This window comes from Abramis brama (genome assembly GCF_963993115.1).
Source record: "Abramis brama genome assembly, chromosome: 20".
NCBI classification, from domain to species: Eukaryota; Metazoa; Chordata; class Actinopteri; order Cypriniformes; family Leuciscidae; genus Abramis; species Abramis brama.
In genome coordinates this window covers 7,144,090-7,288,268 of record NC_139982.1, presented here as the reverse complement: position 1 = coordinate 7,288,268, position 144,179 = coordinate 7,144,090, and the positions used below count along the sequence as shown (strand labels likewise).

Sequence of the window (144,179 nt, the reverse complement as noted above, 5' to 3'; positions counted from 1 at the left end):
ACATTTTGGCTTGCTCCTGGAGGCCCTCTCCCTCCAGGATTTTATCCCCAGCCAGAGTTCACACTGGCTGGGCTTGGGTTGCTCCTGGAGGCCCTCTCCCTCCAGGATTTATGCCCAGCCAGAGTGCACACTGGCTGGGCTTGGATTGCTCCTGGAGGCCCTCTCCCTCCAGGATTTATGCCCAGCCAGATTGCACCCTGGCTGGGCTTGGATTGCTCCTGGAGGCCCTGTCCCTCCAGGATTTTATCCCCAGCCAGATTGCACCCTGGCTGGGCTTGGATTGCTCCTGGAGGCCCTCTCCCTCCAGGACTTCCAGAGCTCCATGGCACGGCCCAGTTTAGATTTTATCCCCAGCCAGAGTGACTTTGAGTGGGGGACTCAAGCCAGTGTGTTGAGGGTGGTGTGTCCCTCCACCACAGTTCCTCTCCCCCATGAAACCCCAGAGGCCAGTTTTAGGACCATCTTAGCTCCAGATGGAGCTCCATTGGTGGCGGTTAAATCTGCCTTTGACCCAGGATGGGCCACCCTCCCCGGGGAAGGCGGAGGAGTCCCGGGCGCCTGGAGCCCCACGGGTACCGCGACATTTTGGCTTGCTCCTGGAGGCCCTCTCCCTCCAGGATTTTATCCCCAGCCAGAGTTCACACTGGCTGGGCTTGGGTTGCTCCTGGAGGCCCTCTCCCTCCAGGATTTATGCCCAGCCAGAGTGCACACTGGCTGGGCTTGGATTGCTCCTGGAGGCCCTCTCCCTCCAGGACTTCCAGAGCTCCATGGCACGGCCCAGTTTAGATTTTACCCCCAGCCAGAGTGACTTTGAGTGGGGGACTCAAGCCAGTGTGTTGAGGGTGGTGTGTCCCTCCACCACAGTTCCTCTCCCCCATGAAACCCCAGAGGCCAGTTTTAGGACCGTCTTAGCTCCAGATGGACCTCCATTGGTGGCGGTTAAATCTGCCTTTGACCCAGGATGGGCCACCCTCCCCGGGGAAGGCGGAGGAGTCCCGGGCGCCTGGAGCCCCACGGGTACCGCAACATTTTGGCTTGCTCCTGGAGGCCCTCTCCCTCCAGGATTTTATCCCCAGCCAGAGTTCACACTGGCTGTGCTTGGGTTGCTCCTGGAGGCCCTCTCCCTCCAGGATTTATGCCCAGCCAGAGTGCACCCTGGCTGGGCTTGGATTGCTCCTGGAGGCCCTCTCCCTCCAGGACTTCCAGAGCTCCATGGCACGGCCCAGTTTAGATTTTACCCCCAGCCAGAGTGACTTTGAGTGGGGGACTCAAGCCAGTGTGTTGAGGGTGGTGTGTCCCTCCACCACAGTTCCTCTCCCCCATGAAACCCCAGAGGCCAGTTTTAGGACCGTCTTAGCTCCAGATGGACCTCCATTGGTGGCGGTTAAATCAGCCTTTGACCCAGGATGGGCCACCCTCCCCGGGGAAGGCGGAGGAGTCCCGGGCGCCTGGAGCCCCACGGGTACCGCGACATTTTGGCTTGCTCCTGGAGGCCCTCTCCCTCCAGGATTTTATCCCCAGCCAGAGTTCACACTGGCTGGGCTTGGGTTGCTCCTGGAGGCCCTCTCCCTCCAGGATTTATGCCCAGCCAGAGTGCACACTGGCTGGGCTTGGATTGCTCCTGGAGGCCCTCTCCCTCCAGGATTTATGCCCAGCCAGATTGCACCCTGGCTGGGCTTGGATTGCTCCTGGAGGCCCTCTCCCTCCAGGATTTATGCCCAGCCAGAGTGCACCCTGGCTGGGCTTGGATTGCTCCTGGAGGCCCTCTCCCTCCAGGACTTCCAGAGCTCCATGGCACGGCCCAGTTTAGATTTTAGCCCCAGCCAGAGTGACTTTGAGTGGGGGACTCAAGCCAGTGTGTTGAGGGTGGTGTGTCCCTCCACCACAGTTCCTCTCCCCCATGAAACCCCAGAGGCCAGTTTTAGGACCGTCTTAGCTCCAGATGGACCTCCATTGGTGGCGGTTAAATCTGCCTTTGACCCAGGATGGGCCACCCTCCCCGGGGAAGGCGGAGGAGTCCCGGGCGCCTGGAGCCCCACGGGTACCGCGACATTTTGGCTTGCTCCTGGAGGCCCTCTCCCTCCAGGATTTTATCCCCAGCCAGAGTTCACACTGGCTGGGCTTGGGTTGCTCCTGGAGGCCCTCTCCCTCCAGGATTTTATCCCCAGCCAGAGTTCACACTGGCTGGGCTTGGGTTGCTCCTGGAGGCCCTCTCCCTCCAGGATTTATGCCCAGCCAGATTGCACCCTGGCTGGGCTTGGATTGCTCCTGGAGGCCCTCTCCCTCCAGGATTTATGCCCAGCCAGAGTGCACCCTGGCTGGGCTTGGATTGCTCCTGGAGGCCCTCTCCCTCCAGGACTTCCAGAGCTCCATGGCACGGCCCAGTTTAGATTTTATCCCCAGCCAGAGTGACTTTGAGTGGGGGACTCAAGCCAGTGTGTTGAGGGTGGTGTGTCCCTCCACCACAGTTCCTCTCCCCCATGAAACCCCAGAGGCCAGTTTTAGGACCGTCTTAGCTCCAGATGGACCTCCATTGGTGGCAGTTAAATCTGCCTTTGACCCAGGATGGGCCACCCTCCCCGGGGAAGGCGGAGGAGTCCCGGGCGCCTGGAGCCCCACGGGTACCGCGACATTTTGGCTTGCTCCTGGAGGCCCTCTCCCTCCAGGATTTTATCCCCAGCCAGAGTTCACACTGGCTGGGCTTGGGTTGCTCCTGGAGGCCCTCTCCCTCCAGGATTTATGCCCAGCCAGAGTGCACACTGGCTGGGCTTGGATTGCTCCTGGAGGCCCTCTCCCTCCAGGATTTATGCCCAGCCAGATTGCACCCTGGCTGGGCTTGGATTGCTCCTGGAGGCCCTCTCCCTCCAGGATTTATGCCCAGCCAGAGTGCACCCTGGCTGGGCTTGGATTGCTCCTGGAGGCCCTCTCCCTCCAGGACTTCCAGAGCTCCATGGCACGGCCCAGTTTAGATTTTAGCCCCAGCCAGAGTGACTTTGAGTGGGGGACTCAAGCCAGTGTGTTGAGGGTGGTGTGTCCCTCCACCACAGTTCCTCTCCCCCATGAAACCCCAGAGGCCAGTTTTAGGACCGTCTTAGCTCCAGATGGACCTCCATTGGTGGCGGTTAAATCAGCCTTTGACCCAGGATGGGCCACCCTCCCCGGGGAAGGCGGAGGAGTCCCGGGCGCCTGGAGCCCCACGGGTACCACGACATTTTGGCTTGCTCCTGGAGGCCCTCTCCCTCCAGGATTTTATCCCCAGCCAGAGTTCACACTGGCTGGGCTTGGGTTGCTCCTGGAGGCCCTCTCCCTCCAGGATTTATGCCCAGCCAGAGTGCACACTGGCTGGGCTTGGATTGCTCCTGGAGGCCCTCTCCCTCCAGGATTTATGCCCAGCCAGATTGCACCCTGGCTGGGCTTGGATTGCTCCTGGAGGCCCTCTCCCTCCAGGATTTATGCCCAGCCAGAGTGCACCCTGGCTGGGCTTGGATTGCTCCTGGAGGCCCTCTCCCTCCAGGATTTATGCCCAGCCAGATTGCACCCTGGCTGGGCTTGGATTGCTCCTGGAGGCCCTCTCCCTCCAGGATTTATGCCCAGCCAGAGTGCACACTGGCTGGGCTTGGATTGCTCCTGGAGGCCCTCTCCCTCCAGGATTTATGCCCAGCCAGATTGCACCCTGGCTGGGCTTGGATTGCTCCTGGAGGCCCTCTCCCTCCAGGATTTATGCCCAGCCAGAGTGCACCCTGGCTGGGCTTGGATTGCTCCTGGAGGCCCTCTCCCTCCAGGACTTGAGATGCTCCTTGTATCTCTCCTACATAACCCCAGGGGCCCATTTTAGGACCGTCTTAGCTCCAGATGGAGCTCCAGGGGAGGCGGTTAAATCTGCTTTTGACCCAAGATGGGCCACTCTCCCCGGGTATGACCAAGGTGTCCCGAGTGCCTGGATACCAAAAGGGTGCCGCAACGAATTCAGCCCCAAGATCGGGGTCTTCAGAGAGGCTCAAGCCCCAGGGTCAACCCCTGACAGTCAAGCCTCAATGGAGAACATCATTGCAGGGCACACTCTCATGCCAGCAAGCCCCAGGGTGAACTGCGGCACAAGGGGATCCCAGCCGGGTATGAAGCAGGGCGGCCCGGTCTGGGCAGACCCACCTACAAGTGCATGCAGTTCCATGGATGGTAACCCACTGCAATTTTTTTTAAATCGGCCGTAACTCTGCGAAGATGAGCTCACTGGAACCGTCTCGTCGAACTAAAAAGAACGGTACCAGTGTCATGATTTTTGGTGCTGTTTTCGCTGAGATATTAGCCCAAAAACACTGGGTGACGTCCGATTGGTTGCAGCTTTGAGTAAATAGCCATTCATAGTTCGGAGCCCACCTGCAGATTATGTAACAGAGCCCCTGTGCGCTGTCCGTGGACATTACATTAAAAGGTAATATTTCATAAATAAAGTGGTAATTGGTGGTCAAACCTACTGTACAGCCCTCAGGGGACACAGCACAACACACTGGTGTAATTTTCACCCATTAATTATGCAAAATTAGCATAAAATCATACGGTCCACGGGGAGCGCACAGGGGCACCGTCGAATAACTTGCAGGTGGGATGCTGTTTTCGACTTGGACATTTCCAGCCGGTAAACGTCCCCCTTACAGCCCATCTCCCGCCCACCCGCCCCGCGCCATTGGCCCAAGTCACGGGATGGGCGGGGCCGTCCACAGAGAGCCCGTTTGTCCCTTTACAGCATAAACGAAGCCAGGGGGCGGGGATCGATCACGAAAACGCCCTCTGTCCACGGACAGCCCAAACGTCCCCCTTACAGCCTAAAAATTGCATTTTGCATCAAAATTGGAAAATGCATTAAAAGGACATTTTTCATAAATAAAAGTGGTTGTTGGTGGTCAAACCTACTGCACAGCCCCCAGGGGACACAGCACAACACACCGGTGCACATTTCACTCATTAATTGTGCAAAATTAGCATAAAATATAACTGTCCACGGGGAGCGCACAGGGGCTCCATCGAATAACTTGCAGGTGGGATGCTGGGTTTCGACTTAGACATTTTCAGCGGTTGAATCCCTGTAAGGAATTGGGGATTTCAGCATATATGCTGAAGTCCACAATTCCTTACAGGGATTCAACCGACTATTGTACGAGGTCAAACCTACTGCACACCACTCAGGGGACACAGCACAACACACTGGTGTACATTTCACCCATTAATTGTGCAAATTTAGCATAAAATATCACTGTCCACGGGGAGCGCACAGGGGCTCCGTCGAATAACTTGCAGGTGGGATGCTGGGTTTCGACTTAGACATTTTCAGCATGTGAATTTTAAGAAAGATACGTGTGAGCTGTAGGGTAAAGGCCTCCTGTAAATAACTACAGTGCTTTTATGACGTGAAACCTACTGTACACCCCTCAGGGGACACAACACAGCACACTGGTGTACATTTCACCCATTAATTGTGCAAAATTAGCATAAAATATCACTGTCCACGGGGAGCGCACAGGGGCTCCGTCGAATAACTTGCAGGTGGGATGCTGGGTTTCGACTTAGACATTTTCAGCCGGTAAACGTCCCCCTTACAGCCCATCTCCCGCCCACCCGCCCCGCGCCATTGGCCCAAGTCACGGGATGGGCGGGGCCGTCCACGGAGAGCCCGTTTGTCCCCTTACAGCATAAACGAAGCCAGGGGGCGGGGATCGATCACGAATACGCCCTCTGTCCAAGGAGAGCCCAAACGTCCCCCTTACAGCCTAAAAATTGCATTTTGACGGATTGCATTAAAAGGTCATATTTCATAAATAAAAGTGGTTTTTGGTGGTTAAACCTACTGTACAGCCCTCAGGGGACACAGCACAACACACCGGTGTACATTTCACCCATTAATTGTGCAAAATTTGCATAAAATATCACTGTCCACGGGGAGCGCACAGGTGCTCCGTCCAATAAGCTGCAGGTGGGATGCTGGGTTTCGACTTAGACTTTTTCAGCGGTTGAATCCCTGTAACCAATTGGGGATTTCAGCACATATGCTGAAATCCCCAATTCCTTACAGGGATTCAACCGCTGAAAATGTCTAAGTCGAAACCCAGCATCCCACCTGCAAGTTATTCGACGGAGCCCCTGTGCGCTCCCCGTGGACATTGCATTAAAGGGTCATATTTCATAATAAAAGCGGTTGCTTGGGGTCAAACCTACTGTACTCCAGTCAGGGGACACTGTACAACACACTAATGTACATTTCACCCGTTAATTGTGCAAAATTTGCATAAAATATCACTGTCCACGGGGAGCGCACAGGTGCTCCGTCCAATAAGCTGCAGGTGGGATGTTTTGAAGTCCCATTTTTAACTAAATAGGTTGCAGGTGGGATGCTGTTTTTGACCGGGCATAACTCCAAAACCAAGCCGACTTGGGGCTCCATACTCTGGGGTCATGGGGGGCCCAGGGGTACCTCCTCACACCCGGAGTTTGGAGCTCAAAGTCGGCGTGCTTTCCGAGATACACCCGGTCAAATTCCCACAGGAAGTGGACATATCTCGGGAACGGAGCCGACTTGGGGCTCCATACTCTGGGGTCATGGGGAGCCATTGGGTCCCTCCCCACGCCCGGAGTTTGGAGCTCAAAATCGGCTTGGTTCCCAAGATACACCCGGTCAAAGTCCCACAGGAAGTGGCCGTATCTCAGGAAAGAAGCCGACTTGGGGCTCCATACTCTGGGGTCATGGGGGGCCCTTGGGTCCCTCCCCACGCCCGGAGTTTGGAGCTCAAACTCGGCTTGGTTCCCAAGATACACCCGGTCAAAGCTGGACCGGAAGTGGCCGTATCTCGGAACTGGAAAGTCCCATGAGCTGGGGACGGTGGGGTCAGAAGGGGCCCTAAGGGCCCTCCTAGTGCCCGGAGATTGGAGCTCCAATTCGGCTTAACTCCCAAGATACACCCGGTTATACATAAGGGACTTTTAGACAAAATGGTCAATATCTCGAAAAGGGCGTGTCCCAGCGGATCGTCCTTTGGGGTGGTGAGGGGCCCCTAGGGGCCCTCTTAGACACCAGAGTCCTGGGCCACTGGGACCCTTCCTTCTCAAGTGCACCCTTTCCTGTTGGGCCCCGTATCTCGGACCGTGGGGGTGCTAGAGACTCGGGCTAGGGCCCGTTGGAGAGGGCCCCTCGGGACCCTACTTTGACCCGAGTTTGGTGTCGCTAGCCGGCCGGGTCCCCGAGATATGGCCCTTCAAAGTTCGGAGCCCACCTGCAACTTATTCGACGGAGGCCCTTTGCGCTGTCCGTGGACATTGCATTAAAAGGTCATATTTCCTAAAAAAAAGTGGTTGCTTGGGGTCAAACCTACTGTACACCAGTCAGGGGACACCGTACAACACAATAATGTACATTTCACCCATTAATTGTGCAAAATTAGCATAAAATATCACTGTCCACGGGGAGCGCACAGGGGCTCCGTCCAATAACTTGCAGGTGGGATGCTGGGTTTAGACTTAGACATTTTCAGCGGTTGAATCCCTGTAACCAATTGGGGATTTCAGCACATATGCTGAAATCCCCAATTCCTTACAGGGATTCAACCGCTGAAAATGTCTAAGTCGAAACCCAGCATCCCACCTGCAAGTTATTCGACGGAGCCCCTGTGCGCTGTCCGTGGACATTGCATTAAAGGGTCATATTTCATAATAAAAGCAGTTGCTTGGGGTCAAACCTACTGTACTCCAGTCAGGGGACACCGTACAACACACTAATGTACATTTCACCCGTTAATTGTGCAAGATTTGCATAAAATATCACTGTCCACGGGGAGCGCACAGGTGCTCCGTCCAATAAGCTGCAGGTGGGATGCTGGGTTTAGACTTAGACTTTTTCAGCGGTTGAATCCCTGTAACCAATTGGGGATTTCAGCACATATGCTGAAATACCCAATTCCTTACAGGGATTCAACCGCTGAAAATGTCTAAGTCGAAACCCAGCATCCCACCTGCAAGTTATTCGACGGAGCCCCTGTGCGCTCTCCGTGGACATTGCATTAAAGGGTCATATTTCATAATAAAAGCGGTTGCTTGGGGTCAAACCTACTGTACTCCAGTCAGGGGACACTGTACAACACACTAATGTACATTTCACCCGTTAATTGTGCAAAATTTGCATAAAATATCACTGTCCACGGGGAGCGCACAGGGGCTCCGTCCAATAAGCTGCAGGTGGGATGCTGGGTTTAGACTTAGACTTTTTCAGCGGTTGAATCCCTGTAACCAATTGGGGATTTCAGCACATATGCTGAAATACCCAATTCCTTACAGGGATTCAACCGCTGAAAATGTCTAAGTCGAAACCCAGCATCCCACATGCAAGTTATTCGACGGAGCCCCTGTGCGCTGTCCGTGGACATTGCATTAAAGGGTCATATTTCATAATAAAAGCGGTTGCTTGGGGTCAAACCTACTGTACTCCAGTCAGGGGACACTGTACAACACACTAATGTACATTTCACCCGTTAATTGTGCAAAATTTGCATAAAATATCACTGTCCACGGGGAGCGCACAGGGGCTCCGTCGAATAACTTGCAGGTGGGATGTTTTGAAGTCCCATTTTTAACTAAATAGGTTGCAGGTGGGATGCTGTTTTTGACCGGGCATAACTCCAAAACCAAGCCGACTTGGGGCTCCATACTCTGGGGTCATGGGGGGCCCAGGGGTACCTCCTCACACCCGGAGTTTGGAGCTCAAAGTCGGCGTGCTTTCCGAGATACACCCGGTCAAATTCCCACAGGAAGTGGACGTATCTCGGGAACGGAGCCGACTTGGGGCTCCATACTCTGGGGTCATGGGGGGCCCTTGGGTCCCTCCCCACGCCCGGAGTTTGGAGCTCAAACTCGGCTTGGTTCCCAAGATACACCCGGTCAAAGCTGGACCGGAAGTGGCCGTATCTCGGAACTGGAAAGTCCCATGAGCTGGGGACGGTGGGGTCAGAAGGGGCCCTAAGGGCCCTCCTAGTGCCCGGAGATTGGAGCTCCAATTCGGCTTAACTCCCAAGATACACCCGGTTATACATAAGGGACTTTTAGACAAAATGGTCAATATCTCGAAAAGGGCGTGTCCCAGCGGATCGTCCTTTGGGGTGGTGAGGGGCCCCTAGGGGCCCTCTCAGACACCAGAGTCCCGGGCCACTGGGACCCTTCCTTCTCAAGTGCACCCTTTCCTGTTGGGCCCCGTATCTCGGACCGTGGGGGCGCTAGAGACTCGGGCTAGGGCCCGTTGGAGAGGGCCCCTCGGGACCCTACTTTGACCCGAGTTTGGTGTCGCTAGCCGGCCGGGTCCCCGAGATATGGCCCTTCAAAGTTCGGAGCCCACCTGCAACTTATTCGACGGAGGCCCTTTGCGCTGTCCGTGGACATTGCATTAAAAGGTCATATTTCCTAAAAAAAAGTGGTTGCTTGGGGTCAAACCTACTGTACACCAGTCAGGGGACACCGTACAACACAATAATGTACATTTCACCCATTAATTGTGCAAAATTAGCATAAAATATCACTGTCCACGGGGAGCGCACAGGTGCTCCGTCCAATAAGCTGCAGGTGGGATGCTGGGTTTCGACTTAGACTTTTTCAGCGGTTGAATCCCTGTAACCAATTGGGGATTTCAGCACATATGCTGAAATCCCCAATTCCTTACAGGGATTCAACCGCTGAAAATGTCTAAGTCGAAACCCAGCATCCCACCTGCAAGTTATTCGACGGAGCCCCTGTGCGCTGTCCGTGGACATTGCATTAAAGGGTCATATTTCATAATAAAAGCGGTTGCTTGGGGTCAAACCTACTGTACTCCAGTCAGGGGACACCGTACAACACACTAATGTACATTTCACCCGTTAATTGTGCAAGATTTGCATAAAATATCACTGTCCACGGGGAGCGCACAGGTGCTCCGTCCAATAAGCTGCAGGTGGGATGCTGGGTTTAGACTTAGACTTTTTCAGCGGTTGAATCCCTGTAACCAATTGGGGATTTCAGCACATATGCTGAAATACCCAATTCCTTACAGGGATTCAACCGCTGAAAATGTCTAAGTCGAAACCCAGCATCCCACATGCAAGTTATTTGACGGAGCCCATGTGCGCTGTCCGTGGACATTGCATTAAAGGGTCATATTTCATAATAAAAGCGGTTGCTTGGGGTCAAACCTACTGTACTCCAGTCAGGGGACACTGTACAACACACTAATGTACATTTCACCCATTAATTGTGCAAAATTTGCATAAAATATCACTGTCCACGGGGAGCGCACAGGTGCTCCGTCCAATAAGCTGCAGGTGGGATGCTGGGTTTAGACTTAGACTTTTTCAGCGGTTGAATCCCTGTAACCAATTGGGGATTTCAGCACATATGCTGAAATCCCCAATTCCTTACAGGGATTCAACCGCTGAAAATGTCTAAGTCGAAACCCAGCATCCCACATGCAAGTTATTCGACGGAGCCCATGTGCGCTGTCCGTGGACATTGCATTAAAGGGTCATATTTCATAATAAAAGCGGTTGCTTGGGGTCAAACCTACTGTACTCCAGTCAGGGGACACCGTACAACACACTAATGTACATTTCACCCGTTAATTGTGCAAGATTTGCATAAAATATCACTGTCCACGGGGAGCGCACAGGTGCTCCGTCCAATAAGCTGCAGGTGGGATGCTGGGTTTAGACTTAGACTTTTTCAGCGGTTGAATCCCTGTAACCAATTGGGGATTTCAGCACATATGCTGAAATCCCCAATTCCTTACAGGGATTCAACCGCTGAAAATGTCTAAGTCGAAACCCAGCATCCCACCTGCAAGTTATTCGACGGAGCACCTGTGCGCTGTCCGTGGACATTGCATTAAAGGGTCATATTTCATAATAAAACCGGTTGCTTGGGGTCAAACCTACTGTACTCCAGTCAGGGGACACTGTACAACACACTAATGTACATTTCACCCGTTAATTGTGCAAAATTTGCATAAAATATCACTGTCCACGGGGAGCGCACAGGGGCTCCGTCGAATAACTTGCAGGTGGGATGTTTTGAAGTCCCATTTTTAACTAAATAGGTTGCAGGTGGGATGCTGTTTTTGACCGGGCATAACTCCAAAACCAAGCCGACTTGGGGCTCCATACTCTGGGGTCATGGGGGGCCCAGGGGTACCTCCTCACACCCGGAGTTTGGAGCTCAAAGTCGGCGTGCTTTCCGAGATACACCCGGTCAAATTCCCACAGGAAGTGGACATATCTCGGGAACGGAGCCGACTTGGGGCTCCATACTCTGGGGTCATGGGGGGCCATTGGGTCCCTCCCCACGCCCGGAGTTTGGAGCTCAAACTCGGCTTGGTTCCCAAGATACACCCGGTCAAAGTCCCACAGGAAGTGGCCGTATCTCAGGAAAGAAGCCGACTTGGGGCTCCATACTCTGGGGTCATGGGGGGCCCTTGGGTCCCTCCCCACGCCCGGAGTTTGGAGCTCAAACTCGGCTTGGTTCCCAAGATACACCCGGTCAAAGCTGGACCGGAAGTGGCCGTATCTCGGAACTGGAAAGTCCCATGAGCTGGGGACGGTGGGGTCAGAAGGGGCCCTAAGGGCCCTCCTAGTGCCCGGAGATTGGAGCTCCAATTCGGCTTAACTCCCAAGATACACCCGGTTATACATAAGGGACTTTTAGACAAAATGGTCAATATCTCGAAAAGGGCGTGTCCCAGCGGATCGTCCTTTGGGGTGGTGAGGGGCCCCTAGGGGCCCTCTCAGACACCAGAGTCCCGGGCCACTGGGACCCTTCCTTCTCAAGTGCACCCTTTCCTGTTGGGCCCCGTATCTCGGACCGTGGGGGCGCTAGAGACTCGGGCTAGGGCCCGTTGGAGAGGGCCCCTCGGGACCCTACTTTGACCCGAGTTTGGTGTCGCTAGGCGGCCGGGTCCCCGAGATATGGCCCTTCAAAGTTCGGAGCCCACCTGCAACTTATTCGACGGAGGCCCTTTGCGCTGTCCGTGGACATTACATTAAAAGGTCATATTTCATAAAAAAGTGGTTGCTTGGGGTCAAACCTACTGTACTCCAGTCAGGGGACACCGTACAACACACTAATGTACATTTCACCCGTTAATTGTGCAAAATTTGCATAAAATATCACTGTCCACAGGGAGCGCACAGGTGCTCCGTCCAATAAGCTGCAGGTGGGATGCTGGGTTTAGACTTAGACTTTTTCAGCGGTTGAATCCCTGTAACCAATTGGGGATTTCAGCACATATGCTGAAATCCCCAATTCCTTACAGGGATTCAACCGCTGAAAATGTCTAAGTCGAAACCCAGCATCCCACATGCAAGTTATTCGACGGAGCACCTGTGCGCTGTCCGTGGACATTGCATTAAAGGGTCATATTTCATAATAAAAGCGGTTGCTTGGGGTCAAACCTACTGTACTCCAGTCAGGGGACACTGTACAACACACTAATGTACATTTCACCCATTAATTGTGCAAAATTTGCATAAAATATCACTGTCCACGGGGAGCGCACAGGTGCTCCGTCCAATAAGCTGCAGGTGGGATGCTGGGTTTAGACTTAGACTTTTTCAGCGGTTGAATCCCTGTAACCAATTGGGGATTTCAGCACATATGCTGAAATCCCCAATTCCTTACAGGGATTCAACCGCTGAAAATGTCTAAGTCGAAACCCAGCATCCCACATGCAAGTTATTCGACGGAGCACCTGTGCGCTGTCCGTGGACATTGCATTAAAGGGTCATATTTCATAATAAAAGCGGTTGCTTGGGGTCAAACCTACTGTACTCCAGTCAGGGGACACTGTACAACACACTAATGTACATTTCACCCATTAATTGTGCAAAATTTGCATAAAATATCACTGTCCACGGGGAGCGCACAGGTGCTCCGTCCAATAAGCTGCAGGTGGGATGCTGGGTTTAGACTTAGACTTTTTCAGCGGTTGAATCCCTGTAACCAATTGGGGATTTCAGCACATATGCTGAAATCCCCAATTCCTTACAGGGATTCAACCGCTGAAAATGTCTAAGTCGAAACCCAGCATCCCACATGCAAGTTATTCGACGGAGCACCTGTGCGCTGTCCGTGGACATTGCATTAAAGGGTCATATTTCATAATAAAAGCGGTTGCTTGGGGTCAAACCTACTGTACTCCAGTCAGGGGACACTGTACAACACACTAATGTACATTTCACCCGTTAATTGTGCAAAATTTGCATAAAATATCACTGTCCACGGGGAGCGCACAGGGGCTCCATCGAATAACTTGCAGGTGGGATGCTGGGTTTCGACTTAGACATTTTCAGCCGGTAAACGTCCCCCTTACAGCCCATCTCCCGCCCACCCGCCCCGCGCCATTGGCCCAAGTCACGGGATGGGCGGCGCCGTCCACGGAGAGCCCATTTGTCCCCTTACAGCATAAACGAAGCCAGGGGGCGGGGATCGATCACGAATACGCCCTCTGACCACGGAGAGCCCAAACGTCCCCCTTACAGCCTAAAAATTGCATTTTGCATCAAAATTGGAAATTGCATTAAAAGGACATATTTCATAAATAAAGTGGTTATGGGTGGTCAAACCTACTGTACAGCCCTCAGGGGACACTGCACAACGAACCGGTATACATTTCACCCATTAATTGTAAAAAATTAGCATAAAATATCACTGTCCACAGGGAGCGCACAGGGGCTCCGTCGAATAGCTTGCAGGTGGGATGCTGGGTTTCGACTTAGACATTTTCTAACTCTAACCCCTCCAGGTAAGGACCCCCCACCCTGGTCCACCCTCTGCCCGACTCAGAGAACCAGAGCTCTGGGCATGGACCCCCCACCCTGGTCCACCCTCTGCCTGACTTGGAGAACCAGAGCTCCGGACAGGGACCCCCCACCCTGGTCCACCCTCTACCCGACTTGGAGAACCAGAGCTCCGGGCATGGACCCCCCACCCTGGTCCACCCTCTGCCTGACTTGGAGAACCAGAGCTCCGGACAGGGACCCCCCACCCTGGTCCACCCTCTACCCGAATTGGAGAACCAGAGCTCCGGGCATGGACCCCCCACCCTGGTCCACCCTCTACCCGACTTGGAGAACCAGAGCTCCGGGCATGGACCCCCCACCCTGGTCCACCCTCTGCCTGACTTGGAGAACCAGAGCTCCGGGCAGGGACCCCCCACCCTGGTACACCCTCTACACGACTTGGAGAACCAGAGCTCCGGGCATGGACCCCCCACCCTGGTCCACCCTCTGCCTGACTTGGAGAACCAGAGCTCCGGGCAGGGACCCCCCACCCTGGTCCACCGTATGCCTGACTTGGAGAACCAGAGCTCCGGACAGGGACCCCCCACCCTGGTCCACCCTCTACCCGATTTGGAGAACCAGAGCTCCGGGCATGGACCCCCCCACCCTGGTCCACCCTCTGCCTGACTTGGAGAACCAGAGCTCCGGACAGGGACCCCCCACCCTGGTCCACCCTCTACCCGACTTGGAGAACCAGAGCTCCGGGCAGGGACCCCCACCTAGGTCCACCCTCTGCCCGACTTGGAGAACCAGAGCTCCGGGCAGGGACCCCCAGCTTGGTCCACCCTCTGCCCGACTCGGAGAACCAGAGCTACCCCTCAACCATGGCCTCCACCCTCACCCGTGCACCAGGCGAACCCGGGGGTCCCAAACTTAAGCCCGGGCATTACTGACCTAGCCACCCCGCGCCACCAGAGAACCGGGCCACTGGTAACCCAAAATCGACTTAGGTTTTGGCGGTCGCTCTGGTTCTCTGGTTCCCTCCGGCCGATGTTCTCCGGCTTCAGCCCGCCTCGGAGAACCAGAGCCCCGGGCATGGACCCCCACCTAGGTCCTCCCTACGCCCGACTCGGAGAACCAGAGCCCCGGGCATGGACCCCCACCTAGGTCCTCCCTACGCCCGACTCGGAGAACCAGAGCCCCGGGCATGGACCCCCACCTAGGTCCTCCCTACGCCCGACTCGGAGAACCAGAGCCCCGGGCATGGACCCCCACCTAGGTCCTCCCTACGCCCGACTCGGAGAACCAGAGCCCCGGGCATGGACCCCCACCTAGGTCCACCCTACGCCCGACTCAGAGAACCAGAGCTCCGGGCAGGGACCCCCAGCTTGGTCCACCCTCTGCCCGCTTCGGAGAACCAGAGCTACCCCTCAACCATGGCCTCCACCCTCACCCGCGCACCAGGCGAACCCGGGGGTCCCAAACTTAAGCCCGGGCATTACTGACCTAGCCACCCCGCGCCACCAGAGAACCGGGCCACTGGTAACCCAAAATCGACTTAGGTTTTGGCGGTCGCTCTGGTTCTCTGGTTCCCTCCGGCCGAGGTTCTCCGGCTTCAGCCCGCCTCGGAGAACCAGAGCCCCGGGCATGGACCCCCACCTAGGTCCTCCCTACGCCCGACTCGGAGAACCAGAGCCCCGGGCATGGACCCCCACCTAGGTCCTCCCTACGCCCGACTCGGAGAACCAGAGCCCCGGGCATGGACCCCCACCTAGGTCCTCCCTACGCCCGACTCGGAGAACCAGAGCCCCGGGCATGGACCCCCACCTAGGTCCTCCCTACGCCCGACTCGGAGAACCAGAGCCCCGGGCATGGACCCCCACCTAGGTCCACCCTACGCCCGACTCGGAGAACCAGAGCTCCGGGAAGGGACCCCCAGCTTGGTCTACCCTCTGCCAGACTCAGAGAACCAGAGCTCCTGCACAGCTCGGGCCTGTCTTTTCGTGGAGCTATAATGTTTTTCAGAGCTCCACCATGGCAGAGATCGAACTCTGCCCCCAGCCTGAATGCACCCTCTCTGGCTTGGGTCACTACCTTGATTGCCCTGGCGCTTAAGACTCCAGTAATAATTTTCAACCTCCCTCCCCAGCCAGAGTGCCTCCTGGCTGGGCTTGGATTGCTCCTGGAGGCCCTCTCTCTCCAGGAGTTCCAGAGCTCCAACACGCTCTGATCAGCCTGGGTTTCATCCCCCCAGCAAGAGTGGCCCCTGCCTGGGCTTAGATTTTTCCTGGAGGCCCTCTCCCTCCAGGACTTCCAGAGCTCCATGGCACGGCCCAGTTTAGATTTTATCCCCAGCCAGAGTGACTTTGAGTGGGGGACTCAAGCCAGTGTGTTGAGGGTGGTGTGTCCCGCCACCACAGTTCCTCTCCCCCATAAAACCCCGGAGGCCAGTTTTAGGACCGTCTTAGCTCCAGATGGACCTCCATTGGTGGCGGTTAAATCTGCCTTTGACCCAGGATGGGCCACCCTCCCCGGGGAAGGCGGAGGAGTCCCGGGCGCCTGGAGCCCCACGGGTACCGCGACATTTTGGCTTGCTCCTGGAGGCCCTCTCCCTCCAGGATTTTATCCCCAGCCAGAGTTCACCCTGGCTGGGCTTGGGTTGCTCCTGGAGGCCCTCTCCCTCCAGGATTTATGCCCAGCCAGATTGCACCCTGGCTGGGCTTGGATTGCTCCTGGAGGCCCTCTCCCTCCAGGATTTATGCCCAGCCAGATTGCACCCTGGCTGGGCTTGGATTGCTCCTGGAGGCCCTCTCCCTCCAGGATTTATGCCCAGCCAGATTGCACCCTGGCTGGGCTTGGATTGCTCCTGGAGGCCCTCTCCCTCCAGGACTTCCAGAGCTCCATGGCACGGCCCAGTTTAGATTTTATCCCCAGCCAGAGTGACTTTGAGTGGGGGACTCAAGCCAGTGTGTTGAGGGTGGTGTGTCCCTCCACCACAGTTCCTCTCCCCCATGAAACCCCAGAGGCCAGTTTTAGGACCATCTTAGCTCCAGATGGACCTCCATTGGTGGCGGTTAAATCTGCCTTTGACCCAGGATGGGCCACCCTCCCCGGGGAAGGCGGAGGAGTCCCGGGCGCCTGGAGCCCCACGGGTACCGCGACATTTTGGCTTGCTCCTGGAGGCCCTCTCCCTCCAGGATTTTATCCCCAGCCAGATTGCACCCTGGCTGGGCTTGGATTGCTCCTGGAGGCCCTCTCCCTCCAGGACTTCCAGAGCTCCATGGCACGGCCCAGTTTAGATTTTATCCCCAGCCAGAGTGACTTTGAGTGGGGGACTCAAGCCAGTGTGTTGAGGGTGGTGTGTCCCTCCACCACAGTTCCTCTCCCCCATGAAAACCCAGAGGCCAGTTTTAGGACCGTCTTAGCTCCAGATGGACCTCCATTGGTGGCGGTTAAATCTGCCTTTGACCCAGGATGGGCCACCCTCCCCGGGGAAGGCGGAGGAGTCCCGGGCGCCTGGAGCCCCACGGGTACCGCGACATTTTGGCTTGCTCCTGGAGGCCCTCTCCCTCCAGGATTTTATCCCCAGCCAGAGTTCACACTGGCTGGGCTTGGGTTGCTCCTGGAGGCCCTCTCCCTCCAGGATTTATGCCCTGGCCAGAGTGCACCCTGGCTGGGCTTGGATTGCTCCTGGAGGCCCTCTCCCTCCAGGACTTCCAGAGCTCCATGGCACGGCCCAGTTTAGATTTTATCCCCAGCCTGAGTGACTTTGAGTGGGGGACTCAAGCCAGTGTGTTGAGGGTGGTGTGTCCCTCCACCACAGTTCCTCTCCCCCATGAAACCCCAGAGGCCAGTTTTAGGACCGTCTTAGCTCCAGATGGACCTCCATTGGTGGCGGTTAAATCTGCTTTTGACCCAGAATGGGCCACCCTCCCCGGGGAAGGCGGAGGAGTCCCGGGCGCCTGGAGCCCCACGGGTACCGCGACATTTTGGCTTGCTCCTGGAGGCCCTCTCCCTCCAGGATTTTATCCCCAGCCAGAGTTCACACTGGCTGGGCTTGGGTTGCTCCTGGAGGCCCTCTCCCTCCAGGATTTATGCCCAGCCAGAGTGCACCCTGGCTGGGCTTGGATTGCTCCTGGAGGCCCTCTCCCTCCAGGACTTCCAGAGCTCCATGGCACGGCCCAGTTTAGATTTTATCCCCAGCCAGAGTGACTTTGAGTGGGGGACTCAAGCCAGTGTGTTGAGGGTGGTGTGTCCCTCCACCACAGTTCCTCTCCCCCATGAAACCCCAGAGGACAGTTTTAGGACCGTCTTAGCTCCAGATGGACCTCCATTGGTGGCGGTTAAATCTGCCTTTGACCCAGAATGGGCCACCCTCCCCGGGGAAGGCGGAGGAGTCCCGGGCGCCTGGAGCCCCACGGGTACCGCAATATTTTGGCTTGCTCCTGGAGGCCCTCTCCCTCCAGGATTTTATCCCCAGCCAGATTGCACCCTGGCTGGGCTTGGATTGCTCCTGGAGGCCCTCTCCCTCCAGGACTTCCAGAGCTCCATGGCACGGCCCAGTTTAGATTTTATCCCCAGCCAGAGTGACTTTGAGTGGGGGACTCAAGCCAGTGTGTTGAGGGTGGTGTGTCCCTCCACCACAGTTCCTCTCCCCCATGAAACCCCAGAGGCCAGTTTTAGGACCGTCTTAGCTCCAGATGGACCTCCATTGGTGGCGGTTAAATCTGCCTTTGACCCAGGATGGGCCACCCTCCCCGGGGAAGGCGGAGGAGTCCCGGGCGCCTGGAGCCCCACGGGTACCGCGACATTTTGGCTTGCTCCTGGAGGCCCTCTCCCTCCAGGATTTTATCCCCAGCCAGAGTTCACACTGGCTGGGCTTGGGTTGCTCCTGGAGGCCCTCTCCCTCCAGGATTTATGCCCAGCCAGAGTGCACACTGGCTGGGCTTGGATTGCTCCTGGAGGCCCTCTCCCTCCAGGATTTATGCCCAGCCAGATTGCACCCTGGCTGGGCTTGGATTGCTCCTGGAGGCCCTCTCCCTCCAGGATTTATGCCCAGCCAGAGTGCACCCTGGCTGGGCTTGGATTGCTCCTGGAGGCCCTCTCCCTCCAGGACTTCCAGAGCTCCATGGCACGGCCCAGTTTAGATTTTATCCCCAGCCAGAGTGACTTTGAGTGGGGGACTCAAGCCAGTGTGTTGAGGGTGGTGTGTCCCTCCACCACAGTTCCTCTCCCCCATGAAACCCCAGAGGCCAGTTTTAGGACCGTCTTAGCTCCAGATGGACCTCCATTGGTGGCGGTTAAATCTGCCTTTGACCCAGGATGGGCCACCCTCCCCGGGGAAGGCGGAGGAGTCCCGGGCGCCTGGAGCCCCACGGGTACCGCGACATTTTGGCTTGCTCCTGGAGGCCCTCTCCCTCCAGGATTTTATCCCCAGCCAGAGTTCACACTGGCTGGGCTTGGGTTGCTCCTGGAGGCCCTCTCCCTCCAGGATTTATGCCCAGCCAGAGTGCACACTGGCTGGGCTTGGATTGCTCCTGGAGGCCCTCTCCCTCCAGGATTTATGCCCAGCCAGATTGCACCCTGGCTGGGCTTGGATTGCTCCTGGAGGCCCTGTCCCTCCAGGATTTATGCCCAGCCAGAGTGCACCCTGGCTGGGCTTGGATTGCTCCTGGAGGCCCTCTCCCTCCAGGACTTCCAGAGCTCCATGGCACGGCCCAGTTTAGATTTTATCCCCAGCCAGAGTGACTTTGAGTGGGGGACTCAAGCCAGTGTGTTGAGGGTGGTGTGTCCCTCCACCACAGTTCCTCTCCCCCATGAAACCCCAGAGGCCAGTTTTAGGACCGTCTTAGCTCCAGATGGACCTCCATTGGTGGCGGTTAAATCTGCCTTTGACCCAGGATGGGCCACCCTCCCCGGGGAAGGCGGAGGAGTCCCGGGCGCCTGGAGCCCCACGGGTACCGCGACATTTTGGCTTGCTCCTGGAGGCCCTCTCCCTCCAGGATTTTATCCCCAGCCAGAGTTCACACTGGCTGGGCTTGGGTTGCTCCTGGAGGCCCTCTCCCTCCAGGATTTATGCCCAGCCAGAGTGCACACTGGCTGGGCTTGGGTTGCTCCTGGAGGCCCTCTCCCTCCAGGATTTATGCCCAGCCAGAGTGCACACTGGCTGGGCTTGGATTGCTCCTGGAGGCCCTCTCCCTCCAGGATTTATGCCCAGCCAGAGTGCACCCTGGCTGGGCTTGGATTGCTCCTGGAGGCCCTCTCCCTCCAGGATTTATGCCCAGCCAGAGTGCACACTGGCTGGGCTTGGATTGCTCCTGGAGGCCCTCTCCCTCCAGGATTTATGCCCAGCCAGATTGCACCCTGGCTGGGCTTGGATTGCTCCTGGAGGCCCTCTCCCTCCAGGATTTATGCCCAGCCAGAGTGCACCCTGGCTGGGCTTGGATTGCTCCTGGAGGCCCTCTCCCTCCAGGATTTATGCCCAGCCAGATTGCACCCTGGCTGGGCTTGGATTGCTCCTGGAGGCCCTCTCCCTCCAGGATTTATGCCCAGCCAGAGTGCACACTGGCTGGGCTTGGATTGCTCCTGGAGGCCCTCTCCCTCCAGGATTTATGCCCAGCCAGATTGCACCCTGGCTGGGCTTGGATTGCTCCTGGAGGCCCTCTCCCTCCAGGATTTATGCCCAGCCAGAGTGCACCCTGGCTGGGCTTGGATTGCTCCTGGAGGCCCTCTCCCTCCAGGACTTGAGATGCTCCTTGTATCTCTCCTACATAACCCCAGGGGCCCATTTTAGGACCGTCTTAGCTCCAGATGGAGCTCCAGGGGAGGCGGTTAAATCTGCTTTTGACCCAAGATGGGCCACTCTCCCCGGGTATGACCAAGGTGTCCCGAGTGCCTGGATACCAAAAGGGTGCCGCAACGAATTCAGCCCCAAGATCGGGGTCTTCAGAGAGGCTCAAGCCCCAGGGTCAACCCCTGACAGTCAAGCCTCAATGGAGAACATCATTGCAGGGCACACTCTCATGCCAGCAAGCCCCAGGGTGAACTGCGGCACAAGGGGATCCCAGCCGGGTATGAAGCAGGGCGGCCCGGTCTGGGCAGACCCACCTACAAGTGCATGCAGTTCCATGGATGGTAACCCACTGCAATTTTTTTTAAATCGGCCGTAACTCTGCGAAGATGAGCTCACTGGAACCGTCTCGTCGAACTAAAAAGAACGGTACCAGTGTCATGATTTTTGGTGCTGTTTTCGCTGAGATATTAGCCCAAAAACACTGGGTGACGTCCGATTGGTTGCAGCTTTGAGTAAATAGCCATTCATAGTTCGGAGCCCACCTGCAGATTATGTAACAGAGCCCCTGTGCGCTGTCCGTGGACATTACATTAAAAGGTAATATTTCATAAATAAAGTGGTAATTGGTGGTCAAACCTACTGTACAGCCCTCAGGGGACACAGCACAACACACTGGTGTAATTTTCACCCATTAATTATGCAAAATTAGCATAAAATCATACGGTCCACGGGGAGCGCACAGGGGCACCGTCGAATAACTTGCAGGTGGGATGCTGTTTTCGACTTGGACATTTCCAGCCGGTAAACGTCCCCCTTACAGCCCATCTCCCGCCCACCCGCCCCGCGCCATTGGCCCAAGTCACGGGATGGGCGGGGCCGTCCACGGAGAGCATTTTTGTCCCCTTACAGCCTAAACGGAGCCAGGGGGCGGGGATCGATCCAGAAAACGCCCTCTGTCCACGGACAGCCCAAACGTCCCCCTTACAGCCCATCTCCCGCCCACCCGCCCCGCGCCATTGGCCGAAGTCACGGGATGGGCGGGGCCGTCCACGGAGAGCATTTTTGTCCCCTTACAGCCTAAACGGAGCCAGGGGGCGGGGATCGATCCAGAAAACGCCCTCTGTCCACGGACAGCCCAAACGTCCCCCTTACAGCCCATCTCCCGCCCACCCGCCCCGCGCCATTGGCCCAAGTCACGGGATGGGCGGGGCCGTCCACGGAGAGCCCTTTTGTCCCCTTACAGCATAAACGAAGCCAGGGGGCGGGGATCGATCACGAAAACGCCCTCTGTCCACGGACAGCCCAAACGTCCACCTTACAGCCTAAAAATTGCATTTTGCATCAAAATTGGAAAATGCATTAAAAGGACATTTTTCATAAATAAAAGTGGTTGTTGGTGTTCAAACCAACTGCACAGCCCCCAGGGGACACAGCACAACACACCGGTGCACATTTCACCCATTAATTGTGCAAAATTAGCATAAAATATCAATGTCCACGGGGAGCACACAGGGGCTCCGTCGAATAACTTGCAGGTGGGATGCTGGGTTTCGACTTAGACATTTTCAGCATGTGAATTTTAAGAAAGATACGTGTGAGCTGTAGGGTAAAGGCCTCCTGTAAATAACTACAGTGCTTTTATGAGGTGAAACCTACTGTACACCCCTCAGGGGACACAACACAGCACACTGGTGTACATTTCACCCATTACACAAATTATTGGACTGGGACATATATGCTACATGTACAGCATATCTACTGAGGACTTTTCATGTCTTCTGTGGGGAAGTGGTCAGTGTGCATTGTCTTTTGTTTGGGGCCCCTTTGCTCGTGAGAACATGGGATCTAATCCAGCTGAGACCACGATATGAGATCACCCTGATGATTTGTCCATTTTTTAAAACTATTTTGATAGTTACAATACAATAGTGATATTGACAATGAGGGGCCCTTTCAGATAAGTTAAATGTGGAAAAGTTGATAAAATACAAATTATTGGACTGGGACATATATGCTACATGTACAGCATATCTACTGGGGACTTTTCATGTCTTCTGTGGGGAAGTGGTCAGTGTGCATTGTCTTTTGTTTGGGGCCCCTTTGCTCGTGAGAACATGGGATCTAATCCAGCTGAGACCACGATATGAGATCACCCTGATGATTTGTCCATTTTTTTAAACTATTTTGATAGTTACAATACAATAGTGATATTGACAATAAGGGGCCCTTTCAGATAAGTTAAATGTGGAAAAGTTGATAAAATACAAATTATTGGACTGGGACATATATGCTACATGTACAGCATATCTACTGGGGACTTTGCATGTTTTCTGTGGGGAAGTGGTCAGTGTGCATTGTCTTTTGTTTGGGGCCCCTTTGCTCGTGAGAACATGGGATCTAATCCAGCTGAGACCACGATATGAGATCACCCTGATTTTTCCATTTTTTTTAACTATTTTGATAGTTACAATACAATAGTGATATTGACAATAAGGGGCCCTTTCAGATAAGTTAAATGTGGAAAAGTTGATAAAATACAAATTATTGGACTGGGACATATATGCTACATGTACAGCATATCTACTGGGGACTTTGCATGTCTTCTGTGGGGAAGTGGTCAGTGTGCATTGTCTTTTGTTTGGGGCCCCTTTGCTCGTGAGAACATGGGATCTAATCCAGCTGAGACCACGATATGAGATCACCCTGATGATTTGTCCATTTTTTTTAACTATTTTGATAGTTACAATACAATAGTGATATTGACAATAAGGGGCCCTTTCAGATAAGTTAAATGTGGAAAAGTTGATAAAATACAAATTATTGGACTGGGACATATATGCTACATGTACAGCATATCTACTGGAAACTTTTCATGTCTTCTGTGGGGAAGTGGTCAGTCTGCACTGTCTTTTGGTTGGGGCCCCTTTGCTCGTGAGAACATGGGATCTAATCCAGCTCAGACCACCTTATGGGATCACCCTGATGTTATGGTCCATCTAAAAAAATTTTTTGACCTGGACAGATAGGCTGTGCATATTATTCAACATAGATGAGACAGTGTATTTAAAGCCTTTTATTGAATTTAAAACAGAAACATTTAGTGCAAAGCTTGAGTAAATAATTTTAAAATGTATACACTCGTGATATTAAACACACACACACACACACACACATAGATATGTAGATAAATAGGTTATTTTACAAATTTAAGATTTTCAATAATACTTTTAAAAATGCAATTAGTAAATAAACGCAATAAAAAACTATAAAATATATATATAAAGTGCAATAAAAATAAAAAATAAAAAGTGTTAGACATCTGTTAGACAGTCTCCCATTCCTGAGCAGGATCTGTAAAAACAAATCATATACTTTAATAGGTCCATTCAGATAATAATACAATAGAGCCTATTTACAAATGTGTTGACCAAATAAAACCTACCCTGCAGTCTAGTCGAAATCCACGAGGTCCTGCAGGTTGATGGTACTAAACTCAGAATATTCCTCTGTAAAAACAAACCTTTCAGTTTTAACGTCCCATTTAGACAATACAATAGAGCCTGATTATGAATGTTCTGACCAAATAACACTTACCCGGCATCCTTAAAGGCTCATCCTGTGAGTCGTCTGCCCGGTAATCACCTATAGTATCTTGCTGACCAACTAATGCAAACAAAAAAAGTTAAATTCTGTACAAAAATATTCATGTTCAAATAAGACTGCAGGTTTGTTTACTTACCAACCAAAGGAACATCTACGTTATCTTCCTTGGGAGATGGCACTTGGTCTGGCTGGATCAAGTTATCAATGATATCCAACGTGCTGGCCATTGGAATTTCAGGATTCGTTACCCTCAGCTGAGTAAGCTCTCCCATTGAAACCTTCCATTTAAGGTTTTTGATCATGTCTCTGACCACAGGATCCTAAAAAAAAACAAACACAGTTTTAGTGTAAGACAACAACAAACAAATTGTAAGGACATTGTAATAGTAGTGCAATAAAGTTGTAGCAACACATTAACAATGTGATACAATGAATGATTACATTACACAACTACTATAATATATTTCTTAAACCAACAACAAACTTTTGAGTTAGGCGAGGGGGATTACTGAGATTACTTACTGTTAGAACAGAGTGTTTTCTGATCAAGTGCCTCTCAACAAATGTGAATTTGATGGAACACACTGGGCAGGTAATATTCCTCAACTTCACCCGTCCTCTGGCCAACCTCAGAAGAATCTGCCGCTCCTCCAGGTTCATAACCATATGTGCAGACCTCAAATGATGTCTCAAATGAGACACATTTGAGGGGCACAGAGGGCATTCCAACAACACCATCTATGAAAGGGATAAATATAAGTTATTACATTTACAAAGTCTTAAAGGATCATGCCCAACTGTGATGAAATATTCATTATATAAAGATAAAATAACTTACATTCAAAAAAGTCGCAAACACAATGGAGAGATGCCTGGAGTTGTTGATTCAGTGAGATGTCTCCTCCAATGACCTTACCTGTGCCTTCTAATGGCCTACTAACCTCAGTCATTAGCATATGTATAGGTGATCGAGGCTGGGGGTTCTTCCAACTTGGCACATGCAATTTTTTTTTTTGCAAAGAGGGTGGAAAATGAAACACTGCATCCATAAGTTCACAAAGAGCATACTAATTTGTACAAATAATCCATGTTTTCCCATGTGTAATCTATTTAACAAGGGTCAAATAATATGTGCAGACTATCTGTCAAGGTCAAAATAGTTTTCTGATGGACCATAACATCAGTTTGATCACTGATAAGGCGGTCTGAGCTGTGTTATACACCATGTCCCCACAAGCAAAGGGCCCCCAACCACAATACAATCCACACTTAACACTGTAACCTCAAAAAATGGTTTTCACTTAATGGATTCTTAATCTTACCTATCTAAACATACACAGTGTACATATTTAACTCCACAGGGACATATTTGTGTCTTCACAAACTCTACAAATCTAACCCATTGTACCTTGATGGCCCATTAACACCTAGCCGGGGTAGCTGGCTCTAAAACCTGTTTGACTAGTTTACTGGGGGATGCCGCGATCTGATTGGCTGAGTTGAGATAGAAGGCCAGATGAATTGCTGAGAACTTTCCTCAGGACACTTTCAATAGTTTTTCTCACGGACAACATCGGAAGAAAACACTGAAGATTGAAATGGCTGAACAAGCTCAGAAACGGTAAGGATTTTGTTTTCTTTGTTGCTTTGTGTTGCTTTGTGTTTTCTTAAGAAGATGTTTCCTTCATTTAGAGAAGTATTTTATCCAAAATGGCGGTTGCATTAGAATTTGTGTCTTTGTCTCATATGGATTGTGATAGATAAGAACAAACACATGTTCAAAACAGTTTCACAGCAAAGACACTGTGTTTTTTTTATTTAAAAGTTAGCTGCATAGTTAGTTTATTTTAAATTATTGTTTTGTTTAATCGTGTATCATTCTTTCAAATCTTTGTTTGATAATGTATTTTATATCGTTTCATTTTCCATTAAAGGTCTGCCGATCGCCAGGTGGTGTATTGTCTGTTTTGTCACAAGCCCCAGGACACCCTTTCGGTTCATCTCTCACGTGTGTGCATGAAAAAAAGCACTCCACAAGAAAGAGAAGCAGAGTTAAAGAAGGCTAAAGCTGCACACAGAGAGTGGGTACAACTTAACAGATGCTGGGACTACAATCAGCTTTGTGAGATCCTTCCTGAACCACGCTCTTGCATGGCAATGCTGAAGGAACTTATTAGGCGTGGATTCTTTGTGAGAAACCAGCCACAGGACATCCAAGAAGCTGAAGAAGCTGGCTCTTCCTCTGCTGCTGCTGCTGCTGCTGCTGCTCCTCCTCCTCCTGAGTAAGTGCAGTTAACTATGTACTTATTACATGCTTATTACATGACAATAAAAAAAATGTAAAATATTATTCTACATTGAAGACTATTTCACAGCTTTGGTTTTATTCTTCAATAGTCTTATTTGTTATGTTTAATCCAAACAGACGGTTCGTTCAGCCAGCTCCTGGCATTGAAGATTGCCAGAGGATCCTAAGGGCTTCTAAGTCTGACGTCCTCAGGATCCGCGGGGACCTGGAAATTAACAAAGAGGTCACAAGGACGGACAAGACTCTATACCGTTACTTCTGTGAAGCGCTGTTCGTATTTAAACACATGCAGTGCCCACAAGCTGTGGAGGCCTTGACGGTAAGTTCATCTATTTTAACGAGTTTATACTTGTGATATACTGTAATATTTGCACATGTATGCATTATTAAGTAAAACATTTTACATGTTTTTCAGGAGGAAGAGTGGGTCAACCGGTCTGAGCTGGGAGAGAGGGTTGTGATCGGCGTGCAGGGGGAAAGAGCCTCAAGCATGCGGGTCGCTCTAACAAAAGAGGAGGAAGCTGTAAGTTTTAATATGATGCAAACAGTAGATTTCTGACCACCAGTGTTTTACATTTAATAACTCGTTGTTGTTGTTGTTTTTTTTTTAAGATCTTGGAGCTGTACTTTATGCAGATCAGGCATGAGAACCTGCAGCCTCAGACGGACTGCAATAGCTTTTTCGTTTCCTCGGACGGAAAGGCAGTTCAGTCTGTCTCACGGGACATGAACAGGCTCCATGAACTGTAAGTGTCAACACAGATTCATGTGCATGTGTGTGAATGGATCCACATTTTATCCGTCACACCACAATTGACATTTCTTTTTTCATTTTATTTCTGTAGGTATAAGATGGCCCCTTATACCAGCCAGGGTGTGAGGAGGGCTGTAGAATCAGCGGCCAAGATCCTCCCGCCTCAACAAAAGGGTGCACTACGACACTACCTGGGCCTCAGCGCTGGTCTTTTTCAGCTACAGGATGTCAAAGACGCAGCACTGCTGCTGGAATCATTGTCCAGGTATGTCTCTTCATACAACAAAGACATAACTAATCACACAATATTTGCACAGCAGATTAGCAAGTTTTCATTCATATTTTTTATTTTTGCATATTATAAACCTTGTACTCCTCACTTACACAGCAGGTCTGCGTATGAGACATCCTTGGGTGGCGCAGCTGGAGGGCCGCGGAGAGACTTTACGGCCTTTGTCAGCACGTTTCCAGTTTCAGTGGAGGGTAAGCCGCCATCAAAAAAACAAACGATGGAGGCCGGTTTCACAGACAGCCGGGTATTTTATGACAAGTGGAGGGCCTCCCAGTATGCCCAGCGGGAGAAACATCTGCTGTGTAAGTCTGCTAACTAATCAATACAGCATTGACATGCATTGACTCACTACACAAACTAGGCCATTTAATTACAGTGACAAGTGTTTCACATGAGTAAAGTTTTTTCATTCTGTATTCCAGCATATTACACACTCAGAAAGCCATCCACAGCAAAGGTGGCCAGATTAATTGCCCAGGAGGGGTGGACAGTGAACTGCCCAAGGCCGGAACAAATAGTGCAGCTTTGGAGACCAGCCCCAAAGAAAATGGTCGAAGCTGACAACTTCGTCATTCGATGTGTGTCCGAGCAGACATGGACGGGGCTGGCCATTAAGGATTTTGGTCCACCAGAAGGTCTAGGTAAGAAAACATTTCACTTTTCAGGGCAGAAGAAACAATAATATAAAATGTAAAAAAAATGTTGTTGTTTTTTTTTTTCATTAACTAAAACATGTAATGTTATCTTTATTATAGGAGTCGTCGCAACACGACCCTTTGTCAAAGAGGACATCGTCTGTGACTACCATGGAAAGGTAGTCACAGCTGCTGAGGGGAGGGCCAAAGTGCAGAGCCAGTTCGACGAACCAGGATATGTGTTCTTTTTCAAATCAGGAGAAAGAGAGCTGTGCATTGACTCACAGAGCTCCCCCTGTGAGTGCCACCCTAGCCTGAACACTTTTGGCAGAAGGATTAACCATTCCCGAAAAATGCCAAACCTCAAGCCCATCCACTGCACAATGACAATAAATGACCAGGAGCAGGAGGTCATTTTGTTTAAGGCGACGAGGGACATTAGTGTAGGCACACAGCTGAAATATGACTACGGTGTCAGGAGACATTCATTCCAGGGAGAGGGCCTGACCTTGGATTGGCTGGACGAATAGGCCATTTAAAATCTTATTTTTTAAACCACCCATTGTTTTTTTTATTATTTTATTATTTTATTTTAATAATTTACCTGTTTAAGTTTTTTCACATATATTTTTATTGTAAATAGTTTTGTACATTTCTATTTTCTTCTAAATAAAATTTGTTGTCATGAAAAAAAGTTGTCCAGTTTAATCATTACTACATTTACAGGTGGGATGCTGTTTATGACTTGCCTGTAGGCAGACTGTGTACAAGATATGAATAGGTCATATTTCATAATTACAGTGCTTTTATTGGGTAAGACCTACTGCAAACCACATAGTAAATGCAATATAAACTCACTGATGTACTTTAAAGCTATTAATGCTGCATCATTATTATTGAAATGGACACAGACTGCTCACTGCATTTAAAGCATTTTAGTGAAATTCAAAACAGAAAAAAAAAATAAGTGCAAAGCTTACAAAAACTTTCTTTAATGAAAAAATAATCTTAAAATGTATAGACTCGTGATAATAAAAACACAGACACACAGCACATAAAAAATTTAGGAACACTTTTTGGTTTACATACAAAGATAGAGACATTTATATTAAAAAATATAAAATTTGAAAAAAAAAAAACATAATAATAATGCTCATTAAATAAGTTACAGTTGTCCAGGATGAACACAGACAGGCTACTGTGGAGTTTGCACGTCTTCTGTGGTTAAGTGGTCAGTGTGCACTGTCTTGTGGTTGGGGCCACTTTGCTATTGAGGACATGAGTTCGAACCCAGCTCAGACCACCTTATGGGATCACCCTGATGTCATGGTCCATCTGAAAACTATATTGACCTAGACAGATAGGCTGCCACATCTTATTTGACTTAATGGCTTTCATTTCTCTTATCTATCTAAATATTCTATCTTAATAGGTCATATTTCATAATTAAGTGATTTTATTGGGTAAGACCTAATGCAAACCACACAGTAAATGCAATGTAAACACACTGATGTACTTGTGAGCTATTAATGATGCAGCATAAAATTCAACCGTCCACATACAGCATATATGGGACCAGTCGGATAAGCTACAGGTGGGATGCTGAGTACATTAATGGGTCATATGTCATAACTACAGTGCTTTTATGAGGTGAAACCTACTGTACACCAATTAAACAAGTCATTAATGTGTTGTCCACAGACTACACATTAATGACTTGTACAATTTGTATGTGTGTGTGTGTGTGTGTGTGTAGAATTATTTATTTACATAGGTCATTGTGAATAATCAGATGTTTATAAACAATATGTGTTCTGATATAACTGATGTACATTATAGCTATTAATTATGATTAATTATCCTAGAAATTAAATGTTAGATATAACTGATGTACATTATAGCTACTACTTATGAATAATTAGCATTGAAATTAAATGTTAGAAATTTGAAGCAGCTGGATTTTTAAAAATTAACATTTTGATGGTTTATATCAAACTTTAATGCAGTAAATACAATAAATACCCTGTTAGGAAAAAAATTATGACAGACAAAAAGTGTAAATTCAAAAACAAGCAAGTATGTTTATTAGGAAAAAAACACACAAAGATATAATAACAATATAATAAAAGATTAATAATATAGAAAAACAATAGAGATTAATAATATTTAAAGAATAAAGAACACACTAAAAAAAAAACACTAAATTAAAATGATGACAGACAAAAAGTGTAAATTCAAAAACAAGCAAGTATATTTATTAGGAAAAAAACACACAAAGATATAATAACAATATAATAAAAGATTAATAATATGGAAAAACAATATAGATTAATAATATTTAAATAATAAAGAACACACTAAAAAAAACCACACTAAATTAATATGATGACAGACAAAAAGTGTAAATTCCAAAAACAAGCAAGTATATTTATTAGGAAAAAAACACACAAAGATATAATAACAATATAATAAACGATTAATAATATAGAAAAACAATAGAGATTAATAATATTTAAAGAATAAAGAACACACAAAAAAAACAACCCAAAATTAAAAAAGGAAGAAAAAGATCAAATGAAAAAAACTCTTCATTTCTTTCTGCGGCGCTTTTCCATGGCTTTCTTGAACCTCTTGGTAGCCACTTTTGGTCTTGACAGAGATATGATCTCGGGAATTTTCAACGGCGACAGCATCCTTGGTCTCAGCCTTGCCCTATGGCCCAGAGGAGTCAGGACCACCCTTAACTTCTTTGGCTCCACCTCAGCCGCCTTTTCTTCTGTTGCTTCTTGTTGCTCCTCCTGTCAAAGAAAATACATGGAGAACAATTTATCATTAGTCTGCAAATCAAGACAACATGTATGGATGTAGTCTCAGTACATGATATCACTTTACCTTATCGGACCCTAGGGTCGACACTCCGGACTCCGCTACAGCTTCTTCTGGGCTGGTGCTGCTAGATGTAATGTCTGAATCATGTCGACTCCGTTTGTGAGGCTGATGTGCCCTTTTCACAGGCCGCTTTCTCTTCTGCGGGGTGGTCTGTGCTGGAGAGCGTTCCTCACCTTGAAGCGCCGCCTGGAAGAGCATACGGTGCTCCACTGCCTGCTTCACTGACAGGTTGGTGACATAAAATTTGTCAGCCGTTCTAGTGTCGTGACACATGAATTTTGCCAATTTCTGCCGGTCATCGGCCGCGTGCGTGAACTTGGCCTAGAAACACAGAGGAAAAGAAGGGAAAAACAAAGGCAAATTGGTAATATAAAACAATACACGGTGATAACCAAAAATATGTGCTCATGTGAGAAGACACTTACATGGCTGGCGATCGAAGTCCTTACGTCAGTAAAAGTGGGGCATCCAGGGAGGCCCATGTCTTTCCACGCCTCCTGGAAGTATCCATTTAGGTTTTTGCAGGGGTTGGGCTTTGATGTGAAGAAAAAAAACCTGGCATCCTCCCCGCCCGGCAGTTTGTCCTTCATGGAGAGAAACTTGTTCGCCCAGTCATATTCATAATCCAGCAGGGCAATCTGAGCTGGTCCGAAGGCTTTGTTAGTCTTGTGGCTGCATACCTGATCACACACACACACACACACACACACACACACACACACACACACACACACACACACACGCAAAAGACAGTTAAGAACAGAACAGATTAATACAAGTCCCCAAAACATTTATGTATAAAAATGACTCACGTTTATAACATGTGCCTTCTCGTTTTGTGAATACCGCGCCCCCCGCACCTCCTGGATTGTCATGTTTGTGAACACACCTCCCCTGTGGCCATAGAGGGAGGCCAGGAAGGCAGAAAAGTAGCCATAGAACCTCCATAAATTTTTGTATGAAGGGTCCCTCTCCAAACTCTCTAAAAACAACAACAACAAGGAGTTAAAATGCAGCAATTAAATGACAAATTATTTTCACAGTTAATTCCTTGAGAGAACAAGTTGAAATGTTTGAATAAAAATACTTACCCAGAATTTCTGGGATTGCTTTGGAAGAAAGCTCTTGGCACTTCAGGAGGGTCGCCTTGGATAGGACGCGCTCCTCCTTCTGTGCCTTTACTGCAATTTGGTGCATGGCCACGCCCCTGCCCAAGGTCTTCAGGACCCGGCGCATCTCCCGGCGCAGCCCTATCAGAACAGTGCGACTAAGCCGGCAGGAGGTTGGAGGTGTTTCTGCAATGTAGTCGAAAAACTGCGCCACATTTTGGGCGTAGTGCCTCACTGTTGTCTCCTTCATGTAGGACTGTCTTAAGTAAGATATCCACCTGGACACAGACCAAAAAAAAAAACAAAAAAAAAAACATCAGAAATCAGGAAACGCACAGTTCAAAGTACCATCATATACACAAACAGTCTTGAATTGCAAAGGTGGGCTGATCATGTACAGAATTAGGTTTGCAGCAAAGACAGTACCGTTCTAGGTCCAAAGTAAAAACACCAAATTCGAAACTGCATCCCATCACAAATCTATTTGTCAGCATTACATCACAGCTAATAAGAGTGCAACATTAGCCTTACAACTTCAGGACCACGGACAGCGCTGTTTCATTTCAAAATCAGGTTAGGGGCATGACAGGTTATTCCTATGCAACAGTTTACTGCTTCATGTTGAGCTTTATCTTTGAGTTTTATGTTGTGTATATAATTCAATAAAATTAACACAAAAAAGGCACTCATCTTCTCCCTAAATTTAATCACGTGTGTTAGGCGCTTTCCATTCTGCATTTATACTTTCATATTGATGAGCAAACAGCAAAGTACATTAAATTGCTTGCATTTTGCTGTTTGCTCACAAAGGTCACCAGTTTAAAGGCCGGTTTTGACAAATGCACAGCGTTTCTCCAAAGTGGTCACTTCTTGAAAGGTTGTAATAATTTCAATGTAATTGTAGAATAAACACAATTGCACAATATAAAGTTGAATTAAGAGAGAATAAATGTTAATTACGTGCTTTTTTAAGAAAACGAGAAAGGGTGAGGACCATATGCAGAGCAGGCTGATCATGACTACATCAGAATGAATTAGAATGAATGAACGTGACGTCACCGCGCGCCCACTGATCTCAGCGGAAACAAGACGTATCCGTGGATTGCTTAGCTCTTTGTAAACCTCTAATCGAGCTGAAAAGAATTGGTTTTTGTGAGGGTTTATTTTTAAGCAAATGGTCAATAATTTGGAGTAAATCACTGTCATTTCATGCCCCGTTACTTTAAAATGTACTAGCGGTTGAGTGCAGGTATAATCTCTAGTAACTCACAGCAATTACATGTACAATTACTCAAAATTATACTAGGAGTGTGAGGGTATATTTCAAAGTAAATGGTCAAAGTTGAGTGTACAATGACATTTTCATAATAGATTGAAAGTTTAATCTTCAATAAAGTCAATTTAAAAATAGTGCTGTTTATAACAGCCTCTCTATATCGGTCACATAAAACAAAGCAGTGCTGAATCAGGCAGTAATGTACAGGACCAGGTCCAAAACAAAAACACAAAATTCGAAACTGCATCCCATCAAAAATCTATTTGTCAGCATTACATCACAGCTGTTAAGAGCGCAACATTAGCCTTACAAATTCAGGACCACGGACAGCGCCGTTCTAAGTCCAAAGCAACACCAAGTTGAAAACTGCATCGCATCAGAAATCAATTTGACAGCTCCGTTCTACCGTTCAAACCAACTTTTCAGAACACAAGAAAAACAAAACCTGCACGTGTGTTCTGGATGTTTCATTCAGAAAACACAGACTGTTGCTCAACATGTACAGTTACTTAAAAAAATCCTAGTCGGGGTGTGCTGATGCACCGTTACTTAAAAATGTTCTAGCGGTTGAGTGCAGGTATAATCTCAAGTAACTCACAGCAATTAGTAATTGTACATGTAATTGCAGTGAGTTACTTGAGATTATACCTGCACTCAAACGCTATGACATTTTAAAGTAACTGTGCATGTAATTTCAGTGATTTACTCCAAATTATTGACCATTTGCTTAAAAATATAACCCCCACACTCCTAGTGTAATTTTGAGTAATTGTACATCTCAAAAATGTACTAGGAGTGTGAGGGTATATTTCAAAGTAAATTGTCAAAGTTGAGTGTACAATGACATTTTCATAATAGATTGAAAGTTTAATCTTCAAGAAAGTCATTTTAAAAAGTGCTCAATTTTACTATTTAAACAAACTTCAGAACACAAAGAAGAACAGGACTGACTTATGTATCTTGGACGTCTCGTTCAAAAAACACAGGTTGGCAAGGTTGGTCTTTCCCTCTGACATAAATCCAAGAAATTTTTTTATGCGGTAAATCTTCCCGCTAACGTTCTCCCTCATTTTGTACGTCGGATCCGGGCCTTCTTGATGCGTTCGGTATTCTTCCAAAAGCGAATCTGAACACAAAGAAAGAGGAAAATAAAAAACTGTCAGCGCAGTCACAAGCCTTTCATAAAACATTTAGCACATATATAACATATATTTGCTTTTACATTTTTTACAAAGCATTTATCCAAACAAAAGTTTAAAACCGTGCAAATTTTATACTCACTCAGGACAACCACGTGATCAGGGTAGTGAGGTGGACTTGTGGATCCAGACGGCTGCTGGCTGTCAGAGGGCGGCTGGGTGTCAGAGGGCGGCTGGGTTTCTGATGGATCGTCGTGGGTGGAGGGTGGAGTGGGCTCTTCAGGGTCCACACCCTCTATCTCTGGCCCAAGGGATGACAGAATTTGTTTAGTGACCTGCTTGACTGTGGCTGCACCCGTTGCTGAGGTCTTTCGTTTCAGCACCCGGAACCGTCTGGTCACATTCTTGAGGGAACTTGTAAGGACGGCTATTTTTTGGTCCATCATAAACATCTGTTCCCTCATCTTGGCTTTCTGCTGCTTACAAGAAGAGTTAGGGCAGTCATCTTCATCCGAATCCTCCGCAAACACTAGAGCCACATCTACATCGACCCGGGGGGGTTCATCTTCCAGGTCGAGGGTGGAGATCATTGGCACATCTGGCTGAGATGCCCTCAATGCACTCAATTTTTCAATTACCTTTGACCGCTTGCTTGACTTCATATACATTTCCCTGTCTGCTTTGGAAAGTTCACAGTGTGATTTCATGTGACGGTCCATGCGAGTTGTGTCCTTGCCACAGCCAGGCACTGGACAGCGTCCTTGGCGGATATTTACCCTTCCCGACTCCAACGAGAGGAGTAATTTCCTTTCCTCTACATTTCTAACATTGTGAAACACTTTTAAGTGTTGGCCTAGTCGCGCAAACAAACGGCAACACAACGGGCACGATTCGACAGGCATGGCTCAGAATAATCAGAATAAACAGATGCTGAATTCAGGATATGCAGTACGCAGTACGCTGATGCTGAAGGTTCAGGGATCTAGAGATTTGTGTCATGCCACAACTCTGAACAGAGGACTTGTCTCATGAGTCCACTCCCATAATTTGACGATAACTTAAAGGAAGTTACAGTGCAATTACTTTAAAATTGACTAGGGTTGTGAAGGTACTATTTCAAGTAATCCACTGTTATTGCATGCAAAATTACTTAAAGATATACTAGCAGGTGCGTACTGATAATTTAAAGTAAATCAATGCAACTACATGCACCTTACTTTAAAATTTACTAGTGGGGGTCTGCAGGTATAATTTTAAGTAATTCACAACAATTACATAGTATCTTACTCTAAATGATACGTTCAATAACTCTGTTCAATTTTAAAGTGAGTCACTGCTTAAGTATATTTTGAAGTAAGACACTGTTTAATTAAAAATTACTTTACGTCATACCCTCACAGCTATTACATAGTGACTGGATGATTTGTCGATATAAAAAAACTATTTTGATAGTGACAATGCAATAGTGATATTGACAATAATTGACAATTTAAAATAATTGGTTTTCAATTTATTATACTTTAAATGATCATTTATTTCGGTGATGCAAAACTGAATTTTCTGGATCATTACTCCAGTCTTCAATGTCACTTGTGTCATCCAGTCAATCACATGATCCTTTAGAAATCATTCTAATATTCTGATTCATTATGAGTGTTGGAAACAGTTACTTTGAGCCGAGTTTGGTGTCGCTAGGCGGCCGGGTCCCTGAGTTATAGCCGCTCGAAGTTTGGAGCCCACCTTCAGATTATTTTACGGAGCCCCATGTGCGCTGTCCGTGGACATTGCATTAAAGGGTCATATTTCATAATAAAAGCGGTTGCTTGGGGTCAAACCTACTGTACTCCAGTCAGGGGACACTGTACAACACACTAATGTACATTTCACCCGTTAATTGTGCAAAATTTGCATAAAATATCACTGTCCACGGGGAGCGCACAGGTGCTCCGTCCAATAAGCTGCAGGTGGGATGCTGGGTTTAGACTTAGACTTTTTCAGCGGTTGAATCCCTGTAACCAATTGGGGATTTCAGCACATATGCTGAAATCCCCAATTCCTTACAGGGATTCAACCGCTGAAAATGTCTAAGTCGAAACCCAGCATCCCACATGCAAGTTATTCGACGGAGCCCATGTGCGCTGTCCGTGGACATTGCATTAAAGGGTCATATTTCATAATAAAAGCGGTTGCTTGGGGTCAAACCTACTGTACTCCAGTCAGGGGACACTGTACAACACACTAATGTACATTTCACCCATTAATTGTGCAAAATTTGCATAAAATATCACTGTCCACGGGGAGCGCACAGGTGCTCCGTCCAATAAGCTGCAGGTGGGATGCTGGGTTTAGACTTAGACTTTTTCAGCGGTTGAATCCCTGTAACCAATTGGGGATTTCAGCACATATGCTGAAATCCCCAAATTCCTTACAGGGATTCAACCGCTGAAAATGTCTAAGTCGAAACCCAGCATCCCACATGCAAGTTATTCGACGGAGCACCTGTGCGCTGTCCGTGGACATTGCATTAAAGGGTCATATTTCATAATAAAAGCGGTTGCTTGGGGTCAAACCTACTGTACTCCAGTCAGGGGACACTGTACAACACACTAATGTACATTTCACCCGTTAATTGTGCAAAATTTGCATACAATATCACAGTCGAAACCCAGCATCCCACCTGCAAGTTGTTCGACGGAGCCCATGTGCGCTGTCCGTGGACATTGCATTAAAGGGTCATATTTCATAATAAAAGCGGTTGCTTGGGGTCAAACCTACTGTACTCCAGTCAGGGGACACCGTACAACACACTAATGTACATTTCACCCGTTAATTGTGCAAAATTTGCATAAAATATCACTGTCCACGGGGAGCGCACAGGTGCTCCGTCCAATAAGCTGCAGGTGGGATGCTGGGTTTAGACTTAGACTTTTTCAGCGGTTGAATCCCTGTAACCAATTGGGGATTTCAGCACATATGCTGAAATCCCCAATTCCTTACAGGGATTCAACCGCTGAAAATGTCTAAGTCGAAACCCAGCATCCCACCTGCAAGTTATTCGACGGAGCCCCTGTGCGCTGTCCGTGGACATTGCATTAAAGGGTCATATTTCATAATAAAAGCGGTTGCTTGGGGTCAAACCTACTGTACTCCAGTCAGGGGACACCGTACAACACACTAATGTACATTTCACCCGTTAATTGTGCAAGATTTGCATAAAATATCACTGTCCACGGGGAGCGCACAGGTGCTCCGTCCAATAAGCTGCAGGTGGGATGCTGGGTTTAGACTTAGACTTTTTCAGCGGTTGAATCCCTGTAACCAATTGGGGATTTCAGCACATATGCTGAAATCCCCAAATTCCTTACAGGGATTCAACCGCTGAAAATGTCTAAGTCGAAACCCAGCATCCCACATGCAAGTTATTCGACGGAGCACCTGTGCGCTGTCCGTGGACATTGCATTAAAGGGTCATATTTCATAATAAAAGCGGTTGCTTGGGGTCAAACCTACTGTACTCCAGTCAGGGGACACTGTACAACACACTAATGTACATTTCACCCATTAATTGTGCAAAATTTGCATAAAATATCACTGTCCACGGGGAGCGCACAGGTGCTCCGTCCAATAAGCTGCAGGTGGGATGCTGGGTTTAGACTTAGACTTTTTCAGCGGTTGAATCCCTGTAACCAATTGGGGATTTCAGCACATATGCTGAAATCCCCAATTCCTTACAGGGATTCAACCGCTGAAAATGTCTAAGTCGAAACCCAGCATCCCACATGCAAGTTATTCGACGGAGCACCTGTGCGCTGTCCGTGGACATTGCATTAAAGGGTCATATTTCATAATAAAAGCGGTTGCTTGGGGTCAAACCTACTGTACTCCAGTCAGGGGACACTGTACAACACACTAATGTACATTTCACCCGTTAATTGTGCAAAATTTGCATAAAATATCACTGTCCACGGACAGCGCACAGGTGCTCCGTCCAATAAGCTGCAGGTGGGATGCTGGGTTTAGACTTAGACTTTTTCAGCGGTTGAATCCCTGTAACCAATTGGGGATTTCAGCACATATGCTGAAATCCCCAATTCCTTACAGGGATTCAACCGCTGAAAATGTCTAAGTCGAAACCCAGCATCCCACATGCAAGTTATTCGACGGAGCACCTGTGCGCTGTCCGTGGACATTGCATTAAAGGGTCATATTTCATAATAAAAGCGGTTGCTTGGGGTCAAACCTACTGTACTCCAGTCAGGGGACACTGTACAACACACTAATGTACATTTCACCCGTTAATTGTGCAAAATTTGCATAAAATATCACTGTCCACGGGGAGCGCACAGGTGCTCCGTCCAATAAGCTGCAGGTGGGATGCTGGGTTTAGACTTAGACTTTTTCAGCGGTTGAATCCCTGTAACCAATTGGGGATTTCAGCACATATGCTGAAATCCCCAATTCCTTACAGGGATTCAACCGCTGAAAATGTCTAAGTCGAAACCCAGCATCCCACATGCAAGTTATTCGACGGAGCCCATGTGCGCTGTCCGTGGACATTGCATTAAAGGGTCATATTTCATAATAAAAGCGGTTGCTTGGGGTCAAACCTACTGTACTCCAGTCAGGGGACACTGTACAACACACTAATGTACATTTCACCCATTAATTGTGCAAAATTTGCATAAAATATCACTGTCCACGGGGAGCGCACAGGTGCTCCGTCCAATAAGCTGCAGGTGGGATGCTGGGTTTAGACTTAGACTTTTTCAGCGGTTGAATCCCTGTAACCAATTGGGGATTTCAGCACATATGCTGAAATCCCCAAATTCCTTACAGGGATTCAACCGCTGAAAATGTCTAAGTCGAAACCCAGCATCCCACATGCAAGTTATTCGACGGAGCACCTGTGCGCTGTCCGTGGACATTGCATTAAAGGGTCATATTTCATAATAAAAGCGGTTGCTTGGGGTCAAACCTACTGTACTCCAGTCAGGGGACACTGTACAACACACTAATGTACATTTCACCCGTTAATTGTGCAAAATTTGCATACAATATCACAGTCGAAACCCAGCATCCCACCTGCAAGTTGTTCGACGGAGCCCATGTGCGCTGTCCGTGGACATTGCATTAAAGGGTCATATTTCATAATAAAAGCGGTTGCTTGGGGTCAAACCTACTGTACTCCAGTCAGGGGACACCGTACAACACACTAATGTACATTTCACCCGTTAATTGTGCAAAATTTGCATAAAATATCACTGTCCACGGGGAGCGCACAGGTGCTCCGTCCAATAAGCTGCAGGTGGGATGCTGGGTTTAGACTAAGACTTTTTCAGCGGTTGAATCCCTGTAACCAATTGGGGATTTCAGCACATATGCTGAAATCCCCAATTCCTTACAGGGATTCAACCGCTGAAAATGTCTAAGTCGAAACCCAGCATCCCACATGCAAGTTATTCGACGGAGCACCTGTGCGCTGTCCGTGGACATTGCATTAAAGGGTCATATTTCATAATAAAAGCGGTTGCTTGGGGTCAAACCTACTGTACTCCAGTCAGGGGACACTGTACAACACACTAATGTACATTTCACCCGTTAATTGTGCAAAATTTGCATAAAATATCACTGTCCACGGGGAGCGCACAGGTGCTCCGTCCAATAAGCTGCAGGTGGGATGCTGGGTTTAGACTTAGACTTTTTCAGCGGTTGAATCCCTGTAACCAATTGGGGATTTCAGCACATATGCTGAAATCCCCAAATTCCTTACAGGGATTCAACCGCTGAAAATGTCTAAGTCGAAACCCAGCATCCCACATGCAAGTTATTCGACGGAGCACCTGTGCGCTGTCCGTGGACATTGCATTAAAGGGTCATATTTCATAATAAAAGCGGTTGCTTGGGGTCAAACCTACTGTACTCCAGTCAGGGGACACTGTACAACACACTAATGTACATTTCACCCGTTAATTGTGCAAAATTTGCATACAATATCACAGTCGAAACCCAGCATCCCACCTGCAAGTTGTTCGACGGAGCCCATGTGCGCTGTCCGTGGACATTGCATTAAAGGGTCATATTTCATAATAAAAGCGGTTGCTTGGGGTCAAACCTACTGTACTCCAGTCAGGGGACACCGTACAACACACTAATGTACATTTCACCCGTTAATTGTGCAAAATTTGCATAAAATATCACTGTCCACGGGGAGCGCACAGGTGCTCCGTCCAATAAGCTGCAGGTGGGATGCTGGGTTTAGACTAAGACTTTTTCAGCGGTTGAATCCCTGTAACCAATTGGGGATTTCAGCACATATGCTGAAATCCCCAATTCCTTACAGGGATTCAACCGCTGAAAATGTCTAAGTCGAAACCCAGCATCCCACATGCAAGTTATTCGACGGAGCACCTGTGCGCTGTCCGTGGACATTGCATTAAAGGGTCATATTTCATAATAAAAGCGGTTGCTTGGGGTCAAACCTACTGTACTCCAGTCAGGGGACACTGTACAACACACTAATGTACATTTCACCCGTTAATTGTGCAAAATTTGCATAAAATATCACTGTCCACGGGGAGCGCACAGGTGCTCCGTCCAATAAGCTACAGGTGGGATGCTGGGTTTAGACTTAGACTTTTTCAGCGGTTGAATCCCTGTAACCAATTGGGGATTTCAGCACATATGCTGAAATCCCCAAATTCCTTACAGGGATTCAACCGCTGAAAATGTCTAAGTCGAAACCCAGCATCCCACATGCAAGTTATTCGACGGAGCACCTGTGCGCTGTCCGTGGACATTGCATTAAAGGGTCATATTTCATAATAAAAGCGGTTGCTTGGGGTCAAACCTACTGTACTCCAGTCAGGGGACACTGTACAACACACTAATGTACATTTCACCCGTTAATGGTGCAAAATTTGCATACAATATCACAGTCGAAACCCAGCATCCCACCTGCAAGTTGTTCGACGGAGCCCATGTGCGCTGTCCGTGGACATTGCATTAAAGGGTCATATTTCATAATAAAAGCGGTTGCTTGGGGTCAAACCTACTGTACTCCAGTCAGGGGACACCGTACAACACACTAATGTACATTTCACCCGTTAATTGTGCAAAATTTGCATAAAATATCACTGTCCACGGACAGCGCACAGGTGCTCCGTCCAATAAGCTGCAGGAGGGATGCTGGGTTTAGACTTAGACTTTTTCAGCGGTTGAATCCCTGTAACCAATTGGGGATTTCAGCACATATGCTGAAATCCCCAATTCCTTACAGGGATTCAACCGCTGAAAATGTCTAAGTCGAAACCCAGCATCCCACATGCAAGTTATTCGACGGAGCCCATGTGCGCTGTCCGTGGACATTGCATTAAAGGGTCATATTTCATAATAAAAGCGGTTGCTTGGGGTCAAACCTACTGTACTCCAGTCAGGGGACACTGTACAACACACTAATGTACATTTCACCCATTAATTGTGCAAAATTTGCATAAAATATCACTGTCCACGGGGAGCGCACAGGTGCTCCGTCCAATAAGCTGCAGGTGGGATGCTGGGTTTAGACTTAGACTTTTTCAGCGGTTGAATCCCTGTAACCAATTGGGGATTTCAGCACATATGCTGAAATCCCCAATTCCTTACAGGGATTCAACCGCTGAAAATGTCTAAGTCGAAACCCAGCATCCCACATGCAAGTTATTCGACGGAGCACCTGTGCGCTGTCCGTGGACATTGCATTAAAGGGTCATATTTCATAATAAAAGCGGTTGCTTGGGGTCAAACCTACTGTACTCCAGTCAGGGGACACTGTACAACACACTAATGTACATTTCACCCGTTAATTGTGCAAAATTTGCATAAAATATCACTGTCCACGGGGAGCGCACAGGTGCTCCGTCCAATAAGCTGCAGGTGGGATGCTGGGTTTAGACTTAGACTTTTTCAGCGGTTGAATCCCTGTAACCAATTGGGGATTTCAGCACATATGCTGAAATCCCCAATTCCTTACAGGGATTCAACCGCTGAAAATGTCTAAGTCGAAACCCAGCATCCCACATGCAAGTTATTCGACGGAGCACCTGTGCGCTGTCCGTGGACATTGCATTAAAGGGTCATATTTCATAATAAAAGCGGTTGCTTGGGGTCAAACCTACTGTACTCCAGTCAGGGGACACCGTACAACACACTAATGTACATTTCACCCGTTAATTGTGCAAGATTTGCATAAAATATCACTGTCCACGGGGAGCGCACAGGTGCTCCGTCCAATAAGCTGCAGGTGGGATGCTGGGTTTAGACTTAGACTTTTTCAGCGGTTGAATCCCTGTAACCAATTGGGGATTTCAGCACATATGCTGAAATCCCCAATTCCTTACAGGGATTCAACCGCTGAAAATGTCTAAGTCGAAACCCAGCATCCCACCTGCAAGTTATTCGACGGAGCCCATGTGCGCTGTCCGTGGACATTGCATTAAAGGGTCATATTTCATAATAAAAGCGGTTGCTTGGGGTCAAACCTACTGTACTCCAGTCAGGGGACACCGTACAACACACTAATGTACATTTCACCCGTTAATTGTGCAAGATTTGCATAAAATATCACTGTCCACGGGGAGCGCACAGGTGCTCCGTCCAATAAGCTGCAGGTGGGATGCTGGGTTTAGACTTAGACTTTTTCAGCGGTTGAATCCCTGTAACCAATTGAGGATTTCAGCACATATGCTGAAATCCCCAATTCCTTACAGGGATTCAACCGCTGAAAATGTCTAAGTCGAAACCCAGCATCCCACATGCAAGTTATTCGACGGAGCACCTGTGCGCTGTCCGTGGACATTGCATTAAAGGGTCATATTTCATAATAAAAGCGGTTGCTTGGGGTCAAACCTACTGTACTCCAGTCAGGGGACACTGTACAACACACTAATGTACATTTCACCCATTAATTGTGCAAAATTTGCATAAAATATCACTGTCCACGGGGAGCGCACAGGTGCTCCGTCCAATAAGCTGCAGGTGGGATGCTGGGTTTAGACTTAGACTTTTTCAGCGGTTGAATCCCTGTAACCAATTGGGGATTTCAGCACATATGCTGAAATCCCCAATTCCTTACAGGGATTCAACCGCTGAAAATGTCTAAGTCGAAACCCAGCATCCCACATGCAAGTTATTCGACGGAGCACCTGTGCGCTGTCCGTGGACATTGCATTAAAGGGTCATATTTCATAATAAAAGCGGTTGCTTGGGGTCAAACCTACTGTACTCCAGTCAGGGGACACTGTACAACACACTAATGTACATTTCACCCGTTAATTGTGCAAAATTTGCATAAAATATCACTGTCCACGGGGAGCGCACAGGGGCTCCGTCGAATAACTTGCAGGTGGGATGTTTTGAAGTCCCATTTTTAACTAAATAGGTTGCAGGTGGGATGCTGTTTTTGACCGGGCATAACTCCAAAACCAAGCCGACTTGGGGCTCCATACTCTGGGGTCATGGGGGGCCCAGGGGTACCTCCTCACACCCGGAGTTTGGAGCTCAAAGTCGGCGTGCTTTCCGAGATACACCCGGTCAAATTCCCACAGGAAGTGGACATATCTCGGGAACGGAGCCGACTTGGGGCTCCATACTCTGGGGTCATGGGGGGCCATTGGGTCCCTCCCCACGCCCGGAGTTTGGAGCTCAAACTCGGCTTGGTTCCCAAGATACACCCGGTCAAAGTCCCACAGGGAGTGGCCGTATCTCAGGAAAGAAGCCGACTTGGGGCTCCATACTCTGGGGTCATGGGGGGCCCTTGGGTCCCTCCCCACGCCCGGAGTTTGGAGCTCAAACTCGGCTTGGTTCCCAAGATACACCCGGTCAAAGCTGGACCGGAAGTGGCCGTATCTCGGAACTGGAAAGTCCCATGAGCTGGGGACGGTGGGGTCAGAAGGGGCCCTAAGGGCCCTCCTAGTGCCCGGAGATTGGAGCTCCAATTCGGCTTAACTCCCAAGATACACCCGGTTATACATAAGGGACTTTTAGACAAAATGGTCAATATCTCGAAAAGGGCGTGTCCCAGCGGATCGTCCTTTGGGGTGGTGAGGGGCCCCTAGGGGCCCTCTCAGACACCAGAGTCCCGGGCCACTGGGACCCTTCCTTCTCAAGTGCACCCTTTCCTGTTGGGCCCCGTATCTCGGACCGTGGGGGCGCTAGAGACTCGGGCTAGGGCCCGTTGGAGAGGGCCCCTCGGGACCCTACTTTGACCCGAGTTTGGTGTCGCTAGCCGGCCGGGTCCCCGAGATATGGCCCTTCAAAGTTCGGAGCCCACCTGCAACTTATTCGACGGAGGCCCTTTGCGCTGTCCGTGGACATTGCATTAAAAGGTCATATTTCCTAAAAAAAAGTGGTTGCTTGGGGTCAAACCTACTGTACACCAGTCAGGGGACACCGTACAACACAATAATGTACATTTCACCCATTAATTGTGCAAAATTAGCATAAAATATCACTGTCCACGGGGAGCGCACAGGTGCTCCGTCCAATAAGCTGCAGGTGGGATGCTGGGTTTCGACTTAGACTTTTTCAGCGGTTGAATCCCTGTAACCAATTGGGGATTTCAGCACATATGCTGAAATCCCCAATTCCTTACAGGGATTCAACCGCTGAAAATGTCTAAGTCGAAACCCAGCATCCCACATGCAAGTTATTCGACGGAGCACCTGTGCGCTGTCCGTGGACATTGCATTAAAGGGTCATATTTCATAATAAAAGCGGTTGCTTGGGGTCAAACCTACTGTACTCCAGTCAGGGGACACTGTACAACACACTAATGTACATTTCACCCGTTAATTGTGCAAAATTTGCATAAAATATCACTGTCCACGGGGAGCGCACAGGGGCTCCGTCGAATAACTTGCAGGTGGGATGTTTTGAAGTCCCATTTTTAACTAAATAGGTTGCAGGTGGGATGCTGTTTTTGACCGGGCATAACTCCAAAACCAAGCCGACTTGGGGCTCCATACTCTGGGGTCATGGGGGGCCCAGGGGTACCTCCTCACACCCGGAGTTTGGAGCTCAAAGTCGGCGTGCTTTCCGAGATACACCCGGTCAAATTCCCACAGGAAGTGGACATATCTCGGGAACGGAGCCGACTTGGGGCTCCATACTCTGGGGTCATGGGGGGCCCTTGGGTCCCTCCCCACGCCCGGAGTTTGGAGCTCAAACTCGGCTTGGTTCCCAAGATACACCCGGTCAAAGCTGGACCGGAAGTGGCCGTATCTCGGAACTGGAAAGTCCCATGAGCTGGGGACGGTGGGGTCAGAAGGGGCCCTAAGGGCCCTCCTAGTGCCCGGAGATTGGAGCTCCAATTCGGCTTAACTCCCAAGATACACCCGGTTATACATAAGGGACTTTTAGACAAAATGGTCAATATCTCGAAAAGGGCGTGTCCCAGCGGATCGTCCTTTGGGGTGGTGAGGGGCCCCTAGGGGCCCTCTCAGACACCAGAGTCCCGGGCCACTGGGACCCTTCCTTCTCAAGTGCACCCTTTCCTGTTGGGCCCCGTATCTCGGACCGTGGGGGCGCTAGAGACTCGGGCTAGGGCCCGTTGGAGAGGGCCCCTCGGGACCCTACTTTGACCCGAGTTTGGTGTCGCTAGCCGGCCGGGTCCCCGAGATATGGCCCTTCAAAGTTCGGAGCCCACCTGCAACTTATTCGACGGAGGCCCTTTGCGCTGTCCGTGGACATTGCATTAAAAGGTCATATTTCCTAAAAAAAAGTGGTTGCTTGGGGTCAAACCTACTGTACACCAGTCAGGGGACACCGTACAACACAATAATGTACATTTCACCCATTAATTGTGCAAAATTAGCATAAAATATCACTGTCCACGGGGAGCGCACAGGTGCTCCGTCCAATAAGCTGCAGGTGGGATGCTGGGTTTCGACTTAGACTTTTTCAGCGGTTGAATCCCTGTAACCAATTGGGGATTTCAGCACATATGCTGAAATCCCCAATTCCTTACAGGGATTCAACCGCTGAAAATGTCTAAGTCGAAACCCAGCATCCCACCTGCAAGTTATTCGACGGAGCCCCTGTGCGCTGTCCGTGGACATTGCATTAAAGGGTCATATTTCATAATAAAAGCGGTTGCTTGGGGTCAAACCTACTGTACTCCAGTCAGGGGACACCGTACAACACACTAATGTACATTTCACCCGTTAATTGTGCAAGATTTGCATAAAATATCACTGTCCACGGGGAGCGCACAGGTGCTCCGTCCAATAAGCTGCAGGTGGGATGCTGGGTTTAGACTTAGACTTTTTCAGCGGTTGAATCCCTGTAACCAATTGGGGATTTCAGCACATATGCTGAAATCCCCAATTCCTTACAGGGATTCAACCGCTCCGTTGAATCTTTGACTGGGCATAGCTCAAAATCCTAGCCGACTTGGGGCTCCATACTCTGGGGTCATGGGGGGCCCATGGGTACCTCCCCACACCCGGAGTTTGGAGCTCAAACTCGGCTTGGTTCCCAAGATACACCCGGTCAAAGTCCCATCTTTGACTGGGCATAACTCAAAATTCTAGCCGACTTGGGGCTCCATACTCTGGGGTAACTGGTGGCCCCACACCCGGAGCTTGGAGCTCTATATGGGCATTAAGGGGGACTTTTAGGCTGTCCGTGGTCAGAGGGCGTTTTCAGGATTGATCCCCGCCCCCTGGCTTTGTTTATGCTGTAAGGGGACAAAAAGGCTCTCCGTGGACAGCCCCGCCCATCCCATGACTTCGGCCAATGGCGTGGGGCGGGTGGGCGGGAGATAGGCTGTAAGGGGGACTTTTAGGCTGTCCGTGGTCAGAGGGCGTTTTCGGGATTGATCCCCGCCCCCTGGCTTTGTTTAATCTGGAAGGGGACAAAAAGGCTCTCTGTGGATAGCCCCGCCCATCCCGTGACTTCGGCCAATGGCGTGGGGCGGGTGGGGGGAGGGGTGGCGGGCTGTAAGGGGGATGATACGGGCAGTTTTAGGACATATGTCACGGTGGACATCGTTGACCATCTGGGGAAACCACCGTGGAGCGAGATCGCCCCCTACAGGTGTCCACCCAGGGCCCCAGGGTCAATGCAACGCATTAGCACGCATTACCCCTCGATAACGCAAAGTGTCCAGTTCACCATTAACTCTAGCGGCAAGTGGGCGTCCTTTTGGAGCCGAGATCCCTCCGATTGCTTGCGCTGACAATGGCAACTTAAATGAATGGGAACATGTCCACGAACTACCTGACTTCCCTTACTGTTACACAACCCCTCACCACCGGTCATGTTATAAATACAGATGCTGTGCCCGCTCCCACGCGCTCACACATCCTCTCGAATACTTCGCCCCCGACGCCGCTTTCAAGCGTTGTGCCCCACACTGTATGTTCCCCGTCCAAAGCCACCGGGACGCTGTGTGTAAAACGGCCAGTTTTCGCTGCTTGCGACCCGCCGTATCTAAGCACCGAGAGCGCGCGCTCCGCGCCCGCCCCTCCGTTTCGAGCTCTCGAGCCCGCAATCAGCGGCGATCAGAGCCCGGAGGCCATTCTGCCCCTGGCTGTACACGCGAAAGCGTGGGAAGCTATTCTGGGCGCGTCAGAATGGGTGCTGAGCAAAGTAAAACAGGGCTATACTCTGCAGTTCGCTCGCCGCCCTCCGCGCTTTCAAGCGCGTATCGAGACCAGAGTGAATGGGGAAGTAGCACATCTACTTCGAGCAGAAATAGCTACACTTCTGTGCAAAAGGGCTATAGAACCGGTTTCCCCTTCCATGAGCGAGTCGGGCTTTTACAGACGTTATTTCCTCGTTCCCAAGAAGGACGGAGCTCTCAGACCGATTTTGGATCTGAGACGTTTGAACAAGGCTCTTATGAAAAGACCGTTCAAAATGCTCACAACCAGACAAATTCTCGCGCAGATTCGCCCGAGGGACTGGTTTATATTTCTCGATCTGAAAGACGCGTACTTTCAGATCCAGATAATACCCCGTCACAGGCCATTCTTGAGATTCGCCTTCGACGGTCAGGTATATCAGTACACCGTCCTGCCGTTCGGCCTGTCTCTGGCACCCCGTACATTTACAAAGTGCATGGACACGGCTCTCGCTCCCCTGAGGGGTCGGGGAATGCGAATTCTGAACTACTTGGACGATTGGCTGATTCTAGCACAGTCAGAGGCCGAACTCATCGCCCACAGAACAGTGCTTCTAAGCCACTTGGACAGCCTGGGGCTTACGGTCAATTGGACCAAGAGCTCGCTAGTGCCCAGTCAATCAACCTCTTTTCTGGGTTTGGATCTGGACTCTGTGGCAATGCCTGTCGACACAGCGCGCGAGCTGCATTCAACGCCTGGCCGCATCCTTCCGGCCGGGCAGCACTGCACCTCTCAAAACATTTCAGAGGTTGCTGGGTTGTATGGCCTCAGCTGCAGCAGTGCTTCAGCTGGGTCTCTTACGGATGCGCCCGCTACAACGCTGGCTGAATGCCCGAGTGCCTCACAGAGCCTGGGCTTCCGGCGGCATCCGAATCAGAGTGACTCAGAGCTGCGTTTCAGCACTGAAGCCCTGGTTAGCGGCCGACTGGTACCAGCGGGGAGTGACAATGGGAGCCATCTCACACCGCAAAGTTATCTCGACGGACGCTTCCACCTCAGGTTGGGGCGCTCTGTTCGAGGGCAAACCGGTTTTTGCCAGAACGGTTTTCTGACAGAACGCCTTCTTGTGTGGGCTTACCGCTCGTTGCGCTCGCTGAGAGCCGCGCACGTGCCGGGCCACTTGAATATCGGTCCAGACAGACTGTCCAGGGACAACATTCCCCCGGGAGAATGGTCCCTGCACCCCCAGACAGTCCAGTTTCTCTGGCGCCTATTCGGCAAAGCGGAAATCGACCTCTTTGCGTCGGAAGACAACGCTCACTGCCCGAAATTTTTCTCGAAAAGCGAGGACGCGCTGTCCCAGACATGGCCCAGCCACCCGCTGTATGCTTTTCCTCCGATCTCCCTGTTGCCACAGGTCATTTCGAGGATCAGGGAAACGCACCACTCAGTGCTTCTCATAGCCCCGCGCTGGGAGAACCAAACTTGGTACCCAGAGCTAGTGAGGCTGTCGCGCTCATCCCCATGGCCGATCCCGGTGAGAAAGGATCTCCTCTCCCAAGCCGGTGGATCGATTTGGCATGTCAAATGTCCAGGTGGATAGTGGACGCGATTGCAGCAGCTTATGCCTCCAAACACCTGCAGTGCCCTCTGGGTATCAGAGCCCACTCTACTAGAGGCATGGCCTCTTCGTGGGCCTGGTCCAGCGGAATTTCTATCCACGATATTTGTATGGCGGCGGGCTGGGCCTCCCCATCCAGAGCGTTGGTCTCTGCATGCATGGGTGATCAACGGATACCCGTTGACCTGCCAGAAGGGGTCGTGAACACGATCACACAGTCTAGAGCTCCCTCTACGAGACGGCTCTACGCATCTAAATGGTCAGTGTTTTCTAAATGGTGCGCTACCAAGAGCTTGGATCCACGCACATGCGGGGTCCCGCGGGTGCTTTCCTTCCTACAAGAGCTGTTGGAAAAGGGCAGGTCCCCTTCCACGCTCAAAGTGTATGTAGCGGCTATTGCGGCGTTCGCTGAGACGACGCGCGGCCGGGCAATATGAAGGAACGAGCTCATTATCCGCTTCCTCAGAGGAGCTAGACGGATGAATCCCCCGCGGCCCCCCTCGGTTCCTATTTGGGATCTGTCCTTGGTCCTGGAGGCCCTGAAGGCTTTTCCCTTTGAACCACTCGAATCCGTGGATTTAAAGTACCTGTCGCTTAAAACCGTTTTTCTGATAGCTCTGTCTTCAGTTAAACGTGTGGGGGATTTGCACGCGCTATCTGTTAGCCCTGCATGTCTTGAGTTCGGACCGAACGACTCGAAAGTCATTCTCAGACCGAGACACGGTTACGTCCCCAAAGCGATTGGAACCCCTTTTAGGGCACAAGTCATTTCCCTTTCGGCTCTGCCAGCATCCGATAATGGGGACAGTGATAACCTCCTATGCCCTGTCCGGGCGCTGAGAGTTTACATCACGCGCTCCGCCGCTTTCAGGCGTTCAGAGCAGCTCTTTGTTTCCTTCGGCGGACGCACCAAGGGTCTCGCCGCCTCGAAACAGAGCCTGTCCAGGTGGATAGTGGACGCGATTGCAGCAGCTTATGCCTCCAAACACCTGCAGTGCCCTCTGGGTATCAGAGCCCACTCTACTAGAGGCATGGCCTCTTCGTGGGCCTGGTCCAGCGGAATTTCTATCCACGATATTTGTATGGCGGCGGGCTGGGCCTCCCCATCAACATTCGTGAGGTTTTATAACCTGGAAGTTCCCGCCTTACAGGCAAAACTACTGTCAGTGTAAGTGACATATATGCTCTGCCCAGTCTCTCATGTGCAGACTACGTTTACATGCTGACGATATTTCTGGAATGATACTTGGGGTGAAGTGTTTTATACTCAGACCGGCTGGACCGCTCTGTTTCTCATTCCCCTTTACGCGCTGCTTTCCGGTGTTGGCCCGCGCTGCTGGCCGCCCGAATTCCACTCTGTGGCGCGGGGGTCTATTCTCTTCATGAAAGACCGACTATGTCGCTCTTTTTCTTACCCTAATAAGTGCTTATGTACTGTATGGGCTCGCTCTGCCGGCCCTACTATTTTGCACTGTTATACGCTTATAGACCGGCCGCGCCGCTCTATTTTATATATACTGAGTGAAGTGCTTTGTACTGTGTTGGCCCGTCTCTCCGACCGGCCACCTATTCCAGCAGAATGTTTTCCCCGGTCTCCCCGGGATTCATGGGCTGGATGCTCGGCGCACACGGCGTTGACAAAGGGTTCCCGATGTGTAAGCAACTTACGCAATACGAGAGAACCTCTCGTAAGAGAACGTACTCGGTTACCTAATGTAACCTCGGTTCTCTCTAGAAGAGGGAACGAGTATTGCGTAACCTGCCGTGTCGCGCCACGAGCTTTTGCGCTTCTGACTGCGAAAACCAGATTTCTAGCCTGTGAGCACTGGTTATATACACGCTGGCCACACCCATTCTGACGGTTAGAAGGGTGTGGAGGGCGCGAAGCTGCCGCACTGCGTTGACAATGAATACAAAATTAAGGATAATTTTTGGCTTCAGATCTCGAAGAAAGAAGACTTTCCCGATGCGTAAGCAACTTACGCAATACTCGTTCCCTCTTCTAGAGAGAACCGAGGTTACATTAGGTAACCGAGTACGATATATTAGTTAGAAAGAAAGATGGATTAGTTAGAAAGAAAGAAAGATGGATTAGTTAGTTAAAAAGAAAGATAGCTTAGTTAGTTAAAAAAGAAAGATTGATTAGTTCGAACGAAAGATGGATTAGATAGAAGGATAAATAGATAGATTAGTTAGAAAGATAGATTAGTTAGAAAGAAAGAACGGAAGAAAAAAAGAAAGAACGAAATAAAGATGGATTAGTTAAAAAGAAAGATTAGTTAGATTAGTTAGAAAGAAAGATAGATTAGTTAAAAAGAAAAAAGATAGATTAGTTGGAAAGAAAGAAAGAAAGATAGATAGATAGATAGATAGATAGATAGATAGATAGATAGATAGATAGATAGATAAGTTTATAAGTAGATTGAATGGTAGTTTAATTGAGTCTAGGGCTTCAGAGAATTTAGATTTGAGTTTTTGGCTTGTACACTAATGGGCCACCGTAGTCTTGGCTCATTTTGAGCATTCTGCAATGTAAGTCTATGGGATTTTTATGATTTTTAATATTAATTTTTAAGAAAACAAAGTCAAATCAGTCTGAAAAGATATAGCACTAAGTCAGAACAGTCTGAAGGTCTGAGCCGAGTTTGGAGTTTGCAGAGTTAAAGCTCTAGGAGGAGTTAGAGTCAGAAAATTTTGGCTAAGAAGAAAAAGAATAATAATAATAAGTTTAAATACAATATCAGTAAGTTGGCTTTCTCAAGCCAACTTAATAAAGTCTGTGAAAGGTTTGATATTGTGTAGTTTGTGATCCTCCATCAGCAGCTGCAGTTTCTCTCAGCTGTATCAGTGCAGTCACTGTGACGTCTGACTGACAGAGGTTTTTGTACGACTCTTTATCACTGTGTGAACACACGTTCAATGTTGATGGCCTGTAAGACAGTGCTCAGACAGTCTCCTGTATCTTCAGCCTCCATGTTGATGCCATGTAAGATAACATGGTAACTCTGACAGTAATAATCTCCTGTATCTTCAGTCTGGACTCCACTGATGGTCAGAGTAAAATCACTGCCAGATCCACTGCCACTGAATCTAGATGGAGTTCCAGTATTACGGGTTGTTGCTCCATATATGAGGAGTTTAGGAGCTTCTCCAGGTTTCTGTGAGTACCAGTCTAAACCTTGATTACCATTATGCACAAACACATCACTGCTGGTTTTACAGTTTATTCTGACTTCTTCTCCTGGTTGAACTGCTGTTATTGATGGACTCTGAGTTACAGTATACTGTCCTCTACACTCTGAAAGAAAACACAAACAAAAATTAGAATGATAAATTATATATATGATGATATACAGTATATGATAAATATATATATTTCACATATTAAGATCATTAATAATCATTGTAAAAACTGTATTACACAAACCTTGAATAAACAGTGCAATGGTCCAGATGAAGATGTTGATTGTGTTCATTGCTGTAGTTTAGTCTTGTGTGATGATGAAGAGTGTGTTCTGTTCTGCTCTCAGTCATGAAGTGTTAAACTCACAGCACTATAAACACTCTCAGAGCACTGAAGCATGTGCTGACAATGCAAAGAAGTGGGCAGGATTTACAACAGCTTGTGCTGATAACAAACTAATATACACTAGAGTTACAGAATCATGACTTTATTTAGTATTTTTATTGTGACTCCTGAGACACTGAGGATGTGCAGATGAACGTCCATCTCTGTGTCCATATTCAGTCATGTGACCATCATCACTGCTACACTTCCACTAGATGAACCGCCATCACTAAAGTAAGATCATGAATCATGAGTCTGTTCAGAAAGTATCAGGACTGATTGTGAATCTCTAATCAGAGTTCATGGTGTCACTCCATCTATCATGAAGCCTCATGTGTGTCTGAAATCATCAAATGGAGAAGAAACAGGCTGTTAAAGATGGAGACATATTAGAGCTTGTTCACGTTTCATGATCTTGTGTGGAGATTCATAACCAGTCCAGATACTTTTAGAACAGACCTTGAATATGAAAACATGCTTGACTGTGTAGAACATGCAAAATACCTTTTATATTTTCATTGTTGACACTTTCTATTGACTTTGGCTCTAATATTCAATAAACTCATTATTTGAAGAGATTTTCACTGAAGATTGAAGTCTGAAGCTGCAGGTTTTTCTGTGAATCATGATGATTGATCTGCAGATGAAGAACAGAAGCATCATTATGAGAAACTCCACAACATCATCCATGATCAAAGAGGTCAAAGGTCACCTCAGAGGTCACAGCTCATCAAATATATTTCTTTAAACAGTGTTATATCAGAAAGCATTTAGTCAAATCTGAATGAGTGAGTGTTGAGAAGAGCTGAGGATCTTCTAATATCAGTGTGTTGAAGTGTTGTTTCTCTCTCTCTGCTGGAGTGTGTGTTCACTCGAGTGGAATAGAGGTTTTTGTACGAGCGTTTCATTAGATTGTATCACTGTGGTACACATTCGGTGGAGGAACTAAACTGGTGATCAAATGTAAGTCTATTTAATTACATATAAAAAAAAAATACAATTTAGATTTCAGAAATTAATTTACAGTTGAAACAAGAACAATATTTATTAATAAGAATGATTATTAGATATTGTGGTGAAACTTTACTTGAAGCCTTTATGTATAATGCATTATAAAGGTTTCAGTAATGTAGATTATAACGATTTATATTTTTTTTTCATAAATGATTGTAACCAAAGTTAAAATGCATTATAATATTTACAAATTCTTGTTACATCTGAAATTGGTTGTTTGTCATGAGTTTTAATGTATTATAATTTCTAAAGGTGTAACAATGAATAGATAATATCACAATGTATTCATTAGATCGTACATGCATAGACTTTTATAATGCAATATGTATGAAGGCTTTTAATAAAGTGTTACTGATATTGTTGTATACTAATTTAATCTAAAACAATGATATTGTTATAAGAATGGCATTATTTCTTTTAACAAAAAAAAGGAATTCTAAACATATTTCCACACTGTGTCTCACTATGAGTTTAATCAGTTTATTACAGGTTTGTTTTCCCTTCATTTATTTCTACACTGAGTTCATATTTAGTTCATCTTTTATTGTAGAAATCATACATGGAAAAAGAGATTTGACATCAGAATGTAAATGTTGCTGCTTTCTGTAGTTCAGTCAATGATACTGAATCTCTTTTGCTCATGTTGTGCTTATAATTCAGTGTTTTGTTCATTCTGTATGATTCAATTGTGTTTTAACTCTGTTTGAAATTGAGTTACATTTTCAGTTCAGGTGAATATCTCAAAATTTAAGATATTTATGTTCAGAGTGAATAATTGCTGGAATTAAAGCAGTCAGATCGGCCTGATAATAGATAATATGTGTTATAACTGCTGTTACACTTATTGATTAGATCATACATGCATTTTAATGTATATAGCAGTGCATAATTAATGCATTAAAAATACTTTTAGAATGCAATATGTATGAAATCTTTAAATAAAGTGTTACTGATATTGTTTTATAATGATTTATAATGCAGTGTGTTGTGTGTGTGTGTGTGTGTGTGTGTGAATGTGTTGTGTTTGTCTCCTGCAGCTGGTCCCACAGTGAAGCCCTCAGTGTCTCTGCTGCCGCCCTCTTCTCTGCAGATCTCTGGAGACTCAGCCGCACTGCTCTGCCTGCTCAGCTCTTACTCTCCACAGGGGGCGCTGGTGAGCTGGACACTGGACGGGTCAGAGGTCACCGAGGGGGTTCTGACCAGCGCAGAGAGCCAGCAGGACGGCCGCTACAGCCGCAGTAGCGTCCTGACCCTCAGCAAAGCACGCTGGGAAGAGGGAGAGCTGTACGTCTGCAGAGTAACACATGATGGAGCTCCTCATGAGGTCTCGTTCCACAAGAGCTCTGAGTGCTGATGTTTCTCTCCTGAAGATGAGCCGTATCTGAGTGTCCTGTGTCAGGCAGGATTCACATGAGTCTAGTGCTGCAGCTGTAGTGATTTACAACTCAATACTGAAACTGAGTGTGTGTGTGTGTGTGTGTGTGTGTGATCTTTCAATCTGCTGTGTTTGCTGCAACATTCAATAAAGCTTCTCAACAAGTTCACTTTGTGTCTGACAACATCATTCAACTAACAGATGAAGATGCAGGTGCTTTTCAGAAGGTTGATGTAGCAGTAAATGTCAAATAAAGCTCTTGGGGTTTGAACATGGTCTCTGGAGACAGAGCTGCTCTATTCTGAGAGGATCACAATCACTCCACCCTGACAATGCAAATGGGCTTTTCAGTCTCACTCTTTGATTGGTTACATGATCTGGACTGGAACACTTTCACTTCTGCTTTAGTGAAGCAGCGCAGACAAACTGATCATTTATAGGAGATTAAAAAGTTTAGAATATAAAAATATAAAAAATTAAAAAATAAAATCAAGAATCAGCCGTTCTGTCACTAATTGTTACATAATCATTACATTTATAGATAATGGTGTAAATATATATGAAAATGTCATGAAAATCATAACTAATACATGATCACAAATGAAGAATCAGTGTGTTGTTAATAAATGTTAATATCATAGTGTATTTGTTCATTGTTCATACATGTTTATATTAAAGTGTATTTGTTAATTTTATAATAAAAACCCTTGGTTGAATGTGTGTTTCACTGCCAGTTTCTGCCCAGCCGACTCTCAGCCAGATCTGTCTTACAGTGCCTGGGCCAGACCTGGGCCATATCAGTCAATAAGAGTCACTTTACAGGGTGTGGGCCACATCTGGGCCAGAGGAAGCTCTGTGTGTCCATGTTCAGTGTGTTGGGCCAGTTTTGGGCCGGGGACCCAGCCAGAAGTGGAGGTGGGCCAGGCAAAGTTTGCTCTCTGGCCTGCTGTTATCAACTCAAGAGTGAACCAGAATCATGTTGCTCTAGTGATGGAGAAACAAAGCTTTTAGAAACCATTGAACCGATTGATTTGCATAATGATTCACTGTATTGAAGCTCTGGAAACGCCACACGCTGGTCAGAACAGCGGAAACTCAGCATAAAAACACCTTTTACACACCAAATGCAAATGTTTTTATTTAAAGTCTAATCTATTCAATGCAATTACCAAATCATCTAATACCAGTAAATATGAAATGTCTTTATAATATGTGTTAGTTTATTAAATTGAAGGGCTTGTTTTGTTTGTTTTATGGCGAGCTTGGTAATCAGACCAATTAGACACTTTTAACTACAACTCCTTTTTTATTATAAAAATGTGTCAATAAACATTAATATTTAAAAAACTGATCTGAGATCAGGTAAAATGAAATAGACAGTGGTTCATGGGTTCACAGAGATCATCGCCCCCTAGTGACGAACCAGTGACATTTGGAAACAGTGATGACATGAAGCCAGTGCTGCCAGATTTGGGCAGTTTTGAGTTTGATTGTGCTGGTAAAAATTGGTTTGGCGGTTTTCAAACACCTACATTTTATAGACTAATTGGTTAATAACCAAAACTCAAGTGTGCATGTAGTCCATAAAATCAGTCATCATGATGTGTAAATACACCGGCCCACTGCAGATCTGATTCAGCCAATCAGAGATCAGCAATCAGACGTGATCATTCATGACTGACGGGTTTTTAGTGAGATAATTTGCAGCTGTATATTCGAGTGATCAGTGTGTCAAAGTGGCATAAATATACAGTTGTATCTACAGTAAAGAGTGGGAGAGTGACTAGGGGTGTAAATCGGAGCCTTCATGACGATTCGATACGATACCGATTTCTTAAGCCAACGATTCGATTATTTTCGATACTTCAGAATTCCCTGCGATACGATTCGATTCGATTCGATACGATTCAATACTAGATATTTTTAAATTATATTTATTAAGTTTCAAATAAATCAACAACAATAATAAATAATGTGCCTTTTATTGAGAATACATTAACAGTATTCTATTACTGTTACACTATAGCAGTTGTGCTCAATGCACTGCAAATAGAACAGCAAATATAACAGTTACTGCATCTACAGTTACAATAAAGTGCAATCAGATAAATTGTAATAAGAACAAAATAACAATAATAAAGTCTAAAGCTTACAGTGCAGGTCTACTATGGCCAATTAGCCTATTCACTTTAAAAAAAAAAGACCTCTACAGCCTACAGTTCAAGTACATCAACCCTGCATGTTTCTTTTATACAAAATTGGTTACATTTTGAAAATACAATTTGCATCTTATTAAGAGGTAATGGTCACACATCCTCTGCAGTAGATGAACTGCAAATAGAACAGTTAACTCCACAAAATCAGTTAAAGTGCAATAATAACAAAAAGTAACAAAAGTCTAGGACATAAGCCTACAGACCATTCACTACAAAATAACACAAATGCATTTGCATTTTAGAAGAATGAGGTATTTAGGTATTTAGAAGCATGGCTCATGGCTTGGGCTATAGCAGGGACCTTGCAAATAGAACAGTTTCTCAAAACAGTTTAAGTGCAGTAAGAATCAAAACAAGTAACAAAAGTCAAGGACATAAGCCTACATCCCATTAATGGCAAAACAACCAAAAACAAGGAGACTGACTACAGTTCTACAGTTCAATACTCTCAGTGGTGCTCCTTGACAGATTTTTCTTCAAGAAAATCAACTGGTCCACATGCTCAGAAGACAATACACTACGCTCTGAACGCACAATGTCCCCTGCTGTACTAAATACACATTCTGATGGTACACTTGTACCAGGAATGCATAAGTACGTCTTGGCCAGGTCTGCCAGCAGAGGAAACTCAGCCTGGTGAGCTCTCCACCAGTCTAACACCTTACCATCTAGGCTCAAAGATGCAACATCTCTGTACTTCCTAACTTCATCATGGGCAAGTTCTTTGGATGTTTTGTCTCTGACACTTGGGTCCTCATTGCAGAAGGAGTCGCCAAAAAGGTCCTCCAATACCTTTGATTTCTTGGAAACAGGAGGGCATTCTAGAATAGCACAGAAATAAAAAAATAAGACTTGATTATAGTTGTGTGTTATTGTGTTTTATGTATATGTATATGTAGCATATATATAAAGCATATATATATGTATATATAAAGATAATAAAAAAAATAAAAAAATCAAGTATGTCTACAATGTATGAATACATACCTTTAGTGGTTTCTGCATCACACACCTCATTTAGCTCAATAGAAATCTGGTGAGGAGAAGATTGAGGAGGCGTTTCCTCAGGCTGGGCCTCTGACTCATTCTGTAGCACAGACACAGATAAACACATACACATAAAGGTATTAGTCAATAGCTAGAGTACTCAATGGAACAACGGGTTCATCAGTATTACTATTAAATTAAATTTAATTAAACACCATCACTAAATTAACCAAGATGAGAAACAACCTACCCTCTGTTCATTCAGCCATGCCGCTTCTTCAGCAAGATATTCAAATGTTTGGTTTCTTCTCTCATCACCCAGGAAAGGAAGCTTTTTAAATCGGGGGTCTAAAGCAGCTGCTCGAAGTAAGAATGGTTCTTCGTTCACATATCGCTCTCTAAGATCATCAGACATAAGCCGTTTCAGATAAAAGGGGGTTTCTTTGATTAAGGGGGAGTCATCCGGTGCATATTCGAAATGCGCCAGCAACTTAATTCGGAGAGGTGCGACGATGGACACAGTGGGTTGCTTCTCCTCGCACATCAGAGTGGTAGCAGCCTTTAGCGGGGCTAGCAGACTCACCATTTGTTCGGCAGCCAAGAGATCACTTTCACTGAGTGTGTGCACGTCACACGAGCCTTTTCTGACTTTCTTGTCGAGAAGTGTCGCCATCACCGCAGCTTGTTGTTCAAGAAATCGCTCCAACATCTCGAAAGAACTATTCCATCGGGTTTTCACGTCTGCTTTGAGCTTGTGGTGTGGAAGCCCCAGCAAACTTTGCTTCTCCTTCAAAACTGTGGTCGCAACTGCGCTGCGGTGAAAAAAACTCACAATTCTTCTCACGCGCCCTAAAAGCCTTTCTGTGGCAGCAATCTTCAGTCCATCTTGTGTTGTCAGATTGAGTGTGTGCGCGAAACACTTTATATGTGGTGATAACCCTGCCTCTTCACCGGCTTTGATCATGTTAGAAGTATCTTATCTCACACTGACAACCTTTCTCTTTGCAAACGGCAACATCTCTTACCACTGCTCCTTCGGTTTTCCTGAAGCCAAAATACTTCCACACCCATGACTTGACGCCGACTGGAGTGTGTAGCGTTTCACTTTCATTGCCAGCTCCAGCTCGCTCTGACGGTTCCATCGCTCTTGACTCAACAGTGTGTGTGAACATAGATAGATAGACTGTGAAGTGTGAAACGTAAGTAATGCGTGTGAAGCGGTGTGAAGAAGAAGACAATAATGAGGTTAGCGCCACCCGCAGCTTAGGAGTAGCCAAGGTTGTACGCACGAGCTGATGCTGAAAATAGACAGGTGAACAGACGGGCGGCAAAATAAACACATTAATCGATACTCTTGCGGACGCATCGATGCATTGAATCGTCGGATGTATAATCGATGCATCGATACAAATCGATTAATATTTACACCCCTAAGAGTGACCCAACTCTCTAAACGTGGATTACACCTGGTGGGACTCGAAGGCTCTTTATGAATATAACTGTAACTCTTGAGAGCACAGTTGAATGACTTCATTGAAATGGAGTATGGGACTATGACTCCTGTCCATCATCATGTGCACACTGGCCTGATCAGGACATCTGCAACTTCTAAACCGTCCAGACTGCGCTCTACTCGTCCCGACCGCTGCTGGAAGAGGGTTCAATCATTCATCAGTTTTGGCTGTGCTAATTTCTGTTCTGATCTATAATGTGCACTTCAAGAAAGATGTACTCGCTCTGTTTAAAGTTATGGCTCATTTCCACTGAGCGGTGCGGTACAGTACGGTATGCAATTATTTCCGTTTCCACTGTCAAAAGTTGTGAATGGTACCAAAATGTCGAACCGTAGAATATACCACTTTTTCAGTTCCCTTCCGCTGGGTTTCCTAGCACACTGGTACGGTACTAAAGGGTGGAGCTAGACTTACTGCATAACGTTGATTGGTTGACAGAGTATCGTCAACTTAAGAAGCGCCATTTTTTAATATACAGTTGAAATATAATACTACTGTTATTGTGTCACGAAATGTAGTTTTAAAAGTTTTTCAGGCGAGAATGTAGTTGTTTAAAGCTCAAATCTGTGGTTTATTTATAAAGATTTATGAAGGTTGTGAGATCCAGGTGATCACCGGGCACTCGGCGCTCATGTACCCCGCCTGGAACAGCCTTTCCTCGGCTAGTCGTTCTGACGTTTGCCGCTCACTCTAACGTCTCTGTAGTGGTTAAACATGAGATATCATTCGTCTTGTGTATATCTAAAGGGCGATATTTGGTCTCGTGAATCTATAATTTGTTCCCTGGCCAATCGTTTTGGCTGAGGGCTAAGTGAAGTTTCATAACTTTATATATTTAAGCTATTTAAAGGAGACATATCATGCTTTTCAATCGTTCCTTTTTACATATAAATCATACATTTGTGGTCTATATAAAGCGGAACTGCAATGCTTGGGTCTGAATTCCTCATTATTATAGCTCCACAGGCCCCTTTTCTACCCCTTTTCTGATGTGCGTCTGAGAGCAACTCGTTTTGGTGCGGTCTCTTTAAATACAATTGAGACACTTCATACCCCGCCCCCTCTCCAGGTTGCAGAGGTGACACTCGGTTCAACTCCACCCCGTTCGGCCATTTTTGTAGTTTGATAGCAGAGATACGATTATCTAGTGGCACAGAAACTTTTTATTCACACGTTATTAACAAAATGTCAACAACGGAAGACTTGTCCAGCCAGCCTTACATGTTCGAGCCAGAGTCGGAGCCGGAGCGAGATGAAAATGAAGACGACGAACCTGCAGAACAACGTCTTCATATGGATGTATCGCAATGGTGTGTTACTGTATTTACACATGAAACTTTGATCTTCCGACCTTTTACCACCGTGTCGATTTATTTTGATTAATATGTGCGAGGGAGAGAGAGCAAGACAGCGCCTAGTTTGGAGACGGTGAAGTCTTGTTTACACTTTCGCCTGCACGCGCGTGACCGGGTCTCTCTGTTCGTTCTTTCAGTTAAACATGCGCCCTGTCACAAGCGCAGCAGTTCATCTACATTAGACGGTGTAATGAAGCGTGTGGGTTACTACATCCAACAACCGAACATTTTGACTTACCCTCTCGTAACTTCTGCATCCTTTAGCTTGGACTACAAAACTGCAGCGAGAAATAATAATGGCGGATTGCTCGAAGTGTTGGGCCGGAAGTCAATTTCCTTATTTGGCAGTTCTGCTGCAAATACTGTGACGTAATAGTTCAAAAAACGTAATAGAGAATAGAAAAATCGGAACAGGTTGAAAAATATGACCAAAACAGAATATAAAGATATCAACGAAGCACCTGAAGAGAATAATTTCAACTTTTCTGTACTTCTAAACACTCCAAATATACAACAAAATGCATTTAAGGGCTAAAAAAGTGGATTTAGCATGATATGTCCCCTTTAACTTTCCGTTGTAAGGTTAGACTAGAGCGCTGACTTTGTATGTTTGACTGAATTGTTTGCTTTATTTCTTATTGTATAGATTCTTGTACCTTTTACTTCTACTTTTATAATGGCTAATATTGATAAAACTGAAATTTAACAAAAAGAGACTGGGTTGAGTTTTGTCATTTTTAATTTTATTACAGTGAATATGATCACTGTAATGTTGTTTACTGCAACATCTGTTGTTTAGTACAAATGCACATGTGGCGAAGAGCAGTAGGTTTGAAGACAGAAAGAACTTGGAAAAGACATGGAGACAAAGTGAGAAGAAAGAGAGAAAGAAAGAAAGAACAAAGGAGGAAGAGTCGACTACGCCACCCTGGTCACTAAGCCAGGGAAGTATCCTAATGAGGACACACAGGTTCGATTTTTCCCTTACACAGAGACTCTGAGACGTGGATATGAAAAAGTACAAAAACATTCTTTATTGGACAAAGATAAAATACTGAAGGGCAAGGCAATTAGGCTCAATCATAACCACCACACAATAACAAAGGATTACCAGGACTGGTGATTGCCAGAAGCAGGACGAGCTAGTGCCAGACTTCACCAACGTCAGCGATGGTCAAGGAGCACCCACACGTGCACTACACTGCACACACACGCACACTCACGTCAACCAAGATCAATCACTATGGGTTGTAGACCACACACACTGTGCATCATCAGGACCCACCACCAAACAGAGCAACTAGCCCTCCTGCTCCGGACTCACAGTGCCTGAAACACAAGAAATGCAAATTACAAAAAAAGAAAATAATTGTTCTTACATATGGGTACCCAGTTTACAAGACACAATATACAAAACAAATATAACCATTATAACAAAAAGAAAAAGACGATCCACTCAAACCTGCACTCATCGGTTTCAGTAATGGTGAATAGACCAGTGTCATCAACCTGTCCAAACTTCACAGGCCGGTTACCACTCACAACCCCTCTTTCCTTTAACAGGCCGAGTATCACTCACAGTACCAAAAAAAAAAGAAAATATTATTCACAACACAACAAAAAAATAAGGACAGCACCCAAAAAAATAAAGAAATCAAAAGCAAGCAAAATACAGAAAAATAATGAATTAAATAATCACACAATAATAAAGCAAAATAACTCAAACAAATAAGCAAACAAAAACAAACATCAACAATGCTGAAGCGTGCTCACATGTGAGCAACTGCACTTCCAGCATGTTGATGAAACAAAACAATAGAAACAAAAAGTTTGAATAGTAGGAACAAAACAGCAGTGAAGTCCTAATCCGAGCAGCAGTCTTCAAGTGCCCTTATACAGGCAGATTAATTCACCTGCAAAAGCCTGAATATAAGCTAAAAAATACATAGTATTAACTCATCATTGTTATACACTGATCGCACATACCAAACATGCGGAGATTGCGTCATTCGTCCGGCAGCAACAGATGAACAAAGTTCACAAAGTCGAGCTGGAATACACGGATAAACCACATCACTCTACATCATTTAAAATAAATACGGCTACAAGAGCCAGAAAGAGACCTACCAGGAAACCAAGCAGCAATACACCGGCGACGCTTAGTGCAATCAGAGCCCGTCTACGGAGAGCCTGGCCACTCCCTATTAAGTCCTATTGTACCGAATGTTGGTTGTAGTTCCACCAGAGTTCCACTGGGGGCGATCGCCCATGAGTGCAAAATGAATGGGAGTCTATGGGGCTAGACGGCTAAATTTGTCTCTTTCACCCGATTGCCGTTGAGAAATCTCAGATTTGATTGTAGGTTTTGCAAGTTCAACATGGGTTATAGGTCGAAAGTTGAATGAACAAGTACTTATATCCTTTCGATTTCTTACAGGTTGAGTTGTTGTTGCCCATAATACGCTAGCATTCTGCTAATGAACGCTGATTGGTCAGTGAAGGACTGATTACGACCAGAGATACCGCTTGATGGCATCATGGCATCCGAACCGGGACCAGAAACAAACAAAACAAAAACTCTTCTAGCACTGTGTTTCCCTGTGTCAGCTGTGTTGTCGATGCCTCGAGAGAAAAGAAGGTGCAGAGAGCGAAAGCACCAAAGCAACTGAAGGATTGCCGTAAATCAGTGTCTCTGGTCGTACGATGTGTATGACGTCATTGACATTTTAAAAGACTTTTTAAAGCAAATAAGTGACTCTAAAAAAATCTAACACCCAGCAATGTGTAATTTCTTTGCATCTCCTTTCGAATACAACATTTAAATTACTAGACAAAAAATTATTATCCTGAGAAAAGACCTTCATGAGTGGAACTGCAACCAGTTCAGAAGCCAGAAGTTTATTGAGAGTGGAACTTCTCGCCTTATTAGACATTCTCTGGTGCAATATATAACATGCGTTGGTATCCGGAAAACGGTGCGTATTGCCAATGGCTGCAAACACTCAGCACAACGTGTGCTTATCCGTAAACAGCCCAGCACCTGACGAGAGTAACACTATTAACCATTTAAAGTCCGGTAGGTTCAAGCAACAATCACAAACGGCCGTCACACTCACCTCCAGCCAGAACACCAGACCGACAGCAGAATAATGACGCGCTAGAGAGGCGGTCGCACATTGATGCCATGTCCGGTGGCAAAACAGCCACCTTAATATACCCGTAGGAATGAGACGCTGATTAACTGCGGGCCTCTAGGGCGGAGTCAACACACGCAGAGAGGACGCCACCCAACAGCGACACTTCACTACACAAACACCACTTTCAATACACAATATTCCCCATACTTTATTACACAACACTTTATTGGAGGACAAAGCATAAAGTTGATAAAGTAGCATAAAGATAAATGAGATTCAAGATAAATAAAAATGTGTCTTCAAATATACATTAACATCATAATAATCCATTCACAGCTGCAATCCATTATGTTCTGCGTTATTTAAAGCAGTGATGGTTTACTCTGGCCCTCAGCGTCCACTGTCCTGCAGATTTAGCTCCGACCTCAAACCTTCCTGCCTATTGTCTAGAAGTAAACCTGAAGACTTTGGTTAAATTTCCAGATGTGCTCGATTAGGGTTGGAGGTTAACTCTCCGCTTTAAAAAGGAGAACGCAAAGGGCCAGAGTTGCCCGTTCCTGATTTAAATTTACAAAGCAGCAGTCAGTATATTATATAATATACACATTGAAGTATTATATATATATAATATTGCAGCACATAATATAAGCTAAGTACTGAACAAAAACAGTTTTACCCATATCAACAGAAACCTATTTTAAAAGATCTTTAAGAAAGGCATGGACTCTTTTGAGCCTTTGCCAGTGATGCTTGATTTCTTTCAAGACAACATACTCTTACTCTTCTGTCACTTGTTTCAAGAGCTTCACATGGTCAAAAACCAAGTGATAACTTGTACAATGTAATATTGTCAACATCAAATTACGTACTACATATTACAGCATTGTTTCAATACAAGACATACCAATGGACTCGCGCAGCTTTCTGTCTTTGGGCACCAGATGTTCCTTCCTCACCCGAAACAAAGGACTTATTCGATTAGCTTGCGTTGATATAAGGACTGGTCTTTCTTCTCTGCTGTAAAACAAGAAAGTCTCGACTTACTCTATGTGCAATTACTATTGTTCTTGAAACATATCAATTAAGATGGTTACAATTAAGTTAATTTACCATACAATTACGAATTTGTCCATAGAGTGACGCCGGGGCGCTTGACCATGCTTCAGTTTTTGACGCCTTGGGAGTGAGAATGGGTTGAATATCAGCACTAACTCTTATTCCATATCAAATAAATTACTATCGATAAATGTGTATTTTTAAAGTCTTTAGAAACTTTGAACTAAACATTGATATTGTGTAGTTTGTGATCCTCCATCAGCAGCTGCAGTTTCTCTCAGCTGTATCAGTGCAGTCACTGTGACGTCTGACTGACAGAGGTTTTTGTACGACTCTTTATCACTGTGTGAACACATACTGACTGTTGATATTGTGATAACTCTGACAGTAATAATCTCCTGTATCTTCAGTCTGGACTCCACTGATGGTCAGAGTAAAATCTCGTCCAGTATTTTCTGTTCCACTGCCACTGAATCTAGATGGAGTTCCAGTATAAAGGCTTCTTATTTCATAAATCAAGAGTTTAGGAGCTTCTCCAGGTTTCTGCTGATACCAGTATAAGTCATCGAGGTATATTCCTACATCTATATTACACTCTATTGTTGCTGTTTGACTCTGTTGGACAGTTTTAACTCCAGGTTGAGTCAGAGTCACTCCTCTGGATTCTGAAGAAGAGAAAAGAAAAACTATTAGTGTTTAAAACTACTATCATCATATACTTTTACAAAAACACCAAAACCAGAGTCAGTTTTTATGTCTTACCTTGAATAAACAGTGCAATGGTCCAGATGAAGATGTTGATTGTGTTCATTGCTGTAGTTTAGTCTTGTGTGATGATGAAGAGTGTGTTCTGTTCTGCTCTCAGTCATGAAGTGTTAAACTCACAGCACTATAAACACTCTCAGAGCACTGAAGCATGTGCTGACAATGCAAAGAAGTGGGCAGGATTTACAACAGCTTGTGCTGATAACAAACTCATAAACTCTACATAGAAGATTTTACTTTCAGATAATAATGTTATTGAACCATTTAGTGATTAATTGCACATATTTATTAATTGTGAAATATTTTTGTTTATGTTTGTCAGGCTGATAAGACACTAGGTTTTGTCTGGAGAATCATGAATGTAGATCATTTTAAACATATGTCATACGCAGCAGTTTCTCTGAGTTCAGTTCTGTGCTACACCTTTAAAAGCATGTTAACAATGAGAAATCAAGAACTAAATAAATCAGTTTTACTATATTTAGAGTCATAATAAAAAAAAGTCCATTATGGTCTTTGGAATCAATGTTGACATGTTGCTCTCTGGGAAATATTTTCATGATATCTATTTATGGGTATATATGTAGTAGAAGTATAATACAAAGGCAGTAAATGATACATTTACAAGTGCTGAGAATTATCTATCAACTGTTCTAGACTATAATTATTATATATATATATATATATATATATATATATATATATGTATTTTTTTTTTTAAAAAAAAATTCATATCAAGATCTTTTAATACTTAAAATTAAGGGTAACCCTTCCTTTTACAGTCCCCTAATTACAAGGTATTTACCTGGTAAATATATGGTAAGTTATAGTTGGTTATTGGTAATTACCACAGGTAACAAGTATGTAAATGCAGAGAAACTACAAACTAACTACTAAGTATTTACCTGGTAAGCATATGGTAAATTATAGTATTTTAGTGTGTAATTACTTAAGGTGATTAGTATGCAATTACAGAGAAACTACCAGGGAAAAAAACACCACTGTTAAATATCAACTCAACAAAGTACTGTGTACTTGTTACCTGTTTAGGTTGGTAATAACTCAGATTTAATTGTGTACTTCCTCAGAATGTAGGCAGACTATTTTTAGAAACACCTCCAGTATTACCCATCCATTCAAGTTAGGTGTGTAGTTATCCTAGGGTTATGTTGGTAACAGTCCATGTTTATTTATTACTATCTTGAAATTAAGACGTAGTTTCCAATAAATTACCTTGTCTTACATAGTTGTTGTTCATTGCTACACCCATTTATAGAGGGTTTATCAAATAATTTACCTTACACTTACCTGGTAACTACCCCGCAGGAACAGTTTTCCCTAATGTCATGGCACATCTTAAATACTGGGTATGTTCTTGCAAATGTTTTTTACAATTTACTCAGTAAGTAAAGTGCAACTGTACTGTAAAATGAAGCCTTGTTTATTTCCATGGTATTACCGGAATTGTACCATATAACTTGATCATTCCCTTTTCCATATAGTCACAATTTTTTACCTCATATGTCCTGCAGCGTTACCAACGTTACTTTGTTGAGTTGATATTTTTGATTTTCACTTTACCATGTTCATGTACAGAGACTCATGTGAATGTTGAAGTCAGCAGGACTCAGCATCTGGGCCCTGAAAGAAGAAAAAAAGTGAACATACTGATATCAAGAGAAAGGCCTGCACGATTTTGGGAATAAATTTTAGATTTTTCTGGTTAAAATTGCTTGTTAAAATTCACAGAATACACACACACACACATAAATGTTTCCAACAATATATAATATAATGAACACCAGGTTTGTTGTGCCTTGTAGGCATAGGCTATGCGCAGTGCTGCATAAAATAATAATAACAATAACCATAGCAGCCTATAAATCTTCCAAAATATTTCAGTAACAAATAAGCTAGAGAAAAATATATTGATTATCATGTTACTTCAAATGTTTCCTTTCGTTATGATGATATGAAATGAGATAATAGTAAAAACATGAAGCCGTTTGGTGCTTTTCAAACGCGATCGCGATCCAAAATGATACATTCAAACGCGATCGCGCTCAAATATAAAACATTATGGTTACCATATGCATATCTACATTTGAGCAGATATCCACAAACACAGTAACAGTAAACACAGGTCTAAATATTATAATATTCACCATATATCTAGCAACAGTTCAACTGCAATGTGAAATTTATGCAACAATAACAAACTAATATGTAAGAATTTCTTACCTTACATCTTTCTTGTCTTCAAATCGCGTTCTTCTTCTTCTGAGGTAATTCCAATGTAAGCTCACGGCGCGTCTTTCAAACTCGATGCAAAGCAGAGACTTGTTAAGTGTTTTGGTGTTTTGTTTTTGAGGTAATGAGCGCGATCGCGTTCCATGTGGAGATTTGCATGTGAATATCTTTTGCGCGAGTGGCCGTGTTCAAATTAAAAATAATTAGGAAGCGTTTGAGAAGCTGGACATCTTGTTGGTTTTATACAAATTACTTAAACAGAGAATATTTGTTTTCAGTTTGAATCCGATCATTTGAAAGTACACACTTAAATGTTTATAAAGGTATATGGCTCATAAATGTGTGACAAGTATTCGCTGAGTTTTGTTTCAGTTTATAGACGTGCTCAAGAAAAAAAAGTTCACCGCGACGGAGAGGCAGAACGCACACCCTGTTTATTTTCTTTATTTTACAAAAGCACAATGTTTTGATTTGATTGTAAGTGGACACATACAAAAGTAAAAATATCACAGATTCTTTTTTTATATTTCTTTTTTCTGTATGAACATAAATGACGGAGTAATTTAAGTTTATAGTGCTACAATGTGAAGAAAATCCAGCAAAACGCGCCGGCGCGTTTGCCGACCTCAGAGGGTTACATGTTCGCCGGTTCCCGCCTCCTTCTTCCCGTAACAACATATCTCGTTATATTGGTGCCGAAACCCGGGAGGAAGGAGGAACGCGTTGTCAAAGAGCCCTCGCCGCTGTGGTGAATCCGCGGTGCCATCGTGGCGGGCAGTTTCCGTCGCCATGGACGCTCGAGGCGGTGCGCGGGAGGGAGTTGCCGGGGGGGACGGTCGAGCTCGCTGCTGGCCGTCTGGGTGCTAGAGAGGCGGCTGCCGTCCGTGATGGAGCGGAGGAGTTGCCGCCGTTTGCCGTGGGCCGGAGCCTGCTGCCATCCGCCATGACGGGGAGGAGCAGGGAACGGGGGACTCTTGCCGACTGCCCGAACACTGAGGAGCTGTCGCCGTCCACCAGGCGGTGGAGGAGTGTCAAGCCATCCACCGAGGGCTATCCAGCGCCTACTAAGACATGGGAACAGTATAGCTAACATTCACATTTGAATATTTATCACCAGTCATATCGTCATCGCAATATTAAACAATGTTATCGCACATCGCGGCTTTTCCTCATATTGTGCAGCTCTACTTACAACACAAAACACATTTCATAAGCTGGAGTGTGTACTCTTGTGTACACACACATATACACACACACACACACACACACACACACTTGATTAAGGCTCCTCCCCTAACCGCATGTGATCTCACTCCAAGCTTTTGATAAAACTTGAGAACCCTGAAAAAATTGTTAAGTGTCAAATGACTGGCAGCAATGGCTTAATTACAAACACATTTAATAAAGAGTTAACACTAGTGGTGGGCAGATCGAGGCTTCGTGAAGCAATGAAACAGTTGAAGCAAATGTGCCATATTGTTTCGAGGCTTCGAATCAATCCGACACCCGTCTCAACGGTGACACCTAGTGGTCACGTGCAGGTGTTGATCTGTTTTTTATTATTGTATTTTTCTAATATGTGAAGCTTGTAACCTATAGGCTCCTCACTGTGCATAATGTTATTTTGGTCCTGAAAAATTAATATTAATAAAAGAAATCAAGCCACAATGTCTCACTTTTTTAGAGATTTTTAAAAAAAATATTGATTTCTCTTACAGATAATTTCTCCAGCCTTTGAAAAAATCCTCTCACAAGGGACACTTGTTGCTGGCATACAAAGATATTTTTTAGCTTGGACATACAAATGAGGATTAGCCTACTGCTCTCTCTTTCCAGTTTAATTTAAATTCCAGTTAAATTTAAATAGCCTAAATAGCCTATAACTAAATCAAATCGCACTATATCTATATGTCACTATATCACCAAAAATCCGCTATCTCAAAATCAAACTCCTCTCACAAAAACCCAAGGGTCAATATGCGTTGATTTGACTTTTATACAGATGTGCGATTGTGTGGTCTGTTCCCGACCGTGTCAATCAAACGCTGATTCGGCGGACCACACCTGAAACACTTCGAGGTAGAGCCCTGCGCGGGACTGTTTTCTTCATCCCGCTCCCGCCCGCGCCCGCCGAATTTCTGACCATTACTGCCCACTCCCGCAACGTATGTGTTACACTCCCGCCCGCTCCCGCAATATGTATGTCCACTCCCGCCCGCACCCGCAAAACTCTGAGAATTTACTCCCGCACAATAATAGAGATGCATTGATTGTGTGTCTTCTCCCGTCCCGCAGGAAAAAACATGTATTTGTATTGCTATTATTAAAGAGATTCATGTTTCGTTTCCCTGGCCGGTGTTGTACCGAAATCCGACTCCCCGGACAAATCGCACTCCCCTTCGCGTGCACGCGCAAGCGAGTTTGAATGCACTTCCTTGCCATATCCATATCGATGTAATGTTAAAAACCTGTAGAAGTAGAAGTAGAAGTCTAAATGGAGTATTTAAAGAGTTTTTGTTCAATTACAGTAAACCTTAAATTAAATACAACATTTAATATTTAAAATGAACAGTAAAAAAAGTTTTTTAAATTCTCAATAAAATGCAAAGCCTTGTGCAGTGCTCGAGTCCCAGCCTTCCTCTCGCTCCCTCTTCACTTCTCGTCCGCTGTCTGCACTATCCTGTATAAATAAATCAAAACTGAATACAAAATAAGTCATGTACAATATTTTCACTTTACAGTTCAATTACAGTCGGGTAGAAAACAAAGTATACAACACTATCCACTCTAAAACACAGTCACGGTTACTATCATCATAAGGTCATGATTTCATCTTTGAAACAGACGAAGAAATCAACAAATGGTGGTGTTGAGCTGAGAGGGTTGTGGTCTGTTGTTCTTTAGCTTATATCTTTCAATGCAGGATTATATTGTTTCAACAGTTTTCGCCTGACCCCTGGGCCCTCCGTATATATCTGATAATATTTGTGGAGAAACATTGCACTGTTTTAATTCAGAATCCTAACTATACATTGTACTAATTAAATAAAATTAAGCATGTTTTTATTCAATTAAGTCAAATCAAAACATATCACAAAAGGTCAATGAATCCGTACCAGAAGTGATAGTGCAATGTAGCCGCTAAAGAAAAACCCTCCACCAAACTGCCAGTAATCAGCCGGATCCTTGGAGAATCTGGAGGGGGAACGAAGAAATGATTCACTTGAAAAGTCCTTAAAGCAGGATTTTTTTTTTTTTTTTTTACCATTCCTTTAAACAATCTTAAAATTGATTGTAAAATTTCAATCGTTTGTAAATTTTATATTCGACACGCCCATTACTCCAAGCTGCAGATACCCCTGTCTCGTTGCAGTAGCCTATCACCGTTATCCGTGTCCTTAAACGTTAGACTGTTAAGGACTGAAAAATATTTTCTTACCTGATATCGCCAGTATTTTTACAGACCACGTACGACCTCTTCCTCTGTTCACATTCCAGCTTTTGTTCTTCATTGACATTTCAACTCAAATTCGTTAAGAATAAGAATTTGACAGGCAAATGTAAAATAATCCAGGTCTGAAAGAGTAAAGGCCCTTGCACACTATGGGCCCTATCTTGCACCCAGCGCAATTGACTTTGCACACCGACGCATGTTTCATTCCTATTTTGCACCCGCGCAAAGCGCGCTTTTCCCTCCACAGACGCACGTCGCTAAACTAGGGAATAAATTTGCGCTCCCTGGGCTGTTCAGCGCGAAAAAGGAGGTGTGTTCCGGCGCAAACAATCCCTGGTGCTATTTTACTGTTCCATAAAACAATTGCGCCACTGGCCAGAAAAAAACTAGTCTAAAGTCAGTGGCGCGTTGCGCGTTGTTCATGATGCTATTTTAAGGGTGCATGTGTGACGGATGTTAATATTCATGAGTGAATATTCACTGAATACATGTATTTCACCAATAATCCTTCCTGTCAATTTTAGTTTATTTACTTTATATTACTGTGTCCAAGAAAAGGCTATAATTTGGTTTTTGACATCATTAGTATTCATTTGGTTAAAGAGTTTTGCGGGTTTTTTTGTTGACGTCGTGACGTCATTGCCGCTCACCTCGTGCTGCGTCCTCAGTCTGTTTTGAGCGCGCTGAGGAGAGGTAAGCAATTAGAGGTGCTCCTCTTATATAGGAGTATAAAAGTTATCCTAAATGTGATTAAGTTTATAATATGCTGTAATATTATTGTTAAGACTGTTATAAGTGTTGTAGGAAGTGTTTTATGAATGGATGGATAGGATTTGATAGTTTTATTACTGAGAACAGCAATTTGAGTATGTGTGTGCGTAAATAGAACGTGGTGATTGAGTATGTGTGTGCGTCAATAGAACGCGGTGAATTTTACTGATTCATTTACTGGTATTTGATTTGTGCAGGTGATTGAATCACAGAGTGAACACATTGTTGCTGTATTTTGTTTAATCCATCCAGGTATGTTTTATTTCTGTTAAATTTCCTAATGTATTCATTTTGTATCAGTTTGTTTCTTTACTAATTTGTGATTGACTTAAAAATAGCTGCAGGAGAATGTAATGTATGTTTGGTATAAATGCTTGTGACAATTAATTTTGCCATCGTATGTAACATGTTTCACACACAGTATTTTTGATGTCATTATCATTGTGATGTGTGCTCAGTCTGTTTTGAGCGCGCTGAGGAGAGGTGATTGAATCACAGAGTGAACACATTGTTGCTGTATTTTGTTTAATCCATCCAGACTCCTTTGAGCATGCTGAGGAGAGTACCATCTACTTCCTCGATGAAAATAAATTCTCCATGAGCAGCAGTTCCAGTGTCCGGTGTCTTCTCTGAATAAACCAACACAACGCAGATCATAACAGTGGGCAGATTTAGGCCGGTTACAGTGGTGCCGTGACCCGGATGAAGATCAGTTCGTCTTCCAGGATCTTCATCCAAGGACCAATGCCGTTTGGTCGCCGGTGGATGCTGCACTTCACTCAAGGTTTCAATCAATAGTAACACAAATAGGTGAACTTTGCTGACCTGGACATTTCACTTCATACTTGGTGCCACCAGTTTTTATTTTTTCCCTTTGGTATCTTTTAATAACTTTCTTATCTTTATTTTTTTTACATTTGAGGTTTTCATTATTCATTGTTTGGTGAAATTATTTGTTAATGAGGAACAATGGCGCAGGGTTTCAATGCAGACAATTTTAATGCTGAGGGGGACATGTCAGATTTAAATTTTGGGAGAGGTCGACTTTTCAATGACCGTACATTCACACCTGTTCCAGGGAGGGGTAAGGTAGAACGAATATCACCTGAACTTTGTTCCACTCGAGTAACTGAACAAACACCTAGTCATTTACGAGGTAATCCATTATCATTCTGCCCAGACATAAGTGATCCAGCATGGTCTAACCTTATAACACACATTGCTCAGGAAGTAGGAACTAGTATAATTTCTGCTCAAAGTGGGGTAGCGTATGGGGAAAGAGCATCAACCAATGCACAGACTAGAAGTTTAGGTGCAGCTCAGTCATTCTCAGAGACACCCTCACTTAATTTGACAGGAGTTAAACTAGTCATGCAGTCTGAAGCAAAAGAGCCCTCTGTTTTCCGAGGGGATGGAACAGATAAGTTCAGTGTGCATGAGTGGGAGGATTTAATGGACACTTACCTGCGTAAAAGAGGCATACCAGTGCTGGAGCACCATCATGAAATCCTTTCAAGGCTGATGGGTAAAGCAAAAGACATCGTTAGAATTACCCTTCGCAGTAACACTTCCCTAAGACCCTCTGAGAACCCCAAAGTGATATTTGATATCCTAAAACAGCATTTCAGCGAGGTCAGATATTCTTACATGCCTTTAGCTGATTTCTATGGCACAGTGCCTGTTGCCGGAGAAAACCCAATTGAATACTGGGTCCGTTTAAATAAGGCTGTGGATGTTGCAGAGGAGGCTCTAGCTAGGCTTGGGCGACAGATGGATAATCCATGCCAGGAGGCAGCCATGATGTTTGTCAAACACTGCCCGGACCCAACTCTGTCAGCCATTTTCCGCTTGAAAGCACCAGATAAGTGGACCGCAAGTGAGGTACAAGAGCATCTCGACAGGTATCAGACTGAGCAAAAAGAACAGTTGGCAGTCAAATCCAAGCGCAACTTTGTTGTGAGAAATGTTACAACTCATGCCCAGTCACCTATGGAGGGTGGGGTCGTCACCAGTGTCCTTCCTGTTCTGTCATCTGATAATGTTAATGAAAGCACCCAATCTCTTCCACAGAATGATGATAACTGCATGAAGACGCTCATCGGTTTACTTGATCGTGCTCTTTCCCAGAATAGTCAAGCAGAGATGAGGCGCACTCGGCCGAACCAATCCCTTGTGAGAGCATGTAAGGTATGCCATTCACTTGAGCATTCAACCTTAGCACATTGTCGACAACAACGACTTTGTCTTGCCTGTTTCCAGCCTGGTCACATAAAGAAAGATTGTGCTAATGTCCAACCCCGTGATCACAATCAGTTTGCCCAGCCACCTCAAGGTTCACCAGCTTTAAAATAGTCAGCCCACACCAGGAGAGGGGACGTGTGGGTAGAGTTGAGCAAACCCTCGAAAATGTTGATCTCATGCAAGTTTACGAAAGTGCCTGTGCACAAGCTCCTGTCGAAGTCAAAGTGATTGCTCAGAATATGCAAACCCTTGAAGTTTTTGATGAATTGTTTTATGCACCCATCTGTGTCAATGACAAATTCCAGATGATGGGAATGTTGGACTCAGGATCCATGGCATGCACTTTCAGTGAAGCAGTAGAGAGCAGAATGCTGGATGAGGATGTGCTGCCAAAGCCCACACCATTGTTGCAGGAAATAATGTTAATAGGCTGTGGAGGTAAAGCAACTAAGCCAAAATGCATGTATGAAGTTGAGCTGAAAGTGTATGGCGAGAGATGTTTAGTTCCTGTTCTAGTTGTGCCAGGACAAAGAGACGACTTGATCATTGGCACCAACTTGATTAAGTTCCTTATGCACAGGATGAAGATCAGTGATGATTACTGGAGGATTGTGTCTAACGGTGTCTCAGAGCCATCTTCATCGTGTGAACAATTCCTGGATGTCATGGCAAATACTTGCCGCTGGCGAGGTGGTCATCCACCTGACAAGGTTGGGACTGTAAAGCTTCAGCAGTCAGTTACACTTATGGCCAAAAAAGAGCACCTTGTTTGGGGAAGGCTACCTAGTAATACTGCTATGTCACCAGGGAGTACTGTAATTGTGGAGGCCACTTCTTCCAGATCCATGCCACGGGACATCATCATTGGCCGAGTTGTTACACCATTGTGGGGAGATCGTTGGGTTCCTCTAAAAGTTACCAACCTTTCAGACAAACCAGTCACCCTAAAAAGAAACCGTAAGCTTGCGGATGTGTTCCCATGCCTAGCTGTGGAAGATTTCGAGCTGTTGCAAGGTTTCAGTCAAGTTCAGATGCCCACGTCCGGGAATTCTTGTCAACTTGCACCGAGCACAGCTGATCTTAAACAAAGACTAAAGGCCATAGGCCTCAGTGACATCGACATTGACACATGCTCTGTCAGAGATGCAGCAAGAGAAAAGCTTGTTCAGCTGCTTGAGAATTACCATGATGTATTTTCTAAGCATTCTCTGGATTGTGGGGAGGTCAGTGGTTTTGTCCATCGCATTCGCTTGACAGACGAGCGTCCATTCCGACTGCCATACCGACGAGTACCACCTGCTCACTATCAAAAATTACGGCAAGTTCTCTCAGAAATGGAAGAACAAGGCATAATTCGAAAATCAGTGAGCGAGTATGCTTCGCCCTTGGTTCTAGTTTGGAAGAAAGATGGCGGCTTGAGGATTTGTACGGACTTTAGATGGCTGAACGCCAGAACCATGAAGGACGCACATCCGCTCCCACATCAGTCTGACTGTCTAGTTGCCTTGGGTGGAAACACTCTCTTCAGTACAATGGACTTAACATCCGGATTTTATAACATCCCCATGGCTGAAGAAGATAAAAAGTACACAGCGTTTACTACTCCAGTAGGACTCCATGAGTACAACAGGATGCCTCAAGGGTTGTGCAATAGCCCAGCATCGTTTATGCGCATGATGTTGAGCATCTTTGGAGACCTGAATTTTAGTAGTCTGCTGTGTTACTTAGACGACCTACTGGTGTTTGCTCCTGATGAAAATGCAGCCCTGGAGCGGTTAGAGGTAGTATTCCAACGATTGAGGAGCCACAATCTAAAGTTAAGTCCAAAAAAATGCCATCTGATGCAAGCATCCGTTAAGTTCTTAGGCCACATCATTGATGGAAATGGTGTTTCTGTGGATCCTTCAAAGGTTGAGGCCATAGTCAAGCTGTCAAAAACTGATCTCATGGAAGAAGATGGGTGTACTCCATCTGTGAGGAGAATTAAGTCTGTTTTGGGAATGATCCTCTATTACCAGCACTTTATTCCAAATTGCTCCTCCATAGCCAAACCGCTCTTCTCTCTAACAGCTGGACAGAGAAAGAGGACAAAGGTCAAAACTGAAGCTAAGGCAGGCACATACAGAAAGCTCAAGCCAACTGACTGGACCTCAGAGTGCGATGATGCTCTTTCTAATCTGAAAGAAAGCCTACTGCACAGTGTGGTCTTAGCACATCCCGACTTCTCTCTTCCATTAATCTTGTCAATCGATGCTTCTTTGGATGGACTCGGGGCTGTGTTATCACAAATACCAGCAGGCGAGGAGAAAGCTCGTCCCATTGCATTCGCAAGCAAGTCCCTAAGTAACTCTCAGAGGAGATATCCGGCACACAAACTCGAGTTTTTAGCCTTAAAGTGGAGCGTGTGTGAGAAATTCAGTCATTGGCTAAAGGGCCACACGTTCACTGTATGGACGGACAATAATCCGCTCACTTATATTCTAACCAAGGCTAAGCTTGATGCTTGTGAACAGCGCTGGGTGTCTAAGCTAGCTGCTTACACCTTCGACCTCAAACATATTGCTGGAAAGAAAAACACTGTGGCTGATGCTTTGAGCCGAGATCCTTTCACAAAAACAATTAGTCACAGGCTCATCACAGAGCGATATGGCGGCTTACTCTCTGAAGCTGCAGGTGTAACTGAAGATGGAATTCAAGATACTTTCCGTTTGCAAGTGAACAGTCTTCATGCGTTGCCTCAGCCAAATTTTGCAGTGTCATGTGATCACACAGCAGTTGGAACACAATTGACCCTCCATAATCAGTGGGAGACTGTAACTGAGCTGAGGGCTATTCAGGCAATTCAGGCCATCCAGAATGCAGTACCTCTTGAGTATGACACAATCTCAGCAATCCCCCTTGAGGAGATTCAGCATGGCCAAGAGTCAGATCCAGTGATCTCCAAAATTATGACATATCTGAGTCAGAAGAAGCGACCATCAAGGCGAGAGAGGGCTGGAATGGATGCCAGGACTCTAGTTCTTCTTAACCCCCTGAGGTCGGCTATCGCGCCGGCGCGATAGGCTCGTTTTTTTCCGTATGAGTGCAAAAAAATAATAAAATAAAAATATTAATTTTTATCTTATATGCTTGTGTTATACATCAATCTATCCTGTTTAGTGTGTATTATTTTTGTGTACACTCACAATAAAAACAAAGTGTTGTGCTTTTCGCCAAATAAAGAAAAATAAACACGAAGCGAGTTCTGCCTTCTCTATGTCCGTTTAGTCCATTCTGAAACGCGTCCGAAAATGAATCATAACTCAGCGAATACTTCTCACACAGGCACGTGAGATATGTCTTTATGAAGCTTGAAATCTCCTCTTTTAAATGAAGTAATTTATATAAAAAACAAATGTTTTCAACTCATGTAATCCGTTTGAAAGCAAGGAGAGGTACCGTTTTTCCTTCTGCCTCATTATCTCTATAATCAGCTGCGGCCGCCCCGCCCCCGGCGCGATTCACATGTAAATAGTTAGGTGATCTAGTATGCATCGCATACGCCCCTGATCAATGCCATAAAAAGTTTCTTCATCAGACTTACTGATAGTTCATCGTGTTTTGAGTATGACACGCTTCTCCGGTAATAAAGACGCCCTTCAGATGATTCTGGACAGCGAGGAAGAATGCACCTTTTCCTCAGAGGAAGATTGTAACTCAGACGACGAACGGCAGCATTTTGAAGAGCGAATTCCGCCGAGAACACAATTTCGGAGTAAGTTTTACTCAAAAGTCTTTTGTCTTTTATTTTTCGTGTTTGCATTTATGAGGAAAAAACAATATTACGTGACAGTTCTCCATTATGGACGCGAGCGCTATAAAAAAAGCACTAAAAGACTTTCAAACTTTCACAGAGACCTCAAAACTGAAAGTACAAATCCTTTCTTTAAAACGAATTTCGTTTTGTATCAATTGTATCTTACTTTTAATAATTTTTTCATTAACAAATTTCCTGGATTTAAACTGCAAATTAACATTTATATTTCTTATAATAAAAATGAAAGACCTATGTTACAGACATATGAAAGACAACATTTCGTTGATTAGTTTTGGATAGATTATACATTTTTAATGTAAAATATCTGCCACCTCAAATAAGCTTTTGTTTGCCAATATTTGCTTATGTTAAATATAATATGTTTTGTCAAAAATAAAGTTATCAAATAATCAATCAAATCCTTAACTTTGAAATATGTATGATAAAATGTATACTTTAGTTTTTACATAGAAAGATTACACTTGAATTGTTGTTGTAATTGTAACCTTTTTAATAAAAAAAATATATTTACAAGGTAGATGTAAACAAACTATTAAAAGGTAAATATAAGCCTTTTCTTTAAATAACTTTTATTGTGTTTTATTATTGACAAATTTGGGGAGAGGATAAATATTCCAAAACTGAAAATACAGTTTGAGAATTAACTGCACAATTACTAGACATGTTTTCCTTGGATATTATAGGCCAAATTGCAAGCACAATATGTGGAAAAATAAAAAAGAATTGAGATGCTTCCAACTGTTGCTCTTGCATTCTTGTGGCTCAGTGACTCACCTGAATGAATGGCTCATTAAGTATGCGGGCCCCACTGTCTCCTAAGGTGTGAACCACTACATATACATGACCGTTGACGCCCACTCCGCATATTGGCTTTCCAAACAGAAAGTGCTTTGCAAAATTCAAATCAATGTATTGTGTTATGTGAATGATTAGGCAGGGTGATTTTCACTTCATTTTGAAGAAAAAACACTAGGCGATGACATCTTTTAGACAAAAGTCTTATTTACATATATTTAGAATGTGTTTTATGGCCTTATTTCAGAAACTTTAGTTTTTTGTTTTTTAAAAAACCATGCATAAACATTATTCTATCAAAAATACAAACATGTACATGCAAGTTGTTCACATATTATGGTAGCCCTGTTTGTGCTAAATAGAGTGAATTTACACCTTTGCCATTAATATGTTTATAAGCAACTGAAAAAAGCACAAATGTCAGGGCATGTCAGAACATCTCAAGGACCCCAAAAACCCCTCAGACTCCAGAGGGTTAAGCAATGGGATCGGCTGAAGATTCAAGATGGAGTAGTCTACCGTGTCTCAAAAGATCCTTTAAGCAAGTACAAGAGGTTTCCACTGGTGCTTCCTTCTAGTCTTAAGAGTAAAGCCTTAAATGGTGTACACAATCTCGCTGGACATCAGGGACAGTCAAGAACTCTTCAGCTAGCTCGACAACGCTTTTTCTGGCCTAGAATGGAGCGTGACATAAGGGACTATGTCAAGTGTTGTCAGAGATGTATATTGGCCAAAACACCAGAGCCATCTGCACGAGCCCCACTTGAGAGCATTAGAACTTCTGCCCCAATGGAGTTAGTGTGTTTGGATTTTTGGAGTGCTGAAGACAGCAAGCAGCGTTCTGTAGACGTATTAGTTGTGACTGATCACTTCACAAAGTTGGCCCATGCCTTTCCGTGTGTAAACCAGAAAGCAAAACAAATTGCGAAGAAGCTGTGGGATCACATCTTCTGTGTTTATGGTTTCCCAACACGCATTCACACGGATCAAGGGACCAACTTTGAAAGTACCATCATAGCAGAGCTGCTCAAGTTGGCAGGTGTTGAGAAATCCCACACTACATCATATCACCCGATGGGAAACGGTGGGACCGAGAGGTTTAATCGGACCCTGGGCAGTATGCTTCGTTCTCTGCCTCTCAAGGAGAAGCACAAGTGGCCCGAGCAGATACAGACTCTGACATTCGAATATAATGCCACAGTACATGAGACCACTGGTTATGCCCCATTCCAGCTAATGTTTGGTCGCATCCCAAAGCTACCTGTTGATGTCATGTTTGGGCAGGTGTTGCATGACTCTGTGATTGTTGACCATGGCAACTATGTGAAAACCCTAATGTCTTACCTGCATGAGGCGGCTCGAATTGCTCAGAAACACACTGAAAAAGAACAGAAGAAGCAGGCCAAGGGTTACAATCGGAAGGTCAAGGGCACAAGTTTGAACATCGGAGACAGAGTGCTCCTTGCAAACAAGAGTGAAAGAGGAAAGAGGAAGCTTGCCGATAAGTGGGACCCAACCGTCTATACTGTAAAGGACCAGAATCTTCAAACAAACATATACAAACTGATTGACGAGGCAGGCAAATCTAAAGTTGTGCATCGGAATTTGATTCTTGACATCAGCTTCCTACCCGTTGTACCATCTCAAGATGACAATGACGTACAGTCTAATGCTGACAATATGGAGAGCGAGTCTTGTGTGTCTGAGCCGTCTGACTCGTTTGAAGAGGAGAGTTCTGATGATAGAACGAGGGCATGGGTACTTGAAGGACAAGAACAGATTGAAGGACAAGAGTTTGTTGATGATGATGATCTGGACTCTGATCATTCAGTTCACAGTCAAAGAAGCGTCTGTGAACAAAATCCTAGTCAAAATGAGGCTGTTGGAGGTTCTGATCAAGTACCTGTTAGAGAGACTGAATCTTTTGCTAGTAATCATGACTCATTACCTGAAACTTTGAATGACACACACGATAACAGTATGACTGACACGCATGCACAAATTCCAGTTGACACATTGGGTGTTAGGACCCGTGCAGGCAGGATGGTCAAGAAAGTTAATCGTTTAATTGAGTCAATGGCACAGAGACCATTTTATGTTCAGAGAATGGGTTCATCTTTAGCAAGGAAATCAGGATCATTTCTTTCTTTATTTTAGAAGGATATTTGTTTCTATGAAGATACTGTGAAAATGTGTACAATGTGAATTTCAAAGTGTAATACAGACCAGATTTTTGGATGTTGTACAAGGCAGCATACTGTTCTAAGAATATCTGAGACTTGATCAACCTTGGATTTTTCTTAACCTGTAAAGCAGGTAGCTTACTATGTTGAACTGCGAATGAGATTCGTTGCGAATGTGGTTCTGTTAGACCAATTTTGTGTCATTTGGTCAGGATATTAGTGAAATTCAGGAGGGGTGAATGTGACGGATGTTAATATTCATGAGTGAATATTCACTGAATACATGTATTTCACCAATAATCCTTCCTGTCAATTTTAGTTTATTTACTTTATATTACTGTGTCCAAGAAAAGGCTATAATTTGGTTTTTGACATCATTAGTATTCATTTGGTTAAAGAGTTTTGCGGGTTTTTTTGTTGACGTCGTGACGTCATTGCCGCTCACCTCGTGAGCGCGCTGAGGAGAGGTAAGCAATTAGAGGTGCTCCTCTTATATAGGAGTATAAAAGTTATCCTAAATGTGATTAAGTTTATAATATGCTGTAATATTATTGTTAAGACTGTTATAAGTGTTGTAGGAAGTGTTTTATGAATGGATGGATAGGATTTGATAGTTTTATTACTGAGAACAGCAATTTGAGTATGTGTGTGCGTAAATAGAACGTGGTGATTGAGTATGTGTGTGCGTCAATAGAACGCGGTGAATTTTACTGATTCATTTACTGGTATTTGATTTGTGCAGGTGATTGAATCACAGAGTGAACACATTGTTGCTGTATTTTGTTTAATCCATCCAGGTATGTTTTATTTCTGTTAAATTTCCTAATGTATTCATTTTGTATCAGTTTGTTTCTTTACTAATTTGTGATTGACTTAAAAATAGCTGCAGGAGAATGTAATGTATGTTTGGTATAAATGCTTGTGACAATTAATTTTGCCATCGTATGTAACATGTTTCACACACAGTATTTTTGATGTCATTATCATTGTGATGTGTGCTCAGTCTGTTTTGAGCGCGCTGAGGAGAGGTGATTGAATCACAGAGTGAACACATTGTTGCTGTATTTTGTTTAATCCATCCAGACTCCTTTGAGCATGCTGAGGAGAGTACCATCTACTTCCTCGATGAAAATAAATTCTCCATGAGCAGCAGTTCCAGTGTCCGGTGTCTTCTCTGAATAAACCAACACAACGCAGATCATAACAGTGGGCAGATTTAGGCCGGTTACACATGCTTGACCATAATCAATGTCATGTGCACACGCGCATACACTTTGATTCTCTCATCTACACAGAAGCAGCAGTTTTCATTTTTGCAAATCATATTATTACAAACGATAGATAGATAGATAGATAGATAGATAGACAATGTATTATAAAAGCATACATCTAGCTTACACATTTACGCAAATTATTATATGCCTGTTTAACCGAAGCTAATTTGGGTGTGTTTCTCCATCCCCAATGTCACTTCTCTCTTTGGCCATGTCCACACTAATACGTTTTCGTTTGAAAACGCATCTTTTTCTCTCCGTTTTGGCCTTTCATCCACACTGAGACGGCATTTTTATTAAGGAAAACGAAGCTTTTTGAAAACGCACTCCAAAGCGCATACATTTGAAAACGCCGTTTTCCCGTTGTAGTGTGGACTGTGAAACCGGAGGGATTTAAAAACGATGACGTAAATTTAATCATGTGACGCATATTGTACCAATAGATATTCATGTTTATACCAGTATTGTGCCTGTTATGTGCTATTCACTTTCACACTGTTGCTAAAAATATTCTACATTGCACACTCTTCATATCACAGTCCTGCAAAGATGACAGAATTTACTCACATTTGCTGTCCTGCGGCAAAACATGAGAGCAGTCGCGTTTTAGACCAAACATATGGTGTCTGCGTGCGACCTGGACCGCATCAATGAATGGTGAGATATTTTACTGAATAAAATGATCCTGTCAGAAGAATTGCGCGATAACTTCATTATTTATTTTTCCATCTGAATCATATCAGTGAGCTTTTGTGGGGTTTTACACATGTGCAGTGAAGGTGAATTTAGCGTTTTCAGGCATTTTTCAAAAGTTTCTCATCCACACTGAAACGTCCGAAAACGCTTGAAAATGCTAGTGTGGACGGAGAGCGTTTATAAACGAAAACGGCGTTTTCAAATGTATCCGGATTAACTCTTCGGAGTCTTGGGCTATTTTGGCCGTTTTTGAGTACTTTTTTTTTTTTTTTTTTTTGCGACATAAATGTTTACCATACCAATGTTTGGTATTGTTTTTTTCAGCACAACATCACCTATATGAACAGACAATTATTTTTTCACTTTTATGTACTGTATCAACATACTGGACCCAAAATCACACAAAAAACACAAAATCCGAATAGAAAAATTAGTTATTTTACTACAAAAAACACAAACATGCTCAATGAAGCATTTTAAAAGGTTTAAAATGTTAACACAAGTTGTAAATGTCAACATATACAGGTAAATTTCAGATATAATCAAGCTATATACAAAACAAATATGATTTACAAAAAAAAAGCGCGTGTAGCCATAGGCTTTTTTTTCTCTTTTTAGCTTTGCCACTTTTTAAAAGTTTATGCACACAATTATACAGAGAGCTATATTTAAGGCCTTGCATTCCCAGAGTATGAGGGTTCCCAATTAGTGCAAATACAACATAAAAAAGGTAAAATTGAGATAAAATCTAACTATATACAGCAAAAAGCAGGTGTGGCAATAGGTGTTTTTTTCTTCTTTTTTGCTTAGAAACTCTACAAAACACTTCATGTACAATTACACAGACAGCTACATTACAGGGCTTTCCTTCCTTGAGTAAGAGGGGTTCCTAAAAAGTGCAAATATACTATACAAAAGGTAAAATAAACACAAAATCAAACTATATATACAACTATTTACAACGAATATCAGGTGAGTTTTTTTTTTTTTTATCTGTGCTACTCCTCAAAACAGTTTCTGTCAACAATGAGACCTAAGACATTCGCTTCATTTTCCTTCCACAAAAAACTACCTAAACTATCTACACTACTCCTAAACTACTCTCAAAATCTATTCAAACTTTTCCAAAAACTAGCAATAATATCTCTCTCTCTCTTTCTATATATATGTTTCTCTGTCTACTCCGTCAATCTCCCGACTCCCGCGGGCGCCTTTCAATTTCACTTCTTTGCTCAGTTGGCTCCTCCTCCACTCCCTAAAATGTGCAGCCTGAAGAGCAGAGTCAGCAGATTCACACATTTTTCTCCGTTTTGCTTTATGACAAAAACCGACGAAGTTATGAGAATAAATGCAACGCCTGTCGCATCCCATCTTGCGTTCCTTTACGAACGCGTCAATATTTAAAAAAAATATATATATAAAGTTTAAATTATCATATCTCCGTTTTTACTTGGTCTATCAACACAAAACTTTCGACAGAAGTGGACAGCAGCGCTCAACGTGACTTTGTTTTTATGCTTCAATGTCTTAAACTGGTCATGTGATTTGATCACGCCGGCGTGATCGCAGACTCGGAAGAGTTAATGTAGACGTAGCCTTTTACGGCCGTGACGAGAACGTCGGTCTCCTCGGCTGTGAACCGCTCCTGGCAAATCCGCCGTTATAATAGCAATATGCCAAGGAAAAAGCGCGCCTGCTCTTAAAGGGAATGTGAGATGACGCTCTGATTGGTTTATTTCACGTTACGCCCAAACCACACCTATGAATAATGAAGCTCTTCAGACCAACACATTTTAGATTTGCGCCGGGCGCAAGAGTCATTTATCAAAAATGATAAAAAAAGAGTCACGTTAAAAAATAAATACGAATGTCAAAAAAAAAAAAAAAAAAATGTCAGTCACGCTTGCACACTGCCTCCGAAACTTTTGTCCGTCAAAAATAAAAAACGAATCAGGTTCGATTTTCTGCGTTTTTCGCATCCGTAGCAAGCATTTTGAATGGTGTTTTGACAATTCAGAGCCACCGAATCACGAATGCGAAAAAACGCATGCGATAATTTCAGACTCGGTGTGCAAGGGCCTTAAGCAATGCAAGCGGCAGCTGCTCACACACCGGCCGACAGAAACGTATGAAGGTATTTTTGGTGCAAATCAACTCTAAACTCCATCCACTGGCCCAAAAACAGAATCCAATGTTGTGGTCGAAGGTATTCAGCGTTTCAGGTATTCAGTCTTTTCTGGCACTTCTGGAAAAATCACTTTAATTAATTAAACAGTTGATTTCTAATTTTAATTCTGACTCCATGAATAATTTAATCTAAATCCAAATTTAAATGACTCTTTATTTTTTTACTGATTTTCTATCTTAACAGCTTAGAGAACAGATTATGATTGAACAGATCATAAGATTAATTGTGATTTGATTTAGATTGTTGATTATTCTGAGGATCTCATACTTTCAGTTATTAATTCATTATGGACCCAAATCCGCATAGAGATCACGTCGGCCGGATCGTGTTTCTCACGGACACAAACTTGTCAGTTCTGACTTTAGTCAGTGGATGCAGGGTTGGCTAATACCTCTTAAGTCGGTTGTCTACTGCTCACTCAAAAGTGTAGTTTATTTTAGCCACTTCCATACAACTTACTAAATCAGTGATAAACAGAAATCAAAAGGTCTTCAGATGACGTGCTACTGCTCCGTTCATACATGCGCCTTTAGTTTGAACTTCCCTGACTAAGATTTGCGGTGGCATCTGCCTCCTTATAATCTACTAAAATAATGATTTCAGAATAATTCAAGATGTAACATTTATTTTGCCTAGCAGAGTTAAATATCAATTAAAAGGATTAAAAAGAATACACAATACATAACTGATCAGCATAAAATACAAACATAATTCAAAATGCAATATCAAAAATAGTTTAAAAGAGTTGGCATTAGGGTCCGAAATTAACTTTCTGGCTCACCTGCCACGGGGAGATGAAAAAATCCACCAGCCAAGCATATTTTTTACCGGCCAAAATTATAAACAGCCTTTTTTTGGTCACATATACATTAATTTCAGTACATTTATTTGAGATAATAAGGTATTATGTTGAATACAAACATAAAAAATTGTCCAGAGCAAAATTTAAAATGTATAATAATAAATAAAAAAAATCTATATATTGATCAAAATGTAATCAACTTTATTTATAAAGCACTTATAGAAACTGTAGTTGACCAAAAGTGCTGTACAGAGTGCAAAAATGTCAAACAAGTAGACACACAATGAAAACAAATGAAACATGTCAGATACAATGAATAAGAGTACATAGAAGTCAAAACAGAGCAACAAATGGGTAAGACATGGAAGATGTGAGCATGGAACTAGTGCTCATAACACTACATTTGAAGGTTTTGTAAAACTATCAGATGCTTAATCTAATGAACTTAAACCTCATCCGACTCCTCAATCTCTACCGCAATTACCCCTTTTGCATGGTCCATGAATTCTGGCCTCCTACTCCTGACAGAGTCTTGGTGCCACAGCATCACAGCTTTGCTTGGATCATACTCCCTGATCTCTGGAGAGGACAGCTGGACCATAAGGAGATCTGACAGTGTATCAGACTTTAGGTTGGAGCGCCAATTGGTTTTCACCTGTTTCATGGTACTAAAACCTCTTTCACATTCAGCTGTGGAGGCAGTGAAGGACAGGACTAGGTCAACCAATTCATGCTGATGGCTCCTGTTGACATGGAACCAGGATATCTTCTCCAGGGACTGGGGCTCTTGGTATATCAGCACCTTCAGGACTGTCCACTGGTCAGGGATTCAGGTCAGAGGCCTCCAGGACAGGCTTGAAGTGGTCCACCAAGGTTTCCAGTTCATTGTCACCAAAATCTAGAATAATGTTATACAACATTACAACAAGCATCATGCAGTTTTACTTCTCAAACTATAAAAATATGATCATGAACCTGAACCTAACCTGACTGCCCTGTAATACAAAACATAAAGTATCCTGCTGCTGCATCTCCTGACTCTGGCCAGTTGGTGAAGCTGACCAGCTTGGTTGCACACAGGACCCCTACACTGGCATCCTGGAACCTGTCAGTCATACTCTCCACTAGACTGCCAAGCGTTTTGTCCTGTGAGACGACGAGGCCGAGGGTCTTGCTGTCACCTCTGGTCAGCGAAATTCCCTCATAGCTGTTGGCCATTGTGGCCTTCATCATGGGCCCTTTTCTGATGATAAAAGCCTCATACTCTTTCATATTCTCCCTCTCTTATTAATGTAATCATTTCTCTTAATTCTCTTTAAGTATTTCTTATTGCAGCTTAAATGAACATACTTGGTTTTGTACTTCTTAAGTACTGCCTGTGTTGAGCACAAGGAGCTGTGGGCTTCTGCTATGGTGATTGTGGACCTCTGCAGACAGGCAGACAGATGCTCAGGTGGGTTTAGTGTGTCATGCAGGAAGCCACAGAAGCGGATAACAACAGCCTCCCTCACAGTACTATAGTATTTCCTGGCCTTGGCTTGCTGGACAACTCTGACATTTTGGGCATCAGCAGATTGAATCTAAAATGCATAAAGAACAAAGACATACAAATAGACAATTACTTGCTGTTAAAAAAGAATAATGAAATGTTTTATTAGTGTATAAAGCATTGACCAATTGTAATATTACTTCTTGTTATTTACTTGACATTACATATTGATGATGACTTTTGGAGTACATATTATACAGTAGCGATCTAGACCAATACCTGTTCCAGGTGCTGGACAAGCCCCTGGTAACCTCACAGGAAGTGATCCAGTGCACGCAATAGCTGTCCTTCCCATCGGGCAATTCTGGTGTGCTCCAGTGGTGTGTGCCCAAGAGCCTGGAAGCTGGTTACGAGGTTTGCCCTGTTCAGTGACTGGTGTGGTAGAATATGTAGAGTCCACTGAGGAGGTCTTCTATTATCTGAAACATCACATTGAAATGGATGGCATCAGAAAAGGCCAGTTCAAGGCGGTGTGGCATACAGTGGATGCCGATGATGTAGGCCCTGACCACACCACTCTTGGCTCCAGTCATAACAGCAGCTCCATCAGTTCCCAGAGCAACCAACTTGCTCTCTCACTCTTCACACACAGAAGTTTTCAAGAGTAGAGGCTCCGACTGAGCCAGGGACACAGACACGCAGGCAATGTGACACTTGCTGTTTTCATGGTCACGAATGTTCTCAAGTTTCATTGTTTTATTTCCGATGACAAATGAGTTGTTTCTGCTTTTATCTTTAGCATACTGGCGACACACAGAACAACTCATCACGACAGCGTCAGAATCATATTGTAGCCAGCCTCTTGAAACTCTGTTATCTCCAAACCTCCATTTCTCACAAAACTTTCTTTTTTATGTAATTCGTCCCCCTTTTCATCTGTGGTTTTTGTTTCAAAGGTTGGCTCAGTCCTGGTAAATGTCGCCACATAACAGCTAATAAGCGGCAGCTAGCTGCAGACCGGAAGTTAGCTGCAGTACAAGCTAGCAACAGACCGTCTCTAGTGCTCCAAGTCTCACGGCACTGTTTACCTTCCGGCCCCAGAGACAGAGCCGCGAGACTTGGAGCGCTAGAGACGTTCTGTGGCTAGCTAACCTCGTCCCCAGATTAGTGACTGGCAAACACAACAACTCTGAGCCATCATGCCAGATATTTTATAACATTACAAAATGCAATTGTAATAAACATTTTATTACATTACTATTTTGGTATGAACATTCACCCGCCAGTGTGGCGGATAGCCTTTTGAGATTTACTCGCCAAACGGAAAATCTACCCGCATTTGGCACTTGCCGGGTGTTAATTTCGGACCCTGACCACAACATTTTAGATTTATTTATTTTTTCATATTGCAGTGCCGGTTCAGGGCTTCCACTGAACTCAGTAATGTAAAAGACATGTGACCCTCTAATGGTGAAGTATGGAAATGCAATTAAAGGATTGACTTTCCTACAGTAATAATATAGATAATATTGTGGAGAAAAGTTTTACAGCGACAAGCACCACTCACATTTTCTCCACATTTTAGTCCAGTTTAGTAAGAGATATAAGATTATATGTTTACTTAGTACATCATAATAAATGAATAAAGTCTGTGAATTGATATTGTGTAGTTTGTGATCCTCCATCAGCAGCTGCAGTTTCTCTCAGCTGTATCAGTGCAGTCACTGTGACGTCTGACTGACAGAGGTTTTTGTACGACTCTTTATCACTGTGTGAACACTGGACCACTGTGATAACTGAGACAGTAATAATCTCCTGTATCTTCAGTCTGGACTCCACTGATGGTCAGAGTAAAATCACTGCCAGATCCACTGCCACTGAATCTAGATGGAGTTCCAGTATAACGGGATGTTGCTTCATATATGAGGAGTTTAGGAGCTTCTCCAGGTTTCTGTGAGTACCAGTGTAATTCATCACCACCAAGCACTCTACTGCTGGTTTTACAGTTTATTCTGACTTCTTCTCCTGGTTGAACTGCTGTTATTGATGGACTTTGAGTTACAGTGATCTGTCCTCTACACTCTGAAAGAAAACAGAAATAAAAATTATTAATATATATTTCACATTTTAGGAGAATTAACAATTATTGTAAAAACTGTATTACACAAACCTTGAATAAACAGTGCAATGGTCCAGATGAAGATGTTGATTGTGTTCATTGCTGTAGTTTAGTCTTGTGTGATGATGAAGAGTGTGTTCTGTTCTGCTCTCAGTCATGAAGTGTTAAACTCACAGCACTATAAACACTCTCAGAGCACTGAAGCATGTGCTGACAATGCAAAGAAGTGGGCTGGATTTACAACAGCTTGTGCTGATAACAAACTCATAAACTCTACACAGAAGATTTTACTCTCAGAATAATGTTATTTAGTGATGTACCATTTAGTGATTAATTGTGAAATATTTTATGTTTGGCAGGTTGATAGGTTAGTCACTAGGGTTCTTTATATTGACATCTATCAGTGTGGATGGAACATTTTCAGTTTTCAGAGCCGCTATAGAAATAATCTATTCACTGTCATGCAGTTTAATTTACATCAAGAGAATGTTTCTGATAATATGATAATCTTGCTACCAAGATAAAGTGAGATAAATTCAGCTGGTCATGATGGACACCATAAAGAGGGACCAGTGAAAATATTTCTAGGCCACTGAAATGACTGGAGAATCATGAGTGTAGAGCAGGGGTCACCAAACTTTTTTCACTGGATATATCCTATATCCACACTACTATATCTAGACTACTATATCCACACTACTATATCAACACTACTATATCCACACTACTATATCCACACTACTATATCCACACTACTATATCTAGACTACTATATCCACACTACTATATCAACACTACTATATCCACACTACTATATTCACACTACTATATCCACACTACTATATCTAGACTACTATATCCACACTACTATATCAACACTACTATATCCACACTACTATATCAACACTACTATATCCACACTACTATATCAACACTACTATATCAACACTACTATATCCACACTACTATATCCACACTACTATATCAACACTACTATATCAACACTACTATATCAACACTACTATATCTAGACTACTATATCCACACTACTATATCCACACTACTATATCTAGACTACTATATCTAGACCACTATATCCACACTAACTATATCCACACTACTATATCCACACTACTATATCAACACTACTATACCCACACTACTATATCCACACTACTATATCAACACTACTATATCAACACTACTATATCAACACATCTATATCCACACTACTATATCAACACTACTATATCAACACTACTATATCTAGACTACTATATCCACACTACTATATCTAGACTACTATATCTAGACCACTATATCCACACTACTATATCCACACTACTATATCTAGACTACTATATCCACAATACTATATCCACACTACTATATCCACAGTACTAAATATACACACTACTATATCCACACTACTATATCCACACTACTATATCCACACTACTATATCAACACTACTATATCCACACTACTATATCCACACTACCATATCCACACTACTATATCTAGACTACTATATCTAGACCACTATATCCACACTACTATATCCACACTACTATATCTAGACTACTATATCCACACTACTATATCCTATATCCACACTACTATATCCACACTACTATATCCTATATCCACACTACTATATCCTATATCCACACTACTATATCCACACTACTATATCTAGACTACTATATCCACACTACTATATCCACACTACTATATCCCCACTACTATATCTAGACTACTATATCCACACTTCTATATCCACACTACTATATCAACACTACTATATCCCCACTACTATATCTAGACTACTATATCCACACTACTATATCCACACTACTATATCCACACTACTATATCCACACTACTATATCAACACTACTATATCCACACTACTATATCAACACTACTATATCCACACTACTATATCCTATATCCACACTACTATATCCACACTACTATATCAACACTACTATATCCCCACTACTATATCTAGACTACTATATCCACACTACTATATCCACACTACTATATCCACACTACTATATCCACACTACTATATCAACACTACTATATCCACACCACTATATCCTATATCCACACTACTATATCAACTCTACTATATCAACACTACTATATCCACACTACTATATCCACACTTGATTCCTGGCACATATTTGTTTATCTTTACTAGTGGTTTGCAAAAGTAGTAATCAAGTCTTCACACTTTGTTTTAATTTGAAATACCACAGATATTACATTTATTGCGGGCCTTAGTTTGGTGATCCATGGTGTAGAGTGTCAATTTAAACACCATTAATATTTATTTATGTGCTGCACTTTATAAGCATGTTAACAATGAGAACTCAATAACTAAATAAATCAATTTTACTATATTTAGAGTAAACCAGAAAAAAAGTCGAAAAAAATCTATTATGGTCTTTGGAATCAATGTTGACATGTTGCTGGGAAATATTATCTTGATATTTATTTTTCCCCACATTTTCCACATGCATGAAGTTCATCAGGACTCATAATCAGGTCATTATATATTAAACAATGTGCATCTGAAATGTTCAGAATTATTGATTCATTTATTTGAAGCTGCAGGTTTTTCTGTGAATCATGATGATTGATCTGCATATGAAGAACAGAAGCATCATTATGAGAAACTCCACAACATCATCCATGATCAAAGAGGTCAAAGGTCACCTCAGAGGTCACAGCTCATCAAATATATTTCTTTAAACAGTGTTATATCAGAAAGCATTTAGTCAAATCTGAATGAGTGAGTGTTGAGAAGAGCTGAGGATCTTCTAATATCAGTGTGATGAAGTGTTGTTTCTCTCTCTCTGCTGGAGTGTGTGTTCATTCGAGTGGAATAGAGGTTTTTGTACGAGCGTTTCATTAGATTGTATCACTGTGGGTCACATTCGGTGGAGGAACTAAACTGGTGATCGGTAAGTCTGTCTATTTAATCACCTAATGCAAAAATACAATTTAGATTTCAGAAAGTGTTTTACAGTGGAAACAAGAACAACATTTATTAATAGTAATTATTATTAGATATTGTGGCAAACTTTACTTGAAGCCTTTATGTATAATGCATTATAAAGGTATCAAACGTATTCATTAGTAGATTTTGATGCCATATATATATTTTCAAAAATTATTATAACATCATTTTAAAAGTTAAAATGTTAAAAGTTAAAGGTATCAATAATGTATGTTATAGTGTCATATATGTTTTCATAAATTACTGAAACCAAAGTTAAAATGTTTTATAATATTTGCTAATCCCTTTGTTACGTCTAAAATTGGTTGTTTGTCATGAGTTTTAGTGTATTATATTTTTTATTAATAGATAATATTATAATGTGTTATAACTGCAGTTATAATTAGTGTTCAGTAAGTCTATTTAATTCTTATAATATTCCTAAACATACAATTTAAAATAAGTTGAAACAAGAACAACATTTATTAATGATAATTATTATTACATAATGTGGTGAAACTTTACTTAAAGCCTTTAATGCATTATAAAGTGTTTCATAATGTGTTACAATGCCTTATATCTTATCATAAATAACTGTAACCAAATCTAAAATGCATTATAATATTTGCTATTTCATTGTTTCATCTCAAAAGGGTTGTTCTTCATAAAGGTGGATCAATGAATAGATAATATGTGTTATAACTGCTGTTACACTTATTGATGAGATCATACATGCATTTTAATGTATATAGCAGTGCATAATTAATGCATTAAAAATACTTTTATAATGCAATATGTATGAAAGCTTTAAATAAAGTGTTACTGATATTGTTTTATAATGATTTAATCTAAAGCTAGAGCAGCATTATTCCTATGCTGTGAATGTGCAGTGCAGTGCAGTGTGTTGTGTGTGTGTGTGTGTGTGAATGTGTTGTGTTTGTCTCCTGCAGCTGGTCCCACAGTGAAGCCCTCAGTGTCTCTGCTGCCGCCCTCTTCTCTGCAGATCTCTGGAGACTCAGCCGCACTGCTCTGCCTGCTCAGCTCTTACTCTCCACAGGGGGCGCTGGTGAGCTGGACACTGGACGGGTCAGAGGTCACCGAGGGGGTTCTGACCAGCGCAGAGAGCCAGCAGGACGGCCGCTACAGCCGCAGTAGCGTCCTGACCCTCAGCAAAGCACGCTGGGAAGAGGGAGAGCTGTACGTCTGCAGAGTAACACATGATGGAGCTCCTCATGAGGTCTCGTTCCACAAGAGCTCTGAGTGCTGATGTTTCTCTCCTGAAGATGAGCCGTATCTGAGTGTCCTGTGTCAGGCAGGATTCACATGAGTCTAGTGCTGCAGCTGGAGTCATTTACAACTCAATACTGAAACTGAGTGTGTGTGTGTGTGTGTGTGTGTGTGTGTGTGTGTGTGATCTTTCAATCTGCTGTGTTTGCTGCAACATTCAATAAAGCTTCTCAACAAGTTCACTTTGTGTCTGACAACATCATTCAACTAACAGATGAAGATGCAGGTGCTTTTCAGAAGGTTGATGTAGCAGTAAATGTCAAATAAAGCTCTTGGGGTTTGAACATGGTCTCTGGAGACAGAGCTGCTCTATTCTGAGAGGATCACAATCACTCCACCCTGACAATGCAAATGGGGTTTTCAGTCTCACTCTCTGATTGGTTACATGATCTGGACTGGAACACTTTCACTTCTGCAAAAGCAGGTGATGGTATTTTAAATATAAAAATATAATAACAATAATTTAAAAAACAAGATCATAAGTCAAGAATCATCCATTCTGACATTGTGTAAGAATGTAAAAGTTTGAAACACTGACTCATTCTCCTCATAAACACAAGAGTGATGTTGATTGTAATGATATAGTGTTATTAGTGTTAAAAATACAATCATAAATCATTATTCAAACCTGAACTAAACACTGCCAGAGTCAAGAGGAAGATGATGCTGAAAGTCATGTTTGTTGGTTGATGAAGAAGAGCTCTTGATCATGTCATGTTCAGTTCATAGAGCTATAAACACATGCAGAGTGAAGCATGTGCTGATCATATAAAACACCCTCTGAATGCAAAAGCTGCTGTAGACTGTGAGCTCACGACGAGACCGAAGAGAGATCAGGACGAGATACAGACTCACCTCAGACTCATCAGAGTCAAAGAGCTTTACTGACAGGCTTAAAGAACGGCTTTAAATGGCCGAAGCTCAGTAACATTAAATATACTGACATACACATTTACACCCAAATACACACAGTTAAAAAAATTATATATATATATCGAGTTCAGTCTCTCTAAAATCAGAGGGAAATGATGGTGAATAACACTGATGTAGAAGCCTAACCCTGTTGTCTAAAGCCTAAACTTGACATCAACTGTAAGCCTGACCCTCAGAGTTGCTACTGTGTGTCACTGTGTTCACGATTTCTGCTCATCTGTTGAGGCTTTAAATGGCCGAAGCACAGTAACATTAAATATACTGACATACACATTTACTGTCACGAATCTGGTCACTGCACTTCCGGTTGGTCACCACCAGAGGTCGCCCACTCACAGCATGGACTCTTGCACTTCACTACAATCCCCATCATTCATTGCATTGACGACACACACAGCTGATTCCAATAATCACGCTCACACCTGAGAACTATCAAACACTATCTCACACTCTTTATAAGCCTTGTGCTGAGTCCCAATTCGCATACTATCCGTCCTAAATAGTATGCGAAACTAGAATTAGTACGTCCCAAATCGTAGTATGTTGAAATGAGTGTTCCAAAGATACCCGGATGGTCTACTATTTCCGGTTAGAATTCGAAGTGCAGATCAATGCACACTCTAACGGCTAATATTACCCACAACCCATTGCGTGCGGGAGGGAGGAGCTTTGCGGTGATAGTGGTGATGATGTAAACCTGGCAGTCGGATGCAGCAGTGGAGATGCGCCCTCAGTTTTTAAGTGTAAGAATTCAAATGTTTAACCCTAATAAAAGTTATATTTTATTGTCTCGTAATATTAATGGGTTTATGTTTTGCCAAAAAAGTACCGTGTTTATCTTGTAGGGTCCGATCAAGATACTCAGCGCCTCATTGCAGGCTACAGAACAATAAATAAAAAGGCTCTAGTACAGTGTCATGCAAGTGTCTTTTTTATGTATTTATTTTGATGTTTCTGTTTGACTTATTTGTAGTAATACTGTGGCTGTACAAATGTTAACTTTATCAGTCCAACCAAAGAAACATGGTTACTACACTTTTACTATAGTAAAAGCATGGTTCATTTTCATCGGGGTATTTTTAAGTATTATACATAAGTATAAGATTAAGATTAAGTATAAAATACGTTAAACAATAGTTACACTTTAAACTTTAAATATTTTAACTCAGAAAATAATAGCTTTCGTTACACACATTTGCACATGAACGTCAGAACCAGCCGCCTCACAAACGACCTGCGTCTGGTTGATCTACGACGACGCCCTGCTTCACTCCTCAATTTGGTAAAACACATTGTAAATGTATTGTGGAAAAAAAGATGGGAATAGTAAATAAAATTATATTGGACATATAATAATGAATGAAATGTTAAATGTTTTGTTAAGTCGAGGTGTGCGTAACTAGGCAACCACGTTCAAGTTCACGTTGCATGACGTCATCGAAGTATGTCCCTGAACGTGCATACTCTTTTGCTACACACTCAAAAGTATGTACTTTTTCCTCACAAAAAAAGTACATACTTTTAGGTCGTAGTATAAGTAGGCGAATTGGGACTCAGCCTTGGACTTTCTCTCCCTGTTGTCGAGTATTGTATTTAGTGATGGGCAGATCGAGGCTTCGTGAACCAATGAAACTATTGAACCAAATGTGCCATATTGTTTCGAGGCTTCGAATCAATCCGACACCCGTCTCAACGGTGACACCTAGTGGTCACTTGCAGGTGTTGCTCTGAAACAACCTTGACGAGCCATTACATTTTTTATTTATTTATTTTTTTTCTAATATGTGAAGCTTGTAACCTGTAGGCTCCTCACTGTGCATAATGTTATTTTGGTCCTGCAAAATGAATATTAATAAAATAAATCAAGCCACAATGTCTCACTTTTTTAGAATTTTTTATTCAAAAATATTAATTTCTCTGCTGTGGAAGGACTTAGCCTACTTCTTTTTTTACAGATAATTTCTCCAGCCTTTGAAAAAATCCTCTCACAAGGGACACTTGTCGCTGGCATGCAAAGATATTTTTTAGCAAGGACATAGAAATGAGGAAAGATTAGGCTACTGCTCTCTCTTTCCAGTAAGTTAGTTATGAACGTTTATACTCAGAGTGCAGAGAAAAATGTAATGGAATGTATACCTACAACAAATAGGAAAAGCAAAATGATATCGTCACTGGCAGTATATTGGGTACTCATACGTAGACCATAAAATGTATATTCACACAATATTATATTATATTCACATTGAAGCTATTTTTAACATGATTGGCAGTTGTGATTGGGACATTAGGTTGTAGGGCACAGGGCTATGGACTTTTTAAACAGTGTCCCAAAAGTTTGTAATCTAGCCTATATACTGCCTATCAGTCAATGTGTTGTGTGAATTTAAATATAAGCCTAAATAGCCTATAACTAATCAAATCGCACTATGTCACTATATTAACAAAAATCCGCTATCTCAAAATCAAACTCCTCTCACAAAAACCCACGAGGTCAAAATGCGTTGATTTCACTTTTATACAGATGTGCGATTGTGGGGTCTGTTCCCGACCGTGTCAATCAAACGCTGATTCGGCGGACCACACCTGATGAAACACTTAGTGAAACACTTCGAGGCTTCGTTTGGCCAAAGTCACGTGACATGGGTGTTTTGAATCACGCTTCGAATCAGTGTTTCGACACATCTGCGCTTTGGGATCTCGCAAAGCTTCGGAACGACTGTTTCGCGTCAGCCATCCTTAATTGTATTGTGTTTAGCACTCCCCTAGTGTTAGCTACTCTACAGAGCCCTTCCAGTGATCTTAGTCTTGCCTTGTCCTTTGCGTTTTCCTGTGTTCTGATTCTTGCCCGTGTTTCCTGGATTCACCCTTAGCCTAGCCCTTTGGACTCTGTTTGCACCTCGTTTGGATTATTGCTGTTTACCTGGATTATCTCTCTTTGCCTTGCCCCTGTTGGATATTGTTCGCCAATCGTCTACCCACGCTTGCCCTAAGGTTTATTCTGTGTCATGTCTCTGCCATACCTGTTTGCTGTTTATTGACCCTGCTTGTATTATGACCATGTTTTGGAATAAAGCCTTGCATATGGATCCGCACATCTCTCGTCTTGTTCGCCCCGTTACATTTACACTCAAATACACACAGTTAAAAATAAATATTGAGTTCAGACATGAAACTCTAGATCAGTGGTTCCCCAACAATGTCTCTGTGCAAATGTAAAGCACATAATTCAGTACAATATTTTCTGTATAGTTTAATATTGTTTGTGCATCTGTATAGATAGATATCATTCATCCATCCCTCATCCAATCATCCTTCTATTAGGGATCAATATCATGGATGGAGATAAAGGAAAGGGCTGCACAGTTTTGCAATAAATAAATAAAATAATCAAATATTGTAATTGCAATTGAATTATATTTGTGTGTGGCAGCTGCATGCAAAATTATTATTAATAATAACAGTAATAATAATAAAGTCGAGCTTAAAATCACATTTTAAAGGAGACATATCATGCTTTTAAATCGTTCCTTTTTACATATAAATCATACATTTGTGGTCTATATAAAGCGGAACTGCAATGCTTGGGTCTGAATTCCTCATTATTATTATAGCTCCACAGGCCCCTTTTCTACCCCTTTTCTGATGTGCGTCTGAGAGCAACTCGTTTTGATGTGGTCTCTTTAAATACAATTGAGACACTTCATACCCCGCCCACACTCGGTTCAACTCCAGCCCGTTCGGCCATTTTTGTAGTTTGATAGCAGAGATACGATTATCTAGCGGCACAGAAACTTTTGGACATCCAAGATTTGTGTCAACACAGAAAACATTTCATCATTGGATAGTTTTTTCATTTTATTAAAGTGTTGTTTTATGTCAGCTGAATGCCCGGAACGCTTTTCAGAGAAGATAAGGCGACTTATTTAGCACAATTCACACGGTAATTCAGGAAAAAAATATCTCTGAATGCTCCACATGAAACTTTGGTCTTCCGACCTTTTACCACCGTGTCGATTTATTTTGTTTAATATGTGTGAGGGAGAGAGAGCAAGACAGCGCCTAGTTTGGAGACGGTGAAGTTGTTTACACTTTCGCCTGGCTCTGAAGAGAGAGACCGGCTCTCTCTCTGCTCGTTCTTTCAGTTAAACATGCGCCCTGTCACAAGCGCGGCAGTTCATCTACATTACTCACCGATCAAATAAGACTTTGGCGGGACAAAAAATCGCTTTGGCATTCGCGCACACATAAATGACTTTATGGGTACATTTCCGTAAAAAATAAAACTCAACCAGGCACTTCGAAGAGGTTCTGATGCTGGGAGACGGTGTAATGAAGCGTGTGGGTTACTACATCCAACAACCAAACATTTTGACTTACCCTCTCGTAAGTTCTGCATCTTTGAGCTTGGACTACAAAATAGTAGCGAGAAATAAAAATGGCGGATTGCTCGAAGTATTGAGCCGGTAGTCGATGTCCTTATTTGGCAGATCCGCTGCAAATACTGTGACGTCATTGTTCACAAAACGTCATAGAGAATAGAAAAATCGGAACAGGTTGAAAAATAAGGCCAAAACAGAATATAAAGATATCAATGAAACACCTGAAGAGACTAATTTCAAATTTTCTATACTACTAAACACTAAAAATATACAACAAAATGCATTTAAGGGCTAAAAAAAAGTGGATTTAGCATGATATGTCCCCTTTAAAGGGTTTATTGCATGAAAAACAGACTATATTCTTAATAAATAAATAAGTGATCAATGCATAGTAAACAAATGTGGGGGAAAAAATTATACTTTGACATTCAAATTCCAACATTGTTTGTGAAAGTCCAACAAAGTTAAATGTGGCAAAATAAATATATAAATAAATACTCAAACCTGAAAAGTTGTGTGGCTCCCTGTTTTCATTTCATTATCGTTGTACACTTGGTGGATTAGTTATAACACTGAGCTACATCTAACCCGCTGTGTAAAACATATTTTAAGCCTAGCTAACAGTTGCTGACATGTTTCAAAATGGTGCTGTTTTAGCCAACAAGACCGTGATTAAGGTAATATAAAGTTAGATTTGGTGACGTACACACCGAACTCAGAAACCGAAAAAAATAAAATAAACATATGATGAAAAAATTGACTACATCGTAAACCACATAGTCTGCTGTTATCAATTTAAAAATGAACCAAAATCATGTTGCTGTAGTGATTCTGATTTGAATTGTTGTGATGGGACTTTAATTATAGGGACACCATAGGAAGATACATCGCAAAGGTAGTTTTTCTCTCAATTTGTATCATAATCAATGCATTTATGGTTTTAAAATATTGTTAAGGGTTTCTGTAATAATGTGCATCAGTGTGATTAGTAGATTTTCCTTAAAAATGGTGCTTTTAACCATTTTCGTTTTAGCGTCTCATTCGTACATGTGTTTTTCTATGCTGGGATGAGAGAGTAGGCCTTCTGATGTGAAGTGAGAAATGTCTCTTTCTAGATGCTCGTTGAAGTGCAGGAAAACTCTCTCGCTGACAGAGGGAACTCAGTAATATAAAGATGTAAAGGATGGAAGTGCAATTATTACAGTGTAGAGGCTTTACAAGAACAAGCTCCACTCACATTTTCTCCACATTTTAGTCCAGTTTAGTAAGGGATATAAGATTATGTGTTTACTTAGTACATCATAATAAATGAATAAAGTCAGTGAAAGGTTTGATATTGTGTAGTTTGTGATCCTCCATCAGCAGCTGCAGTTTCTCTCAGCTGTATCAGTGCAGTCACTGTGACGTCTGACTGACAGAGGTTTTTGTACGACTCTTTATCACTGTGTGAACACATCTTTACTGTTGATATAGTGATAACTCTGACAGTAATAATCTCCTGTATCTTCAGTCTGGACTCCACTGATGGTCAGAGTAAAATCACGTCCAGTACCTGCTGTTCCACTGCCACTGAATCTAGATGGAGTTCCAGTATAAAGGGTGTTTATGCCATAAATCAGGAGTTTAGGAGCTTCTCCAGGTTTCTGCTGATACCAGTATAAACCATTGCTGTATATTCCTACATCTATATTACACTCTATTGTTGCTGTTTGACTCTGTTGGACAGTTTTAACTTCAGGTTGAGTCAGAGTCACTCCTCTGGATTCTGAAGAAGAGAAAAGAAAAACTATTAGTGTTTAAAACTATTATCATCATATACTTTTACAAAAACACCAAAACCAGAGTCAGTTTTTACATCTTACCTTGAATAAACAGTGCAATGGTCCAGATGAAGATGTTGATTGTGTTTATTGCTGTAGTTTAATCTTGTGTGATGATGAAGAGTGTGTTCTGTTCTGCTCTCAGTCATGAAGTGTTAAACTCACAGCACTATAAACACTCTCAGAGCACTGAAGCATGTGCTGACAATGCAAAGTGACTCTCTCTATTTAAATCATTATCCTGAAGACTGTAGATCAGTCACAAACACATTATCAAACAACTTCCTCATGTTGTGAATCATATCAAACTATTGTACACAACATTTAGAAGAGTCTTTTGACAGAGAGAACACAGATACATATCAGATATAACTAATACACTGAGCAAAATTATAAACACAACACTTTTGTTTTTGCCCCCAATTTTCATTATCTGAACTCAAAGATCTAAGACTTTTTCTATGTACACAAAAGGCCTATTTCTCTCAAATATTGTTCACAAATCTCTCTAAATCTGTGTTTGCTGCAACATTCAATAAAGCTTCTCAACAAGTTCACTTTGTGTCTGACAACATCATTGAACTAACAGATGAAGATGCAGGTGCTTTTCAGAAGGTTGATGTAGCAGTAAATGTCAAATAAAGCTCTTGGGGTTTGAACATGGTCTCTGGAGACAGAGCTGCTCTATTCTGAGAGGATCACAATCACTCCACCCTGACAATGCAAATGGGGTTTCAGTCTCACTCTTTGATTGGTTACATGATCTGGACTGGAACACTTTCACTTCTGCTTTAGTTAAACTGATGATTATATTTATAGGAGATTAAAAACTTTATTATATAAAAATATCATAAAAAAGATCAAGATCAAGAATCAGCCATTATGACAGTAATTGTTACATAATCATTACATTTATAGGCAATGGTGTAAATATACTGTATTTGAAAATGTTATTAAAAATATAGTGCATGATCATAAATCAAGAATCAGCCGTTGTGACAGTAATTGTGTAAGAATGTAAAAGTTTCTGTGTCTCAAATGGAAAGCATCACGTCCAGACAGCAGAAGTGACTGAATGCAGTCTGTTCAGTTTGATTGACAGGATCATATATTACACCTAAAACATGATGATCATATTGAAACACTGACTCATTCTCTTCATAAACAGATTTTTGTATGACTCTTTAAAGGGGGGGCTCTGTCATGATTTCTGTCTTGTGTTCCCCTTGTCTTGTGTGGACTTGTTATTTCCTGTTCTGTGCCATGTTTTGTAGTCCTTTGTAGTTTTTATTGTTTATTAGTCTTCCCAGGTAATTCTTATTTACCACGCCCCCTTGATATCTTTTTTAGCTTGTTTGCATTTGTATTTAAACCTCTGTGCTTCAGTAGTTGTTTGTCGGTCGTTGTAGCTGTTTCCTGTCCTGAGTTCCGTGTTCTGCCTGGATTTCCTGATTGTTATATTAAAGTTTGCTTGCATATGGATTCTCTCTCCGCTTCATTCCTGCCTCCTCATAACAATTAACAACTTTTGGTAACTTTTGATTTTAATAATGTATTAGGGTTAGGGTTAGAGATGTATTATGTAAAATGTAACTGTAATAAGTATTTTATAATGTAAATGTAAAATGTTAAAATGTAACTAAATGAAATCAACTGAGAATAATAATAGATTTACAAGTACTTTTTATTGTTAACAACTAAAACTATTGTAAAGTATTACCAATTTGTTTAAATCATGGTAAGTTATTAGAAAGCGGCACAGATTGGCAAGCATAAGAGTCCATTATATGTAATTAAAATCAATAGCAGAAGACAATATCAGAATAAACACAAAACTATAACAACTGTGTGTTGTGCTTTCCATTAATATTTGCATAGAGTACTTGTCCAAATAGAAAAGTAAAAAGAAGTACCACTAAAACCCAAACAGAAATACATAAGCAAACACTATAAGTAAAATTCCACTAAATACCGATACTCGAAAAGATTTATATAATTTCAGATTTTGAGGGATGACAGGAATGGTTGTTGTGTTTGTCTTTTCTCATGTTTTCTAAAAAGCAAGAGAGATACACAGTTGTTTAAATCCAGTTGTTTAAAAACTATTTAAAAAAAATGAAACTATCACACAAAAAAGGTTGAAATCAAATTAAGGTGAAATGTGACTTTAATATTACAGATTATTAGTTTTAATATTATTTTTTGTTTACATTTTCTTTAGTGAAATTTCTGAATTCATGACACTTTAAAAACACTCCCGATTGAAGAAAAAATGTCAAATCATACAATTTAATAAAATGACCCATTATTTCTATATGTTAAAGAAAAACAAAGCTTCAGTCTGAAATATATATTATCATCCGGTGCTTACCAATGTAAAACTGGAAAATACACATTTCTTCAGTATATTCTCTCAGTAGTAGGATGATGCTTCATCTTCCTCACAGAATCCAGCTTTTACAGCATCTTCAATAATCTTGATTTTCTTTGGAGGACTCTCGATCGATTTGGAGAACTCTCGATTGATCTTTTCTAGTCTTGCCGTGCTCTCCTTATCAAACTCCTCTTTATTCTTCAGGACAAGCTTTAAGATGCCTCTCTGTGCCACATCACAGGAGTCCTGGAGCTGATATCGCTCACACTCAAATTCTGGCTTACTCGGATCCATGGCCATCAGTTTGATCAGTGAACTGACACAGCCCATCAGGTACTTGTTGAAAATCTCTGTGTACGTTCCAGAGATCATATGGACGAGACTAGCAATGTTACAGGCTTGGAAGGTTTGAGCGTACAGCAGATCTTTTGCGAAGAGCTTTGCATTGTAGGAGAGTGGTTGTGTTTTCTCGGATGCTGAGACAAAGTTTGAGAGAGTTTTGCTCAAGTTTTTCAGAATGTAGGAAACCATCTGAAAGAAGAGTGCCATCTTCTCCCACTGCTCCTTCACTCTCCCCATGGCATCCATTCCTTTGAACAGCATTTCTATGGTAGTTTTGAAGTCGATCTCTTTCAGGTTACAATTTCTCATAGTGGCCATGATTTCATCTAGTTCCTTATGGTTCTTCTCGAAGTTCTCCAGACACTTCTCATAGGTCTCTCTTGTGCTGTTCAACTGAGCTTGGGTCTGCTCAATGGCGAATCGTGCATTATCTGCTGCTCTCTGAGAAGGACGCATGTTCTCTGACATGTTTTCTTCTTTTTGCATCATTGGTGGCTTTGAATAAATGCATTTGTGCATTTCAGCTGACTGCTTTCTCAGTTTGGTCTCTTCTAGATTCATCTTGATTGCTTCCATCTCTTCCCCATAAAAGTGCTCTGCACTCACACATTTCTAACAGCTCCTGGATGGTGTTGATTACATCACTAAAACACTTTTCAGTTGAATCAGACAACTGCAGACATTTATCTGGAATGACTTTGATATTTTCCAGCTGATCAGGAAGAAGTGCTTCAATAACTTCATCACCCAGGAACAGAATCTTCACAGCTGTCTTCATGTAATCTGGAACGTTGGCAGTGTGGAGGCGAATCAGTTCCATGTTCTTATGGGCCTCATTAAATGCCCCCCAACCAGAGATACACACTTGCATAAGGCAAGCGCGGAAGGAATCAGGGTGTTTAATGTATTTGTAGCCTCCTATGGGGGGATTTTTATTGATGGAGAAATCTGTTGAGGACGAGATGAACACCAGCTCTCCCAGGATGGCTATTGAAAGCGGTGCTGGAGTCAGATACTCTTCCCAGTTGGCACAGGGCTTCATCAGGAGTTTGACATGGTTCCTCATGTCCTCAGCAGTGGTAAGGCTTTGGGTTTTGTTTGCAATGATATTCATTTCCAATCCTGCAAAACAAACAAACAAACAAATAAATAAGGGTACAACGGAGCTAAATGTGACTCAGGGTAAAAGGTGCATTTTATTTTATTTTCCTCTTGATCACTAATCTAGGCTGCATTTCCTGAAACCTTCTTAACGCTACGTCGTTCTTAAGTTTTACCTTTACCCTTGTGTGGTGCATATTTTTGTTACTCAGCCAGTGTTCGTGGGTCTGGTGGACCCGCTGCATTTTTGGGGTTTTAATTCAACACAATCAAAAATGTTATGTTAAAATACTCAACAGATGTTTACTTCATCCCAATTACAAGCAATATAAACAGCATATATGGTTAATATTTTCTCTTTACCTTTGTTAGATCACATTTAAGAATTGCAACCTCATGGCAGGAATGGCAGGGGTAGAAACTAAACTCACTTTTGCACTCTCTCACACTTACACACAATCTCTCTCTCACACTTACACACAATCTCTCTCTCACACGCACGCACACACACACACACACACACACACACACACACACACACACACACACACACACACACACACACACACAACACACACACACACACACACACACACACACACACACAAAACACCCCCCCCCCCCCCACACACACACATACACAGACTCACTTGGATATGTGGTGTACGGTCACTCTCCATAGGCATAATGGTTTTTCTAATGTACAAACTGTATAATCTATCCCCCTACACTAACCCTACCCCTAAACCTACCAATCACAGACAACTTTTGGCATTTTTTGAATTTCAAAAAACACCATTTAGTATGTTTTAGTATGAGGACACAGATGTCGTCATAAACCATGTTTACGTTGTAATACCCATGTCATTATACACATTTGTGTCCTCATAAACCATATACAAGAACATACACACACTAACAGCAGGCCCTGACAGGAGGAGGACAGAGTAAAGTTACACAGGACCTACAATTTCCACACTTTTATTAGCCCCGGGTCCAGTGGACCCCAACATCCTGTGTGTCAGGGGTCACCAACCTTTTTGAAACTGAGAGCTACTTCATGGGTACTGAGTCATATGAAGGGCTACCAGTTTGATACGCTCTTCTGAAATAACAAATTTGCTCAGTTTGCCTTTAGTTATATATTAATAATAATCATCTTCTATGTGAAGACACTAATCACGTAAATGATTTCTCACAATAATTAGCAACAATAACAATGAGGGAAACAGATATCAATATTCAGCACTTTAATATCAGTAATTGTTACATTTTTAGATGATCACTTACATCACTACATTTCATAGGAAAAATGTCCCATTTTCACTATCCACTGACAAACCCTTTTAACAAATCATGAACTGTTTTTTTTTTAAAAGTTATCAATTATGTAATGTTAGAAAAATCAACTTACATATTTTTAAATAAATCTTGTCACATTTTGAACTCATGACCAAATCTGTGGCATTTTTTAAAAAACTTTTTAAATTGAACACAATTCTTCAATATTTTAAGAGAGAAAAATGTCCCATTTTTACTATCCACTGACAAACCCTTGTAACAAATCATGAACTATGTTGTTTCAAAAAGTTATCAATTATTAATGTTAGAAAAATCAACTTACATATTTTTAAATGAACTGTCACATTTTGAACTAAGGACCAAATCAGCATTTTTAACACACTTTTAAATTGAACAATTCTTCATTATTTTAAACTTTGCCATGGCACTGCTATGTTGCCACTGACAACATCTGGTATCTGTTTCTTTTTTAGTGGGAAGACTGGCATTGCATGCTGTTCACCAGTGTATTGTAATCTGGTGTGTAACTTGACACTGCAACTGTGAGTGAGTCTTTCAGATGTGCATCAGTGAGGCGTGTTCTGTGTTTGTTCTTGATGAAGTTCATGTCAGAAAACGCTGATTCACATAGATAGGTTGAACCAAACAGGCTAGCAACCTTCATAGCTGCTGTGCATACTCCACTGTACTTCTCGTTGTCAACAAGGGACCAAAAGTTTGGGGCAGCCTGGTAGGCTTTGAGGTGGAGGTCATTTTGCAGTGTTATGATTTCAATCTCCACCTGTCCAGCATCCAAGTTGAAAGTTGCACTTAGTTGCTCAGCAAACCATGTTGTGTCCACTTTCATGAAAGGATTGGAAATGAACGACACACATGGCTCAAGTTGATGAAGGTCACAAAACCTATTCTCAAACTCTTGCCCAAGTCTGTTTATGACTTCACAGTACTTTTCTGCAACTTTGTCAAATGTTTCAGATGCAGAAGCATTGTCTTTCAGCACCGACTGCACAGAGGGAAAGTGCAGCACCTTTTTTCTCTGTAAATCCACAGAAAAAACGTTCATCTTGGCTTTAAATGCATTTAAAGCACTTATCATATCAACAACAGTCTTACCTTTGCCTTGCAGCTGGCAGTTCAAGTCGTTTAGTTTCCCAGTAATGTCCGTCAAAAATGCAAGGTCAAGTGTCCACTCTGTGTCCTCTAGCAGTGAGACGTCTTCGCCTTTGGACTGCTTGAACTCTTTTATTTCACCCAAAAGTGACAAAAAACGAAGTAAAACTCGTCCTCTGCTGAGCCATCGGATTTCTGTGTGTAGAAGCAGGTCACCATATTCAGCTGACATCTCCTCCAATAGCACCTTGAAAATCCTGTGTTGTTTTGCTTTGGAGCGGATGTCGTTTATGATTTTTACAACGGGAGTCATCACGTGTCCAAAGCCGATCACTTTTGCACATAACGCCTGCTGGTGAATGATGCAGTGATAATGCAGAAATTTTGAGAAGTCTGGGTCACTTTTACAGTGAGCGATGAAACCTGCATGTCGGCCGATCATAGCAGGAGCCCCGTCTGTAGTCACCGCTACCAGCTTTTCCAATGGTACCTTTTTCTGCACGAAAAACTCCTTCACTGTGTTATAAATGTCAACTCCCCTCGTAGTTGTCTTTAATGGCAGTAGTGTCAGCAGTTCTTCTCTTGTGGAGAAATCTTCAAACACCATCCGGATAAAAACTAACAGCTGCGCTGTACTGCTGCTGTCCACGGACTCGTCGCACTGGATGCTAAACCAGCTGCACTTTGCCAGATCCCGGTCCAGCTGATCGGCCAAATTACCAGACATATCTGACACTCGTCTAGCCATCGTAGATGCACCCAGTTGGACGTCAGAGAGAGTGGAGATTAGATCGGTTCCATTTTTCTCGTCTTTAAGTACAGTGTTAGCAATTATCATCATTGCTTCTTTGAAAACTTCTCCGTCTGAAAATGCCTTTTTCTTCTTGATCAGAAAATGTGTAGCTCTAAACGAGGCTTCGGTTGCTTTTTGTGACTTTTTCACCGGCCTCGTGAAAAAAGACTGTTGCTTACCCAAAGCTGCCTTTAGCTCACGGGCTTTTTCTGTCCGTAGTGCACTTCCCGGTGGGTAGTTAGCATGGTAGCTTTTGTGACACGTAGTGAAGTGTCTCTCCACATTGTGCCGCTTTGCCGTCGCCACAGTCGCCCCGCAAATGAGACACACGCAGGTTTCTTTCACAGTCGTAAAAAAGAATTCCTCCTCCCATTCGTTGTGAAAGTGATAAGTTCTCTTACGAGAGTTCTCTCGTACTGCGTTTATCAAAACGCTACGGGAAAAGTCTCTTTTCACGAAACACTGAAGCAAAAATTATCCTTTAATTTTTCATATATGTAAAACGCGTTGCGGCAGCAGCAGACAGCTGAAGCAAGACGGCTTGTCTGCTCATTGGCTGCTCTGCGGCAACTGCATAAGCCTATCGAGCGCAGGCTGATGCAACATCAGACCAATGAGGGCGCTTCGCGCCCTCCTCGCCACTTCCCGCCGAGACGGGCGTGGCTTACCTCTATAAAAGGAGCTCGAGAAGGCTGATTCACTTGATTTTAATCTCTTCAGCGAAGCGCACGCATCGCTGGATCACGGAAGCAGCGTCGTTCGAAGCAAGCACTTCAGCGGGACGAGCCCTCGAAGCCGCTGGCCTACGCCGCCTTCTACAGCCGTACCTGCTGCGCTTTCCGACGCCCATATCCTTTATTGTGCTCTGTTTTGTGTGTGTGTGTGAGTGTTCTCGTAGCACTCACCCCCTAAAAGAGCGGCGTCTTTCTAAAGATGCCTAAATCCTGCGGCTCGTGCAGAGCCCCACTCGCCGGGGGAGACGACCACGTCATCTGTGTTTCCTGCCTCGGTGAGGACCATGCAGCGCTCGCGCTCGCTGACGGCGGCTGCCCTCACTGCGAGCTTTTGCCTTGGTGGCTCTGAGGACCCGCCTGGCATCCTTCTCGAAGCCTGCATTCTCTGCCGCGATGCCGCGCCGTAAGAAGCGCCGCTCGCAGCGGGTCCCGGAACCCTCTCCACCCCGACCAAGCTCGCCGGTTCGCCCGCCAGCTTCACCGACCTCCCCCGAATCACTTCCTGATGCTCAGCGCCCGCAGCCTGCCGCCGCTTCATCAGAGGAAGTTGTTTCGGAGGCCGCGTCGGGGGAAAAGGATTCCTGTTCTCTCCTCGCTTCAGGCAGCGAGGATTGGGCGAGCTCTGAGGACCTCGCGCCTCCTGCCCGAAAGCCCTCAGTGAGAGCCAACATTGAGACGGAGCTCATGCGAGTACTCGCGTTGGCCGCGACGAGCCTCGGCCTCGAGTGGTCTGCACCGGAGCCCCCCTCTCGCACTATTTGGACGACTGGTTGATCCTAGCCCAATCACGATCTCAGCTCATAGAGCACAGAGCCATTTTACTCGATCACCTCGAGAATCTTGGTATCACGGTCAATTGGGCGAAGAGTTCACTGAACCCCAGCCAAACGATTCCGTTTCTGGGTATAGTTCTGGACTCACAGTCTATGACAGCGCGGCTGTCGCCACAGCGCGTGCTGAACATTCAGCGCGCGGCGAAGTCTTCCGCCGCGGCGCTTTCACCCCGCTCAGAAAATTTCAAAGGATGCTGGGTCTCATGGCCTCAGCATCGTCAGTTCTCCGGCTGGGCTTGCTCCGCATGCGCCCGCTGCAGTTCTGGTTGAAAGCGCGGGTTCCGCGCAGAGCGTGGGTGTCCGGTCATTTACGCCTCAAGGTCGATCAGGACTGTGTCACAGCCCTGGTACCTTGGATGGCGAACGACTGGTACCAATCAGGTGTAAGCCTGGGGACTTCCTCGAGGGTAAGGATGGTGTCTACGGACGCATCCACCTCGGGATGGGGAGCGCTGCTCGAGGGCAGACCGTCCTTCGGCCTATGGTCGGAACGGGAAAAGCTCCAACACATAAACTGCCTAGAAATGCTGGCAGTGCACAACGCGCTGACGCGTTTTTGTCCCCACATCAAGGACCAACACGTCATAGTCCGTTCGGACAACATGGCAGTGGTGTCCTACATAAATCGCCAGGGCGGTCTGAATTCCAAACCCCTGTACAGGCTGGCGAAACGCCTCCTGCTATGGGCTCAGCACAACCTACGCTCGCTGAGAGCAGTACATGTGCCCGGGCTGCTGAATGTGGGCCCGGACAGACTGTCCAGGAACAACGTTCCTACGGGCGAATGGTCTCTACACCCACAAACAGTCCGGCTGTTGTGGGAGAGATTCGGCAAAGCGGAGGTGGACCTATTCGCGTCCCGCGAAAACGCTCACTGCCCCGCATTCTTTTCAAAGACCGACAGCGCGCTGTCCCAAAGGTGGCCGCGCTGCCCGCTATACGCTTTTCCCCCCGTCTCCCTCCTGCCTCAGGTGTTGGAACGGGTCAGGAAAACGAAATGCCCAGTGCTGCTTGTAGCACCGTTCTGGAAGAACCAGGCATGGTTCCCAGTTCTGATGCAGTTAGCAGACATCGCTCCATGGCCAGTGCCGTTGAGGAGAGATCTCCTCTCGCAGGCCAGGGGCTCGATCTGGCACCCACACCCGGAACTATGGTCCCTTCATGTGTGGGCGCTCAACGGATACCCGTTGGTCTCGCAGAGGGAGTCATGAATACCATCACGGAGGCTAGAGCGCCGTCGACCAGGCGACTCTACGCTTCAAAGTGGTCGGTTTTCTCCGGCTGGTGTACAGCTCGGAGCCTTTCACCCCTCGAATGTGAGGTAACGGAGGTTCTCTCCTTCCTACAAGAGCTGTTGGATAAGGGCAGATCCCCTTCCACGCTCAAAGTGTATGTGGCGGCTATTTCAGCGTTCTCCGGTTCAACGCTGGGTCAGTCACTAGGAAGGAATGATTTAGTCATCCGCTTCCTCAGGGGAGCTAGGAGACTGAATCCACCCAGACCTCCGTCAGTCCCTATGTGGGACCTTTCTACGGTCCTGGCGGCCATGAAAGGTGCCCCTTTCGAGCCTATCCAGTCAATCAGCCTCAAACATTTGTCTTTCAAAACAGTGTTTTTGATGGCTCTCGCTTCAGTGAAGCGCATAGGCGATCTGCACGCGCTCTCCGTGAGCCCGACGTGCTTGGAGTTTGGTCCTAATGACTCTAAAGTCATACTCAAACCTAAGCACGGCTATGTGCCGAAATCCCTCAACACGCCTTTTCGGGCTCAGGTCATTTCCCTGGCTGCCCTGCCGGCGTCGAGTGAGGAAGGGGACTCGAGTTTTCTTTGCCCTGTTAGGGCTTTAAGAACTTATATGTCCCGCTCTGCTGCCTTTAGACAGACAGAGCAGCTCTTTGTCTCGTTCAGCGGACGTTCCAAAGGATCGGCTGTTTCGAAACAAAGTCTATCCAGATGGATAGTTGACGCCATAGCGCTGGCTTATACTGCCAAGGGCATTCAATGCCCGTTGGGAGTCAGAGCGCACTCTACGAGAGGCGTTGCCTCCTCGTGGGCTTGGTCCAGCGGGATTTCCTTACAGGATATATGTACGGCGGCAGGCTGGGCCTCTCCGTCTACATTTATCAGGTTTTATAACCTAGAGGTTCCCGCCTTACAGGCTAAGCTTTTGTCGGTGTAATACTATACCGACTATACTGGGCTGAACTGTGTAAGACCCACGTTTTCCCACATTAGTGCAGGCTCCCTACCCTGGCTATGTGATGTCATATTCGCGTCTGTGGACATGTCTATATAAGGACGGAGGAAACCCCTCCTGTACTGTAGACTCTCCCTGTGAGGTCATGTTAAGCCTGCGGACGCTACAGTATAGGGAATTAAGGCTTCCCCCCCTTATTCCCTGACTCTGTGTGAGTCTATCTGGTGATTATGCACTGTATGCCTGAAATAGCTTCCGGTGATCAGTGTTTTTATCCCAGCACGCACGGCGTTTTGCAAGGGGTTCCCGTAGCGTTTTGATAAACGCAGTACGAGAGAACTCTCGTAAGAGAACGTACTCGGTTACTAACGTAACCTCGGTTCTCTCTAGAAGAGGGAACGAGTACTGCGTTCCCTTGCCGTGCGTTTGGTTCACTCTGGTTCGCTTCGGCGATCAAAATCAAGTGAGTCAGCCTTCTCGAGCTCCTTTTATAGAGGTAAGCCACGCCCGTCTCGGCGGGAAGTGGCGAGGAGGGCGCGAAGCGCCCTCATTGGTCTGATGTTGCATCAGCCTGCGCTCGATAGGCTTATGCAGTTGCCGCAGAGCAGCCAATGAGCAGACAAGCCGTCTTGCTTCAGTTGTCTGCTGCTGCCGCAACGCGTTTTACATATATGAAAAATTAAAGGATAATTTTTGCTTCAGTGTTTCGTGAAAAGAGACTTTTCCCGTAGCGTTTTGATAAACGCAGTACTCGTTCCCTCTTCTAGAGAGAACCGAGGTTACGTTAGTAACCGAGTACGTTTTCTTCCTTTTTTCTGCCATGTTTTTCAGCTACCATCTTCGTCGCGCCCGCGCCCTCTAGCTTACTCTCCACGAGCACTCAGTGCTCAGCAATGGTTTTGTCTCACGCAAAATACTTTTGAACTAGAGTAGGTCAGAGTTCACCTAAACTTATCTAAACTCATGTATAATGAACATATTTTTAAGATATTGTCATTTTTAAATATATATAAATGCAAGTGTGATTTAAAAAAAATAGCAACAGAATAAAATTTAATTTCAGACGCAGCTCCCAAGTGCTATTTTTAGAACAGGCCTGCGGGCGACTCATGTGGTCCTTGGGGGCGACCTGGTGCCCGCGGGCACCGTGTTGGTGACCCTGTGTGTAATATAAATGTGTAGGGGGGGGTGTACAGTGTGTTTTCATTGAAAATGTGTTCTGATATATATTCCTCACAGAAAATGAGCCAAGGCCAATGAGTCTCAGTTTGAAAAAATAATAAATTGTATCATTTTTCTTTTGATAAAAAATGAAAATGGGTCCAACAGACCCGAACACCATACAAGGGTTAATGGTAAAAATCTGTAAAAAATTTAAATTACATTTTCTTCTTAGTTTTATGTACGTAAGGGTTTATATGTTTTTATTATGTGTTAATGCATTTTACAATGTCATGTGTGTTAGAATGATGGTGTTTAGTGTTTGTTTGAATGACACTGTACACCTTCTATATAATATTAACGTTCTCAGCTTGTGGAAAAGCTGCTTGTGATGGGCTTTCATCATGTGACTCTCATCCCCACTGTGATTGGTGGTTGTCAGTGTATTACAAAGGTACAAAACAGATATTAGTACTTCAGTAGGTTGATAAATTAACTTTAAATCAGTTAATGAAATAAGTTTTTTACTGTAAGGTTTTAAGTAAAATGTGTAAAACCTAAAATGTTGCTACTGTATTTTTTTCTGCTTTTTTTTATTTATTTACCATTAAATATTTAATATACATTTTAATAAATATATAACCCCGGGTGGAAGAACATTTTATTTTATTTCTCTGAATTCAATAAATTTCACTTCCTGCAATTCCAATTTAACAGTGGTGTGTGGCCATTTCAATTAAAATTCACAACCACAGATGGAAAATATATTTTTTTTAGAAATAATGAGTACAAATTTATTATTTTATTTATACATTAATATACATTAATGCAGTATAATGCAGATAATATGTAGGATGATATATTTCTTGACATATTTCTGTTGTGGTTGATAAATTGATAAAGAACATGTTCTTTTTACAAATAATGAACAAACATTAATTTTATTCAAATATATATAAAGAACTTAGCTCAAGTCATTGTTTTGAACAAGTATTAACTTGGACATTATTAAATAGATATTATTTTAGCTAACGTAGCTATTTGTATCAATACTGTGTGTCTCTTGCCCAGGCTGTTTTTTTGTGTGTGTCTGTGGGGTAAAAGACCAACCTCTCCACCTCATACACACCCTCAAAGCAAAAATATAGCTTCCCTCTTGTCTCTGACATATGATCTTCACATGGTTCTGTGCTATATATAGTCTCCTCATGCACTCAACACATGCACATGAAAATCTGACTTGACAAAATACATTATGAAATTACTATGAAAATGAATAAAGAAAAAATTATCCAAATACATAACATTAAACAATAATTTTTAGTCTTTACCCCCCAAAATGCAATAAATGCATGACACTTTTTTCCCCCAAAATGCAATTAATCCATTGAATCAATATAAAAATATTTTTCATATTTTAACTGTTGAAATACACAACAAAGTAAGTTGATCCACATATGACAGCCTCTGAACTTGGTCAATACTAATCTTATATAACTTACAGGCACTGGACTAAAAATAGGCGACATTAAATCACCCTCGGTAAGAAATAGCCTACCTCCTGAACCTTTTTTACGGCGATCAGCTGTAAAATGGCTTGGTCCTGCTCGGTTTTCGTTGACTTTGAGTAAAACAATTGAAAGTTTTTCAAAAGATCCCCTGGGGCCAAAGCGTGGTCAGCGTGACAGAAGTTTGATGCTGTCGTCTGAGAACAAGCAACAGTCGAGATTTTTCCTCCTCCCGCGTGCCTCATCTTCTTAATCTCCTCAAGTGTATTATAATTTTTTTGAAGGTGTAACAATGAATAGATAATATTATAATGTGTTAAAACTGCAGTTATAATTTGTGTTCAGTAAGTCTGTCTATTTAATTCTTATAATATTCCTAAACATACAATTTAAAACAAGTTGAAACAAGAACAACATTAATGATAATTATTATTACATATTGTTGAAACTTTACTTAAAGCCTTTAATGCATTATAAAGTGTTTCATAATGTGTTACAATGCCTTATATCTTATCATAAATAACTGTAACCAAATCTAAAATGCATTATAATATTTGCTATTTCATTGTTTCATCTCAAAAGGGTTGTTCTTCATAAAGGTGGATCAATGAATAGATAATATGTGTTATAACTGCTGTTACACTTATTTATTAGATCATACATGCACTTTAATGTATATAGCAGTGCATAATTAATGCATTAAACATACTTTTATAATGCAATATTTATGAAAGCTTTAAATAAAGTGTCACTGATATTGTTTTATAATGATTTAATCTAAAACTAGAGCAGCATTACTCCTATGCTGTGAATGTGCAGTGCAGTGTGTTGTGTGTGTGTGTGTGTGAATGTGTTGTGTTTGTCTCCTGCAGCTGGTCCCACAGTGAAGCCCTCAGTGTCTCTGCTGCCGCCCTCTTCTCTGCAGATCTCTGGAGACTCAGCCGCACTGCTCTGCCTGCTCAGCTCTTACTCTCCACAGGGGGCGCTGGTGAGCTGGACACTGGACGGGTCAGAGGGGGTTCTGACCAGCGCAGAGAGCCAGCAGGACGGCCGCTACAGCCGCAGTAGCGTCCTGACCCTCAGCAAAGCACGCTGGGAAGAGGGAGAGCTGTACGTCTGCAGAGTAACACATGATGGAGCTCCTCATGAGGTCTCGTTCCACAAGAGCTCTGAGTGCTGATGTTTCTCTCCTGAAGATGAGCCGTATCTGAGTGTCCTGTGTCAGGCAGGATTCACATGAGTCTAGTGCTGCAGCTGGAGTCATTTACAACTCAATACTGAAACTGAGTGTGTGTGTGTGTGTGTGTGATCTTTCAATCTGCTGTGTTTGCTGCAACATTCAATAAAGCTTCTCAACAAGTTCACTTTGTGTCTGACAACATCATTCAACTAACAGATGAAGATGCAGGTGCTTTTCAGAAGGTTGATGTAGCAGTAAATGTCAAATAAAGCTCTTGGGGTTTGAACATGGTCTCTGGAGACAGAGCTGCTCTATTCTGAGAGGATCACAATCACTCCACCCTGACAATGCAAATGGGGTTTTCAGTCTCACTCTTTGATTGGTTACATGATCTGGACTGGAACACTTTCACTTCTGCTTTAGTGAAGCAGCGCAGACAAACTGATCATTTATAGGAGATTAAAAACTTTATTATATAAAAATATCATAAAAATATCTAAAGTATCTAAAATATAACTTTAAATAAAAAAAAATCAAGAATCAGCCGTTCTGACACTAATTGTTACATAATCATTACATTTATAGACAATGGTGTATATATATGAAAATGTTATGAAAATCATAACTAATACATGATCACAAATCAAGAATCAGTGTGTTGTTAATAAATGTTAATATCATAGTGTATTTGTTCATTGTTCATACATGTTTATATTAAAGTGTATTTGTTAATTTTATAATAGAAACCCTTGGTTGAATGTGTGTTTCACTGCCAGTTTCTGCCCAGCCGACTCTCAGCCAGATCTGTCTTACAGTGCCTGGGCCAGACCTGGGCCATATCAGTCAATAAGAGTCGCTTTACAGGGTGTGGGCCACATCTGGGCCAGAGGAAGCTCTGTGTGTCCATGTTCAGTGTGTTGGGCCAGTTTTGGGCCGGGGACCCAGCCAGAAGTGGAGGTGGGCCAGGCAAAGTTTGCTCTCTGGCCTGCTGTTATCAACTCAAAAGTGAACCAAAATCATGTTGCTCTAGTGATGCGAGAAACAAAGCTTTTAGAAACCATTGAACCGATTGATTTGCATAATGATTCACTGTATTGAAGCTCTGGAAACGCCACACGCTGGTCAGAACAGCGGAAACTCAGCATAAAAACACCTTTTACACACCAAATGCAAATGTTTTTATTTAAAGTCTAATCTATTCAATGCAATTACCAAATCATCTAATACCAGTAAATATGAAATGTCTTTATAATATGTGTTAGTTTATTAAATTGAAGGGCTTGTTTTGTTTGTTTTATGGAGAGCTTGGTAATCAGACCAATTAGACACTTTTAACTACAACTCCTTTTTTATTATAAAAATGTGTCAATAAACATTAATATTTAAAAAACTGATCTGAGATCAGGTGAAATGAAATAGACAGTGGTTCATGAGTTCACAGAGCAGATGGGAGTTTTACTTACTCAAACATGTTCTGAGGGCAGAAAGGAAAATGATTGGTTTACAGCTTCAACCAATGAAACTGAAGCAAGGGCGGGGTTTAGACGTTTGAATTTGAGATGCGCTGCGGAGGGATTCTTGAGGAATAGTCGGAATAAAAGACAGATGTTCGTGGGAGAACGCATTTATTGCAAGGTAAGTGAATTTACAACTATATTTTGTTACAATTCAACATCCTCTAACGTTTACTAAGATAATAAGCGAACATTTAAAAATGCACAGAACTAATCATCGTCTAAATATCGAATGCATTTTGATTTGACTGTTTCATCAGTCGACCAAAACAAAGCTGCTTATGGGGTAACTGGTGTAAAACATGCTTTTCCAATGCTACCTTGCTGTCTGTTAAATTGATATGCGAGAACAGAACTCGTTAAAATTTTCCGCGATATTTCAACGGTCAAAATGATATCTCCCGCCTTAGCGCTGCTCTCAGGGCAGGAGTACTCGATAGATTCAAATTGCTGTTATTTTACGCGCTGCTCTCAGGGCAGGAGTACTCGATAGATTCAAATTGCTGTTATTTTAGTGTTACGCGCTGCTCTCAGGGCAGGAGTACTCGATAGATTCAAATTGCTGTTATTTTAGTGTATTATGCGCTGCTCTCAGGGCAGGAGTACTCGATAGATTCAAATCGCTGTTATTTTAGTGTATTACGCGCTGCTCTCAGGGCAGGAGTACTCAATAGATTCAAATCGCTTTTATTTTAGTGTATTACGCGCTGCTCTCAGGGCAGGAGTACTCAATAGATTCAAATCGCTGTTATTTTTAGTGTATTACGCGCTGCTCTCAGGGCAGGAGTACTCAATAGATTCAAATCGCAGTTATTTTAGTGTATTACGCGCTGCTCTCAGGGCAGGAGTACTCAATAGATTCAAATCGCTTTTATTTTAGTGTATTACGCGCTGCTCTCAGGGCAGAAGTACTCAATAGATTCAAATCGCTTTTATTTTAGTGTATTACGCGCTGCTCTCAGGGCAGGAGTACTCAATAGATTCAAATCGCAGTTATTTTTAGTGTATTACGCGTTGCTCTCAGGGCAGGAGTACTCAATAGATTAAAATTGCTGTTATTTTAGTGTTATGCGCTGCTCTCAGGGCAGGAGTACTCAATAGATTCAAATCGCAGTTATTTTAGTGTTACGCGCTGCTCTCAGGGCAGGAGTACTCAATAGATTCAAATTGCTGTTATTTTTAGTGTATTAGGAGCTGCTCTCAGGGCAGGAGTACTCGATAGATTCAAATTGCTGTTATTTTAGTGTTACACGCTGCTCTCAGGGCAGGAGTACTCGATAGATTCAAATTGCTGTTATTTTTAGTGTATTAGGAGCTGCTCTCAGGGCAGGAGTACTCGATAGATTCAAATTGCTGTTATTTTTAGTGTATTACGCGCTGCTCTCAGTAGGGCTGGTCCGAATACCATTTTTTGAGCTTCAAAGCTTCGATAGGAATTAACATCTAATATTCGAAGCTTCGGAGGGAGGGGGCTGAACATATTCTTCTCTCTAATAAAGGCAGGAATCTCTATGTGTCTGTCTGTTTGCATTTAGATTATTTATCTTGCATTTTGAACCGTTCATCCAATCGACTTCACGAGTGCAGTGTCACATTTGGTGCAATATAGACACGCGAGACGTGACACGTTCAGAATTAATAAACTTTTAATACAGAACAGCGCGAGCGGGAAGCGCGCGCGCCTCACGCGCAGGGCTCCGAGAACGGACACTGCACTAGTGATACAAAACACAGCCTAATATTTTTCTGAGTAACAAATAACTCTCAAATCAGAAATCAGCAGCACAGTAATTACTGACACAGTAAAGGGTAGGCTAATATATTGTTTCTATTCTATTTCCACAATGTCAAAGCAACACAGCTTATAGCCTACAAGCTCAGGCATGCACTTCTGCCCATACAAACTCCGCTGTTCTGCGCTCTAAAATAAGAGTATTGTATTTCGCCCAAAAATGCTAAAAAAATAACCGTGTGAGAGCGTTTTAGGCTATATCATGTTATAGCCAGATATGACGACGCTTACAGCACGCGTCACCGCAGATCAGCATCTATTCATCAAGCCAACGTGCAAACTAATCAAAGTGAAAGTGGGTCGCAGATGCTTTAACACACAATCAACTTCATTAAAAGTAAAGAACCGAAATGATCTTACCAGGGCTGTTGCGCGCTCTCTTATTGCGGTCTTTGATTTAGAAATTTTAGCTGACGATCAGTAAAATGCAGCTGTTGCTGGTGACGTGCACTCCATTACATCTGCCTATAGCGCGGGATTTGAAGTTCGGATTCATATCCGTTTTGCAAAAACACATTTATGTGTTCATTGTTCATATTGACAAATCAGAGAGAGCTATCCATCTGAGAAAACGCATGACAGCCCCATTCAAGCGCGAATGGGAACCGTTTCTAGGGGGATGCCAGGTGTGAAAAAAAATAAAATAATTAAAACGAATATTCGAATGTCAAATTTGAAAATCGAATACCAACCCACCGATCGAATATTCGAATACTCGAATATTCTGGTACAGCCCTAGCTCTCAGGGCAGAAGTACTCAATAGATTCAAATCACTGTTATTTTTAGTGTATTACGCGCTACTCTCAGGGCAGGAGTACTCAATAGATTCAAATTGCTGTTATTTTAGTGTTACGCGCTGCTCTCAGGGCAGGAGTACTCAATAGATTCAAATTGCTGTTATTTTAGTGTATTAGGAGCTGCTCTCAGGGCAGGAGTACTCGATAGATTCAAATTGCTGTTATTTTAGTGTTACACGCTGCTCTCAGGGCAAGAGTACTCAATAGATTCAAATCGCTGTTATTTTAGTGTATTAGGAGCTGCTCTCAGGGCAGGAGTACTCGATAGATTCAAATTGCTGTTATTTTAGTGTTACACGCTGCTCTCAGGGCAGGAGTGCTCGATAGATTCAAATTGCTGTTATTTTAGTGTTACGCGCTGCTCTCAGGGCAGGAGTACTCAATAGATTCAAATCGCAGTTATTTTAGTGTTACGCGCTGCTCTCAGGGCAGGAGTACTCAATAGATTCAAATTGCTGTTATTTTTAGTGTATTAGGAGCTGCTCTCAGGGCAGGAGTACTCGATAGATTCAAATTGCTGTTATTTTAGTGTTACACGCTGCTCTCAGGGCAGGAGTACTCGATAGATTCAAATTGCTGTTATTTTTAGTGTATTAGGAGCTGCTCTCAGGGCAGGAGTACTCGATAGATTCAAATTGCTGTTATTTTTAGTGTATTACGCGCTGCTCTCAGGGCAGAAGTACTCAATAGATTCAAATCACTGTTATTTTTAGTGTATTACGCGCTACTCTCAGGGCAGGAGTACTCAATAGATTCAAATCGCAGTTATTTTTAGTGTATTACGCGCTGCTCTCAGGGCAAGAGTACTCAATAGATTCAAATCGCAGTTATTTTTAGTGTATTACGCGCTGCTCTCAGGGCAAGAGTACTCAATAGATTCAAATTGCTGTTATTTTAGTGTTACGCGCTGCTCTCAGGGCAGGAGTACTCAATAGATTCAAATCGCAGTTATTTTAGTGTTACGCGCTGCTCTCAGGGCAGGAGTACTCGATAGATTCAAATTGCTGTTATTTTTAGTGTATTAGGAGCTGCTCTCAGGGCAGGAGTACTCGATAGATTCAAATCACTGTTATTTTTAGTGTATTACGCGCTACTCTCAGGGCAGGAGTACTCAATAGATTCAAATCACTGTTATTTTAGTGTATTACGCGCTGCTCTCAGGGCAGGAGTACTCAATAGATTCAAATCACTGTTATTTTTAGTGTATTACACGCTGCTCTCAGGGCAGGAGTACTCAATAGATTCAAATCACTGTTATTTTTAGTGTATTACGCGCTGCTCTCAGGGCAGGAGTACTCAATAGATTAAAATCGCTTTTATTTTAGTGTATTACGCGCTGCTCTCAGGGCAGGAGTACTCAATAGATTCAAATCACTGTTATTTTTAGTGTATTACGCGCTGCTCTCAGGGCAGGAGTACTCAATAGATTAAAATCGCTTTTATTTTAGTGTATTACGCGCTGCTCTCAGGGCAGGAGTACTCAGTAGATTCAAATCACTGTTATTTTAGTGTATTACGCGCTGCTCTCAGGGCAGGAGTACTCAATAGATTCAAATCACTGTTACTTTTAGTGTATTACGCGCTGCTCTCAGTGCAGGAGTACTCAATAGATTGAAATCACTTTTATTTTTAGTGTATTACGCGCTGCTCTCAGGGCAGGAGTACTCAATAGATTAAAATCGCTTTTATTTTAGTGTATTACGCGCTGCTCTAATCAATAGATTAAAATCGCTTTTATTTTAGTGTATTACGCGCTGCTCTCAGGGCAGGAGTACTCAGTAGATTCAAATCACTGTTACTTTTAGTGTATTACGCGCTGCTCTCAGTGCAGGAGTACTCAATAGATTGAAATCACTTTTATTTTTAGTGTATTACGCGCTGCTCTCAGGGCAGGAGTACTCAATAGATTAAAATCGCTTTTATTTTAGTGTATTACGCGCTGCTCTCAGGGCAGGAGTACTCAATAGATTCAAATCACTGTTATTTTTAGTGTATTACGCGCTGCTCTCAGGGCTGGAGTATTCAATAGATTCAAATCGCTTTTATTTTAGTGTATTACGCCTCTCCCTCTGTGTTCGGTGACCAGGTTTCATTCTCGCGCATCTTGTTTAGTAACTTCACAAGCATGTTTTTTCCGCTCCGTGTGTGCCGTTCTCTTTGTTCCGTGTGTGTGTGTGTTGGCGCGCTGCGCTCTCTGCTCAATGTTCCGCTCCATGTTTGCGCTGCGCGTTCTGCTCTGTCGTTAACGGCCCAAATGCTCGAATCATGTACCGATCGGCGATCACACACTGGAAAAGCAAAGTGTCTAAGCGATTGTGGTGTTCTGTTCTTGGGTGTAATAAGGAACACAGCAGTCATTTTGATGTTCCTAAATCCGAATCGCTGAAGACGCAGTGGCTGAGTTTTGTTTTTGAAGGGAATATTCCCAAAGCATTGACGCAGAGATTCCCTCGCGGGGATTCCCCACGATCAAGGTCAATGCTTTCATGTTTGCGCAAATCATTTCTCACCAGACAGCTTTCAAAATCAAAATATGGTCACCCTACATAAAGAAAAGTTGTGGTGCCTTGTGAAACCTTTATGTGCTTGGTACAGGGAGCATTATAGAGGGTTTGAGTTGACTGCCTTACCCACTACAGAGGTTGCCCTGATTGAGCTTGGTGACTTGAAAGACCCATATCCCCTTGTGGATTACATGGTTGGAGGTTTGCGTATGGTGTGCTTGAGAAGATTCATCATCATTAAAGGTTAGTATAATCCTTTCAGTCTAGTCTGCAGCCTGGAGGCCGATGTCTACCGTATTTCTTATGCTCTCTCCTGCTAAATATCAGATTATATTTTAATTTCAAATGAAAACAAAAATATAATTTGATAATTTCTTGTTCTTTTAATTGTTTCTCTCTTTTTCCCCTCCAGATTAAAGGTGTTCCATTATGGCGGGTCCTTTTGCTCTGCGGATTATTTTTGGTGATGAGACTGACTCCAGGAAACTGTCCCTAATGTCTGGAATTCCAGATACTGTGGAAGAACTTCATGCATTTATAAAGACAGTCTTTTGGTTGAATGAGGACTTCTGGTTGCAATACATGGATGCTGACTTCAAAGAGTATATGAACCTAACTTCAGTTTCTGAAATTGAACACAAAAGCACACTGAAGGTGATATACCTGCCTGCATTGTCATCTTTGGAGGTCCAGACTGATGAGCCCTGCATCACATTGTACCCAGTACGCAGTATTTACTGAGACTCCCACTAGAGCCACAAACCTCATCACTTGTCTCATCCTTTGATGATGATATACAGTATTCATCTACTTCTCACTCATCTACAGAAACTCTCTCAGGTTTGTCCCCATGGCCCAAAGCTTGTGTGGTCCCCAAGTTTACTTATGACGCAGAATTTGAGCTAAACATAAAGAATACTAAGTTTGAGGGCAATGGGACATACTTTAACCCTGGCCCGAAGCTGAAAGGTATAATTCTTAATGGTAAATTCCTAGCCCAAGAAATGGTAAAATACACAAAATATCCTAAATACTATCAGTGTGAAGAGGTAGCGGCAGCTTTAACTAGGGTTCATCCTTGTTTGGGGCAACTTGGTTCATTAGCATTAGGCTATTAAAGTGTTGATAATGAAGGAATTAAATCATTTAGGCTACATACAGTAATATTTCTGTCATAAAAGTTTATTATTAAATATTTCATTATTTCAATAATTGAAGAATTAAAACGCTACTCAGGTTTGGGCCAGCTATTTCCAAGTAAAACTAAATATAATCTTCAAATGCATGTTCATTTGTTGTCATGAACAAAATATTAAACTCAATATTAAATTCCACAGGGATCTTGTGATCTTTACAACCAGAGTGTGATTTGTGAATAAAGTTTTTTTTAATTTTTTTATTCCAATAAATCTCGAACCACAGTGCTTTGTGCTGCTGTTAAACTAAATAACATTTATAGAAAAATTATGAACTTAAATGAAACGATATCGCAACAAAACTTTTATTCATATTAGGCTAACGACAAAAGTTTGTCTGTCGTCTCTGTGTCCAGGAACTGCGCATCACAAAAATTAACCGAAAGCCATTGCCTCAGCTCATTCACTATGAGAAATAGGCTATGTCTAAATATTTAACAAATGTTATTTGTAATCCATTAATCTAAATCGCCCTGAATTAAAATGTAAAAACAGATCAAATAAATGTATTTGTCAGAATGTCTTACGGTTTTTAACAATGTAGGCTATACTCTACTCTTATCTGTATCTTATTTGTAGCCTAGCAAGTTATCTTAGCTGTTATGAGAGAAATAAATCCAAATGAACGCGCCGCCGTGTCGGTCGAACACTAATTCAACATGCCAGGATGAAACCCGACTTTAGAACAATGCATAGCGCCACTCGGCGTGGTGTGCCAAAACACTTAATTGTTGTTGCATATCAATAACGTGCGTGTTGCATATCTTTATTTTATATATTTTATATAGTCTATTGGTGAAGTATAGCATTGATTACGGTGGAGGGAGGGGGGGTTAAAATAATTCAGCAGAAGCTGGGATGTATAGACCAGAAGGAAATCCCCATCCCCCCTGGCAAATCGCACCTTGCCTAAAACGTACTCGGTTACTAACGTAACCTCGGTTCTCTCTAGAAGAGGGAACGAGTACTGCGTTTGAAAAATACTGAAAAAGATACTGAAGCCAAAAAATGATCCTATAATTTTGAATTATTGCAAAGCGCGTTGCAGCAGCACACGGCTATGGGCGAGACGGCTCGCTCGCTCATTGGCCGCTCTGCGGCAACTGCATCAGCCTATCGAGCGAGGCCTGAGGTGACGTCAGGCCAATGAGGACGCTTCGCGCCCTCCGCGCCACTTCCCGCCGAAACGGGCGTGGCCTAGCCCTATAAAGGGAGCTCGGGAAGGCTGATTCTCTGATTTTTTCATCGCCTAAGCGAACCAGAGTGATAGCATGCACGGCAAGGAACGCAGTACTCGTTCCCTCTTCTAGAGAGAACCGAGGTTACGTTAGTAACCGAGTACGTTCTCTTACGAGAGGTCTCTCGTACTGCGTTTGAAAAACGCTATGGGGACCCAATGCAAAACGCCGTGCGTGCTGGGATCAGACACCAATAAACCTGGAGGCAAAGCCCAGGAATTACAGTGCACAATCACAGAGAGTCCTGGGGAACAAGAGGGGAATCCCTCCATCCATATATAGTAGCGTCCGTAGACGCAATGTAACATGACATCACATAGACAAGGCGGGGTAAGCCTGAACTAATGTGGGAAATGTGGGTCTTACGCAATACTGCCCATAGCATAGGCAGTCGGCGGCGCGTAGCGCTCGCGAACTCGGTGGTCTAATCAGGCAACACTGATTCGTCTAAACTGACAGCAGCTTAGCCTGCAAGGCGGGAACCTCCAGGTTATAGAACCTTATGAATGTAGACGGTGAGGCCCAGCCTGCCGCCATACATATGTCTTGTAAGGGAATCCCGCTAGACCAAGCCCACGAAGAGGCGACGCCTCTCGTGGAGTGCGCTCTGACACCCAACGGGCATTGTAAGCCCTTGGCAGTGTACGCTAGCGCTATGGCGTCAACTATCCATCTGGATAGGCTCTGTTTCGAAACAGCCAGTCCTTTTGAACGTCCGCTGAACGAAACAAATAGCTGCTCAGTCTGTCGAAAAACAGACGAGCGAGACACATAAGCTCTTAGCGCCCTTACTGGACAAAGAAAACTTGCGTCCCCTTCCTCGCTTGACACCGGTAGGGCAGACAGGGAAATGACCTGAGCCCGAAATGGTGTGTTGAGGGATTTTGGAACGTAACCGTGCCTAGGTTTGAGTATGACTCTTGAGTCGTTCGGCCCAAACTCTAAGCATGTCGCGCTCACCGAGAGCGCGTGCAGGTCACCTACACGCTTCACTGAAGCGAGAGCCAACAGAAACACTGTCTTGAACGACAAATGTTTGAGGCTAATCGTTTGGATAGGCTCGAAAGGGTCACCTTTCATGGCTTCCAAAACCGTAGAGAGGTCCCACATAGGGACTGAAGGAGGTCTGGGAGGATTCAGCCTCCTAGCTCCCCTGAGGAAGCGGATGACTAAATCGTTCCTTCCTATTGACTGACCGAGCGTTGACTTAGAGAACGCTGCGATAGCCGCCACATAGACTTTGAGCGTGGAGGGGGCTCTGCCCTCATCCAGCAGCTCCTGTAGGAAGGAGAGAACCTCCGTCACCCCACAGTCGAAGGGTGAAAAACCCCGAGCTGTGCACCAGCCGGAGAATATCGACCACTTTGAGGCATAGAGCCGTCTGGTAGACGGAGCTCTAGCCTGAGTGATAGTATTTAGCACTCCCACTGAGAGGTCAGCGGGTACCCGTTGAGCGCCCATACATGAAGGGACCAGAGCTCTGGGTGAGGATGCCAAATCGAACCCCTGGCCTGAGATAGGAGGTCCCTTCTCAGGGGTACTGGCCATGGGGCAGTGTCTGCTAGCTGCATCAGAACTGGGAACCATGGTTGATTCTTCCAGAGTGGTGCTACAAGCAGCACTGAGCATTTTATTTCCCTGATCCGTTCTATCACCTGAGGCAGGAGAGAGACGGGGGGAAAAGCATAGAGCGGGCAGCGCGGCCACGTTTGTGACAGCGCGCTCTCGCTCTTGGAAAAGAACACAGGGCAGTGAGCATTTTCGTGAGACGCGAACAGGTCTACTTCTGCTCTGCCGAATCTCTCCCACAACAGCTGGACTGTTTGCGGGTGTAGAGACCATTCGCTCGCCGGAATGTTGTTCCTGAACAGTCTGTCTGGCCCCAAATTCTGCAGCCCAGGCACGTGCACTGCTCTCAGCGAGCGCAGGTTGCGCTGAGCCCATACCAGAAGGCGTTCCGCCAGTCTGTATAAATTTCGGGATCCGAGACCGCCTTGGCGATTTATGTAGGACACCACTGACATGTTGTCCGAGCGGACTAAGACGTGGTGGCCTTTTATTTGGGGACGAAAACGCGCTAGCGCGTTGTCCACTGCCATCATCTCCAGGCAGTTGATATGTTGAAGCTTTTCCCGTTCTGACCACTGGCCGAAGAACGGTCTGCCCTCGAGCAGCGCTCCCCATCCCGAGGTGGAGGCATCTGTCGACACCACTTTCACTCTCGAGGAAGTCCCCAGGCTTACACCTGATAGGTACCAGTCGCTTGCTTTCCAAGGTTTCAGAGCTGTGACGCAACTCTGATCGACCTTGAGATGAAGCTGACCGGATACCCACGCTCTGCGCGGTACCCGCGCTTTCAACCAGAACTGCAGAGGGCGCATGCGGAGCAAGCCCAGCTGGAGAACTGATGATGCTGAGGCCATGAGACCGAGCATCCTTTGAATTTTCCTGAGCGGGACGGTCGCGCCGCAGCGGAAAGAGTTCGCTGCGTGCTGAATGTCTAGCGCGCGCTGTGATGACAGCCGCGCTATCATGAGTTGCGAGTCCAAAACTGTGCCCAGAAAAGATATTGTTTGACTGGGGTTCAGAGAGCTCTTCGCCCAATTGACTCTAAGACCTAGATTCTCGAGGTGATCGAGTAAAATGGTCTTGTGCTCCACGAGTTGTGATCGTGAGTGAGCTAGAATCAGCCAATCGTCCAAATAGTTCAGCACTCGCATGCCTCGGAGTCTGAGAGGTGCGAGCGCTGAGTCCATGCACCTCGTAAATGTACGGGGTGCTAGGGACAAGCCGAACGGCAGGACTGTGTACTGATATGCCTGGCCCTCGAAGGCGAATCTCAAGAATCGCTTGTGATGTGACGCTATTTGTATTTGAAAATACGCGTCCTTCAGATCTATCGACATAAACCAGTCTCCTCGGTGAATCTGCGCGAGGATTTTTCTGGTCGTGAGCATTTTGAAACTGCATTTCGTCAATGCTTTGTTCAGCTGTCTTAGATCCAGTATGGGTCTGAAGCCCCCGTCTTTTTTGGGGACCAGGAAGTATCTGCTGTATAGCCCCCCTTCGCTTTGAGCTTGAGATAAAGGCTCTATAGCCCCTTTGCTCATCAGTTTTGATATTTCGGCTCGAAGTAAGTGAGCTACTTCTGAATTCACCGTAGTCTCGACGCGCGCTGTGAAGCGGCGTGGACGTTGCCAAAACTGTAGCGAGTAGCCTCTCTTTATAATGTCTAGCACCCATTCCGAAACCCCTGGAAGCGCTGCCCATGCATCTGCGTGGTTGGCTAAGGGTTGGATGCGAAGCGCGCTCTGTTCGCTGGGCGACAGAAGCGCTTCGGCGTGCTGTAACATAGGCGTTACGCCCGTGACATTCGAGGCGGGGAGCGCGCTGATCACAGCGGGCAGAACGCTCGCTCTCGACCCCACTACGGTGCTCGACCGAGTGAGGGAGGGCTGGGCGAGTTCCGTATGACTCGTAATGTGTGTGAGTAAAAGTGGGCGCGGGGAAGCGGGCACATTTACTGCTTTGGACACACTGTCTGCTTGAGCAGAGTGAGCGCACACAGGTTTCGTTTTTACAGAAACCGTGTGACATGCACAACATAGTGTTTGTGGACACTGGGTGGTGGGCACGTTTGCTATGTTGGGTGCGCAATCGACCTGAGTCGATTTTATGAGCGCGAGCCCTGTGTGAAGGGCTGTGCTTGTGTGTAGGGATGGGCACTGTACAGTGGGCATCTGCTCTACATTTATAGCACCATCGGCCGTGGCCGGAATACCAGAAAATACACTCTTTACAGGATTTATCTGGGTAGCTGTAAAAACGGCTTTTGTGTGCAGGCAAGCGGGCAGCTGTACGGGCTTGCGCGTTGCAGAATACGCTGAGACAGTCGCAATTCCTTGAACTGAAACAGCGGTGCGCTTCGGTGATAGTCCGTGATAGGCTGTGGCTGAGAGCTCCGGGGAGTCGGCTTTGCACGACCCGCTGAAGAACTGGAGCGCTTCGGGAGGAAGTGCTTAAAGGCTTGTGACGCTTTCTGAGCCTCGGTGAATCTCTCTACGAACTCGTTGACAGAGGATCCAAAGAGGCTGGCAGAAGACAGCGGGGCGTCGAGGAACGCGGTGCGCTCAGACTCAGACATCTCCGAGAGCGTCAGCCATAGATGTCTCTCAGCAACAGTAGCGGAAGCCATACACCGTCCAATGGCCTGTGCAGCAGACTTAGTAGCGCGGAGAGAAAGGTCCGAGGCGCTTCTCAAGTCCGTGAGGCAGATTGCATCAGGTCCCATCTCGTCCAGCTTTCGGAGGAGATCACCCTGGAAAATCTGCAGCGTGGCCATCGTGTGCAGTGCAGACGCAGCCTGCCCAGCGGCGGAGAAAATTTGCGCGAGCAGCGTTGACGTCGTGCTTTGGATGGCAGCACCGGTTTCGTCCGCCGTCCAGCAGAGGGCGGGCAAAGGTGGGTTGCTATCGCCTGTTCAACCGGAGGAAGTGAATGGTAGCCTCTGTTTTTAGCATCGTCGAGGGTGGCGAATGCTGGTGACACAGACGAACATGTTCATGCTGAGAGGGGAGCGCTCCAAGCTTTAGCCACTTCTTCGTGAAGCTCAGGAAGAAAGGGGGCGGGCTTGGATTCAGGTGAAGTGCGCTCATCGGGGAGGAAGCAACCATCCAGCCGGGTGTGAGAGGGGGGTTCTGGCGCAGACCACTCGAGGCTGAGGCTCGCCGCGGCCAGCGTGAGTACGCGCATTAGTTCCCTCTCGGCGTTAGCTCTCTTGTTAGGCATACGAGCAGGAAGCGCGAGATCCACGGAGTTCGCCCAGTCTTCGCTGCCCGAGGCTAACAGGGAGCACGAGTCATTCTCCCCCGACGCGGCTTCAGAATCCACTTCCTCCAATGAAGCGGCGGCGGACCGCTGTGCATCGGGAAGTGATTCGGGGGAAGCCGGTGAAGCAGGCGGGCGAACCGGCGAGCTTGGTCGGGCTGGAGAAGGTTCCGGGACCTGCTGAGAGCGGCGCTTTTTACGGCGCGGCAACATAGCGGGAGGTGCAGGCTCGGAGAAAGCTGCCAGGCGAGTCCTCAGAGTCACCATCGGCAGAAGCTCGCAATGAGGGCAGCCGCCGTCGGCGAGCGCGAGCGCTGCATGATCTTCACCCAGGCAGGAGACGCAGATGACATGGCGGTCTCCCTCGCTGAGTGGGGCTCGGCACGAGCCGCAAGAAGGCAACTTTAAAAAGACGCAAGCTCTTTTACGAGTGTGTGTCGCAGGGCGAGCACACACACACAGAAGAAAAAGGATATAGGCGCCGGATAGCGCAGCAGGAACGGCAGTAGAAGGCGGCGTTGGCCAGCGGCTTCAGAAGTGGCTCGTCCCGCTGAAGGTGCTTCTCAGACGGCGCGTGGCTTCTCCCGTGATCCAGCGATGCGTGAGCTCCGCTGAAGAGATGAAAAATCAGAGAATCAGCCTTCCCGAGCTCCCTTTATAGGGCTAGGCCACGCCCGTTTCGGCGGGAAGTGGCGCGGAGGGCGCGAAGCGTCCTCATTGGCCTGGCGTCACCTCAGGCCTCGCTCGATAGGCTGATGTAGTTGCCGCAGAGCGGCCAATGAGCGTGCGAGCCGTCTCGCCCATAGCCGTGTGCTGCTGCAACGCGCTTTGCAATAATTCAAAATTATAGAATCATTTTTTGGCTTCAGTATCTCGTGGAAAAGAGGTTTTCCCCATAGCGTTTTTCAAACGCAGTACGAGAGACCTCTCGTAAGAGAACCATGTTTTTAAAAACTGTTTATGTAGGCTATAAAGACCACAAGTTTACTGACGAGGGGAGGGGCTGCTTCAGAGTAGCAAGCAGACTGAGTATAAGCTGAGTAACATTGTTAACTTCTCTAAAGTTCTTTTTGTTTTTCCTACACTCTTTTCTCCAATGTCCATGCTTACCACAGTAATAACAACTGCCCTCTCTCTTAGGACATTTGCGTTTCTGTTGATTCTGTGTTCACTTTAAAGGATGCTGCTGCTATTTTTACTCTTTACTCTTGCCTTCACATCAGAGTCTCTTTCCCAAGTTGCTAATCTTTCCAAGTTGTTTTGCAGGGTTCTAGTGGACATAGTGAAGTCTAAGAAAGGCAATGCCTTTCTATGTTCTGATAAAAGACCATCAAACCATGTGCGAACAAGCAGACCATTATCATCTAGCACCTTCTCTTGAGTGTCATCTATCCCAATGTATGCTGCAGCTGATTGACAAAATCTTTCAGTGTACTCACTTACAGTTTCATCCTTCTGTACACAACTAGTGATCTTTGACCGGTCCATGTTTGGTCCAACAATGTTCTTTAACACTCTCAGAACTCCCTCCCTCAGTTCATCTTTTCTGGCATGTTGTAAATCAGAATTGTTTACAGCACTTTCAAAATCATTGAATTCTGACTCAGTCAAGATCTGTGATATTAGCTGGGTGACTTCAGCTAGACATATCATAGAGCATATCATAGGGGTGGCTCCAGCCTGAGAAGGGGGAGGACACCAGACAACCGGACAGAGACGGCAGAGCGGACTCTGCCAAGGGAAAGACACGGCCTCACCGCAGGGAGCTGGTCGTGGAGGAATACGCATATGGGATCGCCGCAGGGATCACGACATATGGAACCCAGCCTAGCACAGGTTACACAAGCATACGAGCACTAGGCCTGGCATCAGATGCTCCGCAACGTCTCGCTGATCACGCCGTCACACCAACACTGAAGGCACCTTGTATCTTGTAGATCTGAAGTCAAACAGAAGCTTGGCTCCGACATGAAAGACAATGTGTGCGTGCTCCCGCTTGCTCCCTGAAGTGATCCCAATTACGTCGTCACGTCATCGTAACGTCGAACGTGAGCGACTGATAGGGAACTCAGTTATGTAAAAGACATGTGACCCTCTAGTGGTGAATTTTGTAAGTGCAATTAAAGATATTGACTTTCCTACAGTAATAAGTTTTAATATAATAAGTTTTGCAGACAAGCACCACTCACATTTCTCCACATTAGATTGTGTTACATGTTTACTTACATCATAAAAAATGAAGTCTGTGAAAGGTTTGATATTGTGTAGTTTGTGATCCTCCATCAGCAGCTGCAGTTTCTCTCAGCTGTATCAGTGCAGTCACTGTGACGTCTGACTGACAGAGGTTTTTGTACGACTCTTTATCACTGTGTGAACAGCCAGTTACTGTTGATATAGTGTAAACTCTGACAGTAATAATCTCCTGTATCTTCAGTCTGGACTCCACTGATGGTCAGAGTAAAATCACTGCCAGATCCACTGCCACTGAATCTAGATGGAGTTCCAGTATTACGGGTTGTTGCATAATATATGAGGAGTTTAGGAGCTTCTCCAGGTTTCTGTGAGTACCAGGCTAAACGATGATTACCACTCAACACATCCACATTACTGCTGGTTTTACAGTTTATTCTGACTTCTTCTCCTGGTTGAACTGCTGATATTGATGGACTCTGAGTTACAGTGATCTGTCCTCTACACTCTGAAAGAAAACACAAACTTTATATATAAAAATTATATATGATGATATACAGTATATGATACAAATATATAATTTAACATGTTAAGAAAATTAATATTTATTGTGAAAACTGTATTACACAAACCTTGAATAAACAGTGAAATGGTCCAGATGAAGATGTTGATTGTGTTCATTGCTGTAGTTTAGTCTTGTGTGATGATGAAGATTGTGTTCTGTTCTGCTCTCAGTCATGAAGTGTTAAACTCACAGCACTATAAACACTCTCAGAGCACTGAAGCATGTGCTGACAATGCAAAGAAGTGGGCAGGATTTACAACAGCTTGTGCTGATAACAAAATAATATACACTAGAGTTACAGAATCATGACTTTATTTTGTATTTTTATTGTGACTCCTGAGACACTGAGGATGTGCAGATGAACGTCCATCTCTGTGTCCATATTCAGTCATGTGACCATCATCACTGCTACACTTCCACTAGATGAACCGCCATCACTAAAGTAAGATCATGAATCATGAGTCTGTTCAGAAAGTATCAGGACTGATTGTGAATCTCTAATCAGTTCATGGTGTCACTCCATCTATCATGAAGCCTCATGTGTGTCTGAAATCATCAAATGGAGAAGAAACAGGCTGTTAAAGATGGAGACACATTAGAGCTTGTTCACGTTTCTTGTGTGGAGATTCATAACCAGTCCAGATACTTTTAGAACAGACCTTGAATATGAAAACATGCTTGACTGTGTAGAACATGCAAAATACCTTTTATATTTTCATTGTTGACACTTTCTATTGACTTTGGCTCTAATATTCAATAAACTCATTATTTGAAGAGATTTTCACTGAAAATTGAAGTCTGAAGCTGCAGGTTTTTCTGTGAATCATGATGATTGATCTGCATATGAAGAACAGAAGCATCATTATGAGAAACTCCACAACATCATCCATGATCAAAGAGGTCAAAGGTCACCTCAGAGGTCACAGCTCATCAAATATATTTCTTTAAACAGTGTTATATCAGAAAGCATTTAGTCAAATCTGAATGAGTGAGTGTTGAGAAGAGCTGAGGATCTTCTAATATCAGTGTGTTGAAGTGTTGTTTCTCTCTCTCTGTTGGAGTGTGTGTTCACTCGAGTGGAATAGAGGTTTTTGTACGAGCGTTTCGTTAGATTGACACCAAGCATATCTGCTGACTTGATTTTCTCCTTGATTCTTTTAACTCAAAAGTTAAAAGTGTAATTGATGATATTGCTCCTGTGAAAGTCAGGAAGAGTGGCAGACAAAAAGCACCTTGGAGAAACTCAACAGCGGTTCAAAATATGAAAAGACAATGCAGAAAAGCAGAGCGCATGTGGCGGAAGACAAAACTTGTAGTCCATTATAACATCTACAAAGACAGCATCCATGCTTTTAATATGGAACTAGGCAAAGCTAGACAGACTTTCTTCTCAAATATTATAAACAGTAATTTAAACAACACACGCACTCTTTTTGCTACTGTAGAGAGACTGACAAACCCCCCAAGCCAGATTCCCAGTGAAATGCTCTCAGACAACAAGTGCAGTGAGTTTGCTTCTTTCTTCTCTGAGAAAATAAATAATATCAGAAAGATGATCAGCACATCCTTGAGTTGCCCTGGGGTTAGACAGACCATCAAACCACCTGAGAAAGTAGTTACTATGTCTGACTTCAAAGAAATTGATGGCAAAATTTTGGAAGAAACCGTACAGCACCTTAAAACATCAACCTGCGCTCTTGACACACTTCCCACATCTTTTTTCAAAAGTGTGTTAAACAGTTTAGAAGCAGATCTTCTAGAAGTGGTAAATGCCTCACTTCTCTCTGGGAGTTTTCCAAACTCCCTGAAAACTGCAGTTGTCAAGCCCCTCCTGAAAAAGAGCAATCTGGATAAGACCATATTAAGCAACTATAGGCCGATCTCAAATCTTCCTTTCATAGGCAAGATCATTGAAAAAGTTGTCTTCAATCAGCTGAACAAATTCTTATGCTCGAATGGATACTTTGACAATTTTCAATCTGGTTTCCGATCGCACCAGAGTACAGAGACAGCGCTCATAAAGATAATAAACGATATTCGCTTAAATACTGATTCAGGCAAATTATCAGTGTTCAACCTGTATATGCTCCCAATGAGCCAAATAATGAGAAAGAACCAAATCTCTTACCACAGCTATGCAGACGACACACAGCTCTACTTAGCCCTATCGCCTAACGATTACAGCCCCATTGACTCCCTGTGCCAATGCATTGATGTCAACAGTTGGATGTGCCAAAACTTTCTTCAGTTAAACAAAGACAAAACTGAAGTCATTGCGTTTGGAAACAAAGATGAAGTTCTCAAGGTGAACGCATACCTTCACTCTAGGGGTCAAACAACTAAACATCAAGTCAGGAATCTTGGTGTGACACTAGAGTCAGACCTTAGTTTCAGTAGTCATGTCAAAGCAATAACTAAATCAGCATACTATCATCTGAAAAATATTGCAAGAATTAAATGCTTTGTTTCCAGACAAGACTTAGAGAAACTTGTGCATGCTTTCATCACCAGCAGGGTGGATTATTGTAATGGACTCCTCACTGGCCTTCCCAAAAAGACCATAGGACAGTTGCAGCTCATACAGAACGCTGCCGCCAGGATTCTGAGCAGAACCAGAAAATATGAACATATCACATCAGTCCTCAGGTCTTTACACTGGCTCCCAGTTAGATTTAGGATTGATTTTAAAGTATTATTACTGGTATATAAATCATTCAATGGCCTAGGACCTCAATACATTGCAGATTTGCTCACTGAATATAAACCCAACAGATCACTCAGATCATTAGGATCATATATCAGCTAGAAATACCAAGGGTTCACTCTAAACATGGCGAGTCTGCTTTTAGCCAGAGTTTCCGCTAGAAAAAAATGGTGCCGGTCAAAGTGACCGGCAGAGGTTTCGTTTTCCGGACATTTTAATGATATGCCGGTCAAATATCGCCTCTTAATTAGTCAAGTTGAGGAAAACTGGAGGAAGGCTATGTAACTTAAAAAATGACATAATCAGGCCGAATGCAACATGTTTATTAGCCTAACTTTCAAAAAAAAAAAACGAAAAAAAAAAAAAACCATGAACGTCCGATTGGCGTCAATCAACGCCAATTGTTTTTACTAGGGTTTCACATTAACAAACCAATCCCCCTTCCCCACATAAAATATCTGAAGCCTATTGTTTTTACTCAAGCGAACTTCCCAGTGTCTCTCCACAACCTGCAATGCGCATAAGCCGCGTAACCTTGCTCTCCGCAAGGCGACTTTGCTTCTTCGTCTTGATCCGATTCTGCAGCGAGAACCCCCCCTCTGCAGGAACACTCGAGACCCATTTTCTACTATGGTTATGTACGTTTCTTCATTCGGATCTATTTGCGATCCATTCCATTCTAAACAAACAACGCAGTTTATATGCTTTGTCCTTGTTTCATTATTCATTAAGATAATAATTAATAAATGCGCGCATAATTATCAGTGAACTTGATAAATGTTGCAGATATGTTTTGCTATGCATGCACAAACAAATGCCTTTCAACTTATGTGTGCAAAATTCAGAATAAAATGAATGTGCAGCAATTTGTACAAATAGAGAGTCTATGTCTAGCTACTATACGTGTTGTAGCCATTAATTTAGTTTAATTTAGTTTAATATTTGTTAAAATATTATAATGTTATTTTTTAATTTATGTGGATTATGAAAAGTGAACCGCACGAGTAGGATGGATGCGCAATATCCAGAGACATGGAGCGGGTCAGACATGATTTTGACCACTTAATTAAGTTTGGTTCCCTTTCAAGGGAACTCGCGTTGCGTCGAGTTTGACGCTATGGGAACGCTTTGCGTGATGACGTCTTGAAGCACATGTAAAATCAGTCCAATGGTGTGGCGGAACGTCAGAGGCGGGTGACGTCACGTACCAGGAAGCTATAAAAGCCGGCCCGAAACAGAAAACGAAAGCTTTCTGAGTCTTCAGTTGCGCTCTGTGTGAAATCTGTCTGTATATTTGGTGTTGTCTGTCTATATCATATATATATATATTCAGTATGGCGAGCGAGCAGCAGTTTAGAGTGTGTGTCCATCCCTGCCCGCGTTATTTAACGGGAGGTGACACACACACTCTTTGTGTTGTTTGTTTGGGAGAGGAGCATGCCCAGTCAGCACTCGAGGGTGGTGACTGTGTGCATTGCTGTGCGCTTCCATTGCGTACGCTCCGATCCCGCTTGGCTCGGTTCAATCCCGACCACGCTCCCCAGGGCTCGGGTCCCGCCGCTGCCGAGGCACGGCGTCGATCTCAGACCTGGGGTTCACAGATGGATTTATCAGTGGATGTTGAGACGGGCTCTGCCTTATCTCAGCATCCGTCTGATAGATCCAGTGCCTCTTATCAGGGTGCAGCACGCGCTGCGGTTTCTTCCCCCCCGATAGAGGTACCAGTACTGCAACTATCCAGCTCTGAGGAGTTGGATGTTGTGAGTATTGTAGCTGAGTCTGAGGATTCGCCACCTCAGTCTCATGCGTTTGAGGAACTGCTCGATGTCATTACTAGAGCTGTTGACAGACTGTCTATTGAGTGGCCAGAAGATAGGCAGGACGTTCGTTCGAAAAGTAAGCTCGACGAACGCTTCCTGCCATCTCGTGCGCAGCCCCAGCGCAGGAGCCTGCCGTTTTTCCCCGATCTCCACACCGAGGTGTCGAGATCGTGGGCGAAACCAGTGTCATATCGAGTGTATACTGCACAAACATCACACTATTCATCCATTCACAATTATAAAGAGCATGGTTATGGGGAGATGCCGAAGGTGGAAGAGACGCTCGCGAGCTATCTCTCTCCAGCAACGGCATCTTCTCTGAAGGCTCCTGCACTTCCATCCAAGCCAGTAAAAGTTACTTCTTCCCTGGTTCATAAAGCTTATGCCGCCGCCGGTCAAGCTGCAGCGTGTTTACATACAATGTCCATAATGCAGGCTTACCAGGCTGAGTTATTGGGTGATTTTGAGGAGGGCGGGGGTATTAGTGCTGATACGGTGTCTGAACTGCGTAGAGCCACGGATTTGTCTCTCAGGGCCACCAAGGAGACGGCTAAATCCATCGGCCGCTCTATGGCAGCCCTGGTGGCCACTGAGAGGCATCTGTGGCTCAACTTAAGTGACATAAAGGACAAAGAAAAACATGTTCTTTTAGATGCACCAGTATCCACGCAAGGGTTATTTGGAGACGCAGTTAATAGTGCTGTAGCGAAGTCACAAGAAGCTTCAAAACAGGCAGCTGCACTTCAGAAACTTCTCCCCCGCCGTTCTTTCTATGAGGCTGCTGAGCGGGAGCAGCCTCACTCCTCTAAAAAGAGCGCTGAGCACCGCGCCACTCAGAAACAGAGCGTTTCCTCCCGTGCTCCCCCACAAAAATCTCGGGGACACGGAGGGCGCTCTCAAACCCAGCAGTCTTCGAGGGGTAAAACGGATCTGCGGACCGTTATTACCGCCAAGAAGGCTGCTGGGAAAAAGTCCTGATGTCTGAGGGCTCAGGACAAATGAGGGTAGTCCCCCCGAAGCAGAGCGGTTAACACCTCTTTTCACGGTGCCCGTCTCTCTTCGGTGCCCTCAGGGGACCGTTCTGCCAACCCTGCCGCCTCCGGCGTTACAGGGCGCAGCGGTCTCCGGCGAGCACATATCTCAAGGTCCACCCGGAAACGTAGTGGCCTCGGGATGCCCGCCCCCTCTGAGGAGGGTGCTAGAGCAGTCTGTTTGGTCGTTCCCTGCCGGTGCGCCGTTACAGGGCGACGAACCGACTGCTCAACAGCAGGAGAAAAATACGGTGCTGTCTCTCTTCGGTGCCCTCAGGGGACCGTTCTGCCAACCCTGCCGCCTCCGGTGTTACAGGGCGCAGCGGTCTCCGGCGAGCACATATCTCAAGGTCCACCCGGAAACGTAGTGGCCTCGGGATGCCCGCCCCCTCTGAGGAGGGTGCTAGAGCAGTCTGTTTGGTCGTTCCCTGCCAGCAGTCTGTTTGGTCGTTCCCTACTCAACAGCAACAAAATCCAGAAACCAGTCTCGAGAGACTGGTACCTCTAGTAGAATCTTTGACAGCGTGGAAGCTACTGTCAAATGTTTCTCGTTGGGTCCTGCAGACCGTGGAAAAAGGGTATTAGATACAATTCTAGTAACGCCCACCGCGGTTTATGGGGGTCCTGCCCACAATGGTGGGCCCCGAGCAGGTTCTGGTTATGGAACAGGAAGTAAACACTCTGTTAGAGAAAGGGGCCATAGAATATGTACCTCCCTCCAACAGGGAAACCGGGTTTTACAGCCGGTACTTCATAGTTCCAAAGTAGGACGGGGGATTGCGTCCCATTTTAGGTCTTCGAGTTGTCATGCAGCTCAAGTTCAAAATGTTAACATTGAGACAATCGTGCCACAGATTAGTCCGAGGACTGGTTTGTCACGATAGACCTCAAGGACGCATATTTCCATCCGTCCGTGTCATTGGAAGTTCCTGAGGTTTGCTTTCGGGGGCAAAGCATACCAATATCGAGTTCTTCCATTCGGCCTGGCTTTATCACCCCGCACTTTCACCAAATGCGTGGATGCAGCTCTGGCGCCTCTGCGCCTCCGGGGTATTCGCATCACAAACTACATCGACGATTGGTTGATTTTAGCTCAGTCGCATTAGATGGCGGTTCAACATCGAGATGTTGTTCTCGCCCATATGAAAGAGTTGGGGTTACGGCTGAACGCCAAGAAGAGTGTGCTTCTCTATTTTAGAGGACCACTTTTTTAGGCGTGGTTTGGGATTCAGTGTCGATGCAGGCGCGCCTGTCATCGCCACGCTTCGATCCTGGCAGCTGTGAGAAGTGTAAAGCTAGGCCAGCTACTCACTGTCAAACAGTTCCAGAGACTGTTGGGTCTCATGGCAGCAGCTTCCAACGGGATACCTTTTGGACTGCTGCACATGAGGCCCCTGCAGTGGTGGCTCAGGACCAGAGGGTTTTTCCCCGAGGGGCAACCCATTTCGCACAATCAAGGTCACGCGGTGATGCCTACGTGCCTTGGTTATGTGGAAGAAACCTTGGTTCCTGTCCCAGGGCCCAGTGCTGGGAGCTCCTTGTCGTCGCAAACTGCTAACGACGGATGCTTCCCTCACGGGTTGGGGAGCGATCCTGAGGGTCGCTCATCTCAAGGTCTGTGGGAAGACCATCATCGTTCCTGGCATTCTATAGCCTAGAGATGTTAGCTGTCTTCCGGGCTCTGAGGAGCTTTATCACAGGTCTCAGGGGACACCATGTGTAGTACATACGGACAACACGTCGGTAGTCGCCTATATCAAGGGGGTCTGCGCTGGCACGCCATATCCTCTTGTGGTCCCAGGGGAAGTTGCTGTCACTCAAGGCAGCCTACATCCCCGGGGTCCAGAATATAGGAGCAGACACTCTGTCGAGACAGGGGCCGAGGCCCGGGGAATGGTGGCTCCACCCCCGAGGTGGTGGAGCTGATATGGAAATTTTAAGTGGATTTGTTTGCGTCTCGAGAGACGTCTCACTGTCCACTTTGGTTCTCCCTCACGCATCCAGTTCCTCTGGGACTGGATGCTATGGTACAGACGTGGCCGAGGCTACGTCTGTACGCCTTTCCCCCAGTTGCTCTGCTCCCGGGAGTTCTGGAAAGAGTTCGCAGGGACCGGGTTTGCCTGCTTCTTATAGCCCCGCGCTGGCCGGGCAGAGTATGGTTTCCCGATCTTGTGTCCCTCCTCGACGGGCCTCCTCTGGAGCTACCCGTCAGGAGGGACCTTCTGTCCCAAGCAGGGGGCTCGATTTTTCACCCCCGACCAGAACTGTGGAACCTGTGGGCTTGGCCTCTGAGGGCGCCCAGCTCATAGAGTCAGGTCTCTCAACTGAGGTTGTTGAGACCATTCTACAGTCCAGAGCTCCCTCCACGAGGAAACTTTATGCCCTGAACTGGAGAGTATTCACCTCTTTGTGTAGTGACCGTCGGTTGGATCCAGTCAACTGCCCAATTGGTACAGTTCTGGAGTTCCTGCAAGAGCGGTTCACTGCAGGTCTGACCCCGTCCACTTTAAAGGTTTATGTGGCGGCCGTAGGTGCTTACCACAGTCCTTTGGGTGGAATGTCTGTGGGGAAAGACCCCTTTGGTATCTCGTTTCCCTCGTGGCACTTGGAGGTCCTCCTCCCTTTCGAAATCGGACCAGGAGGCGAATAATTTGCTTTGCCCTGTTCGGGCGTTAGACGCGTATGTCCACAGAGCTGCCCTGTGGCGTAAAAGTGACATTTGCTCCCCTAACAAGGGAGGTCCAGTGTCTAAGCAAAGGATGAGCAGTGGGTGGTTGAGACTATCTCACTTGCTTATGAGGCGGCTGGACAGCCTTCTCCTTTGGCTGTCCGGTCGCACTCTACGAGGAGTATGGCGGCCTCTAAGGCCCTTATATCAGGAGTTTCGTTACAGGACGTTTGTGATGCGGCAGGCTGGTCCTCACCGCACACTTTCGTCAGGTTCTACTCTCTGGATCTAGACTCTGCTCCAGGGTCTCATGTTTTGTCTTCCTAGTGCTGCTCACCAGATTTCACACAGGACAGACATTTGTAGCTATGGAGGCGTTGGTATAGACGTTCCCATAGCGTCAAACTCGACGCAACGCGAGTTCCCTTGAAAGGGAACGCCTCGGTTACGACTGTAACCTCGGTTCCCTGAAGAGGGAACGAGCGTTGCGTCACCTTGCCATATCTCCTTCATGCCTGTCAACACGACTTCAGACTTTACGAAGCTTTCGTTTTCTGTTTCGGGCCGGCTTTTATAGCTTCCTGGTACGTGACGTCACCCGCCTCTGACGTTCCGCCACACCATTGGACTGATTTTACATGTGCTTCAAGACGTCATCACGCAAAGCGTTCCCATAGCGTCAAACTCGACGCAACGCTCGTTCCCTCTTCAGGGAACCGAGGTTACAGTCGTAACCGAGGCGTTTTCTAGAAAGACTTTTTTGAAGTGAATTTCGTTTTGTATAAATTGTATCTTAATTTTAATATTTTTTTTATCAACCAATTGCCTGTATTTAATAAATAAGCAGCAAATATAGCAGACGATAGGCCTAATCATGCAGACGCCCGTGCGGTCACTTGCATTGCTCGTAAACAGGAGCGCATCTCATCCTAATTTAACGAAACTCAGCGTAGGCCTCACAGACATGAAATATATCTTAAGAAAGCTTGAAATGTCTTTTTAACAATTTAAAACGAAAAGAAATAGGCTACTCTCTGATTATGTAATCCATGATGTGCATTTCTCTCTAAAATGCGCGTTCACTACGGAAATGGCGATCGTCAACTTCATCTTTACAACTGTTGTTGCTGTAAAATAATAGGCCTATAATTTTATTAAAAAATAAATTCAATGAAATTGTAATTGTATTAAAAAAGCAACAAAAAAAATCCTGTTTAAGTTTTTTTTTTTTTACGCATTAAATTCAGGTAGGCTACTAGTCACTGTCCTCAGTGCCCAGAAAAGCGCTGAAACGGAGATGAAGGGGAACCCGTTTTTATTTATTTTTGGCTTATTTTAACTGGTTTATCCAGTTTTCTGGAGGCCCACCTACAATCAAAATCCTGCCGCCGCTAGTGCTTCGCAGCGGTCTGATATGAAGAAATAACAGACCGCATTCCACATTGGAATTCAACCAAGCCATGTAATAATGTTTAATAACTTTCAAACGGTAGAGCCTGTTCCTTTATAACATAGCCAAAGGTCGGTGTATTTTTGCTTATACATTTTAGGCGTATTTTCAAATTCAGATTGTGTTAGGGGGGCGGGATTATTAGGCAATTTTAATCGGACAATTTGACCGGAGAGATTTAATTTTGTCGGACATTTCATTTTTTTTCCGGCCAATGTCCGGTAATTACTGGACAACGGAAACCCTGCTTTTAGCTATTATGCCGCAGCTGGAACCAGCTTCCAGAGGAGATCAGATGTGCTCCTACAGTAATCACTTTCAAATCCAGACTCAAAACACTTCTGTTTAGCTATGCATTTACTGAATGAGCACTGTGCCGCTGTTCGTCCGACTGTTTGTACTTTACTGTATTTTATTTTACTTTTCTAAACTGTTTTAATTAGGGGCCAAGCCCCGAAGGGGCTATGGCACCTATTGTATCTGTTAGTTTTCTTATTATTAGGGGCCAAGCCCCGAAGGGGCTATGGCACCTATTGTATCTGTTAGTTTTCTTATTATTATTATTATTATTATTCTTCTTCCTCCTCTTGAAGTCTATGGCAGCCCTATGAACCATACATAGGAAAATGATGAAATTTGGCACACTTGTAGTGATGGTAATGAAAAGTAATTGTAGCAATTTTTGAGTCTCTAGGTCCAACTCTATAGCGCCACCAGCAGTTCAAAAATTCAACATTGAAATGGTTATAACTTTTGAACCCTTTGATCTAGAAAAATGAAACTTAGTACACCTGATTCATCTCATCATGCTGATTAGAACCAATATCTTACATTAAGACTCCGCCCATTACAGTAGTGGCCATTTTGAAAAGTACAGTATGCAGTTTTTTTGCTACTCCTCCTTCAAAATTGGTCTAATTTTGTCCAAACATGTACTCAAATGATCTTCGGACT

At 44.4% G+C, this 144,179-nt stretch overlaps 2 long non-coding RNA genes, 1 pseudogene and 1 gene segment (V, D, J or C); all 4 read right to left on the bottom strand.

Moving 5' to 3' along the window:
* Nucleotides 1-52,580: 52,580 nt before the first annotated feature.
* On the bottom strand, nucleotides 52,581-133,803 carry LOC311071466 (immunoglobulin kappa variable 3-15-like). The segment is given in 2 exons: nucleotides 133,620-133,803; nucleotides 52,581-53,093 (listed from the first exon to the last, which is right to left on the bottom strand).
* LOC311071471 lies at nucleotides 62,690-66,887 on the bottom strand. The gene is made up of 5 exons (XR_014603855.1): nucleotides 66,780-66,887; nucleotides 66,072-66,682; nucleotides 65,866-65,978; nucleotides 63,287-63,874; nucleotides 62,690-63,153 (listed from the first exon to the last, which is right to left on the bottom strand). It is a non-coding gene; the product is annotated as an uncharacterized lncRNA (long non-coding RNA).
* Nucleotides 87,060-91,029, bottom strand: LOC311071472. The gene is made up of 4 exons (XR_014603856.1): nucleotides 90,913-91,029; nucleotides 89,022-90,824; nucleotides 88,604-88,833; nucleotides 87,060-88,151 (listed from the first exon to the last, which is right to left on the bottom strand). It is a non-coding gene; the product is annotated as an uncharacterized lncRNA (long non-coding RNA).
* LOC311071187 lies at nucleotides 104,253-115,935 on the bottom strand (annotated as a pseudogene). Its single transcript, XR_014609528.1, has 3 exons — nucleotides 115,799-115,935; nucleotides 104,665-106,131; nucleotides 104,253-104,346 (listed from the first exon to the last, which is right to left on the bottom strand). The product of XR_014609528.1 is annotated as an uncharacterized misc_RNA (transcript).
* Nucleotides 133,804-144,179: the final 10,376 nt, after the last annotated feature.